Source organism: Xiphias gladius, chromosome 2 (assembly GCF_016859285.1).
Source record: "Xiphias gladius isolate SHS-SW01 ecotype Sanya breed wild chromosome 2, ASM1685928v1, whole genome shotgun sequence".
Taxonomy (NCBI): domain Eukaryota; kingdom Metazoa; phylum Chordata; class Actinopteri; order Istiophoriformes; family Xiphiidae; genus Xiphias; species Xiphias gladius.
Genome location: NC_053401.1, coordinates 16,214,937 through 16,359,115, shown reverse-complemented (window position 1 = coordinate 16,359,115; position 144,179 = coordinate 16,214,937). Strand labels below are relative to the sequence as shown.

At 37.6% G+C, this 144,179-nt stretch overlaps 2 protein-coding genes and 1 pseudogene across 16 annotated transcripts; 1 reads left to right on the top strand and 2 right to left on the bottom strand.

Moving 5' to 3' along the window:
* Positions 1 to 12,437: 12,437 nt before the first annotated feature.
* On the bottom strand, positions 12,438 to 50,671 carry slc38a4 (solute carrier family 38 member 4). Of its 15 annotated transcripts, none has more exons than XM_040143528.1 (17): positions 39,163 to 39,260; positions 38,904 to 38,965; positions 35,834 to 38,230; positions 34,807 to 34,903; positions 33,683 to 33,798; positions 32,880 to 32,953; positions 31,962 to 32,054; positions 31,376 to 31,457; positions 31,191 to 31,273; positions 28,038 to 28,096; positions 27,226 to 27,486; positions 26,054 to 26,133; positions 25,197 to 25,297; positions 24,175 to 24,299; positions 18,019 to 18,163; positions 16,776 to 16,873; positions 12,438 to 16,615 (listed from the first exon to the last, which is right to left on the bottom strand). In XM_040143528.1, exons 3-17 carry the CDS (start codon positions 35,956 to 35,958, stop codon positions 16,511 to 16,513), a joined length of 1,644 nt encoding a protein of 547 aa, XP_039999462.1. In that variant the 5' UTR covers positions 35,959 to 38,230; positions 38,904 to 38,965; positions 39,163 to 39,260; the 3' UTR covers positions 12,438 to 16,510. The 15 variants fall into 15 exon arrangements, with proteins under 15 accessions (XP_039999462.1, XP_039999482.1, XP_039999521.1 ...); XM_040143548.1 differs by having other exon boundaries at positions 35,834 to 36,959; XM_040143587.1 differs by having other exon boundaries at positions 35,834 to 36,065.
* Positions 50,672 to 72,486: 21,815 nt separating this feature from the next.
* LOC120803957 (amphoterin-induced protein 2-like) lies at positions 72,487 to 75,725 on the top strand. Its single transcript, XM_040153027.1, has 2 exons — positions 72,487 to 72,506; positions 74,146 to 75,725. The coding sequence occupies exons 1-2, from the start codon at positions 72,487 to 72,489 to the stop codon at positions 75,608 to 75,610; spliced, it is 1,485 nt and encodes a 494-aa protein (XP_040008961.1). The 3' UTR covers positions 75,611 to 75,725.
* Positions 75,726 to 93,923: 18,198 nt separating this feature from the next.
* Positions 93,924 to 136,722, bottom strand: LOC120803954 (annotated as a pseudogene).
* Between the last annotated feature and the right edge of the window lie 7,457 nt (positions 136,723 to 144,179).

Genomic DNA, 144,179 nt, shown 5'->3' with positions numbered 1-144,179 from the left:
ATCTAACTTCTATTTTTCAATAATCTTGTCAATGATAAGTACAGGCCATGAACAAACATTGGAGTTCATTTCTGCTGTCCATTATTTACATTCTGCAGTGACTTACTCACTGCTCTGTTTCAAGTTCAATATTTACCTGTGACTGGTGACCATCTGAGTTCAAATACCTGGGAAACACAATGTATTCACGTGACATTTTCTGGCTTTACAAGTTCACAAGAATTCGTCTGAACAGTCCATTACACAAAGTACTGTGACACGATGGACTATGGGAAACTGAAAGGTGTTTGTGTCATCCAAATTCAGGTGCCATGTTGTTGCATTTCCCGGCTGCATTCCAGAGGTACTTTTTGCTTTAATAAAGTATCATCAGAGTGTTGGTTGCTTCCCAGATTTACATTATGAATTCCCTACTGACCCTGTCTGAGACTGCTGACCCTGCTTTTACAATACCTTACATATTTCCTCCTGGCTGTGACCATCTCTCTCATCAAAATAACACAACTAAGCCTTTTGAAATGACAACAATGTGTTATGGCAATATCCCATCCATTTTGGAATTTTGAAAGATATTGTTTTTGCATCAAAAGGGTTTAATATATATAGTCTGTTCTCTTGCTGCCACACTTTTTTATTATCCAGCGATCTCTGGAGGAGCTTCATAAGATCATGTAAACTTGTGTAATTCTGGAAAATTGAGCATATATAGCTTCATAGGGATGTACTCCTGTACCATTTTGAAAGTATGGTGTACATGTAATACACTTTAAGATAGGCAATACATTTATTAAGACTAGATCAAATCCTGGTATAGAGCTGGACCTGTCTGTATCTGTTTGCTTCTCTCTTCCTTTCTGTGTTCTCATATACAGTAATTTAACACAGCTGAATTCCCAATAAAGCTTTTCTCATTTTGAATGTTTTTCTGTTTCTGTTGTCAGAAAACAGAACAGGTCTGAAATAATGACTGACATGCTGCCAATGAAAACTAAATGTTAACCAGCAGTCACTTTCACGCCATTTACAAGCTGCTGATCTGTACAGCTAAAATCCAGATTTTAGACCTGCAATTTTGTCTGACAAAATTACCATACATATAAGTTAAAGACAACGGCTGTAAATTTTGGCTATATTTACTTGTGAATTGATAACTCAGAGAGAAAGTTAGAAGCTTATTCACGTCTATGCAGCTGCCGTGCAGTCAGTTGAATGAGACGAGAGGTGTGCCTGTGAAGGCAAAGGCCAACCTCGTGCTCATAAGCCAATACTGGCGACTCTCTTCTATGGTAAGTAGCTTAGGATTGTCCGAAAAGACTCTAGATTTGTCGCTAGGTGCTTTATCACACTCACTCACTCAATCACTCACCCACAGATACCCCTGTTTATAGGGCTGGCGCAGCCAAAAAGCAAATCAAATACAATTTTTCAAAAGGATGCATGAAGACTAAACCTAACCTTGAATCTTAAAAACGTAAATTCTGCCTCTTTAGTCTGCTTAGGAAGATTATGTGTTACGATTAAAAGCTTCACAACAACTACTAAATGGACCTTGTAGTGGGTCTATTTGGCCAACTGCTGTTTCCAAGATCAAAAACTAACTGAACTAAATGAATGAATGAATGAACTTTTAAGCTGTACATACTTCATTTTTTTTTTTAAAGAGTGAATTAACACCATTTAACATAACTCTTTTTCTGGTTGACAGTTTTAAGTGTGTTGCACCTTTGACCAGACCCAGCAGTGATGTCATGGTGTACTGACACACCCTGAAGTAAACTTTTACATCACTACAACAAGATTAAGAGTTAAGCAAAATCACTAAAGTATTTCTTATTTAGTACTTCATTGAGATTTATTCCATTAACAGGAAGGATACTGATAATGTAATATCAGAAAATGTCATGACTTAACTGACAAAGTATTATTATTAGAACTATGACTTTAAAAAATGTAAACTCTTTCATTATACAATAAAACAAGGAAAACTGCAGTGGTGGAAGAAGTATTCAGATCTTTGACTTTAAGTAAAAGCAGCAATTTCACAATGTACAAATCCAAAAACATTATGAATAAAGTCTGCATTGCAAAGTTTATTTATGTAAAAGTACAAAAAAATAGAAGTGTTAGTATATGTACTTAAAAGTAAACTTGATGTGGCATCACAAGACTGGGTGGTGTTGCCACATTGGGCATCAGGAAGAGCTTTTCCAGCACTTTAAATTAAAATGTGCCTCTGAACCTGGCTTATGTACTAAATTTCACCCATCTACACATCTGTAAAAGCTGAAAAATGTTTAAAAGAGTGCCACAATTTGAAATTTTGACACAAATGGCTAAACACTGGCCATGATAAAGTAGAAATGGTCAGAATGGTCAGAATGGTCAGAATGTGGAAATAAATCTTAAACCTGCTTTGTTTCACCTTCAACTGGTATTTCATGTCCTTACATCTCAGTGGACTGCAGCCAGCAGGATTAGGAGAAGTTCAAGTTTAGTGTGAAATTAAATAACATCTTTTTACTGTAAATTCTTTTGGCCAAAATTCAGCAGTAAACTGTTATCTTAGATGTATGTTATTTTGAAGAATCACTTATTTGTGTTTTCTGTGTAAATTCGTAACAGAACCAAGACTTAAAAACATGCATCTTAAGAGAAAAGAAAAAGAAAATAGAATCCAGTCAAAGACAAAACAACAATACAACAGATATGCCAGTGATTTACAAAAGATTATATATATTACCCTATCCTTAGAGTATTAGGTACCTATCTCAGTACATTTCTGCACATTCAAGCTGTGAGTTATGGTATTATGGTATTTCTTACTGTTATGGTATTTTCTTACTGTTAGCTGTTATTTGTATACTGTTAGCTAGTCAAATACAAACATCCCGCAGAAGTGACTTTTGAAATTAACTATCTGTTTCCAACAGGGATATTTTTCCAGCAAAAAATTACTCATCATTATTTGATTGTCACTGTGGAATGCTAAGTTTCTATCAAGAACACAGCGAGTCACAAATCTTTTGACACTCTGGAATCTTATCTTATCCAGAGGAAGTAATCACAACGATATAATTACTCTAACAGCAAACATTTTGACAACAGTCAGTCCCATAAAAGTAGAGAGTTTGGAATTTGGAATTTCAAAAGGTTGTGGTGGTGTTATTTTTTGAGACATTGCAGCCTTGAATCATCAAGGGGTTATTTCACAGTATTGGTCTATTTGCAGTGCAATACTCTTATTACAAGCATCACTTTTGCTAACATAGTTAAAATGTATAGAAACAAAGAAAAGGAAAAGCAGTAATCTAATCATACAGTAAAAAGTAAAACCTAATATAATATTAATAAATAAAGATAAATAAAATATTTTAACATGATTAATAAAATCTATCTTAAATGGGGTGTTTTTAGCTATAAACAGTAGTTAATTCCAAAGTTTGGGTACCATAAAAGCAATCGTATGGTTGCCCTTGACAGCAAATCCACACACACAGAAGAACTTTTTATGCATTGAATTTTATGCGCGACCTGTACGTATGGGCTTAGTAAGTTAACAAGTTATGGGTCTACAGCCATGCTAGCAGCTGTGAGGCTGACACAGCGTCCTGAAAGACCATGTGCGCCATCTTAGTCCACTGTGTTAGTATGCCTAGATTTTCTAATTAAACACAAAGGGCAGCTGAGGCTGTCAGCTCAAATCCCAAGTTTTGCAGGTATTTTGGTCAAAACACCAAAGAATTGGACAAATTAAAAAAAAATTTTTTGTTAAAATTAATGTCTGTGCCAAATTTCATGACAAGCCGTCTAATAGTTTGTGAGACATTTCACTTCAAACCCTAAATGTCAACCTCATAGTGGCGCTAGAGTAAAAATCCGATGATCAGCACAGTAATTTGGAGTCATCATCTGGGGACCATGAATGTCTGCACAAAATCCATCTAATACTTGTAGAGATATTTCAGTCTAGACCAAAGTGCTGGACCAACCGACTGATTGACTGATAGTTTAAGTCGTACTAAACTGAAAAGATTTTCAAGACATTTGAGATTTAATATTGTCAAAGCAAGCCTTTAACCTTTTTTGAGCCACCAAACTACTAGCATGAGTGGGGATGACAGGTAGGTATAATTGTGTATCATCTGCATAGAAATAAATATATGAGACAAGAGGTGTGTCTGCATAAAATATATGTCTACTAATTATGTGATCAAGGAGATGTGTGTAAATGGAGGACAGAACACGGCCCAGAATCTAACCTTAATGTACACCACTAGTAAGTTTTGTTGACGTGGAAATTAAGCTATCAAGTTCCACATTGAACTGCTTAATAATCTAAATGACATGAAATTAGGTTTTTAGTTTATTTTTATCAATTATTATTAATAATTAATTAAAACAATTTACTGGCACACGATGTGTCAGTTTAATACTTTTTATCTTCAAGACAATCAAGGGTTAAAGTTTAAGTCAATGCCACAAATCGATGTGAACAGATAAAGGAAGGGAAGCTCACCATAATGTATGTAAGTTCAGTATGTTTCACATGGCAATATGAAACTGTAAGGATGGAGTTCAGTGTCACAGCTTTGCCTACTAATTTTTTTATTTTTCCTAATGTGTAGTTTGCTTTCCAATGGCTAAATAATGATTAGATCCCCCCCCCCCCTTCTCCTATCCTCCTATTCTTAGATGACTTTTCTATTTCTGTTCAGAGCCTCTACTGAGACACAAGATTCACCTTTCAGGAATGTTGGAGGTTTGTGTCTTTGCTGTTTTGACACCCCCCTGACCTCCTGCACTGTTACACTCTTATATCATCTGCTCAGATGTCCCAAAGGCTCCTAAAGAGGTCAGAATCAAGACCACCCTTTTTGTTTGTGTTTTGGGGTGTGTGTCCTCAGTTGGCATGGTTGCCCTCTCGCACAAGAATGTGGTTTCTATCACCATGTTGCCATCTTTGCCACTGCTGGTGTGCAGAACCTTCCAGTAAAACAAACCAAATCAAACAGCCAGCTCTGATCTCTGACATTCAGAGAGCCTGAGAAGCTGCCATGTACCTGAGAGGAGGTGACCTTAATCCCACACTATACTCAAGGTAATGTCTAACAGCAGAAATGCTGTTCATGGTAGTACATATACACAAAAAATTTTGTTACCAAAAAAAAGCACAGAATAAAAATGTGAACAGACTGTAAAAAATCTGATGTGTTCACTCTGTGTACATTCACTAGAATTTACACACTAAAAACAACAAATGTACAGTATGTCATACTAATATATTTAGATATTATCAACATAAAATAAATAAATCTCAGTTTGACAGTTCATTTTAAAATGGAATTTGACAATTGTTATTTTATTTGGGCAAAAAAATCTCAAATCAAGGTCAAATTACAGGCTTGATCTACAAATTTTGACCATATCACATCGTCTTCATCAGCAGATAAAAAAGAAATTGTTTGCAACAGCAAAAATATCATACAAAAAATAAATTAAACATTAGAAATTGTAGAAAACTGTTTGTTAGAAGCCTCTACCATGTACTGTATTCTAACAAAAAGAACAGATCTACAAATAATATACTTGCTAGAAAAAAAACCCTTTTGGATAAAAAAACATATTTAAAAAAAGGAGAAAAAATAGATCCAGACAACAATGACAACTGGAACAAAAAATGTAACTAAAGATATTAGATAAATAGACAATAAGACTAGACAATAAAAATACCTTGTCAACAGGGTGTGGTATAAAAAATATAAACTGTACAAAAACCTGTATAAATGACCACAAAAACAGAAATGTATTTTCGTAATAGAAATGAATAATATGAGGGCTCTGTATGTGTGCTGAAAGCTGATAGGATCCTGGAAGTCACATGGTCATAACATCACACACAACCTGTGCTTATTGGAACATGAGAACCTGTTTTTACTGTAACAACAGTGTATATTTTACGTGTCTGTTTTCACTGAATTTGTGTGTTTGGTTGTGCATCAGTGTATGTAACTCCATGTGTAAAATCTACCACATGTGAACCTTTTGTTGTATTAATGGATGAAGGATGCTGCTCTCAGAGGAGCCACCAGCTTTCAACCAACAGCCTGAGCTTATGTAATGTTGAACCGACAAATTTCAGACACAGTCCAACAACACACACACACACACACACACACACACACACACACACAAGTGAACTCAAAATCATCTCCTCTAAATTGTAAATTCATTTCATTCTATGTTACTCAGTAAAGTCGTTTATTGGTGTTGACATTTATGGGCATTTAGCTGATGATCTTATTCCGAGAGAGCAGGGCTTTTCTGAAGTCCAATCAGCTGTCATGGAAATTGAATCTGTGTTACACAACAGCCTATTAACCAGAGTTCTATACCTAAGCTTATTCACAGTAGTGTGTGCTGGAATCCACAAAAAATGCAATTCAACACCTATACTGTCATAAGTTTCACAAGGACATCAGCTGGAGAGTAATCACTTTAACGACCTCAGGATTGCATCTCTGCTTTTAAGATTTTTGTGGAGTGTTACAATACTGATCCTATTTTTTTTATATGTTACTTAAAAAAAATCCTTTAAATTAGGAGTGTGTGTTTCTTCTACAGGACAGATGCTGCATCAGTCACCCATCATCTGTGGTTTGGGTAGTGTCTGAAAGCTTAGGATGCAAACACAAGCAGCTGAAATTAGTATGTGGGCTCACCCTTAGAGACATGGTGGGGAACCGCGCAGCTCTATCTTGAGAAACGTGAAGTTAGCGACATCAGCAACCATAGTAAAATGTATTCCTGGGGCCTGAGCGGGCGACGTTGAATCCTATTTAAAATTGCTGGCTACGAAATTTATGTTGAGTTGGTGTCTACGTATGCAAAGACAATGTCGGACTCCATAGTTTTCTCTGGGGCCCTGCCTAATCTGACCAGTGATGACATGTATAATTGCATGTCATCATTCAACTGGTGGCTGCTGAGGTGGTGTCCAGCAAATGACGTGGGCTTTGTAGATAACTGGAGGACTTTTTGGGGAGACGTGATCTGATCGGGAGAGATGGCATACATCCCACTTTGGATGGAGCAGCTCTCACATCTAGAAATCTGACTGAGTTTATTAGTAGACCAAAACCATGACAACCAAGAGCCGAGACTAGGAGGCAGAGTTGCAGTCTGACATGCTTCTCTGTGCTTCTATTACAGCAGTCACCCAACCAAACCCCCATAGAGACTGTGTCTGCCCCCCGACCACCTAAATTAATTAACTCAAAAATAAACAGAAGAGGAGTTGTACACAGAAACCTAATAAAAATTAAGACCACCACTGCAGAAGTATAACAAAATAAGGTGATTAAATATGGACTCTAAAACATTAGATCGCTCTCATCTAAAGCTGTATTAGTAAATGATCTGATATCGGATCATCATATTTATATATTTAGTCTCACTGAAACCTGGCTGTGTCATGATGAATATGTTAGCCTAAATGAATCCACTCCCCCCAGTCATATTAATACTCACATTCCTTGAGGCACCGGCCAAGGAGGTGGAGTTGCAGCCATTTTCAACTCAAGCGTAATAATCAACCCTAAACCTAAACTCAATTATAACTTATTTGAAAGCCTGGTTCTCAGTCTTACACATCCATAATGGAAAACTTTAACGTATATTCTATTTGTTATTGTGTACCGCGCTCCTGTCCCATACTCTGAATTTTTATCGGAATTCTCAGAGTTTTAAGCAAGTTTAGTCCTTACTACAGATAAAGTAATTATAGTAGGTGATTTCAATATTCATGTGGATGTTGATAATGAGAGCCTTAGAACTGCATTTATCCCATTATTAAACTCAATTTGCTTTGCTCAGGGTGTAAATAAACCCACTCACTTATTTAACCACACCCTGGACCTTGTTCTGACTTGTGGCATCGAAATTGAACATTTAATAGTCTTACCACAAAATTCTCTTTTATTGGACCATCATTTAATAACTTCTGAATTCCTGTTACTGGACTACACACTATTAGGCAAAAATGTCTGTTCTAGATGTCTATCTGATAGTGCTGTAGCTAAATTTAAGGAACTGATTCCATTAGAACTTAATTCACTGCCATGTTACAATACAACAGAGAACTCTACTCTATTGCCCCTCTAAAAAAGAAGATAATAAAACAAAGGAGGTTAGCTCTGCCTTTTCTATATGTCTATCTGATAGTGCTGTAGCTAAATTTAAGGAACTGATTCCATTAGAACTTAATTCACTGCCATGTTACAATACAACAGAGAACTCTACTCTATTGCCCCTCTAAAAAAGAAGATAATAAAACAAAGGAGGTTAGCTCTGCGGTTTAACTCCCAAACCTACATATTAAAACAAACTGCACAAAAACTTGAAAGGATATGGCATTCTACCAAACTGGAAGAATCCCACTTAGCCTGGCATGATAGGAAGGCCCTCTGTAATGCCAGAGCAGCCTATTACTCATCTCTAATAGAGGGAAATAAAAACAACCCTTGGTTTCTTTTCAGCACTGTAGCCAGGCTGACAGGGAGTCATAGCTCCATTGATCCATGTATTTCTATAAATCTCAGTAGTGATGATTTCATGAGCTTCTTTAATGATAAAGCTATTAGAGCTATTAGAGACAAAATTCACCACCTCCTGCCCTCAAACACAGGCACCTTAGAAACAGCTGGTCAACCTGATCTATACTTAGACAGTTTCTCTCCCATCGTCCTTCGCCAACTAACTCCAACTATGTCTTCATCTAAACCATCAACTTATCTCTTAGACCCCATCCCAACCAGGCTGCTTAAGGAAGTTTTACACTTAGTTAGCACGTCTTTACTAGATATAATCACTATGTCTTTATTAACAGGCTATGTACCGCAGTCCTTTAAAACAGCTGTAATTAAAACTCTTCTCAAAAAGCCTACTCTTGATCCATATGTTTTAGCCAACTATAGACCCATATCTAATCTTCCCTTTCTCTCTTAAGATCCTTGAGAAAGCTGTCACCAACCACTTGTGTGACTTTTTACTTTTTACTAAATGTTTTGGTTCAATGGCCTGCAACTTTGATGTTCTGATTCACTTTCACAGCTCTCATCAGTGTTAAACCAATGTACGCTACTTATCCAGCACGAACCTACTGCCAAAATTAGCTACTGCCTAGACAGAAGTTTTTTTTTCTTTTTTGGCTGTATGGTTTTCTTATTGTCAACCCTACTCATTTGGTAAGGCTAATCCTTATTTTTATGTTTTCTTTCCTCCCTCCTAGTTTCACTCAAAATCTCAGTAGATTGGTGCTGCTGAGGCTTTCTCCCAGAGATAGTGAGTTATTAACGGTGACCGTATTCCTGGAATTTACTCCACTGTACAGAACAGTACAGTTAATCCTCATAAAAAGAGGATAGAGGGGGAAAATGCGGGGGTGGGGGGGTGCACAGTTGTAGAGGCAAAGATTGAAGAGGAGGGAGAAAGGAAAGAATTTAGTGAAGGTGGAAAGAGGAGAGACAAATGTCCGGCAGAGAGGAAAATAGAGAACTGGGGAATCATGAAAAATTGAAAAAGTGGAAGATGAACAAGAGTCTAGGAGCAAAGGTGGGTTGTAAAGAATTTGTACAGAACAACATGTCTTCATTCAACCAAACTCACAAAAAATAAGTAGGTTGATTTGGATCATTTCATGGGGAGATGGTGAGTCTCGATTCAGTGTCTCGTGATTTCTTAATTAATCAAATTATTGAATTATCTTCTGCATCTGAATGTCTTTGTAGTTTTATATTTGACATTCAGAAACAATGAATTTGCCTTACTGGCTACTTACACTGTGTAGGAAAGCCCATTACTCTTTTATAGTGATTATTAATTTAAAAATAGTTGCAGTCATGATGTTTCAGGTATGTGCTTTGTTTGTGTACATTGAGTCACACTTGGGTTGAACACATCCTGCATCCTGTGTTATGATTTGCTTTAGCATGTTTTTGTGGCTGATAAATATAGTTTTCAAATCAGTTATTCAGTCATGCATCAGAAACCTCTAATTTCCCACTAAAAACAGGATAAATTAAACTAACAATTAGAAGATTCCTTGGAAATAACATTGAATTGCACATCAAAGACATTCTTACTAAGGATCTCATTTGTATGGCCAATTGAATAATAAATTGTGTGCACAGTTCTATAGCTATGTATATCTAAGAGTGATGGAAAATACTTAAGAGATACACACTGCAGTAGCAAGGCAGAGTAAAGGTTAGAGGGCAAGACAAAAATTACAAAAGGTTGACTAGAAATGTCTAAAAAATGTCCTGAGCATGGAGGACAGAGCTTACAGCATAGCAAGGTGAAGGGAGGATACAGCAGAGGTCGAAGCTCAAGGTGTTGTGTAACCAGATTTACAACAAACCATGAGGTGGAATGTGACATGCATCCTGATCTGGTAATGCTGTGCACTCTCTCTCTCTGTCTTTCTCCCTTGAGAACACACACAAATCAATAACACACTCACACCTGCATTCATACAAACATGTCCATCTAACCTCTGTTGCACAATATACCTTTGCATGACTGATTTTTTTCTTTAATTTAATGAAAAGCTAAAACTTAAGTCATATTCTGTATATTATAAGCTAAATTAATATCTCCTGTTTGCTGCTGGTGACTGCTCAGTCAGTGTCTCTGAAAATACACACTATTTTTTAAAATTCATCCAACAAATATAAACTCAATGAGTCTTTGACATAACCTGCCAAAACCTCAGGGAAGCCATGAAAACAGTGCCAAAGGAGGTTAAACAGTCATCACATGAGTCTACGGTAACGTGGTATTTTAACTGAAAATGATTGCATGTTAGAAACACATCGTGCAGTTTCATTCTATTAAAAAAAAGATGAGAAAGCACAGATTTACCATTTTCCAACTGGTGTGATTGCTTTAGTTGGATACATATCATATTCCATTGAAAACTGAGAGTTGGCTGGTGTCTCGAACATTAGACCCAGATGAGATGTCACCAAACATTTTGTCAGTGGGCAGTATTTGACCTTGACCTTACTACTTTGCACACACATGAGAGATGGCAGATTCTGTTTTTCATTTATGGGCAGAAATAAAAGGTACATATTTAATTATTAATTTGGGCATTTTATGCCTTTATTTGACAGCCAACAATAGAGAGATGACAGGAAATTAGGTGGGAGAGACATGAAATGCGACTAAGGTCTTAACCCATGGGCCACAAGGGCACCCCTACATTTCGTGTTTTTGGCATAAAATCATGGTCTGAAAATATCTTTTAACTCAAGTCCATCAGATGAATACAGTGTAGTAAAAAATGTTATGTTTTTTTTAGAATAGTGGAGTGTAGTCTACATAAAAAACACTAAAGTACTGTAAATTGTATTTAAATACAGTACAAAACCAGACTTTTTACACTTACAACCAAACACTGGGACGAACCAAAAGAAGACCGAAAAAACAAAACAAACAACTTAAAGAAACACTTCCATGCATCCTTAAATTCTGAGAAACCATGAATTCTACTCACCCAATAGGAAAAACAAAAATTTCAGGAGGGCTGAAACTTGGCTTGGCTGAACCTCTTCTGGTCTTTCTAGACTTTGGATGGTGTTAATTTTTATCTGTTTTTCTTAGTCTGTAATGTTTTATGAAACATTAACTGAAGGATCAATTAATATAGTTTAGTTAACCCTTATTTTTGTCCAGTTAGGTAGCTCTTTAGAATATTTGCAGTGTTCTCACTGTTTTTTTTGTGTGGGAGGAGGTTGGACGTTTTATTTTATAAATAAAATACTTGATTATGCAGATAATATTTAAAATGAAAAATCCACAAAACACCCACTTACAGACAGGCATTCCCTGAATATCTTCCACAGCTTATCATTTCCAGCTAGATTTTTCGACCTGAAGATATGTATTTGGAAAGAAATGCAAAGGTTACCTGATTCCTTTTCCCCACCCCTTGTTTTAACAGTCTGGGAACATTGCAAGCCAGTGTTACATGTCTGCAGTAGATGCTAGCTAGACAGGAAGACGAGGATCTATTTTATTTCTGGAGGCCTAATATCATTGGATCATTAATGCCAGAAATATGGCTTTGGTCATTACATCCCTAGTTGCCAGTCTGGAAACATGTTATGTAAGCCCTAGCGTGACAAAAAGCTTTTTTTTTTTTTTTTTTTACATCGTGTTTGAATATAGAAACTCATACACACATTCAAAATTGGATTTGTATAATAGTATGCCAATGCCATCAGTGCGTTTCTACTATCTGTTAGCTCTGTTGGACTTCAAAAGGCAGTTTATGCCCGTGACTGAGCCTGGGTTTCTTCTAGGTGCATCATCATCAAAATAAAGGCAGCTTAAAAAAATGTACAAAACCTTTTTTATTACACATTTTTATTGGTTATCATAATGAAACAGCATCACTGATAAAAAAAAAAACACCCCTTTGTTTGGGTAAAATTACAAATCTGAATGTTCAGTCAGAGCCAAAGGAAACAGACACACTGTGAACAACAGAAATATTGAGCCAGTGCTTCTCCACGACTGAGGGTCACCAGAACAATAAGGCAGGCAATTCTTTACAACAACTCCTCTCTAAACTCTGTCAACATTAGCCGGGGACTTGTCTGGATTACAAATCCACAAAATGACTTCTCATCTAGGCCAGCACAATATAATAGCATTGTACATCTTGGCTCAATCATGCAAAAGAGGTGAAGAGATTTGAATTTATCCAAAAGTAAGATGAAAAATTCATACAGATCGAATACCTGAGACACTAAAGGGTGTGGTGTTCGGAGCATTCTGTTAAAACTGGATGCCTCTTGTTGTTCTTTGTAAGAAGAGCCTTTTCAACATATGAAACTCAACCTGAGGAAGAGACGAAAATCTTACATAGACTGCCTGTGAGCAGAATAAGCCACTAGTTGCAGCCAAATTATGTTGCAGCCAAACATTCGTAAATTTAATTTAGAAAGAGTACAAGATTTTCAAACTGACAACAATCCATTCTTGAACATTCATAGCAGGTACTGAATAGACCCTTCAGTCAAGAAGCTTGCTGACTTTAACAGACCTCGGAAAGCTTCAGTTCAAGTAACATCATCAAAATAAAACCTCACCAAAACTGGAGTTGAAAAGGCTTTTTTTATGACAGCAGTGATATACATTGTAAGCCACAGTAAGGTAAGAACTAAGACTGTGTATGATTGTCCTGGTAGAGCTTCAGAACTGGCAGACACAGAAGGTTCTTGTGCATTTTGCTATCTTTTCCTAGAGGTATACAGCTATACATTAGCATCCGTGTACGGCTACACGTTAGCATACATGCTATTATGTGCCATCTGATAAATAATGGAAAAACCATGAGCTCTTATAACAAATTATTAAGGCACTTTGTCCAGTAAGAACCTTCAAATTCTGTACATGTAGTGTGGGCACAAAATGCTCTACACGATCCTGTCTTACTTCTGCCTTATAGCACTGTTTTCTCAAAAACACATTCAACATCGATATTGCTTGTGGGTTTAATTTAAACCCAGTGCTGCTCAGCAGGAGCCAATAAGCTACAGAAACTTGTTGCCTTGTTTCTGAGAATTCTGGGAAAACCATATTATAAACTGTTATGAAGTAGGTTGTTGAATAATTCATCCTGATATCACAAGTTAACATTAAAAAATGAAAATAGATATATAGAGACCCAATTTTCTACAAATATACAAGCTTCAAATAAAGAAAAAAAACTACTGTCATACAACAAGAAAAAAATGTCTAATACAAGTATATATATATATATATATACTAAAATAAACACTGGATTGCAGAAGACTTGTAAGACAGAATCCCCCAATAACCCACTCACAGACAATGAGTGTCAGTGTACCATAAAATAAAGATTATTTACAGAGCATATACAATTGTCCAAAAAGACCATGTTTGTAATCCCAAAACATGCACAGAATACACTATTTCACTTGAAATATCTATTTTTTTCATGTACATAGATCCACAAAGGATCTTTAAATTTTGTCCACTTTGGCTGGATGTGTTCGTGACACGTAACAACATCAGAGAACAAGTGAAATGAATGAATCTAGGGTGATGATGTTATTGTCAGTGATTCTATCAAAGGCACAAGTAATACAAGCCATTTATAATGAGCACAATTCAAATGGTAAAAATAAAAAGAATAATCCTGTTATAATTTTTATCAGTTTAAAATTTTAGATAAAAGTGTTACGAAATTTTAAAATGCATATGATAATTTTGGGTATGAGTATACAATGACAGTGTGAATACTAAAAATATGTAACTACCTGATAATCAATCAATCAATGAGCCTAATGACTAAACCTCCCAAAGATTAACCTGGACCATGTAAACACACATACATTTTCAGAATGAGTGAGGAAATACAGAAGAAGCATAGTTCTTGACCTTGGTTTACTGTCTTGCACACATTTGTCACATCCTCTGCAAGTTAATATAGGTATCAATAATGTTGCTAACTAACAAGCATCATGAAGTGTTTGATATTGTTTACCTTCCAGCTTCTTCCAAATCATTACTCTTTAAAGGAATACTTTGACATTTTGGGGAAAAAAAGCTAATTCAAATTGTTGCTGAGATGTAGATGAAAATAGTTTTACCCCTCTCGTGTCTATATGCTAAATATGAGGTTAGCGCCAGGAGACAGTTAGCTAAGCCTAGCATAAAGACTGAAAATGTGGGCAAACAGTTGAAGTCAACTCAGTGAAGGGCATTAGATAGATGTTTTCCTATGCTTCCAATATTTATGACAAGCCAATTGCCTCCTGGTTGTAATGTCTGTTTCATATTAAGTATACAGACTTGAGAGTCCTATGAATCCAATCATCTGACTCCTGGTAAAGAGATAGAATGAATAATGGCATTTCCCAAAATATCAAACTATTTTTCAGGCTGAATAGCACATAATCACGTTAAAAATAAAAACAAGGCCTTTCCTAGATTATATTTGAATGACAATTTAAGAGAGTGAGGGTTTTCATTCGGTAGGAATGAGGATAGCATGGCACAAGTTGAAAATATTTGCATCTTAAATTTACATACAGATTTTAAATTAACTATTTCCAGTTAGGCTTTGTTGGTTGAATTTAATTTCATTTTGGAACTGTCCAATTGCATTTTTCTAAATTGCATACTTTAAAATTGTTTTCATATACCTAGCTGTACAGCCCTATCAGCAGGTGTATATACTGTGTGTTGGAAATGATATTTCACCTTTATACAATCTGAATGGCAAAGAGCCATATGAGGTCAAGTAAGATATTATATGCAACACCTATTTTTTCAGCAGATATACTTAATTATGTACATTCAAACTTTGCATGTTCAGATCCCTCTGTGACAGTATAACTGAAAGCATCATCCCGCTTCGTGTACACAGCCAGGATGAAAACAGTCAGCAAGGAAGATCCTTGAGAGTGTAGAGCTGGAAAGCTCTACTGTGAACCCGATCAACTGAAACTATGTGCATGTAGCCTCTGGCAAAGCTTCTGATTGTTAAAATGTAGCTCTGCAGCAAATTAAACCAAAATTTCCTGAATAAAAATTCTACTTAATTGAATTAAGTAACTGAAAACGATAGCTTGATTAATTTCAGGTATTTTTCATGGGTGGTTACTTGAAAAAAACATTTGTAGATGTGTTTTAATATGTTTATACACAAATCAGCCACGACATTAAAACCACTTACTGTTTTTAATGTTCTAGCTGTGGCCCATGTGTATGAAAGCTCTACACACATAGTGAGAAGTAATGCAGAAGTGCTCCTTGTTTCATGGAGAACACACTCCTACTCCAAATGTCTCCTTCAAGTGCACAGAGGAATGAGGGACTCACATTGTCTTTCCAGCCCTGGAGTTCTGTGAATTGCAGTTCACAGATCTGGTTGAGGTGAGGGCTACACAGTATGTATTTCTTCTGTCTCTTGTCTTCATAGCTGGAAATACTAATAACCATGATGGTCATGATGATAATGATTATGTTCATGATTTCAGGCTGTCTTTGTGGCACGTTAAACCAAAGTCTGTTTCCCGCTCTCTGGGTTTTGATTGTCTCGTTTGTGTTGTGTCACATACAGAACTTTACAGCAACAAAGAAAAAGAAAAGACAAAATAATAAAAATAATAATAATGAAATAAAATAAACCAAGCCAAAAAATTCCCCTCCAGTGATATTCTCTGGGGGAAAAACTGAAGATGTCTTAACCCTGTGCAGCACATCATGTCCTAACATTGAGGTTTTATGATCGATGTTTGAGATTTGATGAAGGGAAGGCAACCTCTAATGAACCCTATCCCAAGGGTCCCCAGATGTGGGACCAGCTGAGGCAGTGGAAGAAGAGACTTTGTGGCATGGTAGTGGGGATTGTGGGGGTGGGGGTGGGGGTGGAGGTTGCTGCACTCTTTAATGTGAATCTGAGGAGGGAAGCTTAGTGACCACTGTTCGAGCCCGGGGGGTTATGAACCCAGTCAAGGACGATGAGTGACAAGCTGCCAATCATGAAAATGATTCCCACGACCAGGAAGACAGTCGCCTGAAGAGAGAGAGAAACAAGAAGAGAGGAGGGATTAAATGTGGTTGGATGTGTGATGATGCACAGCAAGGTTCTTTTGAAATTTCGGAGGAATCACATTTTGAGGGGGGTAGAGTGGGAAAAATGATACATTTGTGTGTGTGTGTTCATACAAACTTACCCCAATCTTCTGTGGGGAGCGGAATGGCAGTGATTTTACCAGGCGGAGGTAAAAGGCGGCAGGTAGGATAAAGATGAGCATGGTGGCTGCAGAAGAACCTGCAACAAAATAGAAGGAAGATTGATTTGGCTAATCAGACGACAGCATTTTAAACTAACACCTATGCCAATATTATCAGTTGCCTCAGGATCACTCCTTGGAATTGCACTAAAAATTAAATTAGGATTAAATGCACCTTCACTTCAGAGACATTTATGAAGACTCCTACACTTACTCTTGAGCAAGGAAAAAGATTACTCCTAGGATAGTCTTTGATGTCATAGGTATACAACAATTTTCACTCGCAGAGTAGAAATTATGGTGACAAACTGTATCTTGACAGTTGCAATTTGAAATATTAAGACATTGGTAGAATCGTAAATACAGAAAATAGCTATTTTTTTCTGTGGACATTTTGTTATGTCCAGGCAAATAACAAGTCCAATAAGTAAGCTGCCAAAATGTATAAATAGCCAAAATCCCACCACACCAAGAAATCATTTGCATAGTAGTAAAAGTAAATACTTTACTTTTAACTTGACCTAGCTACTTGACATAGCCCTCACATCCTTTTAAAATACCAAATACCAATATACATCTTGCATACAGCATATTGTGCAGTATTTCACATGGTGCAGTGATTTCGCAAAAGTGAACATACAGTATCTCACAGATATAGCCCCGCCATCAGCAATCCTAACACACAATGCATTAATGTAGCTTGTGGAAATGAATGACTCTGGGTATTATCTGAGATGCCATAAGAGTGATCAAAGTTTAATGTATTACTGCTAAAAGTGCGGTTGTGACCCAAATCGTCCTTATTTTTTTTAAATAAATAAAATCAGAGTCCCTTGTTTTACCTGGTGTGAACATGGTGAGAGGATAAACCGTTATTCATTTCTGTTTTTGATTTCTGAGGTGTAGTTTTTGCAGACAGGCAGTACCTGAACATTATGGGGATTTCCCTAAATATTAGTACTTTCTATGTTTGTGTGTGTTAGCATCAAGACTGAGATCAAGTGGTCAAAAACAGTTCATGCGACTGCACAGCTGACACAACCCGACACTTGAAGTTTCTGTACTTCCAACGTCTTTACTTAATAAAACGACCCCTGAACTGAAGGTGGTAATCTGGCCTTGTCTTCTTCTCTCTGTGCACATTTTTTCCTGTTTGCTCAAAGTATTCAGTGCCAGGACTCACCGATGAAGCCGAAGATGTCTCTGATGGTAGGGACAAAGATCACCAGCATGTTGTTGAAGGCCAAGATTGCAGCGGCGATCAGCATGTGGCGAGTCCAGCTGAACTCTCGACCACTGAATAACAGCGTGGTGATGGAGGAGCGGATCTGGAAAAAACATTGAAATCTTTGGCTTGATCACATTGAATCAGTCTATTAATATTTTTACAAAAGTTGTATAAAATTCAGTATAATCTTACTGAGAGTGTGGATTATGTAACAATCACAGCATTTTTATTTAACTTGTGACTACAAAATCGTCAGTTTGGTTTGATAAAAAAAAAAAAGTTGCATTCAATCCCAGCTCTTAATTCAGCTGACTTTACATTGGAATATAATGAAACACGTGGCATAGTTTTCTGTACACGCTGTCAATCTCTGTCAAAGTAACAAATCATTAACAACAACGTGAGTCTAGTCTGCATGTCTGCTGGCCTGGGCCTGAGGCTGATTCCCATACTTTGCCACTGACTGTGTGTCAAGTGCTACGAGGCTATTGTGTGTGTTTTTGTGAGACTGTGTGTGAGAGGGAAACAGAGGGAACCAGGAGATCCCAGCTAAGATGCCTGGTGCTGCGGAGCCATAGACAGCCTGTTCAAGCCTCTAGTGGGTGAAAGGTTGTGGGTATCAGGTGAAACCTGAGTCACTGACAGCTCGCAGTCCACAGGGGGAAAGGTTAAAAACGGGCGGTGCATATGGTGCCCATTCAAATAGGCAGGGGATTATCTCCTGCAGTGCAATGGAACCATGGGATTGCATCAGCCGGTAGTGAGAGGAGGGCGGACTTGCCTGTAGGGGGGAGGTGTGTCTTAAAACAAAGCTGCTATTGTCACTCTTTTCGTGCAAGCCTGTCTTCCATCCTCTTTTTACTTACTAGTCCTACATTAAGGCAGACGAGGGTCACCAGTTGCCATAACAACACATTTAATTACAACTTTGGCAGATACTTTAAACAGAGTGTGGAGAATGATATACAAGATGCAAGAAGAGTGACTGAGAAGGTAACTTCTTTATTTAGTTTACCCGAAAAGGACAAGGAATGTGCAATCTTTTCCTCTTAAGAGCCACTGCTGGCAGAACAACACATGCCTTCTTTGTATCCTTTCAAGTCTGACTTAAGTACAAGATTTATATCCAGTTAGCATGGCACAGTGGATAAAAAAAAATCACATTAACTGGATTTTCTGCGCTGTCAAATTGAACCAAGTGACCTCCATCTTGACTGTCAGGAGGCACCAGGATGACGCCTGCACTTTAATGTCCACTGCCAAAAAAGTGTCACCTTTTTGGCCAACACTCATTTCATGTTGGAGATAATGACAATAATTTAAGCGTATCCCCCCAACCAGCTGTTTCATAATTAGGCCGAAAACTAGAGCCTGGATGTGGCATTTCTCTCCAAGGCTCCAAACTATTCAGCACCTGGGTGTTACCTGGCGCAAAGCCTTTGGAGTTCACTGTGTGATATTTGCACATTTCTTACATATAAACACACACAGAATATGTGGATGGACCAGTTGTAGGCAGCTGAATCTGGGATTAGCGGGTTAACATAAAACCAGAGACTAAGATCTTAACTACATGAGCTGGTACTGCAAGCAAGAGGCAGCTGAAAACAAACCTCGTGCATTTGAGCCCATTTTCTGCAAACAAGGGTTGTGTTTTCCTTGTTAAAGTCAAAATTGGTGCACATATTTTCATATGTGTGAGTATATTCAAAACTAGAGACAAAGTGGCAGACACTGTGTCAGAGCTGTTAAAACTCAGTGGTACCCTCTTGAACCTGTCATTTCTACTTAAAAGTCATTTGCTTTTTTCTTTTACAGGAACACATCTGAATTTACACAGGTGCTGAGTGTGAACTGAAACTACATGCAGTAGGGTAAAAGTCCCTTTTCAAGTAAAAATATCAGCAGGAAGCCATATAAGAGAGTTTTCAAGCACTGAACCATTACTTGAAACCACACAGCCAAACTGGGCCTTTTTGACTAAAAAAAAGTCTATCAAACTGTGCTTTACTACAACCAAATGTTTTACTTTTTATATAATAAAACAGAAACTGTAATACCACTTTAGAGATCTGTTATAAGCCTTTCATAAGAACAATTTTTGTGTTGCATTAAAATGTTTTATTAACCATTAGGCCATTAATTATAGCTTACAAACACTTAATATACTTTGTAGTTACAGTACGTTTTTGTTCTGTATAAGAAAACCATAGATACTCACAGTTTTTTTAATTTAAAATAAACAAAATCATAGCAGAGAAATTAAAATGTCCTGCCGCTGGCAAGACAGAAAATGTTTAGCAGCATTTGTTAACTGCAAATATTCCTCATTCCTGAACAGTCATATATTAATTAGAAAAGCAAAAGCAGGTGATTTTGCCTCTGTAACATTGGATAAAAAGACAAAAAAGTATATATAAACTACTTTTTAAGTAAAAGAAAAAAAACAACTGGTCACATATGAGGCTTTAGAGACAAGTACTAAAGCTAGTACTGCACAAACAAAGGTCTGTATTAGTACTTAAATTTACTATACATTTTACTTTACTTTACATGATGGTAACATGTAACGGTGACGTTGGTGCTGTTAATCAGCTCATTTGCAGCCCTCTCCCATGGTTTCAATCTCAAGCCGGAGCCTGAGAACTGGGGCATGTTTGACTCCACATAAAGCCCTTTCATTATGTACTGGATTCTGCCAAAGCCCTGTGTGATCTGACCTCTGTTAGCATCTATCCCTCTCGTGACTGCACACCCACACACACTTACTGTATACACTCCCACACCTAAACACGTGTCTCCAAATGCACACTCCCACATACATATTATCTCTTCCCTTTATATAGCACTTCTCCACTTGAGCCAAGGACAGTCACAGACAAAGCTAACGTTAATGTCTAGCTGAAGGTCGGCAGCATTTTCCTGCAAAATAAAGGTTAGGAGGATTCAAGCCACGATTCTCCAATGTCAAATGGAAACTTGGCAAGGCGAGGTATTACTAAGTAGTTCTTTTGCGTATATATATCGAAGTTCATCAATCTTTTGACCATATTACAGCAACACTGTTTATTTTACTGCAAGAATAGTGATGGTCAATTAATTAAACATTCCCAGCTCTGCACAAACACTCATTTCTAATTAGAAAATCATGCACAGATCAACTTTTTTCTAAATCACAAACAGCATCAGCTAAGTCAGCCATTTCATTCACATTACTGTCTCTCAGCAACTAATGCTAATCACCACCACTGACCTATGTAAAGCAGGCTATGACTCGCACCTTTTCATAGGTATGCATGCAGGTATATACAGGCCAATACTAGTTTTTAACGAAACCTCACAAAATTAATTTGCTTGACATATTTAAAGCTGATTAAGGATCCATGAGCACAAAGGTTTATGTTGCATTTGGCTGCCATAGGATTTAAACCCCTAACCCTAGCTGTGTTACTGCCTTGCTCCTTTCACTAAGCCACACTTCACCACAGCTGGTTTGCTACTACACATTACAGGCTTGTGTTCTGTCCTTATCACATTTTTATCTCCTTTATTATCATTATACAGGCTTATCCTTCTGTGTTTCAATTACATTTAAAATGTATTTATTGTGAGTACCATTCAAAGTCAAAGGCTTAAGTTGGAGTCAGACGAAATGTTACATTTCATCCTTCCAAGTTTTGCACAATGATTACACTGGTGGAGAAGAAATCTAGGTTTGTGACAGACAACTAGGAGAAAGCACACACATGAATATAATTGCAGTTAACCGGTCTATACATGAGGACAAAATGAACAGGATATCAGAGTTTGTCAATTTGGCCCTGTTCAGACCTGCCATTAACATTTGTCTTGGGTGATGTCTTGTCTTGGGTCACAAATGGACAGCTATAATCATATCAATTCACCCCGGGATTAGAATGCGTCTCCACATGCATCTCAAGAGACCACTTGTGATCGGATCTCACTTTCCTGCACAATATGCAAATAAACACATACATCAATTCCACTTGCAAAGACCAAATGTGTTGTTGTTTTGCGAGAGGCAGCAATGCACTTCTCATGCCTAGTCTGCTAGAAATTAAAAGAAGAAGAAGAAATCCAACCACTGTGTCTATTCCTTGGCATGTTCCAGGCAAACCAAATTGCCCAAGATGACACACTAATAATATATCTCTATGAGCTCAGATGTCACTGACAAAGCTAGTTTATGCAGCTTGTACGACTTGAATTTGTTTTTCGAATAAGTACATACATCCACTTGTGCAGAGGACATCAGTTGAGTAGGTGGTCCTTCACTTTAGCCCAGGGCACATTTCCTCAATGTGTCTTGGGTGCATTCACACCTGTACTGCTTGTGAATACCAGGTCTGAACAGGGCCTCTGATTTGACTGAATTTTGGTATTAAAATCAAAGGGACATAACTCAGCAGCGTCGCACACTTCATCCTTGTACAAAATCCTGATATTCCCTGATGGAATTTAGGTTTTCTTCCACGGCTACCATCAGACAAACATTAAAAACATTATTTTTCTAACCGTCTTTGATGCAGATCCAGATGCAGATTTCTAAACATTATCTATCACTAACACAACACATTTTAAAGACTGTGCCCCTGGCAGATGTTTGTGTTTCTGTGTCCCTGCTCTGCCAGCTAACCCCCCTGTCAGTGGCTCCGCCCATCTATCTCCCTGAAGGTAGTGGTCAGGGTGAGGGTTTTTCCACTGTTCTCTCTGAGCTTGTAAACTTCCACTGCAGAGAGAGAGGGATCCTCTCTCACATTCCCTGTGACAGAAAAAACAGCAGTGTCTGCTAGAGGAGTGTTTGTCTGTCTGTGTGTGTTAGTCAGAGGTATGGGTTGAGAGTAGAAACATCATGTCTGAGAATGCAAGCATCAACTAGATGACTAAAATGCAACAAAATTTGTTAATGCCTGAATGTGTGTGTACATATGAGACAGTGCATATATTAGATTACAGATAAGTGTGCAATTTTATATTCTGTTACTATATATAAATGTGTGTGTGTGTGTGTGTGCGTGCTGTGTTACCGTTACGTGCAGTCATTGCTGCATCATTCTCTATCAACACGCTGACTGTAATGACAACAAACCTGCTGCCCTCTGGTGGCAGCCTACTGTAACCGCAACCACTTCAGAAATTACTTAAGAATATGCAGCTGCTTGTCTTTACATTAAAACAAGTTTGTTGGTGAGTGTGTGAGTGTGTGTGCACATGGAAGCTAAAATGGGGCATGAAACTTCTTCTGGCCAGTAGCCATTTTCATTCTCCTCACGTCGGATGAGGGCCAACTAAAATTAGCCCATGACCATATATGGGGAGGGAAGTGAGAAGAGTGTATATATGTATGTGTGAATGAATGTGACTGAAACGATAAGTTTTGGTAACGAGACATCACACACAGACTAACCTCTGGCCCCATTTTAAGAGAAATTTGGGAAGCAGACTCAAAAAGTAAGACTGGATTCACTGTAAAGACCTAAAGTTGTGTGTATGCATGTGTGTGTTTAATTAAGAAGTATGGCCATTTACGACCTCAGCCTGTGTGTTGTGGGATTTGAGGTGATGAAACAAGGAAAGCATCAAACTGAACAGTATGTTTCTTTTCACCAAACTGCCAGGAAAAAACAGCTGCGTCTGGAAAATGACAAAAAAGACTGACTCTACATTAAACACAAAACATAGTTTTATATGCAGAATGACACAGGGTGGCAGCAGTGTCTGACTGGATGAATAGAATGATTTTACAAATAGCTGATTGGCATGGGGTGGAAGGCAGTGGCCAGATATTTCAAATTACAAGAGCGCTGTATATTTGTGTGTATCTGAGCAATACATTTTTGCGTATTATATCAGTGCTTAAACAAGGCTCCATTTAATGATGCCAAGAGGGATGAAAGTAGAAAAAGACGACAGTGCTCAAAGGAATGAACAAAAACACCTACCTGTGATTTTCTATGATAAGGAAACATTTTCTGCTTTCCAAACTTAACTTTTGCTACATGTGCTTCCTTCTTGTTCATGGAGACTTGCTTAAAAAACATTTTAACAGACAACAGAGACAGATTGTGAGTTTATGTATGTTGTACTCACAGGGAACAGCACAATAGGGACAGTCAGAGTGACGGCCGTGAGAACGGCCAAACGCACCAGCAGCAGCATGGTGTCAAACTTATAAACCCTGGTGAAGGTGTGGAGCAACTCTGCTTCCACATTATCTGTGTTGGGGGACAAAAAAAAAAAAAAAAAAAACATAACATTGAACACTGGATTAAAACAATTTGTGAACAAGGGATAACAGAAGCTAACAAACAGTAAGTAACTAAGTACATAACTCAAGTACTGTATAAATTGTTGACGTATTTGTTATTTTTGTTACTTGTTAACCATATTTTACAGAGAAATATTGCACCTGTTCCTCTACTGCATTTATCTGGCATTTTGCCCAGTGCTAGTGTCATTTTTTTTTTTAGTTTTTTTTAAGTATTTGGCCACTGGATCAAAAATAAATCCTTGTTGTTGGTGGTTTTCAACCCATGAGTACTGGGTAAAGCCATTAATGCACCGTCTTAACCAACACAATTTCATTTTTTAACCCAGCGATTTAACGATTGTACCAAAAAAACATATTGTAAGATTATGAAGTATGATGCATTAAACCAACCTTTTTGGTTTTTGACTTTGTACAAAAAAACTGTGTTAGTTCTTTATATATATATACATAATTGTTGTAGGCTCATGTAAGTATAAAAATTCAACCAATTCACAAGAATAAAAAAACATTTTTTTCTTTTTTCCTCTCACATTCCCACTGGATTTAACTACCTAACTGTATATAATACAATCAAAACTAGCTCTACCTTGACCATATGCAACATTAAAATGCTACATATGCATTGTGACATTATCAACAATCTAATAATGCCATATATACTGAACGACTAAAGTAATTAATTCTTTCTATCTAGAAGTAGGGACTGATATCTGTTAATTGTCTTTTTGTGTCTTAACACAGCATGTGAAGTGACAAACATTGACGCTAATTAAATTTTAGGCATTGTTTTTGTCTATGATTGGAGTTGACTGTTAATGCTTGTGTGTATCTTCACTCTTACCATAAAAGGTGAGGTAGCCAAACAGAGCTGATAGCATGTACATGATGAGCATAGCCAAAATGGACAGGTTGGAAACGTTTTGCATCTTTTTCCTGCTGCGACTGAAGAAACAACACACACATACACAATCACTTTTAGAGGTCACATCAACTTTAGATGGTTTAGGGTCACACTCAAGATTTGCAATAAATTGGATAATTTGGATAAATATATGCAGATTGAAATACTTTAATTCTACTTTATACTTTAAATACTTTTAAATCTTTTCAACGAATCCTCTCAGTTGGACCACCATTTATCCTGGCAAATCATTTTGCGTTCATCATGCAACACCCTGTTCTACGTAATTCTCTACCCACAGAGATTTTTTAATTGTTCTGAACTTGGCTCTTATTATATTGACATAGTTTCATCACTTGAAAAGCAGGGTTATGCAATTAGTGAATGTAAGAAGCCTTTCGGATGAGAGGCAAAACATCTTCAAGAACATCAAGCAAGTCCAGTTGCCTTCTCATAGCACTTACAGAATATAACTTCAATGAATTCTCAATTATGGGGACTGTGCATTGGAAGTACTACATTCCCAGTGAAAACTGTTTATAGTGATGCATGTCGATAACAAGTGGGGTGACTGGGACGGCTGCTGAATTCTTTAAAGTAATTTTTCTGAGGTTTTAGTAATAAAACAAAATTCAATTCACATTCACGTATTGGAAGGGAGGCACAAGTTTTCAAAGACAGGTATTTCCAAATCCTGGCATATAAATTACTATCTGCCTGGCTCGATAGTGAGAAAATGGTTTTCATCTCAGGGAACTGACCCTTAAAGTTTGTTTTATGAGGAAAAGTGCACTTACTCCTTCAGTTCACTGTAGATAGGCAGGACTTCAGGATGACAGACGAAGGCAAAGGCCAGGATTGGCACAGTGTATGACGTCTGTGGAAAAAAGGTAAAAATCGAAAAAAACATTTAAGACAGAAATTCAGTTTGGGAGGGAAGACAATCATGCTGCAAAAATAAATAAAGCTATACTAACCCATGTTATTATGTGATGTCATAAATATGTCTTTTAAATTATTTTATTATACTGTATACTATATTAGTGCTGTGCCTTCAAGGCTATAGGAAAAAGATTTAAAATAAAACCTTGCATAATATCTAAGAGTTCTGTCAGATCAGAGAGTTGGACATGAAATGTGTTTGGGCAATTTGGTCTACCATAACCCACAGTTTTAGCTCCATCACTGCTGGTCCTGGTGTAACTTGCTGGCTTGTTGGTTTTACAACTGTCATGCATGCTACGAAAGAAACAATTCTTTTCATGCATTTTTCCTCTCCACTTTTTTTAGTTCATCCATAATCAAAGGACCACATACTGACAGTGGAATGCCATGTGAAAAGACAGTTGAAGGCTAGTTTGTAATGTTTGTTTTTACAAAATGTTTTCTGGATTAGGAACATACTACTGACGTCCTCTCACAAAGGCACATACTGTATGTGCATGCTAGCTGTCAGCTACCTTCACTTGTAATCTGTTGTAGTTGTAATGTCAGTTGCAAGTATGTGTAAGTTCAACTTTTAACAAATAAGGCTTAAATGTTTGATTAGTCAGGACTATTTCTTCTTTGAGGCTGGCTTTGGTGTGTCAGTGTCCTAAGTGGATTAGACAAACTGTTGCTGTAGATTTCACCTAGATACATCAATTTTATTTACTCACATAGGAACCTTCAATAAAAACATTTCCAACGTGACATTAATCTAGTCAAAGAAAGTGAAATGGCTACATCCCCTCCTAAACACTGTGGAAATCAAAGCCTAGGTGAATCAAGTTAACGTAGCACTGTGTCCCAGTGTCACCATAAAGCGGTGTTATATTCTTATCGTGAATAATATACACATAATGCTGAACTTTACAAGCTGAACAAATGTTTTGGGTCAGTAGAAGTTTGTACTTGATTGAGAGCCAATCAGTGGTCTCTGAACCAGCATTACAGAATAACTTTTAGGCCACCACCCACCCCACTGTACCTGTGAGTTGAAGACAAAGTATTTGGGTGTGCACATATCCTCATCGTCAGGATGATGCTCAAAGTGGATGCCGGTGGAGTGGTGACTGTTGTGGCTGCCCAGGACCATTGGGGCAACGTCGGCTCGGGAGAAATCCATTTGTGCTGAGCGGTTTTGTAACATGTACAACCCTGGCATATCTGAGGCGTTCATGCTGAGGTTAGACAAGTGCTGGTAAAAGAAAGGAAGAGGGCAGGGCAGCTGGGTCTTTTTGTAGATCACCTGGAAAATAACCACATGAAGTTACATTATGTTCTTCTCAGTGGTGTACATAAAAATAAATGTAACAAGAGAACAGCAAATAAAGAAATTTCAGTACCAAACTCCCTGCTTGCCACAATAATTGGCAGTGTGGCAGTTCAATTCTGGCATATGCAAGTTCTACATTCTCTATATAATGTGCCGAATGAATTTCATCAGAGTTGTGAGAGTGAACTAAAAGAGAAAAGCTGTGGGCTGTGACACCAAAACAGTGAGCTGAAACATGCAAACAAGCTCCATAGAGCCGATATATGTGAGAGATGGGTGATAATTCTCTGTGGGTTCATCACTACAAGTGACCTCTTTCACATTACACATAGTCTACTGATTTGTTGTTAATATAAAGATATTGGTCATAGCAGCTCTAACATATCTCATTAGCATGTGTGTCCATAGACAAATGCCTGCACATTACTATACATTAGAGTAGTTGTAAGATGCTATTCTCTAGGCCGTAATTGCATGTTTTTCTCATATTTCATACTGTAATGCTATTAAGACGCTGAACTTACCACACCCAGGAAGAAGACCATGCAGGAAAGGGAAAATCCACTTGTGTAGCCCAGGTAGCCTAAAGTGGAGAAAACATCAGTGACTAAAAAAAACCCAAAAAAAACAGTACCAGATACTTATGTGATGCTATGCTATAGTTTGCTGTTCTTCACCTATGCACCTCTGCACTGGTCTGTCTTTTTAGCTGTCAAATCAGCTTTCTGTTTTAGAATACGGACTCATATCCAAAAATTGATATGAGCAGAATTTCAGAAGAGACGGCATACATCCCACTTTGGATGGAGCAGCTCTCATATCTAGAAAATGAGAGTTTTTTATTAGTATAACCAAAACCATGAAAACCCAGAGTGGAGACCATGAGCAGAGTTGCAGTCTTACATGCTTCTCTGTGCTTCCAGTACAGTAGTCACCCACCCAAACTCCCATAAAGACTGTGTTTGCCCCCCGACCATCTAAATTAATTAACTCAAAAATAAACAGAAGAGGAGTTGTACACAGAAATCTAATGAAAATTAAGACCACCATTGCAGAAGTATAACAAAATAGGAGAATTAAATGTGGACTCTTAAACGTTAGATCGCTCCAATCCACATGATATCAGATCATTATATATATAGATATATTTAGTCTCACTGAAACCTGGCTGTGTCATGATGAATATGTTAGCCTAAATGAATCCATTCCCCCCCGGTCATATTAATACCCACATTCCTCGAGGCACCGGCCGAGGAGGTGGATTTGCAGCCATTTTCAACACAAGCCTGTTAATCAACCTAAACTTAAACTCAATTATAACTCATTTGAAAGCCTGGTTCTTAGTCTTACATATCCATCATGGAAAATTTTAAAGCCAATTCTATTTGTTATAGTATACTGCACTCCTGGCCCATACTCTGAATTTTTATCTGAATTCTCAGAGTCTTATCAAGTTTAGTCCTTAGTATAGATAAAGTAATTATAGTAAAATCCTTGAGAAAACTGTCACCAACCAGTTGTGTGACTTTTTACAGGATAATAGTTTATTTGAGCTTTTTCAGTCAGGATTTAGAGTGCATCATAGCACAGAGACAGCACTGGTGAAAGTTACAGATGACCTTCTTACTGCATCGGACAAAGGACTCTCTGTACTTGTCTTATTAGACCTTAGTGCTGCATTTGATACCATTGACCATTATATACTTTTACAGAGACTGGAACATTCAATTGGCATTAAAGGACCCGCTCTAAGCTGGTTTAGGTGCTATCTATCAGATCGATTTCAGTTTGTGCACATTAACGATAAATCCTCCATATACTCAAAAGTTAGTCACGGAATTCGACAAGGTTTTGTGCTTGGACCAGTTTCTATTCACCTTACATATGCTTCCTTTAGGCAATATTATTAGGGAACACTCCATAAACTTCCATTGCTATGCTGATGATACCCAATTGTTTTGTCAATAAAGCCTGGTGAAACCAATTAGTTAGCTAAACTTCAAGCTTGCCTTAAGGACATAAAGACCTGGATGACCAGTGACTTTCTGCTGTTCAACTCAGACAAAACTGAAGTTATTGTGCTTGGCCCCCAACACCTCAGAAACACCTTATTTAATGATAAAGTTACTCTGGATGGCTTTGCCCTGGCCTCCAGCAACACTGTTAGGAAACTCGGAGTTCTCTTTGATCAGGATATGTCCTTTAACTCTCACCTAAAACAAACTTCAAGGACTGCCTTTTTCCACTACGTGACACATCAGGCACATCCTTTCTCAAAAAGACACTGAAAAACAAGTCCATGCTTTTGTTGTCTCTAGGATGGATTATTGTAATTCCTTATTATCAGGCTGTCCCAACAAATCTTTAAATACTCTGATCCAGAATGCTGCAGTGCGAGTACTGACAGGAACCAGGAAAAGAGATCACATTTCTCCTGTGTTAGCTTCTCTGCAGAATTTAAAATCCTCCTCCTCACCTAAAAAACCCTTAATGGTCAGAAACCATCATATCTGAAAGAGCTCATAGTACCCTATTACCCCAGTAGAACACTGCGTCTCTCTCCTCTCTCTTCCTGTTGCTTTCTGCAGGTGTTTCTGTTCATGGTGCTAGAGAGTCTGGATCTGTGACTGCAAACCACCTACTGACCCCATGATCCCACTCAACACCCACTGCTTCAATTATTCAATTATCATCTATTATTATTAATTATAATAATATCTATAATTATTATTTCATTGTATTCATACTATTATTCACCCTATTATTATAATTATCCGTTTTATTATTAGTCTCATTATTGTTACAAATCTTTATGTTATACGTCTAAAGTGCTATGCCCCCCCCTTTTCTCCCTCCCCTCTCTCTCTCTCTCAACCAGGCCGGTCGGGGCAGACAGCTGCCCTCCATGAGTTGGGTTCTGTTCAAGGTTTCTGCCTATGGGAATGTTGGATCTCTGTAAATATAACCTATAAAAAGTATGGTTTAAAACTGCTCTACATGAAAAGTGCCCTGAGATAACCTCTGTTATGATTTTGCTCTATATAAATAAAATTGAATTGGATTGAATTGAGTTGAATTGAATTGAGCTGCAGTGTGAATGAAGCCTTTAAGGTCTGAATGGACCAGTGACCAAACCTAACACCCATGAATACAAATCTAATGCTTGTGGACCCCAGAATCATCATTGCAGTTGTCATTTATTAAATTAAAATCAGCTCAGACATACAGTTTTGATCGTATTTGCTTATTTATGTCTAATATTCTAAATTACATAATTTGGTCAGTGGTCAGTGCAGCCTCTTGGAGCTGAGCCAGCTGAGGCAGATCTGACTATTGGATTCATAAATTACATCTGAATGGCGGCGCTGACTACAGGCTTAATAGCAGTGTTACGTTACTGTAAATTTTAATTGCCAGAAGTGACTAAGGGCTCCGCTAGTGTTACATTTATTCTGGTTTGGTGTAGCTGATTACAGCTGCAAGAGCATGGAAGCACTGAGAAATTTGGCTTCAGGCAGTAGGAAGTTACAATTATGTTATATTAGAAGCATAGTGAGTCACAGCTTGCAGAACAATTGGTGAAATAGTTGAACAATATACAATTTGATGGTGAAATAGAATTTAAGTTTTACTTATCATTGGTTTAGAGAAATCACACACGCATACTAAGTCCTTACCTAGATTTTTAAGGAGAGACAAAGGCAGAATGATTCCGATCGACACAAACACCACCAGGTAGTTTCCGTTTAGGTACCATTCACTGCAAACATAGCACACAGGTTAAAGTCAGAGGAGATGGCATACATACAGTACACATACAAACATAAGAGTGTACTTTATCTTCAAAAGCACACACACTCACCCAGAGTTTTCTTCTAAACCCAAGAAGGTTCGGATTACTTCCGGCAGCTCATACTTCACAATAAAGAGGTAGCTGGACATGGCTGCAGGAGGACAACAAGGAAGGTTGTCTGAGATTTGACACTCACAGAAGCAAAAACCTCATTTGAAAACTGTATGTTGTGTGTCCAAACTACAAACATTCCTGGATACATACAGGCACATACAGTTGCAGTAGTTGTATTACAATTCAGAAAACCACTGTCTTTTAAAAATCTGAAATACAAATTGGTGAGAAATTAAAGGAAAAACCAACATAAAGTGTCTTTATAGGGTGTTGTTCCACCAACAAAACTGTAATGGAGGAATGAACACCCTTTTTGCAGAAGATATTTTCTCATTTGGTGTTTTGATGGTAATGGTGGAGAGTGCTGTCTAACATGTTTCTCCAAAATTGCTAGATTTTCATACTCATCAAACCCCTCTGTGAGTCCTTGTGCTCCCCATGAAAGCATCTACACTTTTTATGTTGCTCCACTTATGTATTCAGGATTGTTCTTTAATTGGTCTTTCATCTGTATACATGAACATACTGATTTTCTGTGTACCTCCAATGTTTTGCATGATTATCGATCCAAATGCTGCCATTTTCCCAGGCCAACCAAATGCTCTTTCCCCCAGCTTTTCATAAATGAGGGATCCTGTAATAACAGACAAGTTGAGAATTAACCTTGGAAAAACAATTCAGGCGTCACAACAAAAAAAAGACAAAGAATAAGTAGATTGAACAATGAGGTGCATACATTGTTCCTTTAAAATCACCAAGGTTTTAAGGGACATGGAATATTAAGAAAGAAATCTGCTCTTACTTCCGTTAATGTTTCCCTGCCTTTCCCATAATACCCTTCAGAGAGGGTTGTGAATCTTTTGTAGATCAATTGTAGACTTTAATTTAGATATACTTAGATTTTAAATAACGTGTATTTCTGATTTCTTAAGACTACGGTCTGAAAAAAAAGTCATCACCTTCAAATACTTCAAATACTGCTCTTCCATATTTCTCAGAATGACCACCAGGTGGTTGTAACAGTACAGAAATAAAGTTTTGCCAATATTGTTTTAGAGCAGTGGTTCACATCCTTTTGTTTTGTTTGAGACCCCTTAATATGAAGCAATATCTCCTTATGACAACCTTGTGATAGGTTGAATGTCTGTAAGTTGTGAGAAATGTAGTCAAAGACTGATTTTCTCTTCTCAGATCTTTATATTTGTGAGGAGATCCCAAAGAGGTAGAACTATATTTCACAAAAAAAGAATCACATCTGCAAACTTGGTTTTGTGCAGCAGAATTTAGTTTCTCTACTTTTTCTATTTCATACTCAGATGATCAGCTTGTGACCCCTTAGAATCATCTTGGACCACTTTGGTTCATCCTGATCTCCCAGCTGGGAATCACTCTTTTGGGATAAAATTTTAGATTGGTCATTTGGAGGGCAGTTGAGCTTGAAGTAAAGTGAAATACCAACCTCCTTCTTTTGCCGTCACAAGGAGAAGATGTACAGAATACAAGGAGAGGATGGCCACGGCGATGAGGAGGACTCTGCAAAGAGAAGGCAAGCAAAGGTCAGATTGCAAGCCAGTGACACATCAAAGTTACAGTGATACCAAGAAACTTTGTGTATGGGGTCAACTTTGGTAATTTTAATCCAGGCAATGGGCAGTGAAAAGGAGTAGGGCAAAGACAGGAGAGAAATTTGTCGTCCATATAACTTTGATGTGTTTGGCTTAGTCCTGGCAAGTGGGCAATGTTTTTTTTTCCTTTGCAATAAAGAACATCAAATTAGCTGCGACATACTGCAGCTGCTCAGATATGTTTGTCATTTAGTTTTTTGGTTGTTGGGGGGCTTGTCTTTCAATGGATGCTGTGTGCTTTCAATATGTCTTTAACAAGGTTCTAGCGTGACCATTGTAGTGTAACGTCAATGCTACGTCGATGCATCCATCTGCTTCATTCCTCAGATGGCATACTGGGCTGGGAGAAGAGGAACTAAATGCACAGGGTATAGGAGTTAAAATATTTCTGCTCTATTTTCCAGGTGGTAATGTGATTATCAAAACCCTTGAGAATAAAGCAAACCTAGCTATGATTATATTTGAATTGCAATCTGTGCAAAACGGAAAGTTTTAAAGAAGTATACAGTTATATCAGCCTTTTCACTTCAATGTAATAAAAGAATTTGTTTTGCTACTTCCTGTCTGACGTGTCATTCCATTTCTTGTACAAACAAGCATGCTGTGGATTTCTTTGTTCTGCCGCCGTACTACCTACGTAAAGAGAACGATGCCAGTGTTTGCCATGGCGAAGGATAGGCCTAGAATGCCGCTGCCCATAATGGCGTTGCTCAAGTTGAAGACAGACATCCCGAAGGAGGTGTGGCCGGGATGCTGCTCCGACATAAAAGAAAAGGGGAAGAGAATTCTGTATGAGGAAGACAGGTGATGAATGCTGAAAAGCATTTAAAGTTGTTGATGACATATTTAAAATTGGAATCGTTACAACACAAAAGAGAGCAAACATTTGGCAGTGTGCAGCAAACCACACAAGAGACTTAAATGCAATAAGCACCCACAAGTTCTATTTGTGGAAAAAAACACCCTCATGTTCTCCTGTTAGATACTAATTGTTTAGTGCGTTTCCAGTAGTTATTATGGTTTATTGAGTGGACACATTCTCCCTCAACTTATACATCAGCTCATAACTTCCAATAGTTCCCAGAATGCCAGAATTCCCCGGACAGAGTATGAAGCTGACTTTAGATCCTGACACCAAAATCTGCCAGACTCAAAATACTTTCAGACAGAGTTGTTGCTGGTTGAATTACGTGGACATGTCATCACATTGTTCAGATGTGCCCATTTTTCCAAGTGAAAAAGAAGCATACATTAAATTCCTAAATGGAATAGAATATAAAAAGAAATATGACCAATATGATCATTTATTATGATCGAAACAGGACTTTTTTTAACACACAGAAAAAGGTGATCTGTTTTTTTTGCCTGTGGTCATTAGCAGTGACAGGACTTCTGTCAGCAGTGCAAAAGCAGTAGTAATTGTGTATAAATGGTACATTGTACTCAATGGTATGGAACATAGATACATTGTAGGATTATTCTTGCAAAGTCTGAATACCATAAATGTTTGCATAGTTAACCCCTTTGCCCGACAACTTGCTCCATGTTAAACAAACTTTTAGCATTTCTTTGGTTATTAACTACCTGCTTTCAAATTAAAACAATGGGAAATTGCCTCAATGCAGCAATTAAATACCACTGCTTTCAGGTGTTTTTTGTATTTATTTTGGTAATTTACTTTTAGGATCTGCAGATTAGTGTATTATAAACAATTTACTCACAGACACTGACTACATTAGCGTGACTTGTGAATTCTCTTACATATTCTTCATGGTATTCCTCATATTTCTTCTTCTTCATCATCCCATTTGACAGGAATTTCTGGCTTTCTCCGTCATCATTATCATCCATAAATTGACTGCAAGGACCAAGAAAAAAGACATTAACATTAGCATATACAAACACAGAAGGTAGTTCACCTTTTATACAGTATGTATATCAACTTAGTATGTTTGATTTTGTACACAAAATGTAAATGTCTTAGCAGTCCTCTCAGAAGGTTATATGACGCAGTTTTGATCGGTTGACATCTGTCTGTGTTGGTGTGCAAGGCCTTTAATTTACTTAAAACATGTGAAAATTAAATCTTGCCACGTCAAACCAATCAACACCTCCTGTCATTCACACTGTTATATCATTCTGGGCAGCCACCTCAAAGTTATGCCAGCTCTAATAACTAAATTAATTACTCAGTTGCTGCCCTGAAGTCAAACCAGCCCTCTAACCGGATAAGTAACAGAAATAATTAATTCATTTAAATGAACATTTCACAGCTCCAAATAACTATTAACGACAAAGTAACAAAAATTGAATACATGCTGTTCTTGTGGTCTGCAACATACCAAATGACCATTCACACCTTACAAAAACTTAATTTATATGAACACCAAAAACCAGGTTATTAGCAGAAGTCAGCTTAAGGTTAAGGTTAACAATTCGGAGAATGTGTGTACATGCAATACAGTAATCTGGTTACAGTAAAACCCAGGTCAGTAATCAGATTTGTTGTATAGACTTACTGATAATCAAGTGTCTATCGCAGAATTCTAGCTGGATTAATTGGCTTTCTCTTCTTCCTCTTCTTGTACCATACACTAAAATTGTGCTTGTTGTTTACCCAGTAAGAATAGATGTTGCAGCCAAAATGTTTAGAGGGCATAAATTAACAGAAATATGCCTAGAGTGTTAAGCAACAGCACTACCAGAGCTGCCGTGTCAAATGAAGTCATCTTTCAGTGCCAACTCATTTGGAGAAGGAAATAAAAATCTTGACATTATGGTTGCTGACCTGCTGATGGTGGCCTTCTCAGAATCAATGGGGTCTATGTAGCGGTCGTCCAGGCTGTCAGTGCTGTCGTCATCAGCCTCTGTGGAGACTTTCCTTAGCTCCATACGATCCACGACTCCTGGCATAGTGGTGCTCAGCAAGATGAGAGGCAGAGAAATTTTCAAGATTTCAGGGTTAGAAGTTCACAAGGCGGTGATATATTTCTTCCTCAACCTCTGCTCAACCTTGTTACCTATAAGAAAAAAAAGAAAAAAACAAACAGAGGAAAGTGTCAGTGACTAAAACGGTTTGAAAATTCAGATTTCAGATTATCACTAACAGTGGCTTCTGGCCCAGGTCTTAACTAGAAAATGTCCTTTGTAGAGCGTAGACCTCTGCAAAGGCCACTGTCAAACAACATACACCAGACTTCAAAGGAAAAAACTCAAATTCATAGTAAATGATCTGGATTTTCCACAAAATTTAATGAGTTCTTCCCTTGGACATGCCCCATCCCTCTGCAAAGTTCAGTGCAGTTGAGTACTTTCTGCGTAATCCTTCTGACAAATTAACAAACAAATGAACAAAGAAACCAACAGACACGGGTAATTATATAACCTCCTTGGCGGCCGTAAAAATTCAGTAACACTCAAGTTTGCCACAGGGATGCAAGTTTGCAACTGATTACAGGCCTGCCAACGCATGTATTGTCTGGCCTTACTGTCCTCAACTAAGCCTTTAAGCCTTGATGATGAAGAACATTTTGGAGTGAGATGGGCCCCTCTACCCTGCAAACTAGTCCATCTCATTTCCTGGAACTCGGCACCACATACATCTTCACCAACACTTGGAGGGCTAAAGTCTTGTTAGCTTTATTGCTATTTCCATTTTACACCAGCTTAATTTGTGGTATTAACTATATACCTATATATGTATGTATACAAAATGCAAAATTATATCTCACTTGGGTCTTCTATATTTAGGAGGATATTACAAGCCAATGTTGACGTAAATAGAGTTTGCCAGCTGGAGTTAAGTCAACAAACCTTGAAACCTGGTCAAAGATGCAATGGGTTCATGAGGCCACTTGAAAGCCACCATCAACAAGCCCGCTTCTTCGTGTATGAGCCAGTTCTCTAACTCTCACCTACGTCCATTGAAAAAAAAAATTTAAGTAGCATGCCAATGTTGCAGCTGGTAAAAGTGTAACTAATTTATATCTAGCTGGATAGTTTAATCTTTAACAATGCATCATTTTGTAAACTGATCATTGCTTCCATATGTAAAATCTTGTTCTGCATAGTAAGTACTTGGTATAGCTGTCAAATAGTGAGGCTGAGTAAAAAGAACATTTCCTTTAGAAATGTTGAGAAGTAAAAATAAAAGGTAGCCTAGAGTGGAGATAAATAAAGTATAATAACCTATGAGTACTGTATTTGGGTAAACGTACTTGAGATCAGTTGAGATTATTTTAAAAATCAGCTGGTACAAAATACCTTTGGACCACTGTTAAGCAACAGCCTCTAATGAGGGAAGTTGTTGGGCAGCAGGATCTTTGCATCACAATGTATGAAGTGTGTTTACAGTCTACAGGCTATTACACATCCACAGAAAGCTTTCCATTTTGCATAAAAGACATCTGCTGCAAATAATGTCAGAGGTGTTAAAACTCTCCACCATGACCCCACTCGGCTGATATAGTTTGACCCACAAGAATAAACTTTCTTTTAAATCATATTATTGTCATTGATAGGCTGCTTTTCACTCTCTGATCTTGCTCTTTGGAAGTAGGCCACTTTAAAACACGATATCTTGGAGCCAACAGAGATTAAGCGGCTACATTACCGTTAACAACCACATCACACACACCAGTACATCTAGTCTCTCAGTGTCGCTCTCTGCTGTGTGGCGAGAGAGAAAAGGAAAACTTTTTTTCACTTCTCATTGCCAAGTGGATTAACCTGTCTAACTGGGTTAACTTTATATTGCAGAATTTAATGCCACTGTTGTTACAACCATAACATTACAGAAGCACTCGCTCAGCATTGTGCCATGCAGCACACAGGGGCCAAATCTGATGTTTCACACTTGCATAGCTGGACAGACTGCAGTTTAAACCTATAATTAACATAATGTATGTAAAAATACATCTTGAGTAACCACTTGTTTCTGGAACTAGAATACTGCTTAGTCAATTTGTATACTGGATAAAACCTTCATACAAAAACATTAAATGCTAATGAAACTAGAAACAAAAGTGACAAATGACACTGCAGAGACGAGAGAGAGGATGCTTGTACCATATGCAGACCACTGTCAGAAGTTCTCAGGGATGCATACCTGAGCATTCGGATCACAGTGTGTCCTCACGGTGTCTTGGGATGTCTTCACACTTGTCTTATTGTGTTTATTTTAATGCTAAGTGTGAGCAGGCCCGCAACATTAGCAAACACAAACAGCTAAACTTTCATAGCTTTTGCATGATTACACAAACTCTTTAAACTTAATTTTTTTTCAGTTGTCTCACAATAAACTTTTTTTAGATGATAGATGATAGGTAGTAAAAATGTATCTTATTTATCAAGAGGTCAAATGCCCTGTCACTGATTTTAAAGCAGAGCCTAGCATGCAAATACAAGAATGGTGAGATTAGAAAACAGGAAAATGCAAGCAAAACCTATCAGTAATCACACTTCCTGCTGTTACAAGTTTTACCAAATAATCTAAAATACAAACTACTGAATTTTGCTCCAAGTCAACAAGTTTAAGGCCAAGAGTTCACATACATTCAGTTTGAATTTGGGAGATCAAGGGCTTTGCATACATCTTTTTAGCTTAATTTGATTTACACATAATCCTAGACTTCCTGTGATGTACAATCAAACATTCATTGTTAAACGAGTGCATCGAAACAGAAAAGCTAAAAAGACCAAAACAAAAAAATCAATTTACTTCTGACTTTCAAACTTTTGCATATAGTTTCAAAATAATAAAACATTTTGAAACATGTTTTAAGAAGAAATATAAGATCCTGTATCCGACATATCATTTTACAACCGCAAATCTCCACCCTGAAAAAACTCCAACTTACCTCATACATCCTCCACTCAAACACACTTTTGCATCAGCCACCACCTGGCTGGCTGAAAATTCCTTCCAGCAGAAATCAAGAAAAGGGTGAAATCAAGAAAAGGCATTCGCTCCAAAATGCTACAGTTTGCAGAAGAAATTCCTTGACAAATACTGTAACATTTCGCTGTTTTTGTAAATCTGTCTGTGAAGATTGGTAGCCTTATTTTTAGGCATAGTATACACTAACACTTTCAGGCAAGGCAAGCATACTCACTTACTGAAAAGTTCTTTAAAGAGGTTCTGAGAGTGTTCCTTTTTTTCTTTTTGAAGAAATGTGTTTTACGAAGTAAGATAGATGACAGACAAGTGAATGGGTGAGGAGCTGCAGCTCTTTTGTAACTCAGGTGAAAATGCAGGCTTTTAAAAGGGAGGAGGGAGGGCCTCTGTCGACCAATGAGGACAGACACAGTTCACTCAGGCCCCTCCTTTGAGCATGATTGTAACCCCCCATTACACACATGCTCATACACACGTCTGCCTAAACAGAAATGAGCAAGAAGGCCAAAACAGGGACAGTAGCAGAGATACAGTTTGGGGCGCCCACACGAAAATAAAAAGACACAGTATGAATAGCACCTTTATTACAAAATCGGAATGTGTTAGTGAAAGAGTACAAAGAAAAATATAGATAGATAGATAGATAGATAGATAGATAGATAGATAGATAAATAGAGAGGTAGTCAGATAGTTAGACAGACAGATAGATAGATATATCGATAGATAACATAGCCACAATCACCACCATTAGACTGAAGATACAAGAGTGCAACAGCGCTGTTAAATACCCACGGTCGCTTCAAGATGTGATCACATGACATGCCACATGACCATGACCATCCAGTTTTATACTGGTGCAAAAGTATACACACCAAACACATGTGGACTGATGAGACGCCGGGGTTGGAGAGCTACTGGCTCACCGTGGGTGGACAGGGGAACTGATCACACACATCTCACATGCTTAAAGAAACTGATTCTATCGTCACTATACAACCTCTTCTGAACCCACAAAGACACATATACAATTGTTTTCACATGGAGATGCACACACACAAATACAGCCCAGCTGCACTGTGGATAGTTGTCAACGGTTTTGGGGTAGGCTGTGCCACCAACTGACCAATAAGAGAATCAGAGGACAGCGTTGTTGGGATGTCACTGTGCCCAAGGTTATGTTTGTGTCAGGGATAAGGTGTTGATCTCTGTCCACTTTGTAATTCTGTCCAAATGCAGGAACTTACACACACAGACACACACATGGCATGTGAGGAACAAACTGCAGCACTAACTCTATTGATTAGAACCTTGGCATCTGCAAAACACTACTTAATCATAAGTAAAGACAAAACTGCTTGATTTGAAGTGATAAACCGAATTTATTATTCACATGGTTTGGAGAAGGGTCCAATCCGCGTTAAGACTTTTCTCAAGTCACAGAGGTGAAATCCTTCAACTGGGGTTAATTCATGAAAATCAGTTTGGATTGAATTAAAAGCATCCAAATTTTGAAAAACTGTGAGTGTGCTTTGAAGGGTCAGCAGAAGAGAGAGGTACAAAACAAAAGATGCAACAGTAACATTTTCATAAGGATTCTCATGTTCAGTCATGACAAACGATTGTATCTAGCTTCTTGATGTTGACAAAAAAAGAATATTTTTGACTGCATACCTCAGTATCAAGGTTATGTTTTCACCAATGTCTGTTTGTCATTTTGTTCGTGTGTTTGTTTGTCAGCGGGATTACGCAAAAAGCACTGAACTGATTTGCCCCATATTTGGTGGAGGGATGGGGCATGGACCAGGGAAGAACGCATTCAATTTTGGGGCATATCTGGATTGTTTACTATAAACTTGATTTTTTTCTCAGAATTTAGGTGTAGTTTGATATTGACCTTGGCAGAGGTATTATTTTATTTTATCCAAAATAAAGAAGTAGTCTGTTAAAGTTGCTGGTTTTCAAATAATTTACAGCCCATCCCCCCAAAATGAGAAATGCAACTTTTCTTTAGATTTAGTCATACAGACATCAGTATGTTAGGGAAAAAAAAGAAAAGGGACGGCACAGGATACTTTGTAAAATGATCACTACAGAGAACTACACAGCCAAGCGAACAGCAGTAAAAACCAAATTTCCAATAACAGTGAACTTCGCACTATGATCCACTGTGCAGTTGCAGGGACATTCCTTAAATGGCACCTTGAAATGTGTGTGGGGGCTTCACACACATACTCAGCCAATCACCTATGACTAGAAAGCTGTCCCTGAACCAATCCTGCAACATACTAAACAGGGACAGGGTTAGCTTGGGGGTTGGGGGTCACAAACCTCAGGAGCCAGCTATAGAAGTGACTGAGCTCAACAAAATCTCACAGACACATATGTGAAAACAAAAGGACTCCTCCCATGAATGTCAGTGTGCTTGTTGTAAGGAGTACTACCCAGCCTGTGAAAACTGTTGTATAATGTCTTCTGTCCTTATGCAATTGACCTTTCAAAATTATGACAAAATAACCCTGATGATGTATCAGAGTCATCTTTTGTGTTTGGGTTTGACCCTTCAAAATATTAACAGAAAGTCTGTGATACAAAATAGGAATGTAGAGTTTGAAAAATTTACCAAGCAGAGAAGGTCTAAAGAAAGATGCTACCGAATTGCGTTACAGGAATTGCAGATTAGGCTTCAATTTGGAGCTTCAAATCAGGATATCTCAAACTCATCTGCTTTGATTTTTACCAGTCTTTATTTTAAACTGTCTGTCAGTACAATACAAAATCCTTGATTACCCATTTAAATTCAAATTATCAGCTCTATTTTGGTAAAGCATCTCTCCGCAGAGAATATTAATCCAAATTGTGGCTGGGCAATAATTAAAACAAACCTTTAAGTGTAAAGAAACAGCAAAATTATATCTGAAACAAAATCAAATACACTGATGGTCAATGGAAACATTGGTTCGGTTAGCATGTGACTTTTGCTTAATGGTCAATGTTGCACATTTATATTAAGGATCAGTCAGTCAGTATTTTATTGGCAAACAGTAGATGTGTCATTTTAGAAGAAGAGTGATTTTACCAATACTAAAATCTTTAGGGGAAGATTTTGACTTTATTTTTTACGCAACTGTGTCTGAGGTATCATCCAGGTAAAACCTGGACTGGAAACTTCACTTATTTACTGATAGATGTTTGGAAAACACAAATTTCTAAGGTCTCCTACTCTTTCAGTTTTCTTCTGACTCTTTCCAGTAAATGTTGATCGTTTCTGCCCCTGCTGTCTGCTTTGTACCCAGCTTTCTCTGCCATGTGCATGAACCCATCCTTCTTGTAAGAAGTATTTTGGTAAAACTTTGTCATCTTACTAACAGTGTCCACCTACTGCAGGAACTTGCCAAGAAATTTTGACCGTTTTGTGAAGTTCCCTTGATGCTTAGTTCAATTTTCCTAGGCATGTTTTTATGTGGTGAGGAAGTGTCTACTTTTTTAGCTTCATTTTGACACAGAGGTTGGTAAATTGATTGCTCAAATAAGAGATGTGGTAACACTATTTGCTTATTTCATTCTAATTCAGTGTACAGCTGCTGATCTTTGAAGTAGCGTGTTCACTGCAGAGTTTGACCTTAGTATGCATTTGATTTAACTTGAGAGCATAAAACCTCATAAAAATCCCAGTTGAAAATGTTCGAAACAATGGAACACTGTAGAAAATTGTTCTCCTCTTTGGCAGATTAACATTTAACTAGGCTTTCTGACATGCATGTCTGAATGTGATAATTTCTGTGGCAGGAGAATAACACACAGTATTGATATCAGCTGGTAAACAAGAGGCCTTCCAGATGTTTCTATCATTGGTCAAGGGGTTATTAACCTCCCTTTTGACCAAAATAAAAACTAACAAGACAGTATGCACTATAACTTGTACCTTTAATTGTCTGAATGGATGAAACACTCGCAGACTTGCATCCAAACTCACATTAACATGTATCTTTGTTGAGCAGCCGATAGTCCAAACAGCTATGTCTGTGATCAGAGTGAGCTAGAATTTGAAGGCCTCTAAATTCAGCCTAAACCTCTCAATGCCATATGACTGACTGCGAATACCACAGAAAATCTGCTGGGGAATCATTGGCCATATGACATCCAATATCTTACAAAATATAAAATAATAACAATTTTCTCTCATATGAACTACAAAAGGTACAATGTGGTGAAAGCTGAGAACATGTATTTCTTTCAAATAACATTACAAACAAATCTAATGAACTCTTTTGAAATGCTTTGGCATCTTTAAGAATTTCAGAAGTCCAAGGCAACATTTCTGTACTCCGCATCTAAAATGTATCAGCTCTATATATGTGTTTGCAAGTAGGCGACTGCTATATGATGTAACGTACATCATGTGACACAGTCATTATTATTTATAGAAATGTGTCCAACTTTTGTTTTTCCTCCATTAAAGAGAAGCCTCAGGATATTTACATCTTCAAAAACATTTCCAAGTTTGTTTTAAAAACACCACAAATCTGATTTATATGATTTTTTTGTAACAGTTTATTACATTTTTAAACTTCATTACAGTAGGAATGACACTGAAGAACAAAAGAAAAAAAAACTTATTTACAACTAATGTCCATGAACTACTGTTTTGGAAGTTAGGGGAAAATTATCTTGGCATGCTTGCTTCATGCTGACTCAGTTACACACATCTCGGGAGCTGCAAATTGCAACAACAGTCCTCCACTGGAAGCCAGGCAACTCAAATGAAGCATTTTGGAAGTATAAATGTAGTTGTTATAGGGAAATGGAAGTTTGCCAGCCTGCTTCTCTGATTGCCGAACTCAGTTGTTCAAGTTATCAACAACTATTATTACAAAATGACCACAAATAAAATGCTGAATTTGATGACAGCAGGCTGTTTCTAGTTTTCTCAACATTTATTTGATTGGTAAAATCTGTCCAGAGAGGGAAATGGATTTTCAACATAATAGAATCAGTTATTTTAACTTATGAACTTTATTTCTGAAGGTCAAGTTAAGGCAAATTTCTACCCTCCACACTCATGTGGCTATGAGGGTCTGCATTATCTAAATTTCGTCATCTGCCAATGTCCACGAGGGTCCACACAGACTGCAAAAACATTATGTGCCAACAAATGTGTGAACACGTCAGTGTATACAGACAGCCAGAATCGCATGTGGTCCATTTTGGATTGTATCTTGCCCCTCTGGAATCTTCCCATCACTGTGAAGTTGCAAGGGAACCATCACAGACTCCAGGAAACAAACAAGATATATCACGTTCATAAGTGAGTTTCAGAGATGCTGGTAGCTGGATTTCTTTTTTTTCTTTTCTTTTTTTAACTTTTGGACAGAGCTATACAAGCTATTTCTTCCAGATTCTAGTCTTTGTGCTATGCTAACTGTCTAAGTCAAGAAATCAAGAGGTCATTTTGTACTTAAGTTGAAGTTGAAAAACAAAAACACATTTTGTAGACTTTAATTTAAAACCTCTAGGGTTTTGTTCTATACAAGATTTAAACTGAGAAATGTATTTTTAAAAAATCAGGTAAAATGGAGACTTTTTGATATTAGTACCATGGTAAATAAAAACCAATGCCTTACCATTCTGGTGTCTAGTACTAGCTAATATTCAGCTACATTTGCATTCAAATCCAGAGGGGGTCGTAGTTTCTTCAGATACATCTGGTGCTGAACTGCTGAGGTAACCGGCAACCGGAAATGACACAAGCGTATTGTGTCATTTCCGGTTGCCGGTGTTTGTGTGACTGGTAGCGAGTTTTGCAGCTTTGCCTCTACCCAGTTAATTTCTTTCTTCATTACAGTGGCTAATTACACGCTGTACATTTAAACTTACATTAATTATGCTTAAGCGCCCTTAGAGATTTTCTCACTACTTCACAGTTGTTTACACGCTATTGAGATCAGCCAGTTACTTTAGTTTAGCAGTTAGCAATGGCTTCTCTCTCTGCTTCTCCCTCTCCTGCTCTCTCTTGCTCGGCTTCTCTCTCTTGCTGGCCAGGACGGCTTGGTGACTGCCCATAACAAGAAGCGTAGCCCTAAGCAGAAACCTATGGTTCACCACAGACCAGTTCATGTGACAAACAGATAATCCCCATTCAGCGACATACCCACAGAGAAACCAACTCTGGTTATTGGCAGCTCTATTTTGAGAAAAATGTGAAGGTAGCGACACCAGCGACCATAGTCAAATATATTCCTGGGGCCTGAGTGGGCAATGTAGAATCCTATTTGAAACTGCTGGCTAAGGATAAATGTAAATATAATAAGATTGTTATTTGCATTGGCGGTAACGACTTTGAAATTCCCTGATAATTGATTGATCTAAAACAAATCACACTCCAGTCAGAGCCAAAGAAAAACAACATATTGACAAAAACTCTGACTTCAGTGTTGTCATGTGACATTAAAGGGCAGTTGGCCTTCAGTAAACATCATATTGGCCTTTTGTGCATAATCCTGGTGTGTTCTAACCTTGTTTGTGAACCATCTTTGCGGACGCTCGCTCTGTTCATCTTATCAGTTAGTATCGATCCGCCAGCTCATGTGTGCAAATGATGACGACAGCATCTTACTTTGCAACGATGTGCAATTCTTCGCAAGCTCAAGGTTTTGACCTTGACTTTAGCAGGAGGAGGAGGAGGACACTAATACTATTAGTATTCATATACTATTCTAATAGCCTTAAGAAGATTTTTTCTGTTACTTCAGAAGCAATTTTAGATAACTTTAGATTCTGTTTTTACTAAACTGGAGCTAAAAGAGTAAGAAAGTTCATGCAGGCTCAAATCAGAGCAGGTGGTTCTATCGTCTTCATTTCCGCCGCAGGTCCTGAAAGGTTGCGTAGATGGATGATGGTGTGGGCTCCTCCCCGGGTTTGCATACATATACAGCACATTAAATATTTATCATTATTTTCTACAGCATCATCAAATATAATATCCATAATATCCCACCTGGGTCATGGGAAAGCCTACACCATCGTCCATCTTGAAAGTCTACAACACCTTTCAGGACCTGCGCTGGCACACACAGTGTGGGAACTTTGAGCGCTGAGTTTAACACGCAGTTTTCTGCTTTGTATCTGTACACTAATTTGTAAACATCACTTTACAAGATCAAAATCTTGACCCTAATTTGAGCCTATAAATTCATACTGTGCTATTTTCCCCCATGTGTCCAGTACAAAAACACCCTGTGGTGTAATTTGACAGCATTAAGCCTTTGCTTTTTTCCAAATATCTGAACTTTTCAAAGTCCCCTGTACAAAGATGTCCTTGGCTTCCACACATTTGGGACAGATTGCTTATTCAGCAGGACACCACATTTACAGAATAATCTGCAAATTTTCTTGTTTCCCTGGTTTGCGCAATGTTGAACTCTAGACACCTTGAACAGACCATGACAAACACTCTGTACACGACATTGTACATTTTCAAATTGATTGGTGAGGTACAAATAGGCTAATACACAGAACTAATATGACTGCTTATTTAAAGATATCAGATTACTGTCATTAAGACCTATCCCCACCCAACTGTGACATTTTCATATAATTCAGTCAAAGCATACATTTTTGAATTAAGTGCCTGCCTTAAAAAAAAAGAGATGTTATTAACAAATTCTTAAGTCAGAAAATTCAAACTTCAAACTGGCAGGTCAAATTAAGTGCAGCAGAAGCTGAAAGATTTTAACATCATGTAAGCATGAATTCACAATTTAAGTCAATTTAATTATGCAAAATGCGCCATACAAGGGACTTTTTCATTCTCTACTGTGTGTCCACTTGCAGGGTCTTCACTGGGTATAAAACTCATTTTCTGTTGCATCAGTGACCATGAACCTGCTGTACTCTGATTATTCAGAGGCCCAGTTGGGCACTGGTTTATTTTGACATGCCACCATGCTGGAAGAGTTACAACTAAAGACTGTAATGCAAACCCCCCCCCCCCCCCCATCTCTCGCTAGGGTTGGATATAATTTAGATTTTATTGCCTGCAATTCTAATAATCAGAACTGATTCATATATATTCTCAGTTTGGATTCCATCAATAGAGGAAAGAACTATGCTGAATGCAAAGAAGAGCTACATTTTCAGCTGATTTTGTCGTATCTCTTACAAGGTATTTTGTGTATTTCTTTTTGCTTGTTTGTTTTTCTGGTAAAATGTAAACATTGCATGAAAAATGTAATGGGTCTATGAGTGGGGAGATCAAAAACACTGCTTAAAGTATCACTGTGTAACTTTTTCTGAACACTTGGCGACACGTTACAGGATAACTGTGAATCCTAAAACAGAGTGTAACAGTAGCAGACGCAGAAAAGATTTACAAAATCAGTGAGCAGACTCAATAATGACAGTTACAGTTGCAATATCTATCTAAAGTTAGCTAACATTAGCCACTATAAGCTGCTGGTCATACCAGCCCAAGCAAAGATGTAGCAATATGTTTTATTGCTTGAGACATTGATGCTTTGTATGAGGAAGGGTGTATAATTTATGCTTACAAAAATGACATAGTCTCACTGTAATGTAATGTGTGATGCTTTGGGAAACACATGGATGTGCTTGGCTTTGTCCAAAGTTTAAAAAAAAACCCTACCAGCACATCCAAAGCTCACTATTTAATACATTATATCTAATTTGTTTTATCCATACAAAAACTGAAGTGTAAAAACAACAGGATGAAGTTTTACAGCTGTTTCCCCCTTTCTCAAGTCTTTATACTAAGCTAAGCTAGCTAGCTGTAGATGTATATTTATTGTACAGACATGAGAGTACTGACCCTTTGATGTAACTCTTGGCAAGAAAGCAATTGAACGAATTTCACAAATTTCAAACTGCTTTAAAACATACTGCAGGAAACGCTTTGTCATGTTAGGCAGACTAAGTCCATTGAGTGATTAAAATGAAACGCAAGGTTCTTTGTCTATATTACTGGCAATTTCAGGGGAATTTAAAAAAGGATATAGGATTCCCTTTAAATACTGAGCAGCTCCACCGGAAGAAATGTGCGAGCTTTAAGGACTCTAAGTGCTACATGCTCCAGAAGCTGTGTCAGCAAACATCACTCCATGTTCATAGGATCTTCAGCAAGACACTGAAATTCTGTAGCTGACCTCTGACTACCATGTGATGGCTCAGTAAGAAAGGGACTTTCCCAATGAGGATCTATAAATTTTTACTTGAAAAAAACTACAAAACTATCATAAATACATATGGTTGTTTCTCTGACAACATTTCAAGTGTCCTCATTGCACATTCCGAGTTTTTGAATTATGCAATCCTGCAGGTAAAAATAGGCAGCTTCTTACACTGTATGGTGTGCCAACATCTCTAATTTCAATTGGATGTGTTGACAGTGTTTTGGAAAACTGCCAAATGCTTCTGCGCTTTGTGGCACTGCCTCACTGTGATATTCCCTCCTTGGAAACTGACTTGGCATCTGGCTAACAGCTCATTTGCGCTCTGAGTTACATCAGCCAATCAGCGCTTCAACCTCAAGTCGCCCAGGTCTGACCTACATGTGTCATTCAGGTCTCCTAACAGCAAACCAAGGACCGAGGGTCCACATCCAAGCTTAACCCTGCTGACAGGTGTTCAGACCTGTGCTTGTACATCACCTGCAGTCCTTCAAAGGTACTGCGGAGTCAATGTGATGGGTGTTTTTTACAAACTGTTTCACACATGCAACATTAAAGAGGCCTGCCATTGATTTTAGACACGGAGGAAAGGATACTCGTCATTAGGAGTACTACTAAGACTGTGAAAACAGTTGTATAATATCTTTTGTGTCTGTGGATGGACCTTTTTGAAGTTTGAAAAAATAACCCTGATGATGTCATAGTGATGTGTGTACTATGTAAAATGGGTAGTTGAAGCCAAGCAATGTCAATATAACTCTCCCCGCATTTGTGATCTCTCTTGTTTTCTTTTTTCATTCCAATTTAAGCACAGTTCTATAAAGAAAACTCTTCTGCATGAGTGCGTGCATGCAGCCCTTATCAAAGCACCATAAGTGTGTACCTCAAAGCTTTAACATCACCACAATCATCATAAACACACCCACTTGGGTATTATTACAACTGTAGATACTTAAAATACCATCTAACAAAGAGGTAGGTGGAAGCTTCATTAAGGGAAGACATTATTAGATCAGTTCTTTCTGTTATGTAAGTAAGGTGCATAGAGAACTGACCGTGTTTGAAAGTGTACATGCACAATCACTATGTGGCAGCTAGGTATTTTTAGCATTCAGAAGGGCAATGATAGAAACTGAACTCACTATTTAAATACACCTCTGCTAAGGTATTCTCCTGGCTGAATCTAGTCTTTGTTTTCAGTTAAGAGCAGTCACTCTGCTGTATGTTACTAGGTACTGATTAGGGTGTGTAGGGTGTGTGTAACTAAAACTATCTTAAGAAAAGGATTAAGATAAAGTGTTACAGCAAAGAAAGTGACAACTATTGAGCACATATCTGACAGGCATCCAAGAAAAGGCACATTATGGAAATTCCCCCTCAAGACCTGAAAGATACAATTGTTAAATCAATCAGATTTCCCTTCTAAGAGTGATTACTATGCTCTTACTAAGTCCAAGGGAAGACGGCCTAAATTTAACAAAAGTAACTGAGATAAGAAAAGGGAATACATATGAGATGAAAGGACGAAAAACTTGTTTCTGTGGTGATCCTTTGCAGTTTTCAGAAAGGAGAATCACTCAGGAGAAACTGAGCCCATGGGCTTCACTCAAGTTTCCTGAGATCAAATCAAGTTTAATTTAACTCAACAATTTTTTTTTACAATACTTCCCACCAGAGCATGACAACAGTTTGAGCCTGTCATTGCAGTCATAACATATTTATTAGTCCTCAGTAAGCCCTGCAGGCCTCAGCATGCTATTGTCTGCGGTTACATAAACCCATGATTAATATTTTACCTTTATTCATATGTTTCCACTATTCTTCTCTTCAAAATTAACGATTCTAAATTATTTCTATAATTTAAAAGCTGCATACACACTAGGAGGTGACACTATGAAGGCTCAAAGATGCAAACTGGAAACATTAACAGTCGCCTTTGTGTTTTCTTTAAGTAAACGCGGAAAAAGGCAGCACAGCAAATTTCCAAAACACAACAGCTCTATGCAAAATGGAGTTTCAGTCCATATGATCAACTGGTGACTTCAATGGAAGCATTTATTCTAGAGCGAAATTCAGACTCTAAATGGCCACCGTGCACTAGACTGAAGCCTAATCCTCTTGTAGAAATAAAAACGTTCGCGCTTCTTAGTGACTTCAGACAACACCCTGCAGGAAGCCCTCCACGGACAGCTACTGTTGCTCTTTAACTTCAGTTCATGGATAGTTTATACATTTATCTACATAAATGGCAAACGCTAAATGAAACAATCCTGTAAAATCCGTTTAACTCACACACAAATAAACCCTCTTATTCTTATTCCTCTAATTAATCTATAGAACCTCACAGCCGCTTAAACCCGTCAAATATATAATCAGAATTAAACTGCCCGCTTCCAGGCCATCAAATGTGGTGGTCAAAATTAACCAGCAAATCACATGCAGAGGTGAAAAAAAATAAATAAATAAAAGTAAAGACTGGATATGTTAATGCTGGGGTCTTACTTTAAGTTTCAGCGTGGCGGACAGCTGTAGCAGGCGGAGGAAGAGGCGGACTAGTGGAAACAACAGTTGGAGACCCTTCCCATTTAACAAGCAAGGAGACTGAGTGGAATTTTCCATCTGCCATGTGATGATGGCAATTCTTGAAGCGTCGCGTTACACCGCCAAGCACTGCTGGGGGCTACTTATGCTCCCAATTACCCCCTTTTCCAGGTACTCACTGGAAAAGATACTTACTCAAACTGCCATGAGCTGGAGAATAGCGTACTCCCTTCAACTGACTATTCGAGTGGATTTATTCAGTGTATTTGTTCCCATTTCTTCATCTCAAATATATAATCTTGAGATATCAGAATCAGCATGCATATTTATACAGTCAAAAATGTGGTTGCGCAGTGTTTAAGAATAAAAGAAAGGTTTATTAAATGATTGTGTCCGTTTACTGATTGATCCTTTGTTTACATTCCGGCTGGCCACGTTGAGGAGCGAAAAAAGGAGCGTTCCACACTCCCAGTTCATTGCAATTATATTGTGAAGGGAAAGTAGGTTTAAAAAAAATGAGCATTTTGAGAGTTGGAATTTGCCTCGTACACTTTATTATTTGGGTATTATGCCTGTCTCATGAACAGCAGTGGACAATAATTAGGTACTCAAGTACTGGACTTCATCCCAATTTTATTATTTCTAGTTGATGATACTTTATACATAAACTCCACTACATTTCAGAGGGAAATATTCAACTCCAATGAATGTATTTACCTGCTATAGATGCCAGTTACTTTTCAGATTAAGATAATATCCTGTGATGAGTTTAAAAAATGTTTAATTTTTAAGGATTCAACTTCTCAGCACTGTATAATGTAGTTGAAATGATCTAATTAACTAATCAATCATTATTTTTTAGTAATAAAACGGATAATTTTCTAATTGCAGTGTCTCCGAAGTGAAGATTTGCTGCCTTTCACCTTCTAATATCATTGTAAACTAACTGTTTGTCGGACAGTCGTCACCCTGCTCACTGTATTTTGACACACCAAACAATTAATCGATTAAATAAGAGCCTAAAAAACAAATCAATAATGAAAATAATAATTATCTAAAGTAAAAAATAATATGCCAATATAGTAAATTATTTGGGAATATAATGCTGATAGGGGAATTTCTACAGTGTGGTACGACCATTTTTACTTAAGTAAAATATATGAATACTTGATGATGATAGCTCCAGAAAGTGGCAATTATCACCACTATAACTAATAATCTGCCAGATATCCTAATTGTGTCTCTACTTTGCTCCTTTGTGCCCATTTTCCTGCATTGCACTTCTCAGAGTTTACCTGATGTGGGTGGTTCTTTCTTTGATTTTCTGTGGCACTCCTTTCTTTGTCTGTTCAGTCACTGGATATTTCTCCAAGACCTAGTTCTTTTTTTGTCTACTCCAGACAAACCATATATGCAAAAAATTAAAAAAACCAAAGCAAAAAACAAACCAACAAAACAACAAACCAACAAAAAACAAAAAACAAAACAACCCCCCCAAAAGAATATATATATATATTTTTTTCACTGTCCTGGTGGAATCTTTCTATGAAAGAACTAACAGGCTCAATTTGCAAAACAGGACTTTACGTAGTTAGTTTGTCTTCATTTTGTCTCATGCAAAATAATGTAATAATAATGTAATAATAATGTATATCAAACATTAAAAACAATATGTATTGTATGATATACAGTATGTCTTCCAGTAACACACAAACTGTACAAAACACAAAGAAAACATCAGTTTTATATCTATATACTTTTAAATAATATATATTTATGTTTAAAACTTGAAACAAGTTGTACAACAAATAGAGCAAAGAAAAGAAATGCTATAAGCCTAACGTTTATCCTCATAAAGGAATGTTTCTGCATCTCACAAGCATTCTCAAAGTAACTGTCAAACTTAAATGTTTTATATGTCAACATAGTCTTCATACAGCTACATGTTTAAAAAAATTGTTTCTGTTTTTATCCAACAATAAAAAAAAAACAAAATAAAATCAGTTTCCATATTATTAAAATGGCACATTGAAGAAATAATCTTTTCTTCTTCCAAACTGGAATACTATCCAGTTTAGTATGTGACATATGAAAACGTAATACATTTTTTACTTTGGATCTAATGTTCCGTGCTTCTTCCTCCTACTGCATTCAGGGTGTAAGGAGGAAGCAGATGTTAGCTCGATAACATTCTCCAGAAGTTTTCTCCTTTCTCAGTGCCAACAGGTATTTGACTGAGATGGACAGTATTTCCCTTAGGATACACACCTGAATGATTGACAGTTCCTTCCCCTTTCTACCTACACTTTTCTGGATGAAAACACAGCTCACTGAGCTCTCAATATACTCAAACAGCCTAATCTCCATCTATTCATCCATTATCGTCTGGAGACCTCCCAGCATGCACTGGATTAGAGGTAAGGTATACCCTGGACAGGTCACCAATCTTTCAGACATACTGTATAGACATACAGTAATAATCACATTCACACCTTCTAACACCTTAGGTTTTCCACTTCACTAAAGCTATGTGATTTTACTGTGGGACAATGTTTTTGTGTGGTCCCATGAAAACCATTCCCGTCCTTTCAGTTTCCTAATCATCCTCACAAGGCCCCACTTAGGACTCATCGTTGTCTAAAAATAACCATGTTCTGCCTTCACGTGGATTTTTGTCTGTATAACTTTAATTGAAAATGCATTATACGATACAAAATGGGTTAATTACGTTTCTGCAAAGCCCCGCCCCTGTTAGTGACTGCTGCTGCGCTTGTCAAGCTTTTTGTTCTTGCACGGTTCATATTCAGTTTACAGTTACAACACTGGAAACAAAAGCAGGGTTCTTATTTATAGATAAAATAATAAGCTAGTAGCATATTTTATCAGCTGTGGGTAGCTAGCCAAAGCTAATGCTAAAACTAAAACTTGGAGGTTTTTGAAAACTCTATCTCTGGTTGACTATTCAATTTTCCTATAACACTGTCAGACTCATGATAGACATTTTGAAAAAGGAACAAAATTGATGCAGCCGAACCAGAGATATTGTCTTTATTATTCCATGCATTTTTCTTCCTTGTCAAAACCTGGTGCCTACATTACCCACAATGCAGCTCAGCTGCTGACAGTTGGGTTGGAAATGTGGGTGTGTTATACTGGCAGTGGTTAATGTGGCCTCGAACCTCTAGCTTCAAGCAGAAGTGAAGAGCAGGTTACAGAGGTCTGGTAAACTAGCTTCTGTCTAACTCCACACCCCCACATTTTTTTTCTAATTTGTAATCTTCAGCCCCAGCCAATGCCGACTAAAGTGACGTCACTTAAGGCAGTTAATCAGATTTTGTGCAGCTCCCCTCTCCCTCTGCAGCTGAGGAATGTACTACTGTAAGCTTTTTACTATTTCTTTCACATATGCAGTCGTACTCCCCATGACCTGTACACAAACTTTGATGTGTAAAATCAGTTTAGCTGTCCTTTAATATTTTGTTTCCTTTTGAGTGAGAATGCTTCACTTTCACGAAAGAAAAGGATTTGACGACAAGGAATAACCACTAAGTTTTGTTAAAGTTACGCTATCTAACAGAAGTCTGGGTTTAACTTTCACAACACCAAAAAAGAGCAGGAGATAGCCACTATTACCCTAAACTCTGAAACTTCGATATAGTTGCATCCTGGCTCTCACAGGGTAGTATTTACAGTTGTACCTTTCAAATGTAACCCACAACCCCACTAAATAATATCATTAGCTTTGGCTGAATGGAAATGTCCACCCTCCGGACTTGTGGACTGAGCCTGTGTGGAGTTGTCATTCATACAGTGACGTTGTCATGGTCGTCAAGGGTCATCACAGTCAGTCTGCAAGGCTGCTCGACTGCGAGGGGGTAAAATGTGTTATGAAACAGAACTTAAAGATGTTATGTGTTTCCACTGAGATTAAGTGAAATTTCTGATCATGTAACTCATTTCAAAAATATAATACTGTTTGCCTTTACACTGAAATGACCTGAAGGCAGTAAAGGAATAACCTGACAAGTTCTCACATGTATGAATGTGAGCTTCTTTGAGAGTCAGTCACACTTTAACCCCTTTAACCTCTTGCAATAAAGAAAATAGAATCAGTGAACTCACATTAGCTCTTTACTGAAATTACATTTAACCATCATGATGAAAGAACCAATGAAGGTGCTTCCAGCCATGTTATAGTGGATTAAATTATTCCTTTTTCTCTTTTGTTACAGTTGTTGCTTTTCCCTGTTTTTTCCATTGCATTTTGAGGACTTTATATTACAGACACGGATTTGAATTGATCCTTAGTTTCATATCTGACTGTAAAGGAGGAAACCTTTTCTGCTCCGCAAAACTGAAGGCTGATCTTGGACTTAATTTCATTTTTGCTTGACAAATTGGATTAAAATGACTAAGTGTGAGACACCCAGTCTTTAACAAGAGATCAGCATGTTTAAAATGTAGCAATAAGACCTTAATTTATGTAGAACTTAAATAAATGAGCTAAAACTTCAAATGGATGATTACAACTCTGCTCTAACAATGGTGTTTCTCCAAGTAAGTGAGAGTTAAATTTAAAAACAGTGACATGCAACGAACAGCGGCAGCTGTCCTGTCCACTCTGTTCAAACACTGTTGAACTTGACAGCTTTAACTCAAGCATTATACTTACAAATAGAGCTTACATAAACTTCAGACTGGAACATATCTGTTACTAGGGGATAACTCCCATTGAGCAAACCAGTTAAACAAAAGCTCTGCTTATGTAACCAGCACAGAAATGACACAAATGTACTGAGCAAATTTATGCTCTTGTGTTAGAATGATCACTGGGACAACTTAACTTTATTGCATATGAATGGGGATTGAAAAAGACAAAGAATACAATCTGACATTTGAAGAGGGAACTGTACCTCGAACTCTGGCAGTGCCTTGCTCATGTTGAGAAAGAAGTGCATGGTGTTATCAGCCACTGGTTCCTGGATAATAAACACATCTGTGTTTGCTGCAGTGTGTGTTTTTGTAAAATCCAATATGTATCTGCTTGATTTAGTATGAAAGAAGTCCTCAGAAGACCACAGGCCCTGAGAAAGACCCTTCACCTCTTAAAAAATGAACGTTTATCCAGATGGATGTTATTTTGATCATGAGAGCAAAAACGGTTTAAGAATAGCCTTAACTCTCTAAGACAAATAAATGCTGGAATTTACCTCAGAACAAAATTAAATTGAAGCTTTTCAGTACAAAAGCTCCAACATACCACAACATGGGTAAATATCAGTTAATAAGAACAGATATTGAGGCTTTTTTTGTCATAGGTCTGGATCAAGGAGGTCCAGAGACTGTGCTGTGCATAAATAATGTACTTCATTAAGTAAAGTTTCCAGTGTATATTTTGGCCTGTGTATTCATTTTCAGTGAATAGTGACAGGGTGGATTTTTTTTCCAAATGTAGGTGTGCAAAAAACTGTAAATAACCTTTTTAGTCACGCTAAGAGCATCTAGGGATGGCAGTGTTGGTATGTTTGTCGGTCCACCAGATTGGTCCAGACTGAAATAATTCAACCACTATTGAGTGGATTGTCATTAAATTTTATACAGATGTTCATATTCCCTACATGATGAATTTTAATATCTTTGGTGATTCCTTAACTTTTCCTCTAGCCCCAACGTTAGGTAAAGTTTTTAATGTGTGCAGTACTCTGCTTTATTATCAAATATCTGCAAAACTAAAGACATTCCTGTCAGCCTCAGCTATACTTTGTGTTAAATTCTAATCAGAAAATCTTAGCATGCTAATACACAAAACTAAGATGGGGAACATGCTGGACTTTACCTGCTAAACATCAGCACGCTATCATTGTCACTGTGACTCACACAGGCACACACATTCAACCTCTCAATACAACCACAGTCTAAGGAAATAAAACTCTGATGTGGAGTTAACTGAAATATGCTTATGGATACATTGGCCTGTAGCATGTATTAAAAAATGTCCACAAATCATTGTAATTATTTCATAAACATGATTTACATACCTGCAATTGCAAGAAATATTTATTAGCATGAGACGTGGTCCCTTGGGTTGTGCAAGAAACAGTGCCACAATCTTAATGAGGAAACTTAAGGAAGAGCATACAAGACAGCTGATGCAAGAGCACATTCATAACTTTGTGTAGTAATGGAGAAGCACAACTGTGGTCCATTAGCAAAAATATATATATAAAAGTAATAAATACAAAATTATTTTACAATTGAAGCAGTTAACAAAGAATCACAGAGTCCTGAGCATCGAAAGTATGGGCATGTCCCTGCAAGTGGCCCTCTTTATTTCAAGCTTACTAAAGAGTTGCTTCTTGTGTCTATTTTGTGTCAGTAACTTTGCTTTGAAATACTTTAAACCTTGTTGTCATTTTACCTTACAAAGAAATCATAGTTTTTGCTTTTTTCTCTTTGGAACATGATCTATCAAACAAAAAAAATGACTTAGTTAGAATTCACTCTTAAGTTGTAACTATCAGATAAAGAGGAAGAATCTATGCCATAGCTTATCGTTGAAATGCTTGGGTTGATGTCTTTTAAATTCCCTTTTCTTTGTTGCTAAAGCAGCAGACACTCTTCCTTAAGTTGACATGAAAAGTCAAAAATAATAATCATTAAATGTATATTTATGTTTCACAGGAGCACACATTTGCTAATCTACAGGGAAGTGAAACTGTAGTTTCATTATCAGTAATAATCATCTTCGTCCCTCAGAGTGCAGAAATATCATAACCCTTTGCCACTGTGAAAACAAAGATGAGGAAACTATCTCAAAAAAGTCATACTTTGGTTAAAGTGTGCTTGCAAATATTAAACACAGAGCTTATATTTGACTTTTTATGACGTATTTTACCCCGGCAACACACCAGATTGTTTCTGTTTTCCACTTAGAGTATGAGAACAGTTTAGATAATCACAGGAAACAACTAAAAGTCTTTACAGTTTTTTTTAAAATCAAATGCTTAAAATAATTTATTAGATACATTTTAGTGATCTCAACCCCTTCATCTTAAAAAGTTAAAGTTTAAAGGATGTTAAAAGAATATTGTATATCATTGGTGTATATCATCATACATCAGTTTGCAAATCCATGACATTTTGTATTGTTAGTTTGGTAACAATGTTCAGAGTATCTAGCCACAATGTGCAGTGTTCCTGTTCGTAAATGCTCTGAGCCCTCCTGTGTACCCCTCATGCCAGGGCAACAACACAATACTACAAGGCCTCAACATAATTTCCCAATTCTTCTGCTTCTCTGCTCGAGCTATTAATTTCTGAGGCTTGTTACATAAGGTATTATGCAATGTGTTTTTCAGATGTCTATTTTTCTGGCACTTGCTTGCTAATGGGTCTGGGGGCAGGTTTTTCGTGGCTGAGGCTTCTGTTGACATTCACATGCTCATGAAAGGAGCCCCTTGCTCCTCTCCTGCTGTCTGCTGCAACAAACCCAAACAGGCCAACGGTTGGCTGGGTTGGAGGGACCACTGCCATGATACACATGTCCCACAACATTTGAATAAAACAGGGGACACGTGCAGTTTGTCAGTTACTGCACAGCTTGGTCACCCTGATCTTCAGTATAATCTGTTTTGTCATTACTAGCATTATTGTTTTTGGAAACACAGCAGAGAAAAGAAGATTCACAGGCCATCTGGTGTGACATATTCAAATCTGGATTCAAATGATCTATTTTGTCTGTGTATCTGTTGTTGCACAAAGGTATTTGTTCAAATAAAAAAAAGCCATCTTAATGGGTCACAGTAATGCCTAATATGTAAATATTTTTATTGCTTATCGCATTAATTAATTTCCAGAAACACATGACAGAAAAGAAGATATATACATGCCACAGATACTTTAAACCTAGATTAACTGTGTTGTTTATGTGTATGTTTACAACTGCCTATTTACACATCAAGCTGACAGAGTCGTATTAGCCACTTGATGGATTAAGTCAAATATTCATTCTCTTTTTGGCTAGACTGGCCACGGTTTGGCAATACATCCCTGAATGTCCATGACTGAGTGAGTGAGTGAGTGATAGAGTTTAGTTTGTGACGAAATTATACCATTGGTTTGCCGGCTGAGTTTTGGAGTTCCCCATTGGCCGTTACTCTTTCAAAATGAACAATCAATTAAGTGACTGTTTTTCAAAAAAGCACCAAGCAACAAATCTAGCGACTTTTTGGACAACTCTTAGCTGCTTTCGTTAGAAGTGAGTTGCCAGTATTGCGCGTGAGGTTGGACCTTCCCTCTGCAGGCACACCTCTCTATGTGTCTCATTCAATTGACTGCATAGCAGCTGACAAAGACATGAATGAGCTTCTAAACTTTCTCTTTGAGTTATCATTTTACAAGTAAATATACCAAAAATTAAAGCACAGCCATTGTCTTCAACTCATGTGTATGGTGATTTTGTAAGATGACGTTGTGGTTATAAAATCATGATTTTAGCAGTGCAGGGCATCAGCTTGGAAATAGCTTGGAAGTCACTGCTGCTTAACATGTAGTCTTAAAGGGCGGCATTTCAGCCACTATTTCATATTTGTTCTCGTTTGAAGTAGTATAACACTTTTTCATTATGAGCATGCATTTGCTGCACTACAGGGAAGTGAACCCTGTAGTGCAGTACATCACTTTTTTGCTAGAAACAAGACTAAATCAAACAGTAAACGTCTGAACCATAAAACCAAGGCGGTTTACTCTTGTTTTAGCTTTGGTTTGCTCTCCAACAAAACCTGGCAGAAATCTAAATGGTCCGCTAGCTAGTCGCTCTGTCAGTTGTTTGGGCAGGTAGTGTAAGTGTCAATCAATCAGAGCTTTTTTTTTTTTCTGAAAACACCTGCCTACTGCTGGAAACAGGGTTGATGGGAGCAGTGGAAGTGAACTTAACAGTAATGTTGTGTAAGTAAGACAAAATATGAACTGAAAGATGCCAAAACGCTCTGTAGAGCCACTAGCTTCCATAAATTAATGCAATCATCATCATCCCAACATTTCTTTCATCGGTCTTTCTGAAAACACTAAGCATGTTCCTGGGGTTTACTTTCCATATTCTAAGGCAATCTGCATACACAACAGCAGTTACTATCAAAAATGGAAACCTTTATGATTTAAAGGTTTAGTGCGGTGCTGCAGCGCGGCTACTTGCGTCACTATAACTTGGGTTCGTCCATCTTCATAAAACCCACCAAATGCTCTCTTCTAAGGTCTTTCTTTTTTACTTTCTCATTGTAATCTCTGCTGTCTAAAACCTTCTACTGTGTTCAGTCCTCTCTGTCCTGCTGTCATTACAGACATGTCTGAACCAGCTGCAACCCCTCGACATCTTCATGGACTCTTCTGTCAAACCGTGACTTTTAGCTCACAAAATTCTAGTGCTTATGGGAATGCTGTTTGTTAAAGACCGCTAAAAAATCTAAACATTGAATAAACCAGAAAACTATCATCTCTATTGAAGCACATGAAGTAAGCAACATGACATCTTATCGAGAAAGGCTCTGTTCCAAGGCTGGATTTTATTTAGCAGTGTAGTTACGAATATTAATGGGATATTGAACAAGAGTTTCTTACTTCTGGAACAGAGGCCAGAAGTTCTGGTTTTTTCACCATGAGTGACATCTTTCACATTGCATCAGTCATTTTTTTCCATTGCCAATATAAAGGTATTCATTAGTGCAGCTTTAAAACTGACATCAAATAAGCTATCCAAGTTAAGGTGTTTACATCTTACCAAAATCCTGATCCCGGGGTTAGTACTGAGAAATGAACCTTAGCCTCTGTTCCCAACTGGAAATAAATAAGGTGATACTTGTTTTATATTTCCTTTTCCTTTAGAGGTCAGTGTAGCTGCGGGACAGCCTGAGAAGTAATCAGGGTCATGTAGCTAAAATCTCAGTGGCTGACCATCTCACTGTCCATACCATTTTACTGAAACTGTAAAATGAAAAAATCCATACAATCTGTAAATTAATACTAATAATTACTAACGTGATACTGATATTTCCAGTCTCAAATGTCTACACATAACCCATTCTTTCTAACTTTATACGTAAGAATAGCCAACTGCAATAACCATTAAAGTACACCATCTGTAATAAAACTTCTACAATAAATATAACCATTCTGTCAGAACTTGAATTATGCAATTCAAGCCTCTGACACAAGACCCAACAAGCAAACCTCTCTCAAACCCAAAAATAACCATTAGCTATCTTTGTCCCCATGTGACTCACAAAGGTAGCCTCTACTTACTTTCAGAGATCACATGAGCTAATCATATTTATCCCTGTAGTGTCTCCCACCTTTGTGGAGCCAGTGGAGAATAATGTCTTGCTCAAAGGCAGTTAAGCAGTGTGGATTTTTGTCAGCAAAGGAGGATCTGACCCTTCTGACTCATCCAAACGGCACCTTAAATTCCTGCAACGTCAATTAAATCATTTGCAGTGTCTGTGTTGAAAATGACTCATGCTTGGGAAGGAGAAACAGAAATGCGTAACATCCTTGTGTGAGTAAGCATTCAAGGCCACTATGGCTCCAGATATGCTGTCACAATACAGCCAACATTTCCTGTCCATCAAACATCAGTGAGTGCAGAGATTCACTGGAATATTGTGGATGAAATACTGCTGAATAAGCCACAGAGGATAAAAGAAAAGAATGTTAGCATGCCAAATGTGTTTTTGTTGTCCTTTAAAGGTATAGTTTGATGTTTTGGGAAAAACGTATTCACTTTCTTTCTGACAGTTAGATAAGAAGATAAATACCACACTAATGTGTTCGCTAAATATGAAGTTACAGCTAGTCTGGCTCTGTTAATGTAACAACATACATCTACTAGTGCCTTTAAAAGCTTACCACTTAACATGCTATATCTTGTTTAACTGTACAAAAACAGAAAGTGTAAAAATGAAAATCTGTCATTTTCCAACCCCCCTTAAAACCCTGTTGTTTTTTTACTTTGGTTTTTAGACTAACAAAATAAACAAGATATATTATAATAATTAGTGAGCTTTAGAGTGGTATTGATCATGTTGTTGAGCAAATTAAGGGTATTTCCAAAATGCTGACCTGTTCCTGTTAAGCCAGGAAAAAAAACAAATCTCTCAAAAACTGATCTCATCGGCCTCATCAGGATTGTGTAGGTGTGGTCTGATCAGAACTGATTGACAGTTCCACCCACCTGCAATACTTCTAACTTTGGCTGAAGTTTGTGCATTTATGTAGGATTTCATTGGTTATAGTAAAAAGGTAATTGAGAAACAAGTAATTTCTCAAAGCACCTAAATATACTCTCTTTTTCCTGTGATATTTCAGTGTCCTTCGTGGCTTTTTTTTTTTCTGCTGTGTCACTACTCATGATGAGAAGTTGTCCCTCGTGAGAGTGTTTGCACAAACAGAGATTTGTCTGACAGAACGTCATGCGCCAGTTGTTTTCACAAATTGAGTTGCTCTAATTCTACACACAGAGCTGCAGCTCAGGAGGATGATATGGTACCATACAAGTGGGTGGGTGGCGGGCAAAAGCTCTGTACTTTTCCATCAGGCTGCTGAACAAATGGAAAGGGCCTTTGGAAGTTTCTTAGCGGCTGTTCCTTAACAAGGGTAATCTTTTTTTTCCCTTCTTCCTTCTCCTTGGGCTTTTGCCTGGCTGGTCAAGGAGGGGTTTAGGCCAAATGAAGTCCCTGACTGAGAATTTTATTGTTTCCAGAGCTGCAGATGACACGCATGTTCGCAACTGAGGGAGGATCTGCGGAGTGTGAGGCCAACACTTAGTCTGAATGCCTTCCACCTGACTGGGCCCCACCACCTTCCTGTCAACATTATATTTTTGGATTTGACCCCACTGACCTTATAAACCGACCACAAGTGGAGGCGATTCTGTTGACTTAGCAGGAAATTGGTACTGAAACTGTTTTAGCTTTGAATTTCACTCAGCGACACAGACCATGTTATCTACCTGGAATGTGAACTCTCTAACCTCGACTAAGCTACACCTTTCCCCCGTGGCTGCTGGGGTAAAGGCTGAAAGAGGGAAGTGTTTAAATGTATGTGTGTGTGACTATGTGTCTGTGTGTGTCTTTACATTCACATACAGTGATGATGGCATGATGTATGAGGAGCACAGCCCCTTTCACCTCCTACAGTTGTCACTGCGAGCACACGTGTGTCAATATGGTGGAGAAGGAAGATGATCCCTAACAAGAAGGGCCACACACACATCTTGACAAACAGGCTCAAAAAACACACCTATGTATACAGAACATACAGCTACAAAAACACAAAATCAATGTGGTTACACTGAGTGACAGTTGAAAAACAGAACATACATCTTTAAGAAAAAACTGATTTTGTTTGTGGATTTTAACATTATCATATGAGAGTTTTATTTCAAAATTTTCTTCTTTCAGAAAATAAAACATTTGAAGAAAATTCAGTACACTTGTCAGCAACTAATAACAGATTTTATTATTCAAACTCTTTGAAGAATCACTGATGAGCAGACAAGCAGCAAGTGAAGTGCTTCTGATGTTTTCACCAAATTACCCACAAATGGCATTTACTCTGTCAAATGTTTGCCTTCTGGGTGATGCAGCAGTGCAATGATTTTGTGACAGAAAATGAGATTATATGAAGACCAGGTTTGATCATGCTGTTATTCTAAGAGCTCTTACTGTATTTCTCTTGATAGCTGCTGGCTGGTCTCACATAGGAACTTCATTTAATAGTCAATTACACTTCTAACGAACTTCTTTGACACATTTAAGCTTGAATAAAAATCTCTGCTTTGCACTAACAGTGATTTCCCTCATATAATTTTGCCAGTTATTTTGGCCATGAGAATCCTGTGATGTTTTCCATTTGCATGCTGTGTAGAAGTACAAAGCCCCAAAACAGACAAAACAGACAAAATGTAGTTAAGTCAAAATTATAACCGAATACATCAGTTAAGACAGTTAGTTATATCATTAAAATTGGGTGTAAAAATAAATAAAAACCTCCTACCACCCAAAAAAAGCAAGAAATTTTTTCTTTTTTCTTTAACCACTTACTGCTTAGATATAATACATCAAAACTTAATTTATTATACATGTCTATTGATCTTTCACTAGCTTGTTTAATTTTTTAACTGGTTAGTTTTCCAGTTTATTTTTCTTCACCAAAAACACTGGTAGCTGAACATACAGAGAATCAGCCTTTTCAGCTAGCTACCTAGCTCCAGCTACCTTACTTCATAAAACTAAACCAGCCAGTACATGTAATGTTCATCATTCTCCTACTGTACTGCCTCCTGCTGTACCATAATTGTATGAACTCTTGTAACTATAGCTAAAGTGTTTCAGCTTGCAAGCTGTAATGGTAACAAAGTCAGCTAGCTACCATGACTTTGGACTTCTCTCAAATGTATTTAAATTATGAGAAAGGAGACATCAAATCCCACACATGAACAAAATGTCAAGGATATCACAATAATGTCAAGGACTTATTTCATTTCCACTCATCTAAAAGTGACAGTTATGTCTTTTGATAAACATCAGGTTTAAAAAGTTGGACCTGTCCCACCTCTTACTGTCAGGTACAGTGTACTATTGTACTGAGCTTCTATCTGTCAGATAAATATTCATGGCTTCTGTCTATGAGCCAGACAGTACTTCTAATCAAACAGACGATCACACACATATATTGAGGCTGATGTTGAGGTAAAAAAAAAGCCTGTGAAAGTGCAAGGAGATACCTTCAAAAAAAAAAAAAAAAAGACCCTAATTATTTGGGAATTCCAATTTTTGCACAACACCAGTCAGGCTTGGTAAAAATAAGCATGATGTCGTGCCTGTTACAGGATTTTTAAGATTGCAAACATTTATTGCCATATTGAACATCTACCACTATAATGTAATCCAGTAGAGTAGGCATGCACTAACTCCTACACTTGTTGACTGTCACAGAGGTGACCACCACTCTATTTTTCATCTTCAGCATTTGTTCTGGTAGTCTGTGCTAAATTATGCTGCCATATCAAGCAAGATGGGTTCAGCTAAAACTCTAATTAGACTTTTCACTGATGTGTAATAGATAAATCAATAAATAGATAAATAAATAAAAAATTTAATATTACACAGAATGGTCATAGTGCTGGAAACTGCTCACTGCTCAACTATCTGATATCTGAGAGTTACATGAGAGGACTGATACCAGGCTAGATACTTCCCCCTGTTGCAAGTGTTCGTGCTAAGCTAAGATAATAAGCTGTTTGCTGTAGCTTCATACTTAATGTACTTTATACATACTGAAATGAGCAGTGACGGAGCAGAAATACCTCATGTGTCCACCTGAGAGTGCTGTTTCTCCACTATAGTAAAAGTAGTGGCAGAGTGTGGTGTAGACAACTTGCTTGTCTTAAGAGGTTTAACTTCAAAAGGAAAAAAAGAATGAAAGTTTAATTATACATTGGATCAGTGATGAGTAAATTAATCCAGACTGTTTCACATCCTTTAAGGCTTTTCTGTTGAATCAAAACAGTTTGGTGCTTTTAATGGTTTCACTTGAATCAAAGGACAGACAGCTTTGTGCTTCTTTTTTCTATATACATAGATATTATGGGTAGAAAAGCATTTACAACCTTTCCTACTCTATAAAGCCAAAATGCATTGTCATTAGAGAAAAGAAAGCTGTTTTTCAGATCCTGGATGATTTTAATGAGACAAGAGGTTTGAGATAGAATATGATTTTTTTTTTTTTAATCTTTAATTGGAACTGGACTGGGGGATCAGAGCTGTATGTTATGCCCTGGGAAATACTGTACACATCAAAAAGAGAGTAGACGCTGCCATTAGCTGCTGTGACACAAATTTAAATCTGCCAAATGTATTAATATACACAACAACAGCCAGAAGTAACTGTACTTTAGAAATGAACAGCCCTAATGGATAGACAAGTAATTTTTATTTGTACTCGTGATGTTCTTCCACCTTTTTTTCCCACTTCATTAACCTAAAAGATAGAAGGAATATTTAGTTACTTCACTGCAGTACTCTGGTGATGTGGAAATTTTATACAGTATAGTCCCTGTAAATCACTCTGGATGAGAAAGAAAGCTAAATGGAAAAAAAGTGAAATTTACACCACATGGTACATGTGTACAAACGTTTATCCAAAGCTCAGAGATCACCTGTAAATTACAGTTTAGGCAGTGCTGTCAGGTGTTTCTCCTTAGTGTTTTTCCTTAGTGTTCTGTTAAGTTTTAGTTTGATACTAGGTGACACTTAGGTGACACTTTTTTCTTTTCTTTTCTTTTCTTCCTTTTCTTTTCTTTTCTCTGTTCAGTTATAGCATCAGTGCTCATTATAATCTACTCTCTTCTCCTGCTCAGAAGAGGCTTTTCCCAAGAAAGAGCTACCAGACATGTGCATATTCCATTACACTACTTATAATAAGCATGTTGAAATATGTGATATGTTCAAACTGAAAGAAAAGACTAAATAAATGATACATACACAAAAAAAGCTAAATTGCATACTAAAATCAGTTGAGTGTGGAGTAGTGGCAGTAGTGTTCAAAGTTGTATACTGGCGGAATTGATGGTCATTCCCATTTTGCATAATTTCATGTGTTGTGCAAAACAACAACCTAACATTGTGCAATCTCAACATAAATACATAATGTATATAGGGATTGACACAATATATTATGACCAGGAAATGTTTGTGATTGATAATTATCTCTGTTGCTCAGAGGGGCTAGCTGGTATTTATAGCAACTAACACTTCCAGATCTTCCAGCTGAGAGCTTCTGCCTCTAAACATGTCATCAATACCTGTTATCTCTTGTTAAAATTTGATATGCAAGTTCAATATTTTATGCAATAATCTAATCATCATCTAATACAATAGGCCTGCAATAAATCCTCTCTAAATGAGGATTATAATCTTCAATTGTTATTGAATCTGTTTGAAAGAGGTGTTGATTTATTTGAATGGTGATTTTGGAGGCTGTAATTTGTGGTGCTGTTGAACTGTACCGGGTTATACTGAGAGGTGTTCCTAATAGTTTGTTCACCCCATTTATATGACTTATGTTTGACAAGATAGTAGGAACGCCTCTCAGTATAACCCAGTACGGTTCGACCAGGCGCAGCCATCTTTGCAACGTGCCGCTGTGTAATTGATTATATTGCGATATTGACATCCAAATCTCACTCAGAGCTTCCACGTGACATGAGACGTGTCTGTCTCTGCTGTCAACACAGGCTCATATGTTAAATAAGACTTTGGGTGGGTATTGGGTTGCATCTTTAACACACTGGGTTTAGGTTATGCTCAAATGATGCATCCGCTTTAACCTAAAAAGGGTCCATGGTCACATGTAAGACAAGATGCTAGTGGTTACCATGTCTCCACAAAGTCTAATGATTGTGAGGGTTTTAATGAGTTAAACATGTGCAGCACAGTACTTTTAACATCAGATTACTAAATCATATTACTAGCTAATAAGAAAATCCTCAGTGCTGCAGTGAAATTGTTGTTATTCTTTATTATCCACAGTGAAAATGTGGGCTTGGACACTCAGACACTACAAAGTAGTTTTTAATGTCACAAGGGTCCTGCAAGGTGCTACATGCATTATTTGAACCCATACATTATCTTCCACACACTCACAAAGAGGAGTTGGTAGGCAGCTTTTGAACTGGGGAGAAATGTGAGGAGGTCTTAACATCAGTGTCTCTAGTGAAAACAAAAGTGTTTGGTGTATGAACATACACATAACATACAGGGTCTTACAGCAATAAGCAGCTGTGAGCAAAGACTCATAATATTTAAGGGGCATTACATCATCCATGTTGGTGTATATTGTGTGTTAGCTGGCTAAAGTGGTGTAAAAAAAAGATTGTTGATAAAAAATTATCACAAATAGATAATTTGTGATTGCTTTGCTGACATCTGAACAAGTGATGAGGAGCCTGTTTAATCTATAGGATGTACTCAATATAATCACTCCAGATACTGATTTTTTTATAAACATATATTTGCTAAACATCCAAGTTTTAGTCTGTTTCAACAGTATTTATTTAACCTTGGTTAAATGACAGTATACATGTGATGGCCATTTAGAATTTACATCCAATTTGGAATGTCTGAGGCTTTCTGCACATTGAACATGTCTGTGATTCTGCTGACATTGTTCTGAATTTGTTAGTGTCCCTTACAACCTGGCAAAAGGATCAGGCTGGCCATAGTTTATAGTTTTGCTAGCCAAAGACGTGTTAATCCGTCTTTCAGTATTTCATGACTTAACCAAGCCTGTCTGTGGCACCCAGAGCCAAACCTTCTGGTTGTTATTGAAGACATTAATCTTTAAAAACAGGTCACAATATGTGGATTAATACACAATCAATGCACTAGTGAGTATTTCCAGCAGTGATGAAGCAATATATCACCCAGTGAAACAGTGTGTTTTTGGTAGTTTTGGGACAGTGGAGCTCTGTGGCACAGAGGAATATGATATACAGTATATCAAGTGTCATGGCACACATAGTATGGGTAAAATGTTTTTTTGAGCAGGTGTAGGGAATTAATTTACCACAAACCTTAAGGCTGTACCAGCTACTAAAAGGCAACTACATACACCGAATGCCTTCAGGCCTTATCTGAATCCCAGTGAGCTTGACTAGCTTAACAAAGGCGCTCCACTCGCTCTGGTACTGTTCTTGTGTCACCAACCATGCATTGAGCTTGGTGAGAGTTTCAGTTCATTTAGGTCAGGTGTTTTCAAAGTCTGACCTCATTTTTCTTTTAACCTATATTTGTTCAAATTTTAGCAAATTGGCACTAAAAGTATGCTGAATTAGCTATTAGCTTTTCCTGTTTGCAATATACCCATATTTTTACAGACAATGGATTACAAATATCAGTGGATACTGATGAAAACTTAAAAACATGATGATTTTAGGCAAGTTCTGGAGTTCTAAGGGGTGTATAAAGAGACACTACAAATTTATAACTGGTTTGTAATACAGTGGCCTACATTACAAAACAGTGACAGGGAGTTTGAAAGAAATAGGCATTTACTAGGCAGAGAGGTCAAATGGGATTAGATCAAATGTGGGTTTTTAGCTTTACGAATATTAAGGACTAAAAGTCACAATACCTCAGCCTCTGCTATAGCAATTTTTACAATTCCTTTGGTTTTTTAAATCTGTCTCTCACAAGCAATATTCACTTGCTGTCACTCTTAAAAAACAAACAAACAACTAACACACATGCATACTGTAAAACATAATATCTCTCTCTCACCCTCTTTTCACACACACCCTATCTATTCTTTTATACAGAGTATGGACTTCTATTAAAACCACTCTTGCAGATCCTGTCACAACCTCCACTGCAGTGTGTGAAGGGTCTTCATTAATAGGAGCACACACAGCAGCTGGATCGAGAAGTGCAAAATGAAGTAATGTGTGGACAGGGCCAAGAGTCACTGCTTTCAATATCATATGCAGTGCATCTTTTTCTCCCTAGTGCTTATTTTCATCTTCCAGTAATGATCTGCAACAGCACTGGAGCAAGATAATGTTTTTAAAACAATACAAATTTGAAGGGTAACGTTGCTTTAATACAGGTTCAAAGTTTTAAGTTACTGTAGACACAAATTATATTCCTCTAAGATTTAAGATCAGCTCTGCACAGTTGGCATAATTTGATGTTGGCTTTCAAAGGGAAATCTTGCCAATTGACACAGAATGATCTGTTTAATGGTTTGCTAGTAAAATCCTTTAAGTGTTTGCACTCAAATAATGGATGGATGATTTCCCTCTCCTTCAGTGGGTTTATTCATTCTTACCTGGTGTTTAAAACCACAGTTCAGATTTGGATAGTCAGTGCTCCAAACGGAGACAGTTGAGATGCACACTTGATAGTTCTATCACAGTCGGGGAACATTAATGCCAAAAATTATTTTTTTTCAAATGCAGCAGTTCTAAACGCAATATTTACATATACTCAAATACTATGTGTGTTGATAAGTATGGAAAATAAAATTGCACCACATAATTGTACCATTAATGGTACAACTCTGTGAGGTTAAATCAGCTAGTCTAGTTCTGCAGCAGCTACAGGTAACTAAATCCACCTACTAGCAGGCTTAACCATCAGATTCCAGCAAGGTGAAGGCCGGAAATGTCTTTATAAATAGAATACTCCATATGTTGCACTGTTCTACGGTATGTAGATTATTACTGGTGCCACATTCCTATAATCAAGAACATTAAGGTATCTGAAATTAAGAAGAAATTAGAAAAATGTTGGTCTATCAAAGATCTGACTGTGTGATTCCGGAATAAGGATGGACACTAGCAAAATCCCCGGAGGCCTTCCCGTTTGATGGTTGGCACCAAATGTCGATTTGTCTGTCATGGTGTCCCGATCGGAAAGCTCATAATTACATGTGCATTGCGATTAGACTGAAGTCGGGATTATAAAACAACAGGCCTATTTCCCACCTCTCATTCAGTTAATGGAGTTTACTCATCTCCAGAAACAAATCAAATGATTTTTATCTCTTATTTTTTTTGTCAGGTATTGAATTGGGTGTCTATGTGTAGATCCACAAGACTGAACAAAAAAGCAAAGGGGAAAAAAACAGCTGACGGAGCTTTCAAGCTCACAGTTTACAACCTTGACAAACTGATTAGGTGGAAGAATACTTTCATGTGGCATGAAAGACACTATCTGTTAGTTGCAAACTAACACAGACACACAGTGGTAAACAGCTTCTGAGGTAACAGATATTTAATTACAGTGATGTTATCTCTAATGAATGGTTAAGAGCCTTCAGCTTGCAAGAACATCTAAACCTTTAAAAGCAAATCTCTTAAATAATGCAATAAAGAAATTAGTGTTGTGTCATGAAGGCATAACAGATCAAAACACACTTACGTAAGAAGAAAAACATAAAATTTTAAAAAGAAGGGTAATATCATGTTTAGAAGTAGTAGGCTTTACAAGCCAATGCTTAAAGGGAGGGGTACTGAAGCATATTTAGTATTGCACTTCCATAAGGTTGGGGGACTTTCAAGAGACGAATTAAAAAAAGAATGGTCAAAATTGAAGCAACAGAAGCAGAGATACACTTACCTTTAGTCCATTGTATAGGTCAAATATAACCCAGATAACATCATCATGTCAAGTAGTGCTCCTCATGACATACTGAACACCATGTGTAAAATCATTGGAGTCACTTGAAATAAAATATCAGTGTCTCATCCAGATGAGCAAAAGATAGGTAAAAGTAGGGACTAACTAAAAAGAAAGAGCAGGCAGAGTAGAAAGTTGTAAATGACTGTTTCATATCAAGATTTGAAATAAATTTGACAGTGTTTCCAGTATGAGGAACTAGCTGAAGTTTTGTTCGGCCTATGCCTGGAAATTATAACTTTTTAGTCTTCTAATTGTTACAGTTATGCTCATTAGCATCTGCAACTACCCACAAAGATTATTTTGCCAAATGTCCTGGCTTCAACATGATCAATCATCCATCAATGTTTCACACTTTTTTGGCCACATAGGTGCAGCAGAACATGCCGTAAACACAACACTGACAAATTATCATCAAGTTGTTAGATGTGTTAGAAAAGCAGTGTGAGTGTGTATAAATGGTTGCTTATTTACAGCAGACACGGAATAACATTAGCATTCATAAGGAATCATGTTTCTGGCCACTTGACAAAAGTAATTCTAATATTCACTCTCCTTTTAGCTCTATTTGGGGCTCCACCAACTCTTGAGGGAAATATCTGGCTCTTTAGCTGCTAAATGCTCCATTGTGTTTACCAGCTATTTGCTGCCATTATTTGCCATTTGGTGCTGAGTAGGCAGTGTACGGTGGCTTTAAAGCTTTTTTGCTCAAAACAGCTGCCTGCTACTGCTAGAAACAGGGTTAATGACAATGAAGAGAGTGAACCAAAACAGTAAAGTTGTAGATCAAAGAACCAAAACAATGAGCTGAGAGACACTAAAATGCTCCATATAACTCAGGTGAAGTGCAGATTCAGATGATAATTCTCTGTGGGTTTGTCACCACAGGCAACCCCTTTTCACATTACTTGTGGTCATTTAATCCATAGTTGATAACAAATAAGCATTTTTTGTTAATTTGTAGTTGTAGTTGTTTTCCCCAATATACTGCTCATATTTATATGTATTCAAGCTATGTATCAGATCAATGTTACAACAGAATTTTAATGATTAGATTAATAAAAGTGCTAAAAGCATCTCTGTATAACCATCTGCCAGAGAGTTGTGGTTTCATAAACCCTTTACAATGAAACAACAGCAATATGTAATACTTTTGCACGCAAATGTAGAATTTAGCCTACTTTTCATAAATTCACTGGGTAGTTAATTTGACTCAGACTCATTTTAACCAAAGATAAGTAAATCCAGTTGTTGAATCACAAAAATAGTATAGGTTGCTGGGTCTGCCTCCTATCCTAACTTGTTCATCTCCTTTCTTCTTCTTACACCCCCCTCTCCTCCTTTTTGGCAGCGTCCACTCTCATATTATTGGCGTATTGGCTGTTGTTGAGGTCCGTAGGCTAGGCTATTTAATCTCAGGACGACCCCTCCCATGGCGATGTGCGACCCGACCTGCAGGTGGACAGTTTAGCTGCGGCTTCCATGTTCCCTACTCACACTCTCAGTGGATTATCTGCAGGAGTTTAAACGATGCGTTTTACTTCCAAATGAGCGAAGTTGCCGTTAGGATTTTAGGATTCACACAAGGGACATGATCCAGCGTCGCATCCAGTGAAAGCGTCTGGATGTGAAGACAGATGGTTTGAGCAAGCAGCGGCGTGGGCGTGAAGGTGAGCTGTTGGCTGGATCGTTTTCTGTTTTTGTTCCATAAAAGTTGTAAAATCCTGGCTGTTCTCTCTCTACCTAGCCAAATTATGTGTGGGAATATGAGGATAGAGTTGGTTAATAATAATATCACCCACAATTCCTTTATACTCATTCTGATATACAGTCTATGACTTTTATCTCTTATTTGTACATTTTTGTAACGTTCTCACTTATGTAAACGTCTCAAGGACTGCAACTAACATTCCTTTTTGGTATCGATTGATCTGCTAACTATTTCTTGATTAATTAATTAATTAATTGCTTTGATTACAAAGAGTTAAACAATAGTGAAAAATGCCCATTTATCAAGGACCTCTTCAAAATTCTTGTTTTGTCTTTTCTTGTTTTGGACCAACAGTCCGAAAACCAAATACATTCAGTTTACAATGACATAAAACTTGGGGGAAAAAAAAAATCCTCACATTAAACACGCTCCAACCCCATAATAACTGGCCTTTTTCCTTAAGAAATGACTTAAATATTTTCTTGATTATCAAAATAATTACCAATTAATTTTCTGTTGCTCGACTAATCAGTTAATTGGCTAATTGTTGCAGCTCTAAACTTCAACAGTGTCCCAGTTATCCTCTCTCCATTCTTATTTACAGCTAATCTGTTTAGCTGCAATGGACTTTTGAAATGATTTTTATGAAAACAGCTGCGTATGGAGATTTTGAAATATTGAGTCATGCAAATTATTTTTACTATAAACATTGCATGATAATACAATTTTTGGTTAGTATTGTTGATGTATTGTTATGCTGAGTGGTACAATGATCTGCTGTGCTATAGTCTTCATTAAATGAACATACTAGATAGATAGATAGATAGCAAATGTTGAGATTGAACAGGGGATGAGTCCAATAGAAAATAAATGTTAGAAAAATATATAGTAAAGGGATAAAACTCAATAAAAATAACTGCATTAATAAAAACACATGGTTGCGTGGGCTAAAGCAAAAAAGTAGACAGAATGGTATTGGTGGGAAATGGGGGAGGAGTATGGATTACTAACATGTATGGATTAAGTTACACTTGTCCCAGCAGTTACTAACAGTTTTCATGTGCAGATGATGTCATTAGCTATCATTGTTGTATTTAAAAGTGGATTATTATTTATTTTCAGACTATATCTATATATATATATACACACACACACACTGTATATATATATATATATATATATATATATATATATATATATATATATACACTGAATATATAGGCACCACCATTCAGCCTCAACATTAAAACCAGTAATATTGTGGCTGATATATACCGCATGGATAATGGTTCTGTAATTGTAAAAGCGTATGTGTTAAGTGGCAATAGTATGGAGATTTTTACTGCTATAATTAGTTGTACAAGTATTATAAACAATTAGGAGATTCATTTCCATGTTCCCTGTGTCTTCCTTGTTTCCTCTCTTCAGTTCGTAAAAGCCCTATATTATTAGAGGCCTGTAAACCTGTACACCTAGTGAGACAGTTACCTGAGGTCCCACCCTGAGGGAATAACCAGGATGCGTCCCATTGCTTCACAGCCGATGCAACCCTGCCACTGCAGCTTTGCTGCTTCATCTGTGTCTTAACTTCCCACCCTCTGTGGCCACTTGCCCACCCTACTGCCTTTGTGCCAGTGATATAATTTCCTGCAGTGGCCGCAATCTGTCTGTGCTACCCTTTGATCTCCCAAGCTATGCCACACGGCTGGACCTGAGCCACAATGCTGTCACTGCCCTGCCAACGGATTGGATTCCTGAACCATTCGATCGACTTGCTACACTCGTTCTCAGCCGAAACTCCATAAGCCGAATTGAAGTGAATGCTTTCACTGTCATGCCACATCTCCTCCACCTGGACCTCTCATCCAACCGACTAACAGTGCTGAACTTGTCCCTCTTCACAGGGTTGAATGAACTGAAAGAGCTGCTGCTGTTTGACAACCAGATTGTCCAGATCAACCCAGGGGCCTTCAGTGATCTGTACAGCCTGCAGAGGCTCTACCTCTCTGGGAACAGACTGACGGCTTTTCCGGTGGGGCTTTATTGTGAACATGAAGGGCCTCTTAACCTGACCTTTCTGGATCTATCCTACAACAACCTTTCTAAGGTGCCTGTCCAGAGTATGCTGTCTCTCACTCGTCAAGGTGCAATTTATTTGCAGGAAAACCCTTTGGTCTGTGATTGTGCTTTACTCGCCTTGCTTGAGTACTGGATGTGGAAACAGTATCGCCCCCTGGTGGACTTCAGAGGAGAATACCCATGTAGAGACGATTCAGGACCAGGGCCTATTTGTAGCCAGCACGGAGTGTTGGACATGCCCCTTGAGTCACAGACGTACCAAGAGGTGCCTGGTAAATGGCTGAGCGTGCCATGTCCAGGGTTGGCTTCATCAGACCAGCAGGGGCTGGAGGTGTTCTGGGTTACCCCAAGGACTGTAGTCAATTCATCAACCAAAGATCCGAGTTCCGAATTAATAGTTCTCCCCAGTGGCACCCTTGAAATCCGAGGAGCCCTCATGGAGGATTCTGGTACGTATGGGTGCGTGGCAGCCCGCCGGCGACACTATGACACCTATGAGTCTGTGGAGGTCAATGTGGTAGTCAGAAACTTGGGCACTGCCTCCACCAGTGGCTTGGCGTATCACAGTGGCGCAGAGCATTTCACCACTGCGTTCACCACCCTTGCTTCCTGTGTGGTCAGCATCATATTGGTACTGCTTTACTTATACCTCACCCCTTGTAGGTGCAAAGAAAACCAGGTTGGGTTGAGAGGGTGTGGCGGAGGAGCTATCGTCCTCTGTTCAGATCCCAGAGACATACAGTCAGGACAGCGGCGGTCAAATGGAAGGAGGGTGGCTTTCTTAGTGCCTCAGGCAGAGGATTCTGATATTGGCGGCTGTAAAACACCAATAATTAACTCGGGTCATGTTGCCCGGGAGGGAATTCTCAAGAGTGGAAGTAGGACAGTGGGGCAGACACTTACAGACCAGGCTCACTTGGCATAGCAAGAAAATTACCTTTTACACACTCCTGTATTTGTACAGTCTGAACCCAAGTGTTTTTTTTTACTGTCTTGTTTCAATACACAATGAAAAAAATCCATTTGATGTGAAGTATTGTACTGTGAACTTATGCACTGTAGGCTTTGGGTTTGCAGTCCTTTTGTAGGCAGAAATTCATTTATGTCTCAACTGTAAGTGGTATTTGTTTTTTATATTAAGAGTTCATATGGAAATTTCACAGGTACAGTGGGGAAATTGTTACTGCAAAGATCACAAAGACCATATTAATGTGGATGGCTTTTCAAATTGGGCTGAGAGGAATATTCATACCTGATTTGATAAGCTTCTAGAGGCATTGATAGTTATTATACAGTACATGCATTGTGAATACTGCCATCACAGTGATCCCTGTTATTTTTAACAATCTGTCTCCTACTGTGGAGCGTAACATTTTGAAAACAAGGCAGTCATACGTGTGAAATTATCTGAACTTTTGTGTTTTCCAGATTGAAATGTGTCTGCTACAAGCTAGTTTCAAATGATGTTGATCAAATATAACTCTGAAAGTTCATATATAAAATGCAAAGAAACAACGCAAAGTGATTGTGTTGCTATTAGGTGGAAACCTACAAAATGATCACTTTGTATGACGAAATACAGACTTGTGTTTAGTCAGACAAAATGCATCTGTTCAAAAGTATGAGGTATTCTTTTGGCCACAGCTATAAACTATATAACTGTAACAATTTGATCAGTATATCAAAAAAGTGATCGTTTTAACATTATCTGTAACATAAAAAATTCAATCAGAGCTCAGGTCCGGCGGGCCCACCTGGAGCTGACTTTTCAGCAGGTTGGAAACACAAATTGGACATCCCTGCTCAACCTCCACTTTGTTACTCTCACTCAAAGCTTTACAAACAGCAGATTTATGGAGGAATTGATCCTTATTGGTTAAGATAGGAGGGGAATTTGGGGTCGGTGATGAAGGCCCTGTCAGCCCAGATCAGTGTCAGAGAAATCAGAAGGAGGTTTGTCAGCTTGCCCTAAGCCCACTGTGAACTACATTCCTATGTCCTCTCTTTGTCTAATTTTTATAGGTGTGTGGAATACTTTAACAGGTACAAAGAGGCTTGTTATAGTTTCCTTGGCCATATATGTCCATGCTACCGCTGTCTGAATATCAACTTTTTATATTTTTTCTGTTCTGTTAGACACAGGGTAAATTATAAGTAGATGCAGTGAAGGTAACACTTTGTCAAGACTACAGTGACTGATATTTGTAGCTATGAAATAAAATATTTCAATTTTGGAGGATGACTGTTCTTTTATCCCTTCAAGTGAATATAACAGTAATACTCTTGTTCAACTTGTTTAGTTCCTGTTTTAATCATGTTTGGCTCCTTTCTCCGGTCACATTTTTTTAGGCATTACTCTGATCAAGTATGAAAAGAGGCTTTTTGGGTGAAAAATAAAAAGTAGTTTTACATCAGCAGGATTTAAGGATGACATATAACCTCTTAGTAAGTCAACAAATCGCATTTTCAAAACTCATTTTACAAGCCCTTCCAGTGGCTAATAAAAAACAAAACCCTTTAAAACCTTTTTTTTCTTGTGCACTTGTTGGTCAGTACTTTTCCAAGTGGAAAGACCGTCTTGTAATGGCAGTGAGGACACAAGGTGTCTTTTACAACAGCTTCATGCTTTCAAATGTGACAGGCCAAGGCAGGTCTTGAATAGTGGCTTCAGGTAGTGATGAATCCCATTGGGACTAATTTAAACCTCTCCCACTGTTCACTGTGAGAGGTGTTGTCATTCCAGCAGAGAAAACTAGTGACTAATTTTCCTGTTCCAGTTAGCAGATTAGAGCAAGTTGTCACTTCACTGAATAATATCATTTTAATGATGATAATGACTGTAATAATTAATATTATTATCTGCAGAAAATAATAGTAGCACACAAATTAGAGGTGGTATTAGTAGTAAGAACAGCACATCATTCCAATTGTGGTCACATTTCATTTCTTGCCTTTATTTATTTATTTTTTTATTGATTTGAAGGGGCACTCCACCAATATTAAACAAATAATCCCAATAATGTCATCAGGATTACTTAAGGTTTGGCTTGAATACTACACATTCATGACAGAAAGCCTGCATTACAAACAGAAGGTATGGAGTTTCAAAGATGAGGGCATTTAACAGGCAGGGGAGGGTCACGTCATGCTCAAAAATAATTAGTACCAATGTACGGCCAAACTAGAAGATGGAGTGTTATTGTTTAGTTAAATGGATAACAGCACACTTTTTCAGATAGTCTCTATTGGAATACATTGATAGTGTTGCACTCAGTTGAAAAAAGAGAACCAAAGAGAGAAGTTTGAGCCCTAGCCTTTTTCTCACTGTGGAGGTTTCAGAAAGTTACAGAAATTGTTGGATGTGGCCTCCCCAACTCCAGTGTGGGGAAGGTGTGGGGAGGTCCAAGGTGATTCGACCATTTGAGAAACACTTTTGATCAAATATACTGGCATCTTAATTAATTAATGAATTAATTAAATAATTATTTAAAGATGTTATTGAGTTAAATTATGGGAATCATAGGATGCAGTGTTTCAGCTTGACCTCTACTAGAGACTAAAAGTCAGGATATTTTCATAACTGCTGTTTCCATTCTGTTCTTTCTTTAATCTGTTTCGTGTGAGTTCTGGTCTTCATAGTACTACAATATGAAATTTCTGGAGTACCCCTTTAAGATTTTGATTTTTTTTTGATGAGCTGGGGTGTACCCTAACATCATTGGACAAGAGGCCCCCCTGGCTGTGCTGATTTCAAAATTTAAAGACACTATTGAGTTGACCCATACTAGGGACTAGAGGTCAGGATATCTCAGCCTCTGCTGCATCAATTTTTCAGTCTTTTTTTTTTTTTTTTTTTTTTTTTAAATCTTAGTCCCCCAACATTAGGGAAATACAACACTACTGTCAATTGTTATATATACTTTATACTATACTTTTTATATGCATGCATGTTTATATGCATATATACTGTATATAAAATATACGTAGATATGTATATGTAATTTTGTATATGTACTACATGTACATGTATATGTATCTGTTATACTGTTTTGGCTGGACTGCAACAGCGGGGCCAGCCCTATAAATATAAATGTCTGTAACTGACTGAGTGAGTCAATGAGTGAGTGAGTGATAAAGTTACAACACTGATTTTTGTTCTTTCAAAATGAATTTGTGTAAACGTTTTCTATTGCGTCATCAGGGAGGCGTTTACAAGCAGTGTTGCTTACTTATTGCCTTTGTCGCTAGATTTACTGACTTTTCACACTCCTTTAGTGACTTTTCTTCACAAAAGCACCTAGCGACAAATCTAGCGACTTTTTGCACAAACTTTAGCTATTTTCCTTAGAAGAGAGTCCTTAGTATTTCCCTGTGAGTGCGAGGTCGGGCTTTCCATCCGCAGGCACACACCTCTCTATATGTCTCTTTCACTTGACCACATGGCAGCTGGACAGACTTGAATGAGGTTCTAACTTTCTCTCTGAGTGATCATTTTACAAGTAAATATAGCCAAAATCACAGCACAGCCATTGTCTTTAACTTATTTGTATGGTGATTTTGTCAGAAGATGTAGCAGTTATTAAATCAGGATTTTAGCAGTGCAGAGCAGCAGCTTGGAAGTGAATGCTGGTTAACATTTAGTCTCAGTCACTATTTCATAATTGTTCTGTTGTCTGAGAACAGAAACAGAAATACATGTAAATGCAAACTTGGAAACTTTATTGGGAATTAAGCTATATGCGAGCACTTACAGTAGGAGAGAAGCAAACAGATAAAGGGCGGTCAAGCCATATACTAGGTTTTGACCTAGTCTAGTTACATTGCTCTTAAAGAGGTACTGAAATTACTGTATACATACTTTTTATTGTGTGCAAAAACGGCTTTTTCTGCTCAAAACTAGCTTGTATGTTTTTAGGGCTCGAACACTGACCGGTGCAAGGACACGATTGACACCACTATGCTTATTATTATTAGGGCCTGATCACCAAACGGTGTGAGGACCCTATTGGAATGGCTGTTTATCATTATTAGGGTCCTAGTACCAACTGGTGCAAGGACCCTATTGGAATCACTATGTTTATTATTATTATTAGGGCCTGAGCACCAAGTGGTGCGGGGACCCTATTGGAATCGCTAATATTATTATTATTATTGTTACTGTTATTATTATTGGGGCCCGAGCACCGACTGGTCTGAGGACCCTATTCAATTGGCTATGTTTATTAGAGCTTGAGCACCCACCAGTGCAAGGCCCCTATTGGCGGCTGTTGCTCAGGAGGTAGAGCAGGTTGTCCACTAACCAGAAGGTTGATGGTTCAATCCCTGGCTCCTCCAGTCCGCATTTCAAAATGTCCTTGGGCAAGAAACTTAACCCCAAATTTCCACCAATGTATTATCGGTGTGCGAATGTGAGTTTGTGTGTGTATAGAAAAGTGCTGTTTTTATAGAAAAAGCGCTGTATGAATGTGTGTGTGAATGGGTGAATGTGGTAGTAGTGTAAAGCTTTGATTAGTCAATAAGATTAGAAAAGCGCTAAATAAGTCCAGTGCATTTACCGTATTGGAATCGCTATATTTATTATTAGGGCCCGAGCAGCAACTGGTGCAGACCCTTTTGGACTCACTATGTTTAGTATTATTATTATTTGTCTCCATGCAAATGAATTTTTGAGTGACTAAAAAAGCTTGAAAACTCATGAAACTCTCCATGTGTCAGACGTGGTGAAAATAAACATATTTAATGGGTGTTGCGCATGGCTGTGGCAAAATCCCCAATAGTGCCCCCAACAAAATTTCAATGAAGCCATATTCTAAAACCAACAGGAAGTCAGCCATTTTGAATTTACTGTACTTTTTTTGGCACAGTTTTTGCCATCTACAGCTGTTATACTTAGAAATACTCCCCCTTGAGAATTAATCAAATCAACATCAAATTTGGTCAGTCTGAAGACTTTTGCAACATTAAATTGTAAAGATTTTGAGGTTTTGTTGAATGGCATGTCTCTGTGAATTTTGATGTTTCCCCATGAAAGAGGAAGTTGTTGTAACTCAAATATAGATTGTCCAATTTGCCCCAAACTTCATGTTTGTCAAGAGGCCCAGCCTTAAGTAATCTACATGCCCATATTCATTGATAGTCATAGCGCCACCTACTGGCAACAGAAAATCATGTTTTATACTTTGATGTACTCCTCTTAGTGGGTTGACCAGATCCAGCTCAAATGGGCCAGATGTTTCAATTTTTTGTCATGAAAACAGAAACTGTTGTAACTCAAATCCAAATCATCAGACCTTTCCCTAAATTTAACATATTAAATAAGAGTTCCAGCCTGAAGACAACTACAGGCCAATGTTGAATCATAGTAACAGCGCCACCAAATAGCAACAGGTAGTAATTCTTGTGTGACAATCATGATTTTATTTAGATAAAAGTTTATGATCTTGTCTACAGTTGATATACAACAACATAATGCATGTTTGGGGCATGTTCTCTGAAACCACATTCTGGACATAGGGATTGATACAAAATGTCCAATGTGTCATGTCAGCTGCCATGCACTCCACGCAGGAAATAACATCTTACTCATTTGTCTCCAATGGTTGCAAAAGTGCACAGCTGTGTAAACTGGCATCCCACAAGCATTCCTGACGAGGGCCTTTTCAATGCTACTTGCAGCTTCAATTTAATGTTTAATTCTGTGGCCCCTCAAAAATAGCCAAGAATCTGAGGTACTATATATGTCATTAATTTACCACCCAGCAGTGGTAGCATTTACTGTGGCAAGTTAAAAAAAAGAACATTGGCAAACCTGCTTTTTTACAACTTTGCACTGATTGCCAGAGGTAAGGCTTGGGACTTTCATGATCGTCCAGCTCATTGTCATTGAAGGGGTGGGAGTCGTTGCTATTCAGTTCAAAGTGGCTCATGAGATAGTGATTGTACTATGTTATGTTGGACTAGTTTAGTCAATATACAGTAATAATAATAGTATCAAAATTATTCTCAAACCTTCAAAAATTTTATATGCAAGTGAAGTACAAAACCACAGAGACATTTAATCTCCTCTGTGCCCAATATAAATGTTAATTTCCTGACTCTCCATAATTCAAATGCTGGAGAAGTATAATGGATGTGTGGGTGGTAGCTTAAATAGAAACATTAATGTGAACAGATTCAAGACAATGGGACCTTTTAGCAAATTATTCCCACTGTGTAATTAACATGTTTTTAGTAATGATGGCCTCTTAATTGCACGGTCAATCCACAATGAGCTGACAGTGTAATGTGAAAAAATTGTGAAATTTTCCCAAAATACTGCTTTGTGTTTCATAAGCAAAGGTTACTTATATTAACTAATACCTTCAATCACTCTCTATTGTGAATTTCATTCTTCAGTCTGCACTAATTTTAAAAGTTGGTGTCACTCTTTTCATTGTATTAGCTGTCTTTGCAGAGCCAAAACTCAAATGTCAGCTCATACTGTAAAAATTATCTAAAATCTTGTCAAACATTCTCACAACATCCATCAAAAATGAATGCCATTTGATGGAGACCTCCTCTATTCACAGTACATTACAGTCCTGTAAGTGCAGACATTTTTAGCATGTGCATCCCCAGTGGAATTTGATCCTGTAACGCCTGTAGCACTTGTGCCACACCTTATACATGCTATAGATTGTAACAGTTTCCCGAGAGTAATGCTGATGACATGCAGGAAAAAATATTGTAAAAAATAAACTATTTCCATTTGTTTATTTTTTCATAACAAATTAAATGATTTGGAGTGAAGAAATACTATTGACACGATATAAATTTTTACATATAAATAACTGTAACAAGCAGGTTTATGAAAGGTAAAATGTATGGCATACTTACAGTTTTTAAACTGACGTCTTGTTCTGCAGAGCTTTGTACCTTAAAGTACAGAGGAGAAAAGGATAACACAGACAAAAATTCAATTACCCAAAGAATGAAAACATAACATCTAATACATCATGTATTAGTTCTGTAATAGCTGTGAAAAGCTTGACGCTGAATTGGCTGCCTCAGTAAGGTGGGGAACATGTTTCAGCTTTACAGTATGACAGTTTATTATACCCTGCAGGGTTTTGTCATGTTTTTAAGATGTGCTTTCTTTGTAATGTCTCACTTTCCTCATACTTTTTCCTTTAACCCTTAGATATGTGGTGGGTCAAAAATAACCAGGCTAGTCTGTTTTTTTTTTTCAATATTTTTGTGAAAAAAATATTTCAGTGTTTTTTAGTGTAATTTTTAAAAATATTTTATCATTACCCCAATTTTCTATTAGTGGGTCAAAAATGTCCTGTATACATTTCTTATGGAAATTTATAGCAACCTTTCATCCTTATCAGCTATTTTTGTCAGGTATAATGCCTACTCTGAACCAAAACCTAAGCCATCATTGGAATCACCACTCATCCACATTATTTTACACAACAATTTAACAATTGATACATAAAGTATTACATATATATAAAAAAAAAAACTGCTACCACTAAATGAATAGCTATTTTAAATTGCCGCTTACACACAAAATGTTAAGGATTACCATCTTATTCATTCAAATTATCACACTTTATTGCTAACTAACGTAAATGTACTGTAGTTGTTGTGGATGTATTGACACACAACTGTAGCCAGTAAGTAGCCAGTAACTAAGGCACCAGTTTACTTATCAGAACTGCTTCTCATATGGTCAAACAGCTTTGGAAAGCCCCTCCTCCCACATCATTGTGACCAACCATTTCTGTAACTTTCTGAAACCAGCAGTGCAACATCCCCATCCACTACACACTATGTGTAGTGGATGGGGAGTTGTGAGGATTTGAGAACATAAACTGGGTTTGAATATTGCTCTCTAGCTCTCTTTTTTCATTCTTAAAACAGCCATTTCTGAACAGCGGAGTTCAACATTATGAATGTCTTCCAGTAGAATTTCTGAAAATGTATGCCTTCACCCTCACCCCCCTTATCTTTTACCCCCCCCCCCTCTCTGTGAGGGATGGCTTTTTACTTCACCTTGGAATGTAACAAATATATAATTACAAATATTGTGAAGAAGGACATGTTAATTTATTTATTATAGTAGTTTAGAAGTCACTCAATTGAGTGGCAGGGATCAGCCAATCAGTGCCCTTGTTATTGGTTCACCTGCCGTCATACTTGTTTAGATGTCGTTTGCGTGGAAAAGAGAAGGAAAATGCATCGGATGTATACATTGTAAAGAGTTTGTCACCCATAAGCTATTCATGCATATGTGCATTCAGAAACATGTAAGTAGAACTGTGTGCTATATATACATTATGTGCCTCGAGTTTTATATTGGAGGTTTAAATATGTTCAGTTAGAATCAGCTGTATTAGCATAAGGCCCACTTGCTGCATGCTAAAATCTACATCAGTGATGGTAGATCAATAGCTGTTACTGCAGTGGTGTACATATTTGTCCTCTGAATGTCGTTCTTCACATGTTAGAGTTCACATTGATGCCATGATTGTTATTGAAGTGCATTATAATGACAGTGGTTTTAGGCTAATCTGTATGTTGTCTTCGAATACAAGTGATTTTGCTAGTTAGAAACTTACATCCTAGATTAAGTAATATCATAGAGTCATGAGGTATGCTATAACCATTTGAAAGCACTAACACTGTTTAAAAATTACTGTAAGTACTGTTGTTATGCTTGGGTGCAAATGTTTTGGTTCTTGTTTTATTGTAGAACAAACACACCCCTATCTGTTGTTATTAATAAACATCAGGGATGATAACATCCCAACATCTCTGGTTTCTTACCAAACCATCACAGTGGTTACATACTCCCGACCAGCTACATTTACAGTCTGTGCTATCAACCCTTCACTACAAAAATAGTTATATAAATAACTATATTAATAACAAATATATAATTTGCCTAGCAGCATATTTTACAGATAGACTCTTACTATAACACTTGGTAGTTTAATCATATGATGACAGATATACCTTTTTAATAAACCTATTTATTGATAGATAACATACTGTTCATAATTTTACAATCATATATATGTATATATTAATATGCCATTTAAAACATTTTACAATTCTTTGTATTTCTTTACATGTAGTGTTTAGATGGCTGCTAGATACACAGTTGAATACACAGTGATGGGGTTAGATTCAGAATATCAGATGAAGACAACCCAGACTATCACTAACTCATGACAGCGTTTCCTCAAGGAGCTCTCAAGGGAGTATTCCAGGGAACAGAATACAAGATATGACTGGAAGGCTGCCCCCAACTTTCAGCCCAGTTCACTGAAGCAAAGGGGAGGTGTTGGATGCCCAAAGTGCCCAGTCACAGGAGAGAAGCAAACAGGGTCAAGTTAAAAGAATGTCAGATCTGATCAAGAAAAATAATTGTTAAGTAAACAGTTGTGTAAAATGCAACACACCAGTGTGGAATAATAATCCTGTTTTCTTTTAAAATGTTGAAAATGATATTTTACTAATGGAGTGTAGGTGCCAATTACCTATATGCATCTTAAGGGTTAAGCACTCTTAAATTGCAGTGCAGCCTTGTCCTTAACATTGCAATATGACAGTTTTATGACAGTATTATACCAGAATCTGCAACTAGTTAGGTCCAACTTCCACGGCACTAATACTGTAACATGTTTTTTAGAGTCCAAAGGTCATAATCAAAGCACTTGAACATAAGTTAGTAAGCATTTAATAATAAAAGTGCTTGAGACCAAAACAGTAAGAACTTAGGTGAGAGGTTCTACAGAATGGATTTTTCATCGACTAATATGCCTTACTTTAAGGAGTATATTAGAGTCAGTGGAGGAGGCAGACATAGGATGGAATGTGATTCAGTGCAAAGAGCGTGATGTGAGCTATTTGCTGAAAGGATGATTGTTCAGCCCACAATATGATAGGGAGGAATTCTGATGTTATGACTGTAGCTTAGAGCCACATTAACCGGATATTGTCAATATGTAAGACAAGCTTTTCAAAAGCAATTTGACAGAGGGGATTTGGGACTAGGTGGCATGATTATGAGCTCACATGTTACTTAATTAATGTATGCAATAGCAAATACAAAATGTTACAGCTTGTATTTGGTGCCAATTTCATGCTGGGGTGCCGGAAGCAATGTTAGATAATTCAGTTGGATTCACAGGATAAACACAGCACATTACCTTTGAAATTGCCAGTTACATTTCTCTCAAAAATGACGTGAAGGAGCAAACATCTGTGCAGCTTAATTGAGAAGAAAAAGGCACCAATGGTGTAATTTTAAGAAGACTTGAGGCTAAAAATGAAGACATTTGTAAGTGGCTTTTTTTGATCGCCCACTGAAAGACAAGGAATTAATTTTTAAAGCTGACACTTCATTGATGATTTGAGTTTCTCACACAGCTCTTAAACCCAGTTCAATTACACAACCAGGAAATTTACTCAATGAGAAAAAAGAGATGGTCAGGTACTGAAGCTAATGACTGCTATGAATAAAGCAAGATCATTTGCAATCAAACACTAATGATGGCAGCATAATGAAGTATAAAGGAACTCAACAGTATATTAGTCACAGGAAGCTTGCAAGGACACAATTAATTTATGTTCATTTCACCTAAGGCTTCCTGGTTATAACTTCAGCAGTTACCTCCCATCCCCCATACTTTACTCTACAAAGGCGGCAGACTATTGAAGCCGATTGCATGGCAGTGTTAGTCAAATGAGAGTTGTTGTCATCTTCAGATTTTTTGTCAAAACACTATCAAGGCCAAGCAGAGACATCAAAAGTGTGTGGTTGTTAAAAAGTTCAGCAGTGAAAAGAAATATCAAAGCTTTATTCATGCATACTTACAACCAAACGCTGTGAGAAAAAATAACCTGTGTGTTGTTGTCTGCTCCCTTGGCTCCCCTTAGCCTCTTACTCCAGCTTTGTTCATTTATCCCAGGCTATGGTTTCTCCTTAGCCCTTTTGTTTCTGTCTACCAGATGTCCTTGGACTTTTTCCCTGGCTCACTTGCTCACTTGTCCATTTGTAATCACCTGAGTTCCCTGCCCACCTACACACCTGTTTCTAGTTTAATTACCATCCTAGTCAATATTTATTGCTGCTGTGTCACTAGCTCTTTGGTTGAAGTGTACATAGTGGAATTCATTTAGATCAAATATATTTAAAAACATTTTAAGAGCAAATACTGATTTAACAAGGAAAAAGGATAGTGCTGGATTGTATGAAAGGTCATGGCTATAGTTTATTTTGATATTGAGAAAGCGTAAGACGCAATGTGGAGAGAAGGACTAATGATTAAATTGCATAGAATGGGTATTGGCAGAAGGCTGTAAAACTGGGCTTTAGACTCCATGTTAAAGTTGGAGATACTGATTCAGATGATTTTGATATTGTAAAAGGTAATGCTAAGAGCCCTATTCTGTTTGACATGATGATAAATTATATTTTTATGAATGTTGGTGGAGATAATGGGCTGTTTTTTTATACAGATGATGTGGCTATATGGAAGAGAGGGAAAAACATTAGACATGTGACTAATAGTATTCAGATTGCTTATTGAAGGCCTTCGGATTTAAGATGTCAGTTGCAAAGTCATGCTACATATTTTTATATTTTTATGTTTTAGGTTAGATAGGTCAAAGTAGGGAAAGGATAACAGAGTTCAAATATTTTGGGTTATGGTTTGATGAGAAATGTATATGGAGGACTCATGCTAAACTGGTTGAAACAGAAGGTTAAGTACTGAATCTCATGAGATCAGATTCTGGTTATGAGTTGGGAGCAGATAAACAATCACTACTGGATACCTATAGGGCCTTAATACAATCATGTATTGATTATGAGTATATGGTTTATGGATCAGAAGCCAAGAGTGTTCTGAAAAAATTAAAATAAAGTTCAGAGATCATAGACTCAGTATTGGTGCTATTAACACGACTCCTACTAAGCTGACGATTAAACATTATATTTAAGATTTTCAAAGGTGTCACTGTCATATTGGCTTAGGTTTAAGGGCTCTAGAAAGGAACAACCTACAGCAAAGGTTCTGTGTGATTGTTGGGAGTATTCACAACAACAAAAAGGTAAAGGATTTGGTTGGAATATTAATACAGCAGCAGAAGAATATGGTTTAAATGCCCAATGTGGACTTGCAACTGGTGCAGCAGAAGAGCGAATGGATTTAAAAGGAATGTAGATGAAATTGGATATTTGTTTCAAGATTATGTAAAGAGGAATTATAACTATATTCCAGTATTTAATGATGGATCTAAAGATCCAGGGAATGAACATGTAGGAGCCGAAATTTAAAGGTGATGAATATTGGACTATGTTCACCAGGTGGCAAGAAGCATGATTCCAAATTATGCTACCATATCAACTTTATAAAGTGTATAGGACTATTCTTTATTTCTCTAGGGGAGGTGAGGTGATTTTAATATTACTTGCCCTGTTCAGTGATTTTAATCCAGTCTTCAGCACGTATGTGTGTAATTTTTCACCCCATCATCAGAGATAATTACAACATTCTAATTATCTACTGTTTTTCAGTAAACTCTCTGGCAAATAACAGGAGGCTGTTATACTTATATACTCATATACTTTTTATCAGCTTAGTGTGAAATACGACTCTTTTTGTGAAAACAGATAAAGTCAAAAATCATGAATGCAAACATGCTAACACCAACATATAGGTCTTTTTGGTATGTGATGAGGGAAACAATTAAAGCCATGAGGAGATCAAGACCCTGTAAAAGCTCATCAAATGGGCTGTTGTGATGACAGTTAGAGGTATTCTCTTTCGAACCCTGTTCTTAGCCTATATTTTTTTACATTTTGGCAAATTGGCATCATTAAAAGTATCCTAGCTAACAGCAGTTTGTGAAAATGTGATGATTCTCAGGCAAGTTCTGAAGTGGATGAAGTGCAAAGCCGACTTTTGGATGTTTACTTGCGATCGACAGAGATAATGATAAGATAATAATATCCTTGGAAAGTGTAAGTACCACTGAATTATATCAATGTGTGTTTCATGTCTGTGTGTCAAGATGTGACTGAGTTATGACTCAGAAAAGGACTATAATTTTTGAGTCAAATTTACCTCAGGCAGTATCTTTGATTCCCCTTTTGCAAAGTTTAAATTCTCGTTTACAACAGTGAGTTAAATTGGTAGGGACCAAAGGGAAAACCTTTATCCCCCACCTGCCCCCGTAATGTTAAACCCATCCAAATAGGGCTTATGTTAGTGTTCTGTTTACAGCTTGTTGCAGTTAGATTTCAACTATGGTGAGCAATGCACAATATTTACTGTGGTTATAATTGCCAAAATCGGTTAGGGTTGTTAACAGTAGCTAGTTAGCTGAGCTAATTTATATTGCTTTTGAATGTCATTTACCTTTTTTCCCTTTTGGTTGTTGTACTTATTCTTCAATAAGTTGTCTTAAATAACTCTATCTGTTTCCTACCTCTTCAGACTTTTTCTTATACTGCTGTAACATATGAGTTTCCCCTCTGGCGATCAGTAAATTTTATCTTTTCTTATCTGGGGATTGCTTTTCAGAACCTTATGTGCAGTGCATGGTGGAAGGTGCAGGCACTTTTGAGCAAAAGAAGACTAATTTCTTTATTGATATGAATGGAATCAAAGTGATTGTAGTTTAAAAGGATTACACCAGCATTTGTCTTAAGTGCTCACTGCTGTGTACTCTGCAAGTTCCATAGTTCCTGTTAGTCTTGAGGCTTTTCCTGGTTAAACACTACCACAAGATAATAGTTTAGAACAGAAAAAAAAGCAAAGAAGAGAAAGGCCTAATCACTGTTGTGTTAGTCATCGAAAGAGAGAGTGTAAACAGCCATTTATTTGCTGTACATCAACAAATAAATTATTACAATTTCTACAACTAGTACATGTGGTCACAACCCTGCTCACACTGGTTATTCTCATGTAATACTACATGTAAGAAAGCCACAGCAGCCCTAATATATTTACATTCAGCAGACAATTATGGCTACTCTAAAACAGCCAGTTGTAAAGTGCAGCCTCCACCCCCCTCTTCCCTCACTTGGTGAGACAGTAGGGGATGTAAAGCTTTAATACTAAAGGTACAGATGGCAGAAATGTGATGGCCACAGATTCAGATTCTGAAGCTGACCTAGATTCCATAGGAAAGAAGGTGAAAGGAGTGTCTTATCTGCAAAGTAATTTCCTCTGTCTCTGAGGCAGGCGACAACAGCTTTGACCTTAAAATTGTCTGATCCAATATTTCAGTGGGGATGAAGGGTCACAATCTGGGCAGGATGTGAGCTGCAATCCGCATCTTCAACATATTATTAGGCCTTATAATCTGTCCACTTCTGTACACTGGGAATGTATGTGTGTGTGTGTGTGTGTGTGTGTGTGTGTGTGTGTGAGAGAGAGAGAGCTTTGTAAATGTAGTCTGTATTATCACAATCATGTCAGCCAGATGACCTCCAGTAATTGAGATGAATTACTCTGTTTGAAGGAATTTCTATTCAAAGTAAGGATTTAAGAGATGAGTTTAGGATGAAGATTAAGGGCAGTTTAAGGTTAGGATTTGGGTCAAAGGACTAGACAAGGATTAAAGTTTAGGCATCTCATGGGAATATGCCTTATCTGCCTGGCACCAAACTGCAGACAAAGTTAGTAAAAACTAACTGGAGACCAAAAATATAGCTAAAAGGGCAATGGATATTATAAAGTTACACTCAGCAGGTAGCCAGAGGCATGACTCCAATTAATCACTAATGTTGCTCCATATCTGATGGATGTAAATAAGCAAGTTAGATGTATCAACTTTAAAGGTGAAATGTGTCAATGTTGTTTTCACATATTCAATGTTGGGTTTTTGCTGCCCAAAGTGGTCAGATCAGTCATTGCAGGTGTATAGTCAAACTGAAATTTAAGTTACCCTTTTAACTTTTTGTGTCAGGAACTATAACCTATAATGATGTCCAACTATTTTGCTAACTTTCAGTTTTTTAATAGCAAAAAATGCTTTTCAACATGTTTATGGAAATATCGTGTAAGCTTGACTGATAGCTGACCTTGCTCGAGATGTGTCGTAAAATTACCTAGTGCACTACTGACTGCATACATACATTACATACAGTATCTCCTTAATACGTGTTCAGGCAAAAAGCAAATCAAAATTTAGCTGCAGGTCATTGGTTCAAATTTGACTGCTGGACCGTTTGTGCAGTCCATGTTTATTCATCCCAAACATGTACAGATTGTACAGACACTAGTAAGATAGCTAGAAACAGAGGGTCCAACTGTTCTTTCTTTCATTTTCATTAATGAAAGCGATTCATACAGTCCTGGGATAGGCACAGAATTTTTCCCTCAAGTTGAAACATTTTCAGTGTCTTCGGTTGTGTCTTCACCTCAATTTGTGGCTTCCTGTGTAGTGGTGTCTTTCCAAAATTTGCCTAGCATTCTAAAACACAAGGAAAGAACGTTGATACAAGACGTTTTCTTCCACCTTTTTAACAAGTGGCTGTGTACCATTAGCAATTTAAGGTGTCTGTCCCTTTCAACATTTGGGGATGACCCACCATGCTGTTAAGTTTGTATTCCACTCAGAAATTGCTGAAGTCAGCAGTCCCACTAGACATTACGGCATAATAGTAGAAATCAAGGGTCTTGTGCTGCAAATACATGTTGTTCAGCTTGGTATTTATCATTCTCCCGGTGCCTCTGTACTAAATAGTGTTACCCTAGCTACAATGCTAATGTTGCTAGGAGTAGATTTCAGAGACTCAAAAAGTGTTTTTGTACGAAACCTGGTAGCTGAATCTATATGCTGATATTTCACCAAGCGAAGAAACCTATCCATTTGGTCTGTTCTGGTCTGAGGTCAGTTTGTTATAGTTCTGGAAATTCAGAAACACAAATAGGCTCAATTCAAGCAGTGGTTAACAGCGATTGGCGGTGCCCACAAAGGTCAGCGCAGCTCAGGACAAAGTTCAATAAATTGACTATTATTGATTTTTTAAAATTGATTTGTCCATGCCAAACCTGTTTTTCTGCAAACAAAAAGTAATGTGAATATACCATTACTTTTCGTTCAACGGCAGCTAATGAGTCATCAGCAGCTCTTGTGTTCCTCCTAAATTTGAGAAAGGACAGGTCTGGCTAGCATTAGCTCTCTTGTTGGTCCAGAGGTGGTGATGGTAAATGACCAGAATGTTAAAACGCACAGTAACAGATCCTGCACTGTTGTGCTGAGGCGACTGTTATAGTAAATGACTATTTTTTGATCCTGAAGTCATCTGAAAAAATTAACATAAATATAGCCTAATAACAGCACCTGTATTGTGTGACCACAGAGAGGGTTAGAGAAGCAACAAAGCTGCTACACAGCCCCTGCATTATGGGGCTTGTGGCATTACGGGCCACAATGAAACCAGTATTTCTGCCCATTCATTTGTCTGACAACAGGACCAGAAAACTAAACAAATGAGAGCAGTTAAAAAAACAAGTGTATGTGTGTACATTAAAACACAAGTGTTGGTGATGATTGGGAGGACTATCTGCCACACTGGTCAACATGTTGGCTGTCATCAACAGTACTTTGATTTCTGAACTAACGAGGAACAGCAATAGATTTAGCCATTTTTTTCCACTGATTATGGGTTCCAGTGTGGTTGAAGTTCTTTATTGAAATGCCTGAAAACATGTAGTGTTAAACAGCGTTTCCAGATTTAGCTGGCTTAGCGTAGATAACATAGACACCGTGACATATTTTCCATAAGGTTTTCTGTCGTTAGCAGTAAGGTTTTATAAATCATTGATGAAAATTTATAGTGAAAATAATTTTAATTTCACCTATTAGGGAGTGCTACTGGGCGATAGCCTTCATTATTTCCCAGATTCCCTTGCAGGATATGACGGATAGCAGTTTATCAGACCAATGGGAGAGCAGCAGAGAGAATCCCTGCCCTTGGAAAATTTGTCCATTTACTGTAATGACCAAACTCAGAAAAACTGAGAAGCCTAAAGACAAACAGTGAAATGTAAAGAAAAATTTGGAAGTGCAAAGGAAAAACTGTGACTTTCAAACAAAAAATAAGAAATGCAAACAAAAATAAAAAATAATACAAGCTGTGAATTTAGATCCAAATCATATTTCTTTGCATTTCACATATTGCTCTTTGCCTTATTTTTGAATGATAGTAATTTGGGGTTGTAGCTTATGTTGGAAGGTTTACAATTCCACATTTGTTTGTGTTTTAATAAACACAAAATTAAGTCCATAATGGTTAACTGCATGTGTGGCTGCTGAAAATTAAGCAATATAGCAAACAAATTTTAAAGCTCTCACATACAAATATTGTACCAATCAAATTACCAGTACCAACATTGTCAGTCTGAACCAAAAATGTACGCCCCCTGGAGAACACTAAAGTAGGAGGTGCAGCCACTGGTCAAAAAAAAATAAAACTTAATTTTTTTCTTTTTGGTAATTACAATTCTGAGTGAGCAGACACAAATCAAAACAAACACTAAGGATATATGTACTGATTTTTCTTTTTAGAAATTTAGTTGGACTTTAAAGGAATGTCAAAGAATGACTCTAGCAAGTGACAGACTGCAAGTATAGTGGATCCTTATGTGAGAAGAAACAGCCTCAAGAAAAAGAAAGGAGAAATTGTAATGAGACAGATTGAGAAAGAGTAAAACTGAGGAAGGAAGAGATGGATTTATCAGCTGTGTTGCCCTGGTAACCACAGCCAGGAAACAGCAGGACTGTTTTATTTTCATTTTTTCTTTTTTTTTCTTGGCGTTTGCAGGGATAATCCTGGATGTGACATCAGGGCCTCACTGTCTAATGCTTGTGTGTGACAACAATCTGCCAGACAGCTACAAGCAGCAGTCATAATCTGAAATATGGAACAAGGCAGCTGGTGCCTTGACATTTAAAGGAGTCGGGTTTCTGGCACGTGGTGTGAGCCCACTGTACGGCTTGCAGGGTACGAAGGGCAGAAAACGTGCTGGACGCCTGGCTTTCTGTCTGTTCTGTTTAAACTGCTGATGGATGCAAATACTCCATTTGAGGAGGGATTTGTGTAGAAAAATACCTGTGTACAGACACATTTGAGCTACAAGAGAGCGAATTACAATATGTGTGTTTGATATGAAGCTAGAGTAGACAACTTGGACATTGGACGCTTCAGATGCTAATACTTTTATTTTTAATATGGTATAACTCTCTACAAAACAATTGCCACTTGTCGCTGGAAAATGGCGAGAGCGTTCAGAGTGAACTGAAACATTAAAGTTGTAGAACTGTAAAGCTGTAAAATGAACACAATGAGCTAAAGGATGCTAAAATGCTCTGTAGAGCTGAGGGTAGTTGTATTGCAGTCCATGCTCACAGATTTGCTAATGACTTCTTTCTTCAGAGAACAAGGAATGGAGCAAATTTACAAACAGTGCATGGACTGCAAATTCAAGAGCACAGTTTATAAACCTCCATAAGGCCCAAATGGCAACATGAGGTATCTGAATATATTGTTTAACTCTGATTTAATCACAGTATCACCTGTGTTGTTCCTACTCTTCAACAGGACAAAAAACAAAAAAACAGTAAAAAGGTGAGGGGGTCCGTCCATTCCACAAAAAAACACCATCAGTTTCCAATGGTGGAAAATGTCTATATCCCTTCTTTCTTTTACACTGCATATTCACTGTCCTGCCAAAACTCAGTTCAACTACACCAATTTTTCAGTGTCAAGCTGACAAAATGCGGGATATGAGGGAATTTTACATATTATCCTCTGACAGCCTTATGTAACTCCTAGGCGTGTGTGAGGAATAATCCTCTCAGAGAGGAGAAGAGTTACCTTAATAGGAAACAAAACACAGTTTGTACTTGTGGAAACATTAATCGAGGCTCGGCTATAGGAAAAAAAAAAAATTCACAGTATATTTTTAACATCTTTTGCTTAATGAAAACTGAAAGCTTTTGGTGCAGACACACTCACAAATGTGCTACCTATAAAATTTCACAACATCTCCAAAAAGCTTGGAGCCATTAGGCCTGGGCAGCGATCTCTTCTTCAGACACCTGGGAGACTGAGAGGCTGGCATTGACGTAACCCATCATACACCTGACGATCAAACAAAAAATAATTTTATCCAGCACTTACAGTATCTAAAAACATTAGATATCAGTATAACAAAAAAACAGAGAAAAAAACAAACAAAAAAATAACATTCCTACACAAAGAAACATGAACTAAACTAAACAAATGAACTGTTAGATTATCACTCACCCCTCTCCTGCTCGGCCTTGACCAGCACAGGGTCCAAACAAGGCGAGGGATGAAGTCTGAGGTAACAGCAATGCCTTACCAGATCCCTGCCACATACACATGTATTCAATTTTACGACAAAGTCATATAAACCAGTAAAACAATCTTTTCTGACTGGGAAAAAACTATAACATAAATGTACCATATTTCATTTAACTATGTCTCTGGCTTGAGATGGCAGAGGTCGCTGCCACTCTGTGACAAACTTGCAAGTCTAAACGAATCTCAATGATGCTGTTGAGCAACACCTAGAGAGGGGCCAAAGGGAAAGCTGCCACAGAGATGGTGGTGAGGCCGAACCTAAAACTGAAAACAATACAAGCACCAAAATCCTTCAGTACCAGTTCCTTCAGGTGTACATCGTGGGTAACGTGTTAGCCAACAGTTGCGTATTAACACATCCAGCAGATATGGAGCCACATTAGTATTCATTTTGAGTGTTTTTGCCTATCTGACAAATTAAAATCCAATATACTCTTCTTTTAGCTCTGTTATGGGCTCTGCTAACTCCTGAGGGAAATAGCTGGCTCTATTAACTGCTAAATGCTCTGCTATGTTCACCAGCTAGTTGATAACTTTGTTTGTCTGTTGTTTGGTGCTGGAAAGGTAGTGTACATTAGTTTTATCAGAGCTTTTTCACTGAAAATAGCTGCCTTCTTCTGCCAAAAATGAAGCTGATGAGGGAATTAAAACAGTAAAGTTCAGGGCTCAAAAACCACAAAAATGAGCTGGAGCGCTGAAAAGGAACTGCAGAGTTGGATGATTATTCTCTCTGGATTTGTCATTACAAACGATCCCCATCACATCATACCATAATTTCTTTCCTTGTTCACTTAAAAATATTGAATACGATGAAATATTATAAATATTATAAATGAATATATAATAAATATATATTGAAATATTAATAGACAGTGGTGAGCAGGTGGAAAAGCCTGAATTCAATTCACTGCAAATCAGTGTCACCATTATATAACACAGACTGCAGCTGCTCAGTCACCAAATTAAAAAATGTATTATTGTTGAAAAATTGTATTATAGAAGATTAAATTGTAGCATGCATTTGGGATAACCTTAAAAATATAAACCTGATATTAAAGGTTGTGGCACTAACATGAGTAAGGTTTTTATCAGTACTAAACATGTACAGAACCTGTATGTATTGCGCTTGAGGTGCAACATACTCATCTCCAAGTATTCATCAAAGTGTATGCATTCACTGGATGCAGGTTGTAATCCCTCTCCCACTGTGGGAAACTGACCTTTGCATTCTGTCCATTCCTTTTCTTCCGCCTCCGCCACATCCACCAGTTCTGGATCAACCTAAAAAAACAACAGAGCAAACATACAGCAGAAATGGCAGAAACCATTGATTTCGTATGGAAACAAGCAGAGTGTTGCTATGGCGGGACCTTCTGCCATCTGCAACCAGTGCCAAGCCATACGAGGGTCTGAAGGAAGAGAATGCAGTCGCAGCCATCAAAAGCACCAGACCATTGTGTTAAAATTGAAAAATACTAAGTAGAAGGTTAGCAAAAACAGCGTAAACTCCTGTAAATGATGAATCTCAATCAGTATATTTTTGAAAATTTGCATGGTTTCATACACTCCCACTCAAGGACAGGGGCTGTGGGAGGTGGACTGTCCACCTCTGATTGGAGGGCATAATCATTTTTTAAACAAATTTCATGTTGTAAATAAGTCTCAAATGGCTGACTCTTTGTAAGCATTGGCCTTGCAAGGTTCAGGATAATTCAAAACAGTAGATAGTGTGTTGAGCCATTTTCAACCCATGAAATGCAGATTTTTACAACTTTGGTAATAAATGTCAATATCAACATCAGCACTGATGTGTATCATCAAAGTACAGTCATATCATTTAGTTTATACCTCAAAAAACATGTTAAGGTGTGCAGTACCTCTTTAAATAAATATTCTCAAATTTGGGTGCCCTTTTCTTGATAAAACGCTCTACCCACACAGGTGTTTTCAATTACTCTTGCTGATTAGACCTCTAGTCAGGTTGTAGCCAAGTGGAGCTATGCCTGGAATCACATAATTAATGTCCAAACTCAATGAGAATGCTACCAGGGTAAGTTGTCCTACCCTGACAGGTGCAAGAAAACAGGAAAGATGTCTGCCGAGCTCAGTCTGCACACACCCACACAGTCTTGAGAAGAGATCTAATCAAGCAACATAAGTGAAAACATCTGTGTGGGTGAACTGTGGGTGCATAGAGGCTACAAGGAGTTTATATGGAAACTATCACTAAGCTTCTATATTTCAGCCAAATAACCACATTCTCTCGATGTGTCCAAATCCCATACCACATTGTATACAGTACAGTTTGTGCCATGTGCTAAACTTTGTAGTATTCTTCAACACTTTTGGTGTTGGTGTATAACAAATAAACATAATTTACCATTTTATACTCACAAGAAATCAATCAAATCAATCAAAACAGAGAGCATAATGTTCACACTGGAAAAGTGACAAAACTAGGTATACCTAGAAAGTCAGTATGCAAACTAAAAAATGCTTGATTTTTGAGTGTGCTGTTGACGTACACTATTGAAGGAGGAAATGGAAATGGAGAAAGCCACATATAGCTGAAAAAGGTCCAGAAAGATATATTTAAAAAAAAAAACCCAACACATATTTATAAAATCTCTGAAAAAACGTTTAGAAATCTTTTTCTTAAGTGTAATTGGCAGGAGCTTTCCAAAGTTGCAGTGTGATTGACATACAACGGTCCACATAATGTACTGTATCATTTCCTGTACGCATAAATGTATAAGTATGTTAATTTCTTGTATATTACCTCAAAAACAGTTTACTATAATGATTAGTATATAGTACATATGGAGTACAGTTAGTATGTAAAATTTCCATTTTATGGAATGGGTCACAGTGTTTTAAATTTTTGAAGCTGTGAGCAACTCTCCCATCCATTTCCTTTGTGCACTGCATTGTGGAACAATAGTGTACGACAATAGGACACTCAAAACAAGTGTTTTTTATTATGCATACTGAGTATACTTATTCAGTGTGAACACATTACATACACAAAGCCTGCTAGGAATTAGTATATAGTAGGAATGTGCGACATACTTTGTCTGTAGGGCTCAATAAACATCAGTGTGCTGGTAATCTATTGTTTTTCCTTTGCATATTTTATATTCCTTTTCATTTGCATTTTTTTTATTTTCCATAGGATTTTATAGTGTATCATGTATTTAATCAGTGTTTCAAATGGTATGGTTTTATAACCCTGAATAAGGCTTCTTGAAATATTTTTACTACTTTGTTTTGTTGTAACATTAATCTATGACCTTATACTGACAATGTTTTTGTGCACATGGAATAAATTGATTGTTTTTGCATCTGAAGAGCCTTGTCTACTTTTGTTGTCAGTGTGTGGGCATTTTTTTGTGATATAGCTTTTCAGCACAGAAGTACCTTACATGGGCAAGTTTGCAAAGCAAGCTAATTTACATTAAAGCCACAGCACATGCCTATACTGTAACACAAATTTATATTCAGTGGGTTTTTTTTGTAAGCAAGAACACCTTTCAAACATATCCCTGAAGCTTTTAGTAGCTTTGCAAATGCTCATTCAAGGTCCTAAACCCTCCAAGCACAATCATGATTCTGCTTGGCTACAAAAGACTGACCGAGGCTCCACTTGTACTGTACATGTCACATTACAGAGAATTTTTCCATTTGTATACCTGCAGCTGGGGCAACAAGTGGGAGCACATCAGCTCAGCATCTGAAAGTGTCAGCTCAAGCCCTTTGTCCCTTTAGACCCCTTCAGTGTGTTATTTTCCCGCATGTTCCCATTAGTACTGCTGGCAGTAATGCTTACTACTGATGGGGGTTAAGTGCCCGGTGGTTGGGCCTACTGTAATAGATTAATATCCAATTTAGAAATACTCGGCTCTATAATGCTTTGCTGTTATTGTCCCATGGGAATGCAAAATAATTACTTACTTCTTCCAGTTTCCAGTAATTAATGAGGGATAGATAGGCACTAGGCTGACCTGTAAATCTGTCAACCAAGGATAAAATAACAATTTTTAAAATAAAGTCAGTTTTTCCTATTTCAAGTGGTAGGTGGACTATTAATGGAATTTTCAATAGAAAACAAAAAGCATCTGTCTGGTATCTGTGTCCAGTCTTACTAAGATAACACACACAATTACATTTCTGTTTCATCCAAAGAGCTCATTGAGTTTTGTCAGTGAATTTATTTTTGAAGGAAACAGCTTTTCACTTAAACTCATCTTGACTATGACAGGATACCCACCAAAACAAAATTATTCTATCATCATGCACTCTACATGTATCTCTCTCCTGTAGTAAAGCCTCCCTATTGGGCGTGGGGGTAAGCTGTAAAAAATATTTTTTATGTTGTCCACACTGTATTAAAATCCCTTCATGGCCTTGCTCATGATACTCTCATTCAATTTCCCAAACAGATCACTGTCTCGCTTACATTAACTGTTCCTTGCACCAGGATAAAAATCCTAAAGTGAGGCTAGACCTAATTTATACACCTGCTCAAACTCTCAACCTCCCTTAAAATTTGAAGATTATGCACTTTTGTCAACTTTTGAAAGAAAATCTAAGAGCTTTTACCTAGGATCTCATGGTATTCCTCCCCTCTCCTCTTTACTGTTATTTATCATTTTTAAAAATTTGTTATTAAATATCTTTTATCTGTCTTTTCTCTTACTTCAGTTTTTAATGTTTCTGCTTTCATCACCTGTCTTTCACTGCATTTATTTTTCATCTTTTTTACTGAGCAAATTGTATTACATTTGAATGAAATAGCCTATATTATTGTTATCATTATTATTTTGATAATCTATTGTTATTGCAATAAAACTGAAATTTACAATGTAAACATTCCCCCTCAGCATTGGCATCTGTTTTACTCTATATGTGTGTTCAGCATGACTTTCTCACCTTCCCAAAAAGAAGGCGATGTAGAAAATTGAACTGTTGAGGTTGACAAAATGAAAACAGAACATCTTGAGAGTAAAGCTGCTCCTACTCTGATTCTGTCCTTGGCTGCTCTGTGGATGTACAGAGAGAGAAGGAAGGAACAGTGAGATAAACTAATAAAATGAGATATACTTCACAATTCTTTCACCTGTTCCACACATGCATGCAGACCTTACATACGTAGAGTAATGTGACCAATGGGACTACCACATATTCTACTGAGATTAGTTTGGATGACAATTACAGCTGATTGGTGAAAATGAGTTGGACCAAAGTCATCTGACCCCAATATTGTTTTCAATACTGAGCCAACACCAATGTAATGTAATTACAGTGATAATTAATTCTGCATTAAAAACACGTCAAGAATACTAGATCTGCTGGTGTGGTCAACTTACCTAAATTAGTGAGAAGAAGAGCAACTTTTTCATAGAGCTATAAAAAAATACAAGGTTGGAGGCCATTAGTAAGGGAGGAAGTTAAATCTATTATAAATTTATTGTCGCTTAACAGCCGAGTTACTTGTATTTTGTATTTTTGTATCTTGGTTGTGATGTGTTGTGATTATCACCGCCTGGAATTCAATAGTTGCTCAACCTTTTTATGTCCGACTTCATCTCCGCAATGCCACTGTTGATGGACAGCAAAAAACTATCCACATTGAGGAGCATAATGCAGAAGTTGATGCCGACTGCTGTGTCCGTGGTCACCACCAGAGAGTTGTTCCTGATGAGAGTCCAGCCAAAGGGAGCAAAGGCGCTGACGGTGATCCCATGGTAAATGACGATGACAAACACAGTGGTAACACCAGTATCTGTGACATCATAGTGACATGCAAAAATGATTATTACTGCAAATAGCAATAAATATCATATTTACATTTCACTTACACCATAAAAATTACATACAGATGGAACAATATAAAATACTGTAGGTAGATAACCAGAGCATAAAAATGTAAAACACATTCTTTTATATACTTTATTTAACCAGGTAAAAGTCTCATTGGGCTTTAAAATCTCTTACAAGAGTGACCCAGCCAAGAAAGCAGCATGTATATTTTTACAAGAATAAACACAAATAATACAAACAGAAAAACACACTACAAATGAGTGAACAAAATATCAACTGGATAATGCATACAGAAGTATTTGGACAGTGACACAATTTTTGTAATTTTGCCTCTGTACACTACCACAGTGGATTTTAAAAAAAGGCACCAGGATGTGATTTGAAGTGTAGCTTACAGCTGTGATTCAATTTTAACAAAATTATCACCTTAACCGTTTAGGAATTACAGCAGAGTCCCTCACTTCCAGAGGTTCAAAAGTAATTGGACAAGCCAACATAATAGTAAATACAAGGATCATTTTTAATAGGGTGAAAATCCCTTGCAGTCAATGACTGCCTGAAGTCTTGAACCCATGGACATCCTAATTTCTCCCTTGAGATGATTTGCCAGGCTGTTACTGTTACTGTTTGCTTCTTGTTTTTATGGGTCTTTTTGCCCTCAATTACTTCTTCAGTAAGTGAAAAGCATGCTCAATTGGGTTTGGGGTCAGGTGACTGACTTGACCATTGAAGAATATTCCATGTCTTTGCCTTGAGAAGTTCTTGAGTTGCTTTTGCAGTATGTTTTGGGTCATTATCCATCTGTACTGTGAAGCACCATCCTTCAGTTTAGCAGCATTTGGCTGAATCTGAGCAGATAGTATAGCCCTATATACTTGAGAATTCATCCTGCTTTTTCTCTCAGCAGTCACATCTTCAGTAATCACCAATGACCCAGTACTACTGGCAGCCCATGCCATAACACTGCCTCCACCATGTTTGACAGGTGATGTGGTATGCTTTGGATCATGAGCTGTTCCTTTCCTTTTCCACACTCTTCTCCTCCCATCATTCTGGTACAAGTTAATCTTGGTTTCATCTGTCCAGAGAATCTTGTTCCAGAACTGGGCAAGCTTTTTTAGATGTTTACTGGCAAAGTCCAATCTGGCCTTTCTGTTCTTACTCACCAGTGGTTTGCTCCTTGTACTAACCTCTGTATTAACGTTCATGGAGGCATCTCTTGACTGTAGACTCTGACAATGATATGCCTGCCTACTCAAGAGTGTTTTTGACCTAGCTAGATGTTGTGAATGGGGTTTTTTCTTCACCAAAGATAGAAGTCTGTGATTATCCACTTTAGTTGTCTTTTGTGGTCTTCCAGGCCTTTTGGTGTTGCTGAGCTCGCCAGTGCATTCCTTCTTTTTAAGAATGTACCAAATTTTTGGTTTGGCCCCTCCAAAAGTTTCTGCCATCTGTCTGATAGGTTTGTTTTGTTTTTTCAGCCTAATGATGGCCCCCTTCATTTGCATCGATACCTCTCTGGACTTCATACTGAGAGTTCCCATTAACAGCTACCAAATGCAAATTCAACACTCGGAATCAATTCTACACCTTTTATCTACTTAATTTGTCACGAAATAATGAGGGAAAGGCCACACCTGGCCACTAAACTGATTATCAGTCAACTGTACAATTACTTTTGAACCTCTTAAAATGAGGAACTATGTATAAAAATGGCTGTAATTCCTAAATGGTAATTCCTAAATGTGATATGTTTGTTAAACCCCATGAATTAAAGCTACAAGTCTACACTCTAATCACATCTTAATGGTTTTTTTTTTCAAATCCATTGTGGTAGTGTACAAATGCAAAATTGCAAAAATTGCGTCACTGTCTAAATACTTGTACCTAACTGTATATGTGGGCTACATGCACTACAAGGTCAGGGACAGAGATCCAGTTATGATGCGTAAACAGGAAAAAAATTCTCTGAAACAATTTCAGTGAAAAAGTATGAGTAACTACATTGACCAAGAGTATTGCTTTATCGGTTCTTTAATATTGACTTAAATTCCCCATAAACATCAGCTTTGACAATTTTCGGTCCTTCTGGACAATATTCCAGGAAGAAGGGGCAGTCTAATTAAAAGCTTTTTTGCCTAATTCTGTTCTAACTCTGGGGACAAACATTTGTAGAATATTGTGAGAGCACAGGCTGTATTGATTTTGGTTCTTACATATGTATTTACACAGATATGAAGGAGAGATTTATAAAGGGCGAGATTTATATTGGCAAAAGCGAACCAACGCAAAAGTTTGCGGACGTACAGAGATGGCCACTTAAGCAGCAACATACAGTGGTGTATGCTGCTGCTAAAGGGCCAATTTCCATAGCCAATTATAAATCGTAAAGCGCAATAGTATACAGTATCCATCTTTTTTCCTAGCCCGTAGGGACTGAACAACATCAAAGGCAAAATCAATGTGTGGGACTGTGGAAGAAATGATAGACTCCACTAGTGAAATACACTCTCAAAAAAACAGAATTAAGCCCTGGCATAAGTCTTGAGTATTTAAATCATATGTAGACACCAATCAATTAGCTTCATTATATGGGCATCGACTTTGTTAATTTTCCATGAAATTATTACTTAAAAAGGAACAGGGACAAGCTTTTTAAGTTCAATAATTTATCATTTTCTCATTAATTACTTGGTATAATACATTCTCCAATTGTAAAATAATTTCATAATATCACTTTTCATGACAGTGGAGTCTTCAGTTCTTGCTACCTACCATCAGCCTCACTAAACTGCCAGCAAACTATCTTCAGTTGGCCAGAGTGACCTCAGAAAAACACTGCAGAGGGAAATTAACCAACTAGCTGTTTCCGTTAACACTGGCTCTTCTCTTTGATTCTTACTGATTATTTAAACTAAAAAGTTAGCCCAGCTAGCTAGTTAGCCAACTAGCAGCTAGCATGTGCAGCCTTGTTAAGCTACTGGTAAATAAAAGAGAGATTAGTTACTGTTTCTGTGCTTACTTGCAGCAGGTTCTTGTTGGTTGATTCCGAATTTCTCTTGCATTGCTCTTCTCCTATCTAACAAAAGCTAACTGGCTAAAATGAACCTACTTATCTTAGAGGGGGAGGGTCCATGTGATGGCTGAAAGTTGAGGAGGAAGGGAGAGAGTGCTGCAGGGATGAGGCATTTTTGTAGGCCAGTGGCCAATAGGATTTTTCCATTGGCTATGGATTAATGCAGAAAAACTCTTTGAGTAAACAAAAGTTTATGATACTTACACGTTTTGTTCAGCAAGATAATCTTCACAAATGAACACCACTTTTATGATTTTTGAAGCCTAAATACAATGGCCCGACGTAAAACGCCAATTTTAGGCTATAAATGATCAAGCCCACGGTTGCATGACTTCAGCGTCACCACCACTATACTTCCAACTTGTAATTTGGTTTAGCGTGCTTACCTCTTCTACAAAAGCATCTCCTCTTAGAAAGTTAGCCATAGTTTGCTAGAGTGCCAGTCAGCTGTAAAAGCTGACTGGTGAGTAGATCGGTTTTCTTTGTTTGGTGTGATGACGTTTAATGTCCCCAACAACCTCTGTAGTCTAATTTAGCTTCTTGTTAACTTCCTTTTTTAAGACATGTAAAAGCTTTGGCATTTCAGGCATCCAATCAAAAAACCATTCAAATAACCCATCGACTTCAGGACGAGGGAACCAGGAGTGCAAAAATGCTAACTTATTTCTGGCTTTTAGAACTCATTCCTGGAGCACTCTATTAGTGAGAACTCTGTGATCATGAAGTGACATGAAACAAAAGCGACATTACAAATTTATTTATATTTCACAATTTTTTGTTCATTTATATATTTTAATTTATTTATATTTTTATTATCTATGTAATAATGAACACTTTGGGATTCCATATTCATCAGCATTTTTTTGTGCTAAATATTGTGCTTAGCATATAGTTAACTCTGCTTCATTATGTTATAAAAAACACAGGTTTGGCTGCAATACTGTTGCAATACTGAGAAAAGGGATTTTCCCAAAATATAGACAGTATGCAAGAAAATATTTCAGCTGGGTATTTTTTGGCACATTTTAAAGGAGTTAGCATTCAGATTTGCATCTTCAAGTTGACCAATTAACCCATTGTCAATGACACCACTACTTTATAATTAAGCTACATTTGAACTGTACAGGAAGCAATCTTTATATCGAGAAGCTTTTGATGGGACAAACAAAAACTGTAATCAAAGAGGTCACTATCGTCTTGTCTCCTTTTCTGTACAAAGCAGACTGAGACTATGAGTCACTTTAACACCCACAAACAGCAGCCTTTCAAAGAACACTGTAGTTTATTTGAGGGTGTTGATGATGTGAAGAGGATGAAGGAGACTCCGCTGACACTGTCTTGATTGCATATAAAGGTTTATTACAAAGAAGAACAGCATCAAGTCAAGCATCTGCAGATCTGCTTGTGAGAGGGTGTGAAGCCAATGAACCACTCTGAAAATCAGTCTTGACTACCGACTCTTAAATAAGGCAGTTGTTTTCCTAAAAACTGTCACTAACGTATGGTTTCGATCACAAAGCATAAACTTCCTTTCCCAAACTGTGAGGCACCCTCTGAGGACCTTTGACCTAGGGCCTCTATAAACACAGCTCTACATATATAAACATACACCTCAACACATTTAGTAGTTTGAGTATGAATGCTAGACAAGGGTTGAAGGTTGATATGTAACACGGGCAGGAACATTATAAACTCACCAAAATTTCTGACACAACCAAATTACACTGACAACTGTTTAGGGGTTTGAGCTTGTAAGAGCCTTCATTGCAAAAGTGTTACAACTGTGCATTTTCAGTGAGTCATAAAAATATTTAAGACAGACTCATGGTGCAGGCCCTCAGTACAACAATCCCACCTATTTAAATTTATGCCTGTAAACTGAAAAAAGTCTTGAGTAGGCAAAGATTTCTCAAGGGCTGCTGCAAAGGCAGAAATACTGTCATTGTTTGAGCTGAAAATCTTTGGGAGAAGTCAAAGATTCAAAGAGCAAAAAGTTAGCTAAATTAAGCTGCAAATAAAGAATTTTGGATAGAGATATAAATGGCAGAAACGTTGTCTTTTCACTCTTTAATAATTCTTGTCATGACATTCATTATACTTGGAAGGGGACTGACCAAACAGTGCTGGTCACAATACTCCTTACTCCTTATAAGGCTCAATACTCTATTCTCTAAATTTCTGGTAAGATCTTCATGGTAACACTCCCTGAGTTGGTGATTTTCTTTAAGGCTGTATTAACTGATCCGTAGGCCAGCGGAACAACTGTAAACAACATATATTATGGATATATTATCACCTTATAAAATTTTCATGGGGATTGTATTAGCAAACATTTTTATACATTTTTATACATCCAGCAGACAACATTAGCATTCAGTTGGGTTCATGTTTGTGGCTATGAATGTAATGTATGTAAGTAACTCACTTCATTTACTCGCAATATTAATTTGCTGTCAGGGTATATCAGAGCTTGTTTGTTGAAAACGGTGGCCTACTGTTGCTATAAATAAGGTTGATGACGGTAGTGAAGAGTGAAGCAAAACAGTAAAGTTGCAGACTGTAAAACCAAAACAATGAAAGACATGAAAATGCTTTGTAGAGCTGAGGGGAACTGCAGAGTTGGGTGATAATTCTCTGTGGTTATGACACTACGAGCGACACATTTTAAATTATACATAGTCATTTGACCAATTGTTAATGTAAAAATAGAGATAAGTGCAGCTTTAACCTGGCACAGTGGCAGTATCCTGGACAAATGGTCAGAATAACTGTAGCTGCAGTCTTTTGCACTGTGGATCATGAAGACACACATGCAGAATGTTAACACTGCTTCTGTCATTTCAGAATACATTCATTTTACAATACTAAAAAAATTAAATACAGGAAGGAACACTGGAAGTCCAGTTTTCTGTCACTTTTCTCTAGTACACCACAGATCACACTATGCGGTTCTGAAGTCTTTTTAAGTTTTGCTAAATACTATCAACCTGTTGAAGTGAATTGCAACACTGGTAAAAATTAAGTTAATATTTTACTATGCAAGGTCATCACATAGAGCTTTGATGTTGCATTGCTCAACCCTCAAAAGCAGAAACAGTCCGTGTCAGTGTTGCACATCAATCATACACAATAATTTTCCCCTTTAAGGGACAGGAACCAATAGCCCCCATGTGATCCAAAAGGGTGAAGTCATGATCAAGTCCCTCAACTCTATCTTCATTGCATGTTATTGGCTAAGTTCTGACTGATTAATGAAGACTAGTGATACCAGCTGGTTTGATGCCAAAATTATCAGTCTGTGTTCTAACCGTCATGGTGTTTTCTGCTTGGATGTTTACGGAGCATAATGCTCTCACCACCATTTCCACATACAGAGATTGCTCCCAAAGACAGTCATGGAAAGTAAGGTGTTGCTGAACAAAGTCCTAAGGATAGCTTACTTATTCCACACAGGTTAACCTGACTCTACTCAGCAGTATTTCTGCAAGGACGTTGCTCTTATCGGAGGCTTATATCCTCAGTATTAGTTTATTTTCTCTATCTCACCCAAATCCTTGTTGAACATACAGTAGAATAAAATGTTTTGAAGCATTAGCTGTCTGAGAAAGGCATTGCTTCCCACGTGGAGCCAGCAGGGAAGCACACATCTGAGGAATCTTAATGAAGGGATTTGAGCTGATTCACGGGTCCATTTTAACCTAAAACATTTTCATTTGGACAGCAGCATAAACAACAACCTTCAAAACTCAGAAGTGGTAACTGTAAGGTCAGTACTTTAGTGATTTTTTTTTTTAATTGGATAAAAATGTTAAACTGGAATATTTTAAAGTATTTGTAGACATCAGAGTGGGCTTTGCATGTCTTTTCAACTGTGAAAACAACTTTAGTCCTCCACATTGCTCTTCATACAATTTCAAATTTGTTGTGTATACTTGTTCACAAAGGTTAATATTAGTCTGGCATGTTTTTATATGTGTGCTGATTTCTACATGGAAAATGTCATTTGTGTGTGTGTAATTATGCATATATTATTGTTTTACATTCTTTCTCTGTTGTATGTACTTTATTTTAACAAACTAGTAATCTTTTATTGTACTCAGGTTTTTATGTGCCTATATACGTTCGATGTTTTCATGTTTTGTATAATTTTTTTAATCCTTTTTTATACCGTTGTCCTTTAAGTTAAAAAGATCTTATTCAAAGAGAAGTCAGTAGGCTATATAACTTTTGCATTTGCATTTGTCTGTAACTGATTAGAAGAGTTGTTCTTTAACAAGATAACAAAAGTAAGCACTTGGCCTTTTCACTCCAGAATAAACATTTGATATCACACTGTCATGAGTAAATTGTCTTTAAAATAAGATTAAGATCTTTCTAAAATCTTGAATATTTATTTTCACAGCAGTAATGCAGTACATTGAATATTTTTCCTTGAAAAGGCTGCTTCTCAACCTTCACACATGGATTGTTTCTCAACATTGGCATGTTTTAGGTGTTAAATCATTCATTTCAATTCAGTTAATCGATTAATTTATTAGTCAGTTAATGCAGATTACATACTACCAGCTAGTTTAATCTTTGCTGCTTTATTTGTGTTCTTCAAGATTATGATCCGATGAAAGGGGTCAGTCCTGCTCTAGTGATGTTTTTGTTTTGTTGTTCTGCCAGTCATGTTGTTTCTGTGGTAAATTGTATTCTATTAAAGTAATCATGGGTTTTTATGTCTATTTTTTTGTTATTGAGTAATTTTTGATTTCCTTGTCTGGCTCACCCTATGCTTATCTGAGCAGGTGGTAGGTTCGAGATAGGTGAGGCTGAGAAGGAAAATGTCATTCTCTGGTCATTAGTAGGAGAAAAAATGGAAGTTTGCTATGAGGTTGCAGGTTTAATCTGCTGATTTTTTTCCTACACTGTAAGTTGTTTGTTTTACAGTGTTACACAACATTCTGCCCTTTATGTGGGCATTTATATCGCAGCACTCTACTCATAAATACAACATTAGCAAGTACCTCCAAAGGTTTTCAGTGCTTGTATTTCTGTCACATTAACTTCTTTTCAAAGCCAAAGTGAAACAAAATATGAAACAGATCTGATCCTTTTGATATTGCAGTAGACAACATTAATCTTTGCAATATAAGGTAAAACCTCTACCTGGCTGCACAGGGACTCTCCTGAAGTGGAGGCATCTGACTGATGGGATTCCTCCAGAGCCAGAACCTGACTCTGGCCTTTTCCCAGCCAGAGGCCACCCATTGGGAGTCAACATCACAGCTATCATCAGCTGGTACTGTAACATTTCCAATGAATTTCATTATGATTGATATATTCAAAATTAGAGTTGAGCTAGTCTGTAAAAGAGATTTTTGTTAAAGATTTTAGTAACCTAGGCAACCTTTACAATTATTGCCTTCAAATGTAAAAAATAAAATGTTTTGCTTTACAGTTTTACCTCTTCTTGACCTAAATTCAGACCCACTATATCTGTAAATCATCATAAAACATTAATAAGTGTGAAAAAGATCGGGTCTCCACTACAGTGAGGACAATGTCTGAGTATGTCTGAACATTTAAATTATTAACACACACTAATGTAACAGGGTGTGCACTGCTTTCATTAGTAGGCATACTGTAGTGTGAGAGTCACGTCACTTACTATCCATGAATTAAACAATTTTAACATGTTCTCAGTTTGGAATTATGTATATTATCTTATCAAGTATTTAGCTGCTACATCTAAACCCCTGTTCAGGTTTAAAGCAGTCTGATGGCACTGGGATTCAATTTCTAGTGTAGTTTAAAAATCACAAAGTACTTTATATAGCTCATTGTATACACCTTTTAGTAGTTTAAATGCAAATGTCCTGACAGTGTTCGTGTCACACCTCTGCACTAAAGCTACAAAACCATATTTAATTTGTACCCCCTATCGTTCTTCTTTACACTCAACAGTTAACAACACCATCATCGTGCTGGGTGTGTTAACCTTTGCCCTCCAGTTGTGTTTAGTTCTGTCCTTCTTGCTGAGATGTTGGAGATTCGACAACAGAGTAGGGAAGGCTCTTAAACACCCAGACACTGTTAACTTACTAATTGGTGAGCGTTTAATTTGCTGTTACAGTTGTTTTTTCAGGTTGGTTTTAGAATTTTATCAGTCAACAAATTTTGAATGTTGACCATTTAGTCAAATTAATTAATTAATTAAAATAAAATAAAATAAAAACTGCAAATAATGAGACTTTAAAGGTTGTGTAAGTTGTTTTTGAGACATTATTCACAGATTGAGAGGCTTTTTTTAGAACAAGTCTTATTTTGTTGATTTTTATTAATATTGTTTTATAGATATCGAATTCATATTCACTACATATTGAATCAATATGAACTGACTGATATGTAAAGGTCAATGAGCAAATAAGTAGCAGTAAAAGATAGTACATCAGTTTTTTTTACTTAAAACTCTGCAAAGATTTCTTGTAATTGCCACACAGGCATCAGCATACAAGTTCAAATCACATTTTTTATGCCTCTAGCTCTGATTTTGTAGTGAATACAAAATCCATATAATTCAGATTACATATGATTAGATGGCATGAGATCTATTTTATGTGTGGTATTAAGTGAGGGGACCAGTATGAAGTACACAGGATGAAAGCTTTCTCATCTGCCTCGGTATGAAAACTGCCTTGTCAGTTACTTTGTTAAATTGAACTTTGCCAGAGACCATATTGATCAAGTAGTCTATATAAAAAGAGAGAACAGAGTTTTCTCATAATTTGTAGCTCTATATTCTTATTATATATATATATATATATATATATTTTTTTTTTTATGTTAACTTTTCTTTCCTTTGTTTTTCTACAGTCCCCTCAACCTTTCACCCAGACATTTATAAACAAGCCAGCTATCAGCTATTTGATGCTGCTCCTTCCTCCTCTGCAGTGTCTGCAGCAGTTGAAGAATATGAACCCTCCACAAACTCTTTGTTTGCACCTTCTATACCCTGGGACCTTGTTCAGCACTGATCCTCCTGACCCTTTTGGCGTTTACCAAAAGTAATTGAAAATGTGGATGACAGATATATTGGAATGAAATACATCCTTTTTAAACAATGTGTAATCTACATGCAATGTCAGTCAGTTTTTAAATGTAGTGATAACAGTTTGGTTTTAGAGGCCTTTGATGTGTTTTCATCATTTTAATAATAAAAACATTTTCAAAGCTTTCCAGGATATTGCTATTGTGCCACTTATCTATATTTTTATTTTATGTAATAGCTAGAAAGGTAATGCTGAAATGTAAACTGACTTACCCCAAACAGCCATGAATACAGCAAAGAAAACAGTTGCCCCATTGTCGAAAAGATGGGTGAACTGAAATGAAGAAAGGTAGTCCTTAGCATCATGCTAAAAAAATAAATAGAAGCACTGTTCTTTTTAATTTCCCGTTAATAAGCTCATACATCATTTAGAGTAAAAGTTACATACTGATAAACTTAGTTGGTTTGTAACACATTTTTCATGAGTAGAGTATCAAATTGCATTACAACTGTTGAACATTTTGTCCACTTGCTGTGGTGACAGTACTTTGGCGTGGATATAGCTGTCAGACAGTCTCAGGTAGGGGAAGTACTGGTAGTGATAGTGCACACGATGATGTCAGTGCCCTGGCAGATTTCTTTACTGGAGAAAAACAAACATTAAACTCATCAAATTCTACTTGACCTTCTATTACAGCAAAAGTCAAAGTGTATTTGGCCAACATATTAAAACCCCAAAGTAATGCAACTTTGACCTTTCTGAAGAAATGCAAGCACCACGTGTGTGTTTATCCATTCAGTTTTTTAAGTTGTTGAAAAAATGATATTTTGACATTTTATTTCTTTAAAAAAAATAATTTGTCTGCACTTTCTTATTCTACAGCAATGCAGTGTTTCAGAGACTGTCTTGTAAGTGATGACAGAGCACATTTACATTTACGTGTTAAGGATTTAATTTAACCAGAGAATGCTGCACAAGTTTATTTCATTTAAGAGACATCCAAAACTATAAGTTACAAGAGATAATTTCACACTCCATTGCCTTATCTGTAATACCAAATTAGTATTGCATTGAGAAGATTTGCTTGACTTTTCACTAAAGAAATATGGTTATCTGATCTGTACCTACTGAGCATTTGAGCAAGATATACTGTACAAACAACAACATGAAGCAGATAAGGCTTATTCTGCCACAGAAGCTCAAAGTTTTTTAAAAAGTGCTTCCAATACAACTACCAGCTCTTTTTACCAGAGCAGAGAAGAGGTGTGTTTACCTGACGTGGCAGTGGTCCAAAGTGAAGACACCTTAAGGAATACCAGGAAGCCGACCAGAGCTGCAGGAAACAGCATCCTTGTGTACCCGTCAAGCCAGGTAAAGTGTAGGCCTATCTTCTCCCATAATTACCTCCTGAACCAGCAGCAGCTCACAAAAGAAACCAGGAATTCCTCAGTTTAAGCTGAGAAAATTTACTGTTTCTTGTCAAACAGCAGATGTACATTCTGAAGTCTTAAGCTGCAACCTGTCACATCAAAACCAGCTTGTTCACTGGATTGTGATTTTAAAAAATTCTATATGACGGTAATGAAGTATTTATTCTACTGCAGCCTTTCATAATGGTTTTGATTTTAAATATGACATTTTAGCCCCTTTTAGATGTCTAAATGTTGTTACCTGATGAGGTCCAGCGGTTGGTACTTGTACCAAACCCCCCACCAAGCCGAACAATCATACAGTACTCTGGTTCTCTGCTCCATGCATTCGGATGGAGTTTTTGCTATGATAGCACCCCTATCAAAGTAAAAACACACACATACACAGACATGTATCAACATACTCTAAAAACTTTATATAATAGTGTAATATCAGTGAATGGAAGTACCCCTCTTTACACATCAACAACCTCATACATGTTCTGACATGTATGTGGTCAGTGATGACTTCAAAACAGGTGACAGAATTAAATTAATGAATGGCTTTATGGAAATCAGCTAAATTACCTCATGAAAAGGGAAAGTTGCTTCATATGAATTCTTGCTCAAAAGATGATTAAAACCTGGAATCAAAAAGAGAGCATCCTGAAAAAGGAGAAACGCATGTCTGATCCTGTCAGTCAAGCTGTGTAGCAGATACTAGGGAAGTCACGTTTTATTTGAAAGCTGTCTGTGCAAATTAAAAGATTTTAATGATCTCCCTCTAGCTTCCATTTTCCTTCAGTTTCAAATATTTATGTCCTTTGCTGTAACGCCCAGAGAAAAACTCACCAATCTTACTTTTACCCTCCTCATATTTGACCCTCTGGAGGATGTGGTGGATGATACGACTTCTGGTGGCGTTGTTAAAAAAAGTGTCCTTGTTGTGGATGATGAAACTGCAGTAAAACGAGCCAGCTATCACAAATCTGTCCACTGTGAATGAATTGTGTTTGTGTGTGTGTATTAAATGTACAAAAGAGGAAATTGAAAATGAACCAGCCAGCAATGTAAGATTAAGTTAAAGTCACCTCCCAGTGGCTGAGTTTTTAAAGGGCAGTTCTGTGAAACTCACTGATGTATCCTCAATCGACTGAAGGGGGTGGTAAAGCTCTCGTTCTCTTCTAGGTCAGGCAGGTTATTGTCGTCAAACTTCCAGGGCTTGCGGGGAAGCCAACCATGAAATTTGTTGAGCTGCCACATTACAATTTTGCTTTGTCAACCGATCCTAATGTTGCCTCTTTGACTGAACCTATTCATGAACTTGTGCCGTCTGTGCATGTAAAAAATTTTCCTCCTGGAAAAAGATTTTCTTCCTGAAATATGGAAGGTTGAGAATAATTAACTTAATACAGGGAGAAGCTTCAGTAATGAGGATAATAATAACGGATGATAGAACTACTACCATTACTAATCCTGCTGTTATTGTAGCTACAAGTAGTAGTTCTACTAGTTATGTCATTCCCATAACAAATATTGCTGCTTATAATAATAATGATAGTACTACTAATAATACAAACATTTTTTTGACCACTAGTAGCAATATGGGGCAATGTTTTTATGAGTGGGTCCCTGTTTTGTTTGTATTATGTGGTTGACACAATACAGATTCCTGCCTCTGGTTTTATGATATTCCACTGATTGACAGTTGATCACGGTAATGCACAAAGAAGTGCAACAATGCACCAACAAAGGCAATGAAGAAGAAGACTGCAAGCTAGCAAACATGAATGTAAACGATGCAGGATTTAAAATATTCAGAAGAAAATCAGCTGTGCAACTGTTTTAAAATGTTAAGACAATAGACACACTGAATGTTAACATAACTTTTCTATTATTCAACATTAATATGTTTCCTGAGATCTGCTGTTTTCCTCACCTGTTTGTACTGGCTAACAGAGTAGGAGTCAGTGTTAAGGTACATAAATCAGGAGCTAAAAGGAAAGAAACCTAAAAATAACAAAAGAACTCCACAGAAGGGACACACAAAAGTGGGCTGATGAAGAAGACAAGAACAGTTATCTGCCTGTGCATACTGTATATCATGATGACCTTGATACTACTGCATTAGTAGATAGCGCTGAAGTTAACACACTCACACACACAAACACGCACAGATCACAACAAACACATTTTCCACTATTTCAATTGACACTTGACTGAGAAAATTGCCAACAGTACATTTGTTTTCGCTCTAACAGTGGTAGCTCAATGATGAACAGCCACAACAACACTCCACTGTCAGACCTTGCAAGACTGGGAACAAAGGCTCAGAGCATATAAAAATTTCAGCACTTTGGCCACTGAGATTACATGCATTATAGGATTGAGCACTAAACTGCTTCTTCATACATACCGGTATTGATGTTGCTCATGTTGCAAACTAATGCAGCTGCAGGTTTGCCAGCAAATCACAGCTCACAGTGCAGGAACCTACCAAGCTTCTCATTTATTTGCATTTTCAGTTTTTAAAGAGTTGGGCTAGTTTTGCTGTACAACTCGGCCTGAACAGTAAGAGCAGATATGTTTTTCTTCATGGCAGATATGGGATCCATTTTGCAGTTGGAGCCCCCTGGTCATAGCCTCTATGCTGCTGAGGTCCCCTTGACAAACACTAAATTCCTATCAACTGATCCCATGATTCTAGCTGAGGGCAGGAGAAAAACACAATACATTAATAAATACTTTTTAGATTAATTCATTCTTAATTTCATGACTCAAGTGAATATCCCATTTAATGGTTGCACCTTTTCAAATCTCAATATCTGCTTGCTTTTCTACATAACATGATGCTATAAATTGAAACATCCCATTTTTTTGGACTGGTAACCAGAAATAATAACCAATTTTAAAGCGCCTCCACTCAATATTTTTATATAAACAACGGATAAAATGATGACGTGTAGTTATGAACCGATAGACAATTTTGACCTAACTCTGAAGCGCTGTGGATCTTAGCAGTTTGTTATAGCATCTTTTAGCTCATTGTTTTAGTTTTACGGTCTGCAACTTTACTGTTTCAGTCTCACCACTCTCATCAATGTTGTCTCCAGCCAAAGCAGGCAGCTATTTTTCAGAAAAAATGGGAATGCTACTTCTGAGATGTACTGTGCAGTTTGGAGCTGGAGAGAATTCCTGTCCTGAGCAGTGCAGTTTCCATACCAGAATGTGATGGAACTGGTAAGGACAGTCTCAAACGTACAGCTGTAGTAGCTGCTGAGAATTTTGGTTGGCATACCAAATTTCCTCAGTCTTCTTAGAAAGAATGTAAAAACAACATTATTTTTCTTTTAGCTCTTTTTTTAGTTTCCAAAAACTCCTGAAATATCTGGCTCTATAGCCACTAAATACTACACTTTGTTGCTGCACAGCTGCCTGCTGCTGCTGGAAACAATATTCATGAGAGTGGCGTGAGTGAATCAAATCAGTTAAGTCGCTGGCCATAAAACCAAAACAATTAGCTGAGAGATGCTAAATCGCTCCGTAGCGCTAAGGAGAACTACAGAGTATTTTAATTTTCTCTGTGGCATTGTCATTAAGAACAACGCCTTTTACATTACACATAGCAGTTTGAACCATTGCTCATAATAAAATACTTATTAGTGCAGCTTTAATCTAAGTTTTAAGAAGGCGCTTTAAAGGCAGAAGGGGTAGTCTCTTAATCATTTTATTGACACACAATTAAGTTCCTTGACTGTTGAGCAGACCCATTTCAGCCTTAAATGGCAACCATTACGTTAGGGAATTGGGAGGTAACTAGTTTAACTATAAGTAAAACTTTGTTTGTAAGCAAGCTATTTCGAAGGAGTGAATAAATTCACTTCATTAGACCAGACTCAATTTTGGCAATACAAGGCACTTTGAAGACGCTAGGTACTTCACAAGCGGAAAGATCAATTAAAAAGTGGACAGGAGTACACTTTGGATTTCTGCAACACCCAGTTTTTGCCTATCCAAGCCAGATTTATACATCAATGTTGACACACTGAAAAGTTTACATCCTGATAAATGTTGACTGGGAATGTCATTTTTATAAGCAAAGCATATCACAGATTGCGGTTGTAAGTTGTTCTTGCTGTCGTTCGCATTTATCAGAATTTAAATTCTCTGCAAGGAACAGTTCATTAGCAAGCAAGGAACCAACGGCAAAAGCAGGGGTTTACTGGTGTTACTTACTCATATTCAAAAAGGTTAATCTCAAACATGCAGTACAAATATGTTATTAAAAACTGAATAACCTCCATGTTTGAACAAGGATAGTCTTTTAGTACCTCTTTGTAAATCAACTTGACGTGACCACATACAAGGCGCTAGGGGTTCATTGTACTTAGTTGTGTGTTCACACTTCCCTGTTCCACACTTCCAACTGGGAGCTGCCTGGTACCACTACCAGTGACCTTTCTGACATACATGCCAGTGTTAAATCTGAACATATTAAGATATGAAAAGTGTACAAAAATTTCAGGCCCTTTTGGTGGTGGGTCTCGCCAAGGGGGAGGCACACTGTATTGAGTGCTGGAGTCTAGGGCTTCAGCTGAGGATTCCTCCATGATATCTGCCTTCCCACAGGAGGGCAGGGCGAGAGGTCTGTCTGCTGCCTGGTAGCCGGAGGCCAAGGGCTGCAGCGGGACCTTGTGTCGTTGGGGTTCTGCTGTTGGTGCTCACACCCATGTAGACATAACTCAAATCTAAAGTTTAGGACACAGACAACTTCATTTCACTTTGTGTCTGAATTTTTAAATATAATTTGAAATAGAAAGGGAAGCAAGGTTTTGGGGAGCATGAAGGGAATGACATCTGGCCAACATTTCAGCCAGACTTACAGCCATTGTAATTGTCGTGATACGTCCCTCAGTCAAGGGACGCTCTGACATTTTCTTGACATTTCTCTAATAGTAGAGACACCAAAACCAAAAGTATATTCCTTAAAAGGGTTTGATGTGGCTGACAGTAAAGAAAAGAGCTAACAGTCAGTTCTGAAAGCCAGAAATATCAGCAACTGGCCAGGAGTTCACTGAATCATTGATATTGATCAGAAACTCATTGAACACTGTCATAGCCGACAGTGAGTTTGTGTATACAGTTATTGTTCATGGATAATTACTGAGTTGTCACCATTCAGATAAGACCTGTACCCCAGCACTATAGGCTGAACAATCTGTATGGGAACGTCAAAATTTATGGTTTAAAAAAACTACAATATTTATAGATTAGAGCAGCTTTAACGAAAATATTCACAGTAAGTGAATATTTGCCATTGTTTAAAATTAAAATTATAAAAGGTAGAATGAAAAATGAAGAAGCAGGAATAGAGAGAGTGAGAAAGTGTCAGAAAGAAAGATATGTGAAAGAAAATGACAGCTCAGTAACTTTTATTTCCTAAACAAGCATTAATTTTGAAAGACCTTGAAAAAGAGACACACACCCCCTGGGGACACACAAACTAATTGGGTCTATTTGTCAACGAGATGGTATCCTGTGGGGGAAGAAATTTTTCAAAGCTTAGCAAAATGGCTAAATCAGTTTTCTCTAAATAGGTCTGTGTCTCTTACTTTCAGTCCTCCGACAGCAGGAAGAATTCAGTAGAGGGTGGCTCCTGTCTTCAAGGTCTGTGTACTGAATCTTTGTTTGTGACAGCAGATGTAACTCAGCTAAATTCTGCTTGGCTGTAGTATCAGGGACAGAGATAGAGGTTGGGGAAGCATCTTACCTCACCATTGAGATCAGCCATTTATGCTTCGGAACACTGGACATTAGTGAAAAAAAATCAGTGCTCACCATCTTCCTCCTTTACTCAGAGTGGTAGTAAACATTTCATTATGTTGGGGTTTAAATAACCAAACTGGAGAGGGTGGGCTGAGAAACGTTGGCATGAATCTGAATTTATCCAAAGACGAAGTTGACAACACATGCAGTGGAATTTTTTTTTTTTTTTCCAAGAAGTTGAATTAAGCTCATGGTTTAATGTACTGTATGTAAATGAAACAGAGCCTGGTAATTAACAGACTAAGAGATTATTCAGTGTGTTATTTTGCACTTCTTACACACACGTAATAACTTTGGGGATGAGCAACACTGGCTTGTTAACTTCACTTCTCTGTATTCAAGAAACTCACTGACCACGACCAAAGGAAGAGAGAATTGATTACTTGAAGACTTGACACATTACATAGTGTAATAGCCTACATCTGTAACCAAAACAACAACTGAGGCCACATGATACTAAAGCTTTGGCAGCAAAATGACAGACTGTTCTCTTTAGGTACGCATTACAACTTATGGTGTTTCATTAGCAATTTGATAGGACGTTGATTTTTTTTCCCCAATTACCTGCCCTCACTCACAACATTCACAAAATTAAAAATTTTGGAAATATAAACAACTTACAAGCTGTACATGAAGTTGTAAATACAAACAGTAACTCTGACTTTCCCAGTTCTGACATGCAGCTGACCTTTGAATTCTTCAAAATGGCAGACTGTCCATTTGCCAGCATATAATCAAACGTTCACTACATTTAATTCACTACAGGCAGTATTATTACCCACTAAATGATTTCCCTTTTAGCATTTATTGTTGGAAAAAAAAACAATAAAGATGAATGACTGTTCCTAACATCCTTGACATATACAGACAGTAAACCTTCCCATGGCCCACAGTGGGAATGACTGTAGTTCATGGAAAATTGGCCGCTCTGATTTATAACAAAAAAAGGGAAAATAGTAGAATACTTGTCAAAGATGCATCAATTGAGTTTTTAATGGTTGCTATTGGGAAGAAGATAATTGACTAAAAAGCCTTGTTACGCTTGCAGACAATTGACTATTTACATATCCATCAGGCAGGGATCAACATTAGCATTCATTTGTCCACCTGGTAAAAATAAGCCCAATAATGGGTCTGTAGATGTAAAAATTACAAATCATTTTGTTGATTTAATAATTTTGTTCAGTTCAGTTCTAAGATTCATAGTCCGTGGCTATGTAATTTATTCTTTCACTGTTTCTTTTGTGGTTCAAAAAGATCACATTCCACATAACCGCAATGTCCATGATCCGGCACCAGTCAGGCGTCTTTGTTGCATGTCATACCCCTCTCTCTCACCCCTTATTTCCGGGTCGACAGTACCTCTTTACTACTAAATATCCACTAAAAGAGAGTCAAAAAAGTCGAATAATTTTGACAACGAAAGATGCGAATTTGCCCGGATGGTGCAAACTGATACAAAGACATAGCCTCTTGGGTTTGGTTGTTTCAACCTAAGTTAAAAATTTGCACTCATCTGTACAGAGATGAGAGGAGAACAAGAGAGACTGAAATGAAAAAAAAAAAAACGAAACAAATGGAGTTTCTTCTGAGTTCTGAGTCCAGTCAGAGGAAGACTTGAACAAAAACACACACACAGGCCAACTCACACTCTGTGGGTCCACTGCTTACAGGTAACATCTGTACAGTTTGTATACTGGCTGTTTGGGGCGAATAAACACAGACTGCACAAGCAGTCCAGCTGTGAAATTTGTCAAATGACGTAAGGTGAAAATTTGTTTTGTTTTTTTCTGAACACACTGTGCTGACAGTAACCCTGATGATGTCATCAAGGTAAACTTTGCAGGGGTTTTTGGACTTCAGATTTTTAGCAAAAAGCCTACTGTAAGTTAATAATGAGACTTCAAGTTGGACTTGGCTGCTAACCTGGCAGAAAATCTCTAACAAAAGATGATACTGACTTGCATTGTGGGAAGCGTAGATCCAGTTTTTTTTTTTAGCTTGACCCACACTGTTAATTACTCATCCAATCATCCTACAGTGTCCCAACATAAGCAACAGGACATTAGGTATAAAATATAAGGACCATTGTCACATCCAATTAGGTTTGATGAACAGTTAATTGATTGTGGGTTTCTACTCATTTCATTATGAAATTTCAACAATATTTTATTGGATAAATGAAGCCATATTTTTATCTTGGTGCTTTTAGTTGGTGTGAGAGACAAAAACAAAACAAAAAATATTCAGCTAAAAAACATTCAATAACAACATGGTTCCTTGTGTAACACAACCAAACCTGGAGATGCTAGCACTGAGAAGAGAATAAAAGATTACAGGGTGAACAGGAAGAAAAAAATTAGGCAGTGGGGGTTTGTGTGATGTGTTGCAAAGGGGATCAGGTGTCAGTCAATTGTGAGGTGGAATCATCGTTTCACCTGAATGCATCGTCCAACATTTTGTTCCTGATGGCAGCAGTGGAGATTTCGTGCTTGCCGAGCCGCTAGTGGTGCCTGGATGACACGGGCGCAGCACACGCACACTTTTACACACACAGTCCTCAAAGAGGCATGACCCATGTCTTATAACTAATGCATCATGGAGGATGAAGAAGTAGAGTGAAAAATAAACTCACATTTACATTCAAGAGAATGGGGTGTGTGATGTGTGTGTGTGTGTGTGTGTGTGTGTGTGTGTGTCAAGGTCAAATGCTTGCATGGTCACAGGGAACTGCGTGACAGAGATGAAGCAGCAGCATGCTGCTCATGGGCATTCCTAATCAGGAATGGGCCAACCAGAAAAAAGGGCTGGCTGTGTCAGTGTTGCTATAGGCCAGAACAATGACAGTTGGCAGTGATGACGGTATCAGTGCATAGCTCTGAGGGAGACCCAAGGGCACACACAGAGACAGACACACCATAACACACACAAATTTACAAACAAATACATAGATAGGTGCAAATTCAAACAGTACTAACTGTAGTCATTCTCATATCTGTACTGGCCCTGAAAAGATCCCTTCAGTAATAAATTTCAATGGAAGTGATAGGGCACAAAATCCATCTGTCTAAAATGAATCCTTTAATTAAGCTGAAGCTAGTATGAGGCTACAGCAGTCCTACCAATGCAGCTCAGGGAAGACACACCGACTGGCAAAACACAAGTTAGGTAATCTGTATTAAAAACACTGTAGCTTAAAAATATATCTACTTGATTCATCAAACACAGACTGCTGAAGCCTCATGCTAGCATGTTACCATTTTTTCAGTTGAAATCGCTTTAGGAAGGAATACATCTCTTCTGGGCCAGTATGGACAGGAGAAACAACTACTGAGTTGAGAAAAGGCCTGGAAGACCATGGAAGATAACTAAAGTGGATGATGGCGGAAGTCTTTCCTTGGTGAAGAAAAACCCCTTCACAGTATCTAGCCAGTTCAAGAATGCTCTCAAGGTGGTAGGCGTATCATTGTCAAAGTCTACAATCAAGAGATGCCTTCATGAATGTAAATACAGAGGGTTTACCACAAGGTGAAAACCACTGGTAACACTCAAGAACAGAAAGGCCAGAGTAGACTTTGCCAGAAACCCTGTAAAAAAGCCTGCCCAGTTCTGGAACAAGATTCACTGGACAGATGAAACCCAGATAAACTTGTATCAGAATGATGGGAAGAGAATGGATAAGGAAAGGAATGGTTCATGATCCAAATCAGGATGGAGGCAGTGTTATGGCATGGGCATGTATGGCTGCCGATGGAACTGGGTCACTGGTGTTTATTGATGATGTGACTGCTGATAGAAGTAGCAGGATTCATTCTCAAGTGTACAGGGCTATACTATCTGCTCAGATTCAGCCAATTGCTGCAAAACTAATAGGACAGTGCTTCACAGTACAGACTGATAATGACACAAAACATAGTGTGAAAGCAACCCAAGTGCTTCTCAAGGCAAAGACATGGAATATTCTTCAATGACCTGCAAAGGATTTTCATCTAAGCATTAAAAATAATCCATATATTTATAATTATGTGGCTTGTACAATTACTTTGAGCATCTGAAAATGAGGGACTCTGTAAAAAAATGGCTTTAATTCCTAAACAATTAACGCAATATTTTTGTTAACCAATCCAAAAAATACTGAATTAATTTTCATATATGACATACAAAAGCATCAAATAGTCTCATTTGAGAAACTGGAACCAGTGAAAAATGACTGAAATCATGAATCAATTATCAAAATAGTTGCAGATTAATTTTATGTTGATCAATTAATCTGTCAATTGTCTTAGCTCTACAGTGAAATATTACACTGACAACTGTACGTCTTCTCTACAGTACATTTGTTACATGTACAAAATCAGGACTCTAACCTCTGACCCCTTAACTGTCTCTTGTAATGCTGGTCAATAGCTTAACCATAACTGTCAGAAGTATCAAAGTTATCTCTTTATCAATGTTTGGCTCTAGTGGTGGAAGCTGTCAACAGCATATAAAAAAATCCACCATTAAATGTGATCAGGCATTACCCACCATTTTATTGAGAAAAGGAGGCGCTCAGTAACTCAACAGCTGTAATGTCACTCATCTTACTTCTACAAGCTAATGATAATCATATTTTTAAAAAAGCATATTCTTAACTAAAATAATGGTTTAGCACCCACGTTTATGTTTCAGACTGTCACAAGTCAGAGTATAAAAACAGTGTGTCTGACATCCCTGGTACAGTAAGTGAGACTGCACGATGTATAAAATATACAATTTTATACAACCAGTCATTAATACAGTAATAGGAGGTAGAGGTGTAAAGGAAAAACAATTTTAATTTTTTTTAAATTTATATTGATTTGGTTGATGAATTGTCAATTTTCAGGTACAGATTTGTGTTGAGAGTGGTCAGATATGTATGACAGGAGTGTTCATCAGATGGCAGGCCGCACAGATCCTTAGCATCCCTTCATCCATGGTTCACAGGAGAAGAGCAAAGATTAGTTTTCTCTCTGCGCTCTCTGCCTCATGAGGACCCGAAGACTGCTAAACCAGCTCAGCTTGCCTCCGGCCTTCGATTTTATCTCTGCAGCCCTTCTATCTGTTTAATGAGGCCTCTGAGACTTGTGACACAGCACGGTTCAGCTCTGGGCTGGCATGTGTCTGAGCTCAGTGTCTTTTGAAGGTAGACAGGCCAAACATGGCTGCTAATTTAGTTTTTTTTTTTATTCCGCTAAAATCATCATCAAATCATTGGTAAACTTCTGTTAAATATTTTTAACTCAAACAATTTCTTTCAGTATTTCAAAATGGTGTTTACTTCTAATGATCCCACTGACAATTTAAATTTCATGCATTTTTTTTTTTAAAAATACCACTGGTTCAACAGTCAGTAGTTTTTCCACCTTGCACTTTTGACCAAAATCTTCTCCATTTGTCTTAGATGTCTATGACATCTCATCCATGTTGGTTTAAAAGCTGATCTTGAAGGTTCATTACTGACCTTGGAAATAGTACTTTTACAAAAAAGTTCTTAACACATGACCCATTAAGCAGTTATCTGCTGGTGAAAGCCATGTCAAAGTACTAGTTCCAGTCAGTAATGAACCTTGAAATTTAAAATTGAATCCCTTTTCCCAAAACTTTTATTTCTTTATTACTGTTCAGAGGTTTTGATAAAAATGCATTTTTTGACTTTTTAAAGGCAGTTTACTTGGTTGAGCAAAGGTCTGTTTTCTTATGGTTCTCTGGAGATACTGTCCGTCATATCATATACATTTTACATTCTAAAAATGCTGTGTTAGTGAAATTGACATCTCTATGTCAAACCTGCATTGAGCAATGTTCCCTTTTCCTCCTGCTCTCTCTCCCTCTCCCCCCCTCTCTCTTTCTCTCTCAACTCAACTGGCTGAGGCAGATGGCCATCTACCGTGAGCCCAGTTGTGCTCCAGGTTTCTTCCTGTTAAAAGGCAGTTTTTCCTTGCCACTGTTGCCAAGTGCTTGCTTATGGTGGAAATTGTTGGGTCTTTGTAAATAATATTATAAAGAGTATGGTCTCAACCTGCTCTATATAATAGGTGCCTTGTGATGACTTCTGCTATGATTTTGCACTATATAAATAAAATTGACTTGACTTGACATCTTTTAAACTGTAAGACAAATAAATACCACAAATCATCTGACATAGAAAAAAAAGCTGTGAGACTGAAATAATTAACATTAAAGATTTTCTGTTTAATAACGTTAAATATAGTAATCTATTGAATTTAAAATGTGGTTTTCAGCCTGGGAATCAGGGACTGCCAGTGGCCCCTTCTTTGCAAAATATGATGCCTTTTTTGACTGGCCTACGTAAATATAATTTCTTGAGATCAAATTTGCTTTGTCACGTCACCCTCCTCTATTTCTCTGATTTGTGTGTCTGTGTCTATGCTTTGATCGGGTATTGCCAGGCTCTACACTTTATAGACTTGGACTCTGCTGAGACTCCTGTGCAGCAATATGTGTAAATTTAACCTTAAAACTCAGTCAGAACTGGTCGCACCAGCAGGTCAAGATAAGCAAACCAAGGCTCCATTTTTCACAATCAGAAGTAAACTGCACATGTTCCACATTTCTTTAAAACTATGAACTATTAATGCACATTGAGAATGAAATGTCAAAAGTCATAAAGTTGGCATTTGCTTCCTTTTTGTTAATGTATAATTTATTTTAATCGAAGATGAGTGTAAAAGTGGTATTTCAAAAAAGGTCATAGAAGTACTTTATTTTAAACATCCAACCCTGTTGTTTGTAACAACAGTATGGTAACTACTGGCTTAATTTAAACTAAAACTGGTAAAGTTTAGCTAAATGTTTTTTCCACTCCTAACTTTTTATCCCTTTGAACTCCCTTAAATTTCCCCTTTAAGGAATATTTCAACATTTAGGGAAATAAGCTTATCTGGTTTTTTGCCTCATGTTAACCCTTCAGCATGTCATTGGAGCTAAGCAGCTTTTAGTCTAGCTTGTCATTTTTACATTTCTGTTAGTGCAACAAACAAGATGCAATGCATTTGTTACATCAACTCCTGGGACATCCACTACCACGCCCTCCACCTCCAATTCTTTACCAAAAATCTGTGTGGCTCTCTCCCCCTCTCCCTGTGTGAGTGTGTGTTGTGCTTGCCTGCAGGTGTGCCGGAGTCAGAGCAGAGCTTCACCAGCTGCATGACATCTATGTAATCATTTGTCCTTGCTGTTGTTCCCTGAGCTAATCCTGCTATCCGTCTCCACTGCAGTTCCCCCTCCAGCCCCAGCCATCCCACTTCGCCTGCCCAAGTCTGCTACTCTGCCTCTTCCTGGCTGTTCCTCTTTGGACTCCTGCTCCCACGTTTCCCTGGGCTTCCCTCCGGATCAGCTCCCTTTGCCCCTAACTGCCCAGCCCATGCCTCAGCCCCATGTTCCCAGTTATTAGCTCTAACAGCCTGTTAACTTGCAATAAACATCTTTAACTGCTTCCCAGTCTCCTGGTCTGTGTCTGCTTTTGAGTTCACATTCTCTGCCGCCCTTAACAGTATGATCTCGTCAAGACATGACCCCAACGGACGCAGACTGACTTCACCAAGCCCTTTCTGGTCAAGGTGTCCTGCCCGGATAACATGATCAGACTCTCAGGACCCTGTTAACTCAAGTAACTGAAATGTCACAAACTCTGTTAAGTCTGCAGAGCCAACTTACAGCTCAGAGCCCGCAATGACCCAGTAGTCCTCCGCGACCAGTCTGCAGCTCCTTTCTACCACCCCTCTGTCCCCCATGCCTAAGAGATGGTTATTTCTGCAGTGATTTTTTTGGTCCAGTGTTCTCTAGTGTTCAAACAACAACCCCGAAGCTATGCTAGTGAACAGGCCAGGGTTTCCTACTTGATCAGATGTCTCAGTGGAGCAGCATCGGAGAAACCTTCCCCTCTCTGCTTCTCTTTTTCCAGCTTTACGGAATTGACTCTGGAGCTGATGAGAATTTTCATTGAAAAAACAGTAATGCAGTTGAGTCTAAGCACTATTCCTCTTAATTCTTCTCTTGAGGCCAGTGCTCTCAATGGATATTTCGTTGTTCGGGTCTGTAAAAGAACTGTCCCTGTAGAACTGCATCTCTCAGGTAACCACCAGGAAAAAAAATCAGTGTCATGTTACTGACTACCCACACTCTCCCATGGTTCTTGGTCTCCCTTGGTTGAAGCTACACTTTCCACAGGAAAGTTTGCTTCTTGGAGTTTATTCTGCCAATCTGCCCCCGTTGCCCCTGTTTTGCCTATGCTGTCTCAACCTGAATCTCCTGATCTCACAGCAGTTCCTCCTTAGTACCATGACCTCGTTCCTGTTATCAGTTAGTACCGCAACCTGTCATTGCCGCTCCATTGGCTATATGACTGTGCCATCAGCCTCCAGCCTGGAGCCCCTCTGCCTAGCAGTTGGTTATACAATCTCTCTTGTCCTGTGTATGAAGCTATGGAGAAATACATTTGAGACTCCCCGACTGTAGGTATTATTAGACCCTCTTCCTCTCCTCTGGGGGCTGGCTTTTTCTTCATCAATAAAAATGATGGAACACTAAGACCATGCATAGACTTCCAAGGACTCAATAACATCACTGTTAAAAACAAATATCCCTTGCCACTCATCAGTTCTGCTTTTGCCCCTCTCTGTTGAGCTGTAGTCTTCACCAAGTTCAACCTCCGAAATGCTTACCACCTAGTCCTGATCAGAGGAAAGAAGTGGAAATCAGCATTCAACAAACCTCTCCTCCACTACAAGAAACTGGTAATGCCATTTGGTCTAACTAATGCCCTCGCTTTTTTCCACAATCTTGTTAATGCTGTATTGAGGGATAGGATCGAACGCTTCGCATTTGTTTACCTTGATGACATTTTTATATTTTTTTTCAAGGACCCCCCAGAATCACCATCACCATGTCTGCCAAGTCAAGCTCTTCGTCACAGCTGGAAAATGTGAGTTTAATTCTTCCTGTCTTTCTTGGGATATATTATTGCACTGGGACAAGTGATGATGGACCCCATTCCAAGGTCAAGGCTTTCGCAGTTTGGCCAGAGCCTAGGAACCTAAGCAGCTGTAGCAATTTCAGGGGTTTGCCAACTTCTACAGGCAACTGCAGTTGACTGGCAGCACCTCTAACCACTCTCTCCTCGACCGCCACTTCGTTTCAGTGTACTCACAAGGCAAGATCGTGCATTCTTGGAACTTAAGCACTGCTTTACATCTGCTCCTGTCCTCACCCAGCCAAACCCTACTCTCCAATTCATCGTGGATTAAGATGCCTCTGACACTGGGGTAGGTGCTGTATCTCAACAAGCCCCCTCTGACCAAAAACTCCATCCTTGTGCATTATTTTCCTGAAAAGCCTCCTGCAGAAAGAAATTACAACGTTGGTAACTGTGAACTCCTGGCAATTAAACTGGCTCTTGTGGAATGGCGTCACTGGCTGGAAAGCTCTACATTCCCCTTCATCATTTGAACTGATCATAAAAATCTTTCTTACATCCAAGCTGCCAAATCCCTCAAGCCACGTGAGCCTTGTTTTTTGTTAGATTCAATTTCACACATTTATCGTCCCGGTTCCAGGAATGTCAAACCTGACACCCTCCGACAGCTCTGATTCTGACCTGGTACCTATCTTGCCATCCACCTGCATCATGGCCACCATCTCCTGGGAAATTGAGTCCCGTCTCCATCAGGCCCAGCAGAACTAGCCTGACCTGGGTAACAGTCCAGTAAACTCTTTGTCTGTTTAACCCAGACTATGCGGGTGTGTGTTTTGATGGACAGTGGCCTGGCAACATAAGTAAACTAACCACATCCTGTCATCAAATTTTTATTCAAATGTTGGTAAATCCCGATTGGTGCACAGAAATACGTGAAATTAAAATTTCCCAAATGAGCCCTGCTCACTTCAACCCAGTGTGAAAAGCACAGACAAAAGCAGAAGTACAAAAATCCCTCGTGAAATAACCAAAATTGTTTTCAACTTTGGCAGAAAATGTTGTGTTTATGTGGGACCCCATCCTTCGTAGTAAGAAGCTGATTGAGCAAATAGGTTTCCACGACATTGATGTTCCTGCAGTTCGTAGTAAAATTATAACAGAAAATTGCTTTCTTGATGGACACTCACTAGGCCAGTAGATTTAAGGACTTTCAGAAATGGTGAACAGACTGTCAACTGAAACAGGGTTCATTTTATGAGTCAATTTTTGAATTCTGAAGTTAATGGTTTGTACTGAAACTTGGTCTAGGAATGCAGATTCCTACCCCTTCTAATTCAAAAACAGCCAGTAATTGACTATGGCTTTTGCTTTTTAAACAAAATTAAGAACTACATTGAGCCAACAATCCTCAGCATCCCATGAAATGTATCTGAATGACCTCCAAACCTCAGCCGTTTCGGACATAGTGTGTTCTAAGCAATATCGACGTTGCAGTAATCAGAAAAAAGTGCCCACATGGCTCTCTGAGAAGAGAGAGGCCCAGTTATGTAGCACCAATGCAGCTGCAGGGGTCTGGACCTAACACTGCCATATGCAATGACAATCATAGAATGACTACTGGTGTAAGTCCTCCAGCTGAATGGAAGGATGGCGTGATGAGAAAAGAAATTGATTAATGTTTCCTCTGGGTTTATAGGTCTGAGTGTGTTTGACCACTGAATGTGCTTCAGACCGTCAGTGCTGTAGATGCACCAACAGAGCATTAGTAGTGTAGCACACATGCAGAAAAATATTAATTTAAGGATTAGATATGCTGAATGAGTATTATTTAAAAGATGCAGCATGTTACTGTTCAAGGTCAAATGAGAAAAGTGCAGAGACACAGTGAGTTCTCTTCACAACTAATACAATTCTTATTACGCTTTATGTACCAAACAAAAATAAAGCCAGTTTTTTGTCTCCAGAGGCTGGATTTTTTTTCAAAATTGATGTCTACATGACAATTTCCAAAAGACCCTTCATCCCACTTTGTTCTGCAGTCTTTTGTGAGCATGGGCTTCTGCCCTGCATCTGACATTGTGAACCGCCACCTTGAAACTGAAGGAACATTATGCTTGATCGCATTATAGCAATGAACAGAATGAGGGTGCTGTTCTTCCTAAGCAAAATTTTTCATAGGGCCTGGCTTTTGTAAATAGTGTATGAAGTGAAAGGCTCATGGATTACCGACCCTACAAGTTGCTTGCCAGTATAGGAAATGTGACCTTGATTTGGATGAGCCCTAGCAGGACAGAAAGCATTCAGCCTTTCTTGAAAAAAAAAACCAAACACTTGCAACATTAATCCTCTGCAATATGGTCTAAATTAATGCTGACCAATTAATCATCTGCAATGATATACTGGTCAATATTAGCCTACTGCAGATACACCGGTATACTTTAGGTGTATATGTTGGCTGATAAGAAAACATGAGCATGTTCTTAGCTCTGGTGCCAGAATATCAAATAAAATTGCAGATAAAAAATGGCCTAAACTGAGCTTTCAGTTCTATGAATGTACAGTGAATGCTATACACATTTTGATTAGAACTTTTAAGAACCTACAGTGATGCTGACTAGTATTTTTCCTCTTAAACAAAAGCCAGGCTTGTTATAATCAAAGGCAGCACACTAACTCTTTTTGATCTCAGAGTGCAGGGCAAGACTATAGATCTTACACTTTGTTAAAGCAAGAGGGTGAGTCCCAACAGCGCTCCCTCAGAACTTTTTTTTAATTTAGCACAGAGAAGAGAGAGGAACACCTGCATGCAGCAGCAGCAGCACAGCCTTAGCTGAACCCAAAGTCTTCAATGTCACAGCATCCAGCTTCCAGCCTGTCCCACTAGCCAGGCTCCGCTGTAATATTCATTGGAAAATGTCAAAAAAAAGGTCTGAAAATGGCAGAGGGTCGCACTTTTGTGACAGAAGGGAAATGTATTTATTCGTCAACAACACATTTCTTGCTGTCAGCAACCCCTGATATATAAAGTTAAATGTCAGGGGATATCTTTAATTTCTTTACTGCTTAGCAAATCTTACCTTTTATTCCCCCTGGCCTGCTGTCAGAAAGCTTGTAATTTATAGAGCAGCATACTGTTCAGCAGTAAGTGCTCTAAAATGTTACTGTGATACACCACTAACACACTCACAACAGATATTGCTGTTTTTATTACACAGTTTTACCTCATAATTTACATAATAATTTCCATATTATATAATGCAAATCACACTGCCTACAGAGATACACTACTAAGTTCAACATATACTGTATCTGATTGTATTGTTGTGTACGTTAAACACCCAAGCTATGATAATATTTGTATATGCCAATCCAAATGCTGGTTTTCTTACTTAAGTTAAGAGCACTTCGTGGTTTTAGCATTGCACACCTAATTAAATTAAAAGACTCACGACAGACAGTTTTTTTTTTTTAAAGGATCCAAATTGATGCAGCAGAGCCAGATATATTCTCTTTTTTATTCCACACATTCTTCTTTCTTGTGAAAACCTGGCAACTACATTACACATAACTTGACCGCTGAAAGTTTGGTTAGCAATTCAGGTGTGTTAGGCTAGTAGCAGCTAATATAGCCCTAACCCTCAATCAGAGATGAGGACGGGTTACAGAGGTCTGGACAGCTCACATCTTTCTAACCCCACACCCCTAAATTTTTTTCATTTTCATACTTGTAGTCTTCAGCCCCAACCGACACTGACTCAAGTAACCTCACTCCAGGCAATTTATCAGACTTCGTGCAGGTTTCTCTGGTGGCACAAAAGGCTTTATACAACTTCTTTCACTTATGCACTGGTACTCCTCAACACCTGGAAACAGACTTTGATATATAAAATTGGAGGAGATCCTCTTTAAATGTGCCCTGTGGCCTTTTTTTTGTAAACAAACCAAGGGTATGTTTATATTCAGTAATTCGTAGCAAAATACCTTGTTTATATCTTTGAGGTCTAACAAATTTGCCGAATACATTTTTTTCCCCAATAGAACATTTGCAATTTTAAAAATATTTTTAACTGTCAGTTAGCAGTCTCATTCTCCTTTGCACCCCATTGCTATGTTTCTTGGCACATTACTGAAATTTACACTTACACTACTCATTTGGCAAAAGTATTTGTCTAAAGCGACTTACAAGTGAGGAACAACAAGCTTTCCTTACAGTAAAAGACCTTGAAGTAAGCACTAAGTACTAAATCTATTCAGTAAGACAAAGAGCAAGGAGATAAAGTAAGGAAGTGCACAGTAAGTGCAGGTTAGGCATGTTAGGGGGCTAGAGTGTTACAAGAGGAGGTGCTCTCAGAAGAGATGAGTCAACAGTCAAGAGATTCTTGAAGACACAGAGGGACGCCCCTGCTCTGATAGCATTTGGTAGCTTGTTCCATCATTGGGGAACCACAAATAAGAACAGTCTGGCCTGAGATTGTCTTGTGTGCAGGGATGGGAATGGCAGATAATGTTCCTCGGAGAAACGCAGTGGCTGACAAGAAGCATAACCCTGTATGACTGAGTTCAGTTAGATGGGTGCAGGCCCTGAAATCTATCTGTAGGACACCAACTGTTGATCAGTGGAATAGCATGAGCTATCTGCATGTTCATTCTCATACCTGTGTATGACACAATCAAAATGGGGACGTCCTCATCAAAACATTGTTCCATAGTGCTGCTAGTAGTCAAAGATTCCACAAGATACCATTAATAATACTTGCTGCACATTTTCATGACTAGATCTGACATGCAATATGAGATGTACCTGGGAAAATTTTAGCAGCAGTGTGAATTTTAAATGAATTTTGCAAATTTTGTATTTATATAGTCAGTGGCCCTTCTACAACTATACCATTCATAGTATTTGACCTTTTGACCTTTTGACTGAGCTGATAATCGTGTTTTTCAGTGATGTTATGTAAATCTGTTTGCAAGTGATGTGTCCTTTAGAGAGAAACCAGGCCCACTGCCATGTGGTCCCTTTAGTTTGGAAAATTAACAGCTGTCTTTGCTGATTTTTTTTTTTTTGTGTGCAATTCCATAACCTTTTGAGATACCCTGCTTTCACTCGAAGAGATGGAGTGGGGAAAACATAATATCTAATCCATATTGAACTAGAATGGTAAAAATTATAAAGTCTACAATTATTGGGCAATTACCATAAATATTTGATGTAAAACCAGTAACCACTCGACACATAATACTGCATTTAATTTTAAAGTATTAGGTACAAAATGATACTGTCCACATATTAGACAATACTAAAAAATATAAAGAATTTTTCTTCTTTAACAAAAAACCTCAGCAAGACTGGAACTTACTGCACTTACCAATGGTGACTTGAGTGACACAGCTGTAGAAGGTTACTGAAGAGACATTGTAGCTGCAACTACTGGGCTCATGGTCTATGATAGGAGCAGAAATCACACATAGGTTATGGCATCAAGTTGAGAAAAGGTATGACCCTGTAGCATTACAGGGAACCATAATGAAACAAATGAAACGCCCAATCCTGCAATGTCAGTGCCTGCTCCACACATTGAGCAACACAGGGAAAAAACCTTGACCTTGGCAGAGTTAAGGGAAGCTTTAGTGCCTTAGTCTACCAGTTTATGTAGACAGGGAATGAAATCATCCACTGTGGTAGGACGCTATGAATGAAATTCATAGTGGAGACTTGTTATACAAGCAGCTGAATGGGAATAAGCCTATAACCCTCGAAGACATACAGGAAGAAAACCATTCACTAACCCTGATAGTGTTGGCGATTTATGCCTTAAATCCTGAAAGATTTTCTTTGCCACTTCCTGATCTGGTCACTTCTTATTCTGCAGGTCTTAAGTGCAAACTTTACAACTCCTAACCCTTTAATTACTGGGCTATAGCAGTATTCCACAGTAACTACTGACTTTAGCCAACTTTTAGCTCAGTATGGCACAATTTAATTATATATGGAATGTGGTTGAAATGGTGTATTTACACATTGTAAAAACATGTATTAATGCAATTTACAGTATGGTAGACAATGGTCAAGTTTATTTTATAGACCTGTGACGCTACTAAGACAAAGTTAAGTTATTAACTTTAAAGCCGCAATAATTGCTTTTTTGTTAGCAGTTGCCTATTTACAGTCCCAGCAGACACAGTACATTGATTTGGAGTTATGTGACCACTTGGCAAATGTACATCCAATATTTACTTTCCTTTTAGCTCTTTTTACGCCTCCACATACTGGGGATATATCTGGCTTTGTAGCTGCTAAATAGTCAACTATGTTCATCAGCTAGTTTCTAACTTTGCCATTTGGTGTTTGACAGGTACCGTACAGTGGGTTTAAAAGAGCTGTGTTGCTGTTGCGATTGGATACTGTATTGATGAGAGTGGTAAGACTGAGCCAAAACGTGATAGCTGCAGGCCGTCAAACCAAAACAATGAGCTGAAAGTTGCAAAAACACTTCATACAACTGAGGGGAAATGGAAATTTGAGTGATAATTCTAGATGGGTCAGTCGCACATTAACAACACCTTTCGACACAACACATATTCATTTGATCCACGGTTAACAGACAAATATTGAGAAGTGCACCTTTAAGATACCTGAAATGAGGTCAGATCTACTAAATATAAAATAATAATACAAAAAAGAAAAGAAATCCAGTCATTGTCTTTTTTTCAGCCTCAATTCATCTTAATGTGGCGGACCAATTTTGAGTTTATTTGCAGGGATATGTAAACAAGGTGCAACTGTGATGATTTTCAGCCTCAGTCAACCAAGCTGCATATAAACAGGTTTGTGTGTCATGTTCCTAGATATCACGGAAAATCAGTAACTCAACATATAACTCAAATATACAGTACTGAAGAATTTGAATTACTTGATGAGAAACACTGCTTCCTATCACTGAGGGTCCATGGGAATATTTGTGGTGCCAGGATGAAGACTTCATAAAATAAGGTCTCTATTAGGTACAAAAGAGGCTCTATAAGTCCCATACCAATTTAATGAAAATACCACAAAGTAGTTTTGACTCCTATAAATTCGCTATTGAAGACCACAGAGACAGATAAATTACATAAAGGAATAGCCTATCATTGGCATATCCCTGAAGGCCGTGAAAACGTATTTTCTAAATTAGCTTCTTACTATGAGTAATGAGGTCCTAGGTGAACACACAATCATATATGGAAGCGCAATGCATTCACTTCAGAATAAAATGTTTCTCCATTTTCCTGAATTAACGAGAATATTATCTCAGAATTCCAAGAAAAGTTTTCTTGAAAATAAAATACGCTCTTGGAGTACAGTTGCAGCTGCTAATCAGCCTGGCCCCCCAACAGTGCTTTAGGCCTATGATTTAAAGTACAGGGTCAATATAGGTAAGGTACTAAGGTATTAGTCACATGTTACATACCAAATTATAACTGACTGTTCGCTTGAACACATGTAGCAGAAGAGAGAAAACGAAATGAGTATTGGCAGTGATAGTAAACAGATCAGAATAGGTTTTCTGTCTGAACAACTGCAAAACCCTGAGGCATGTACTACGAAGCAACTAACATACCTAGGATATATTTTCATGATCTGGCTTCACTGAGTCTAATGCTGGCTTTCATGGTTAAACTGTATCACGAAGCTGGTTATCAACTGGCTCAGTAAACTTTGGGTTTTCCTATCCAGCTATGAGCATGTTAATGTGAAAGAGGTGGAGTTGTTAATTAAAAGCAACATCTTCTGAACAATGAATACAGTGCTTAATATGATATGAAAAGAAACAGTGATACCTGCAGGTTAAAATCAGTTATAGTGTTATCCAAAAGGGATATTCAAGAAGGTGAAATGTGAACAAAATGATCACACAACTAAAATAGGAGAGAAATACTAGAAATAATTTCCAATTATTAAAGTCAGGCTAAGGATATACTGTATATAAGTACAGAAATTATTAAGTTTCTTACTGAGTGAGTATTTTTGCTCTTTTGTCTGATGAACAAACTAATATTAATATATGATGCAGATTTTTAAAAAAAAGCTACAGTAATGTTTCTGCTGCCAAAGAAGAGAGAGGAGGAGACAAGACAATAAAACTCATACCTGATGAGGTCAATCTGACTGGTATGTTCATTTATAACCAAAGGAAATATTCAACAGTGTGTGGATAGTTTTTATAATAAAAAGACATTAGAGGGTTTAGTTTTTATTTCCAATTATCGTCACAAAGTCTCCTCATGTTATTCTGAGCTACAGTGACAAAATAAAAATGTAAAATCATTGACACTGTCAGGAATCCTTTTGGGAATGAAAGAATCTTTGTGCAATTAAAATGAAGCTATGATAGTTATTATGTAGTAATTTTGTGGGATAAACTCTCCCTCTGTTTGTTAGAAGCTCTGTTTAAAACCAGAGCGGACACATGGAAAGCTTTAAACAGCAAAACAATTTGACTGATCTATAAAAATATCTATTGCTCTTTATTTTCTATCTCTTCTTTGTAAAATTATTTTGTCTATGTTGGGATGCTGCAGGAATAATGACTCTGGTTTTCCAGTGATCTGATTGCTCAGTAGTTGGGCCTTTGACAGGTTTTCATCTGGTCCTCTGAAGTTAACCTGCTCCGGTTACCAAGGTGATGCACCCTGGTAAGAGGTGAACCACCGTCGTAACCCTGAAAACCGAGGGTTAAACCTGAAGTAACCAGGCTAACCACAAATCCTGCTTTGTAGTACAGGCCTCAAATCAGACTGCTGACTAATCCTCACTGACTGGATGTTGTGACCTGTGTTGCCAAATAGGGCACTTTTCCACCAAATTGGGCTACTTTTCATTTAATTGAGTGGGTAAAAATTGCTTTTGGCGGGTCGTAAATCATTTCAGCTACTTTTCATATCATTCGGATGGTTTTCCACCAACAAAAAATTAGGCTATATTCCAATAAATCCTCCTCTCATCCCAGCAATATGATTGAAACTGACAGTGCACTGATTTCAGTAGGCTCAGGTCAGGTAAAAGACTTATTAAAGCTTTCATCTGCAGATATGAGTGAAAATGTTTTACATTTAATATAACATTTCCTTTTTTGTTTTATTCTATGACATCAATTATAATACATCAGCTTTATGATTCTACATAAAAAGGGTAAGGGGTAACACTACGATCAACCAAAATATTAAAAGCAGTAAACCAGTACCAGCTTTAATGTTTTGGCTGAATAGTGTATATAATAATGTTTTTTTCATAGTGAGCTACAAGGATCCCAAATGTGTTTGTCTGCTCCCATCTGATCAACTTGTAGAAGACATCCAGCTGATTAGACGGCTTGATCTGCTGCAGTGAGCCACCAGTATCTAACACAGCTGCTAAGAATGTTGTTCTGACACAGAAGACCCTAGAAACGTTACAATAGCAATATGTAGATTAGACTAATGGCCATCCCTATTCTAAAATTTCTGTTGACAAACAACATTAATGTACCAGACATTGCAGATTTATTAAATTGCTGAATCATCTGAGTTTCTTACTGACTCCTTACTGTAAAGTACAAAATCTGAACCAAATTAGAGCAAGTAAAAGCTAAATTACTGACTCCAAAAACTGTATATAATCTGTGGATTCCAGCCTTGGTAGTACACTACTGAAGACTTGTAAGTAGAAAACAATTCAGTTGAGGAAGGCCCTTTGGCTCAAGGGAAATAGCCCAGATCGGGCAGGTAATAACTCAGCTACTGCAGAGATCCTTTATACTGTTCTATTGTTCTACTGCTATCTGGTAATCAAGCAGTGTGTCAGCTTTAGTGTTTTTAGCTTTGAATTATCTCTGACTTTATATCTAAGCCTGTCATCATGCCTAAAAGCAATATACTGGTTTCTTTTTTAGGGATAATGAATGTGTGAGAGAGAGAGTTTTAACAAACACTATAAAATCCAATGGGTGCGGTTGAAACAAAAGGTGTATATCACATTTGTGCGTCCCCAATTATTGTACAAACCTGTTTTTTTAATGTGTATAATTACGTCTAAAATTTACGTTATCAATTTGAGGGATTTGTTGTAATTTGAGCTCCAACTATGCACTGTTACATATTTGCATTGCTATAAATATCACAGAAGCAGTATGTCTTTAAGCATAAGCAGAAAAGAAGAATATGACAACCAAGTCAAGACAATAGTTTTATTATGTTTATGAAAAATGGGAATTAATTTACACTCAGCACTTATGTTGAAGTTAAATGTTTACATTTACACTAATGTTTTCTTTAAAGGCCCAAGGTATTTTTTCTTTTCTGGAGGATTCTTCTGCTTGGTGAGAAGAAGGTGAAAAGAGACAATTGAGGATGGAGTGTGTTTGCGTTTCTGATTGACTTATTGTATAAATGTAACAGTGGTAGTTGGAGTCAAAGCTTGACTACAACATTATTTGTGTAAGCGGACGTCCTCATTATCTGTAGCCTCACCCAGGTATATAGTGACAGGCCACCACTGACAGGTATTGTTACCAGCTGGCAGTGTCCCACCCTGTTGTTCTTCACATTTGTTTAATTTTTGGAGGTTCATAAACATCAAAACCCAGTCCTCATAAACTTAGTCCTCCTTTTTTTTTCATAAAAGTGTTATGAACAATGCAGACAGACAACATTTTTCTGTGGGTTAAAAGTCTATTTTCTCCACCTCACACTTTTGCAAAACTTGGATTAGTTTTATATTTAGAAGGAAAGACCTGGACCTTTATAATGTGTAATATTAAGAGTGAAAACTTTGGGACTAGGAGTAATGTCAGTTTTTTTTCTTGTCTTAAAAACCACAGCTCCACACACTTGACTACGCCATCACATATGAAGTCTTAAAATGTCTGATAAAAATAAATAAATAATAAATGAATTAAATTAAATTAAAAAAACTAGTAAAGATACAAAAAAAAATAGAATACACTGTATAGAGGAATAGAAGATTTAAAGTTCAACATGTGGTGACCAAAGTGGTCAAAGTTGAACTCGGGTCTATTTGTGAGCTGAAGCAAATGAGTATAATAAATGTATGAATTTGTTTTCCATTGTGATATGAATGACATGCCAAATTAAAATCAAATCACATCACAGAAAACAAAGGTAAAAGGTGTATTCCATTCAGTGCTGTCCAGTAAAGGAGGATGGACTATGGAGGATTATTTCCACAGAATTAGAATTAAAAGGGAAAATAGAAATAATACCAATAAAGACAAATAAACTATTGTCAAATTTCAATGCTCAGGATAGTCAGACCATAATTAAATTTTAAAAAGAAAATGGAAATGAAAAAATGAATTTGATACTGAATTGAAAAATTTATATTGTGGAATGGCAATTTGAAACTGAAAAGTGAATTTTAAATCCTAAAGTGGAAAACAGAAAAGCTTAAATGTAAATGCTTATATAAAGAGTGTAAAAACAGAGGCTTAAACTGAAATTTGTAAGTGAAAAAGAAAACATATTTAAGAAATTTTTAATTTGAAATTAAATATACATATAAAATAATATATATATTTAAATTAAAAAAAATTAAAATATAAATATCTTTATAAACTTCTTTTTTTGTTTGTTTTGTTTTTTTCCCTCCCCCTTCTTGCATTTGTCTTTTTTCATTTGGCATTTTATATTTTATATTTTCCATTTTCAGTTTTCAAGCTGTATGTAAATTTGGAGGTGAGACCTCAAGAGAAGAAGGTGCACAGTAGAGTGAACTAAATGCAGACAAGCTGCTCCTAGTATTCAAACAGTTTTTTTAATGAAAACATCTGAAAAGTTTACAGGGTAACTTTAGTGGAACAGCTAAACATATGAAAAGTGACAAGGGGCCCCAACCAGACATTGCTTTTTGTATCGGGGTTACAGGCCAAAAAAATTGTGAGCCACTGGTTTAATCTTTGTCACCATTGTGTTTTACAGTATAATCTTATCATGTTTTTTTAAAATCGTAATCTGTAAAGTAACTACTAACTATGTCTGTCAAATAAATGTAACAGAGTAAAATATTTCCATCTGAAATGTGCTGAAGGAGAAGTATAAAGTAGCATAAAATGCAAATGTTCAAGTAAAGTACTTCAAAATTGTACTTAATTACAGTATTTGAGCAAATCTACTACATTCTACCACTGCTGAACTTGTTGTCAATTTAAATAATATCCGCAAAGGACGGGCACTTGGGAGATGCACAGATGTGTTTTTAAAGCTCCTCATGCCACACCAAGTCCTACTACTTTAAATTGCCTTCTTGAACGGTAGACTGTCCATTTTTGTTGTAAGATATCTGCTATCTTTTTCTCCTTCACGCCACTGAAAAGTGGAACATGAACATGTCTGGTAATAACTGCACGAGGTGGAAAGGGAGCTGCTGCCAGCTAGCTGGTTCTGCTGCCAGACGATATGCAGGTTGTGCTGCAGCTAGGAATGGTGGTTGCTGAAAAACTTATTCTCTTATACAAATTGGAAGACTGTGTCTGAACAAGCCAAATACACAGGATAGATATGAAAGAATTTGGCGACCTTTCTTGTCACAAGTTCACCCCGCATCCACAGGGACTCTGATCTGCCTGGCAGCATGAATGGGTGTCGTGTTTAACCCGATTCTTGTTCACGTTATTTTAATTTGCTAATGAGATGCTAATACTATGATATTTCTGAGAGACTGTTTATGTTATTTAAACTGTCTGGCAGCCTTGTTTTGCTCTGTTTGTGTTCGACTTGGTCTTGTATTTTCTTTCTATTGTTTTGTATGTCCTTTCAATTTATTAATATTATTTTAAAATAAAAAAAATTCAAATAAAGTATTTTTAAAAATTACGAAAAGACACTAATATTAGGTCTGTTGTTATGGGAATATCCCTGAAATGTAGCATTTCCTTTTGTTATCAGAACAAATGTAGCAATGACAATTGGCTTTCAGTAGTAGTGACATTTCACTTCTGTGCTGCTCTGTACTGGACAATACTTGCAACTCAATATACTGTACCTCTTCACTCTGTATTCTTTGTTGTGGTCAATAACAGCCAGGCAAATAAACCATTGAAAAGGCAGAAGGAGTGCCAAAAAGCAAAATCCAAAAATGGACTGTGACAATGTCAGTTGCCGGTCCTTGTTTTGTTGTTGTCTCTATTTTTTATTCCAGAACCAGATGAAGTGGTCACAGTGCTGTGCTGCATCCCGAGAAGAGGCAAAGACTGATCACCTATCATGATGGTCAGAGCTTGTAAAAGAAGGGAGGTGAGCATTTGCCTTCCAGAGTATGGTGCCATCTTCCTTTTACTGGCTTTGTTTGTCTTAACCTTTATATTACATAACATGGATGCCCTGGAGGTGAGAACTTGCTTTTGAGTACAATTGCTTGAAGTGTGGACCCTCTTGGAAATGTTCCATATTAGTTAGATTTCAGGATATTGTTTTCAGCATTGTTTCTCATGTAACAGGAATGTTCTCTGTGAACTTTTGCAAATGAATGTAATTTAGGTTATATGATATTTCTCCTTCCAGTTCTGCACTATGATTGGCTGACAGTAGCAAGTCCTATATTTAAAGGATAAGTCTGGCATGATTCTACATTTTTGTTATTCCTTTCATTCCCATCAATTCCTAATGAAGACTTACAGCTTTACAAATGAATCACACATATAAAATATTAAAAAGAATTTAGAAAAAAATGGATGTTTAATAAATTGGGCTCTTTCAATTCTTTAAACTCCATATGTGTTGCTCAGGCATTCATGTTTAATCAGAAATAAACATTAAAGTCCCAAAAAACCTATTATTTCTCTCAACCTCTTTCTGGGAGTTATGGGATGAACTATTTTCTATCAAAGTTAGAACAGTTTTGGTATTTAATTTCTATGTTTTCCAAGGTAACACACTTTCCTTCAATTAAAGTTAATCTACAGCAAATTGTAACTAATTATGATAAAATGATTATGGTGCATCTTATTTTCTTGCATAGTACTCTAGATATTTCTTTATCATTGTCTGTTCAGGTGTTCATAGATAGAATTAATAGAAATATGGATCAAATATAATATTCAATTCAATTCAGTTTTATTTATATAGTGCCAAATCATATCAGAGGTTATCTCAGGGCACTTTTAATATAGAGCAGATCTACACTGTACTCTTTATAGTTATATTTACAGAAACCTAACCTTTCCCACACTCCCTTTTAACAGGTAGAAACCTTGAACAGAACCCGGCTCATGGTGGGCAACCGGCTGGGTTGGGGGGCATAGCACAGTACAGGTATAACATAAAGATGTATAACAATACTGAGACTAATAATAAAACTAATAATTACAATAATAGGGTGATTAATAATACTAATAAAACTAAATAAAATAGTAGTAATGATAATCATAATATTGAAGCAGTGGGTGTTAAGCAGGATCATGGGGGCAGTAGGAGGTTTGCAGTTACAGATCCAGACTCTCTAGCACCAAGGGAAGAAATACCTGCAGAAAGCGACAGGAAGACACAGGAGAGAGAAGAGAAAGCACTAAACCATGGGAGAGAGAAGTCAAGTTAGTAACGAACATTGGTGGCATATGAATGCGTACAGATGGACAGGAAGAGGAGGAGAGAGGAGCTTGGTGCATCATGGGAAGTCACCCGGCAGTCTAGGCCTATAGCAGCATAACTAGGAGGTGGTTCAAGCCAAGCCTGAGCCAGCCCTAACTGTAATCTTTATCAAAAATGAAGGTTTTAAGCCTACTCTTAAATGTGGAGAGGGTGTCTGCCTCTCAGACCCAAACTGGAAGATGGTTCCACAGTAGAGGAGCCTGATAATGATATATGTATATGTATGTATGTATGTATGTATGTATATGTGTATATATGTATATGTATGTATATATCTGTATATATAGATATACATATAGACACACATATATGTACGTGTATGTATGTATATGTGTGTGTATATATATATATATATATATATATATATATATATATATATATATGTGTATGTACGTATATATGCATGTGTGTGTGTGTGTGTGTGTATGTGAATATGTTTGTATACATAGTTGTATGTGTATATATATCTGTATATGTACTTGTACCTGATCTGCAAGCAGTGGTGTATTCCTAAGATCTGTTGACTTATGGGGGATAACTGAACCATAGTTATTAGTAACCCAGTGGTTCTCAAATGTTTTCCTAAAGTCTGTCTCCCAAGTTGTTGAATGTATTCAAAAATTACATACATTGTTCATCTTCCCGTAATGGCCTTGCAACATGTACTCCATCATGTAAATCATCATCGCATACCATGTGTTACTTCTCACCTTTATTGAATGTAAATAATCATCGTCTTCTTGCTCCTTCAAATCTTCAGTCAGTATTGGCTGGTAATTGAAGTCTGGCAAAGAGCAGAGGCTCCATTTCGGCCACTACCTTCTTAGGGTATCGTGCTGTTGTCCTCTCTTTCACTTTAACTCTTATCGGTGTAGTTAGCTGGACCTGGTATGGACCTCTCCAACGTGGTGAGTGTCAATGTCACCTCCTCAAATCTTTCACCAGGACCCAGTCTCCAGGCTGGAAATGATGGGCTGTTTCTCCCTCCTGAGGTGATGGAAGGGCTGCTTTCACCTGTGCAGATGTAGAACTCTCAATATGGGTTAACTGCCTATAGTAGGCGACCGTGGCCTCACCTACAAGAATCTGATCAGTAGGCGTTCCTCTGTACAGGTTCTGACCCACTGGCATAAGTCTGCCTGTCAAAACTTCATGTGGCGACAGACTGGTAGTAGAATGACATCTTCCCATATAAACATTAATACAAGAGGGAGACAGGAGACCCAATGTAATTGTGTCTTTTCCATCATTTTTGTTAGCTTATTCTTCAACAGGCCATTAGCTCTTTCAAGAGCACCCCACTCTGAGGATGATAAGCACAATGCTGCTTCAAATCAAAGCCCAATTTTTTTTTTTTTATCTAAAATGAGATAGTATTATTGACAAATAGGGATCCATTATCAGATGACAATTTTTATGGAATTCCCCATCTTGGAAGAATTTGCTGCAAACAATGTTTAGCGGCTGATTTTGCATCTGCCTGTCTGCAAGGAAAGATCTCTATCCATTTACAGAACATATCTACAACAACTAAGCAGTATTTATACCCTGTAGCTGGAGTTAGCGCAATAAAATCCATCATCAAATGCCGAAATGGACTGTTAGGAATAGGAAATGCTGATTGTGTTGTGTAATTTACCAATATTATGTTGAGCACACACCACACATCTCTTACAAAAGTTTTCAGGCACTGTACTGAACCCAATGGAATCCCAGTTCTTAGCATTGAAATCAGTGATGATGTTGAATTGTTGTTCCTTGTGATGTAAGGAAGCCTCTAATTTCATTTCATAGAGTCATGTAGAACTCTAAAAGCATACCTACATGTAGTGTACAGATTTTCCAGCTGCAAGAATACATGCTCGTGTTGGAGCAAAAAGTTCAGCCACCTGAGCGGATAGATGATATGGGAGTCTTGCAGATTCCACCACGTCATATCAGTGACAATAGCATAGCCAACAGCTCCAACTCTGTCTACTCTTCGAGCTGATCTATCCATATAATAAACCAGATCAGGATTAGGAAAAGGTGTGATAGAAAGATCAGGCCTTGGAGCTACCGCTTCAGTAATTACTGCCAGACAATCACGAGGCTCACCATCTTCCTCAGTGGGAAGTAAAGTGGATGGACTCAACACATAATAATGAATATAATCACAACGAGTGGAAGCAGGAGTAAAATGAGCCATTTTGGGCTACAAAAGAATAGCAGCTACAGCATGTGGAACCAGAACCTTCAAAAGTCTGTAAGCTAGCAAAGAAGAACTTGTTATAGCCACTGCAGCTGCACTCACTGCTCTAGAACAAGGAGGAAGCCTTTTCATAACTGGCGGAAGTCATTGAGAATTGTA

Bases quoted from the DNA above. Each gene is read 5' to 3' on its own strand.
- slc38a4 (XM_040143596.1), bottom strand. From the start codon at position 35,958: ATGCCAGGAGTCGTGGATCGTATGGAGCTAAGGAAAGTCTCCACAGAG. The intron at 32,954-33,682 runs GTAGGTAGTACG...TTCTCTTTGCAG, and splicing joins ACTGGCATCGTTCTCTTTAC to AGTCCTCCTCATCGCCGTGG. The intron at 28,097-31,190 runs GTAAGGACTTAG...TCTCCACTTTAG, and splicing joins GTCTCTCCTTAAAAATCTAG to GCTACCTGGGCTACACAAGT.
- LOC120803957 (XM_040153027.1), top strand. From the start codon at position 72,487: ATGATCCAGCGTCGCATCCA. The intron at 72,507-74,145 runs GTGAAAGCGTCT...ATTGCTTCACAG, and splicing joins ATGATCCAGCGTCGCATCCA to CCGATGCAACCCTGCCACTG.